Source organism: Octopus sinensis, linkage group LG2 (genome assembly GCF_006345805.1).
Source record: "Octopus sinensis linkage group LG2, ASM634580v1, whole genome shotgun sequence".
Classification (NCBI taxonomy): Eukaryota; Metazoa; Mollusca; class Cephalopoda; order Octopoda; family Octopodidae; genus Octopus; species Octopus sinensis.
Genome location: NC_042998.1, coordinates 143,149,730 through 143,270,393, shown reverse-complemented (window position 1 = coordinate 143,270,393; position 120,664 = coordinate 143,149,730). Strand labels below are relative to the sequence as shown.

At 36.4% G+C, this 120,664-nt stretch overlaps 1 protein-coding gene and 1 long non-coding RNA gene across 2 annotated transcripts in view; one reads left to right on the top strand and one right to left on the bottom strand.

The window, feature by feature from the left end:
• The window catches only part of LOC118762332, a 14,490-nt gene extending 9,345 nt beyond the window's left edge, over window positions 1-5,145 (bottom strand). The window contains exon 1 of the long non-coding RNA XR_004998080.1: window positions 5,135-5,145. This is a non-coding gene — a long non-coding RNA (uncharacterized LOC118762332). The remainder of the gene's footprint in view (window positions 1-5,134) is intronic.
• Window positions 5,146-41,130: 35,985 nt separating this feature from the next.
• On the top strand, window positions 41,131-112,175 carry LOC115229491 (MAU2 chromatid cohesion factor homolog). Its single transcript, XM_029799831.2, has 19 exons — window positions 41,131-41,570; window positions 41,715-41,732; window positions 85,825-85,890; window positions 88,070-88,165; window positions 89,755-89,877; window positions 90,679-90,834; window positions 92,596-92,671; window positions 94,518-94,591; window positions 95,955-96,045; window positions 97,182-97,285; window positions 98,987-99,064; window positions 99,829-99,894; window positions 101,194-101,327; window positions 102,168-102,212; window positions 103,413-103,490; window positions 105,767-105,878; window positions 107,415-107,505; window positions 108,843-108,970; window positions 111,442-112,175. The coding sequence occupies exons 1-19, from the start codon at window positions 41,340-41,342 to the stop codon at window positions 111,499-111,501; spliced, it is 1,827 nt and encodes a 608-aa protein (XP_029655691.1). The 5' UTR covers window positions 41,131-41,339; the 3' UTR covers window positions 111,502-112,175.
• The last annotated feature ends 8,489 nt before the right edge of the window (window positions 112,176-120,664 follow it).

Sequence of the window (120,664 nt, the reverse complement as noted above, 5' to 3'; positions counted from 1 at the left end):
CTCTCGTTGCCTAAGACGAATTGAAGTGGACTCCGGTGACTTTTCCCAAATTTCCCACCCCACCCCCTCGTAAAACACTTTCCCCCTAAAGGTTTGTATATTCGGAATCTACATGATAGAATACATATTCGTAGAAATTTTCATTAGAAAATATACATTTTTCTTAAAGTTATGATCATCCAAAGTCGGGGTGAGGAGTGGCGCAGAAATCTGTAGTTATGCCTCCACACACACACACACACACATACACACACACACACACAAACACATACGCACACGCACACACATATATATATGATAGGTGCAGGAGTGGCTGTGTGGTAAGTAGCTTGCTTACCAACCACATAGTTCCGGGTTCAGTCCAACTGCGCGGAACCTTGGACAAGTGTCTTCTACTATAGCTTCAGACCGACCAAAGCCTTGTGAGTAGATTTGGTAGACGGACAACTGAAGAACCCGTCATATATATTATATATATATATTATATATATATTATATTATATAATATTATATATATATATATATATATATATATATATGTGTGTGTATTTTTATGTTTGTGTGACTGTGTTTGTCCCGCCACCATCGCTTGACAACCTGGGGTCGACTTGCTCGACTAAAGGCGGTGCTCCAGTCAAATGACCCGAACAAATAAAAGAATAAAAGAATATATATAGCAAGAGAGAGAGAGAGAGAGAGAAAGGAAGGGAGAAACAAATACTGAAAATATTCAGATGAACATTCATCTATAAGCATATAAATATTTGTATATTTACAGAACAAATTTGCATGGAACACAAAAAAATGTAGAAAAGTAAGGGGCGAGGGCATAGAATTTCAGGTTCGACAGCTGTTTCTGGTGCGCGGAATTATGTAATAATTGTAATATTGATAAATGGAGTGTGCAAAAAGGCGAGGATATACCTCAAGTGTGTATGCATATAAGCCGTCTTCAGAGTGGAGAGATTAGCATCTAGATTGATATATCCGTAACTTTTTGCACACTCCATCTGGCATACTGATATAGGTGAACAAGAGTTACCTCCCTTAGCTTAAAGTTTTTACTTAGGAATCTAGTGGTTCTTTTATCGTTTTCAGTCACCAGACTGCAACTGCGCCTTGAAGTATTTTAATCGAACAAATCGATATCAGTTCTTTCTTTTTAATGCCTAGTACATTTTTTGTTTCTTTTACCAGTTCCAAAAATGTTTATAAATTCTTATGACCTCAGTAATGTATGTATGTATGTATGTATGTATGTATGTATGTATGTATGTATGTATGTATGTATGTATATACATACATGCATTCACATATATAAGCGTATGTATATATATATATATATATACACATATACACACATATAAGCATATATACGTACATATATATGCAAGTATACACAAGCAAATGCATACATCTTATATGTATAATAAAACGGAAGATTGTGTGTGTGTGTGTGTGTGTGTGTGTGTATGTGTGTGTGCCTTTTTCTTGATCCCCTTAAAATCAATATATTTTATACAATTTCGTTCATGCTGGGAACAAACATCATTTATGTTCCAGAGATGGTCATAGACTCTTCAAATTTTCCACATAATGAGTAATGCCGCCGCAGGGGACGAAGACACCTTATAGGTAAATAACAAATACCAACGATCATTGCTTTAAGGGACATTACTCTTGATGATGTGGTTATGCTACTTTCACTTCGTCTTCAACTACAGTTTTTACAATGCCCCTCACTACAAACTGCTGATATTTGCATATTAGCACTTCCTTGATGTAGCCATGCAATTTAAATAAACATTCATTTATTTTTTAAATATCTTCAGAAATTAATTCATATTATATATAGTCTCTGCTTTTACTCATACAAAGTTGTAACAGTTATACAGTTTTACAATACCCATTCATTGCAGACTGCCGATATTTGCACGTTAGAACAGGGCTGTTCTTGCACCTACAAATGCAGCTGTCACCACTCTTAACTATAACTTACTCAGTAAGCTACCTTCTCAAGAACGTTGTTACAGATCAGTAGACACCGTTACCGACCTCGATCAAGTTACATACTTTCCAATAGAATTTCTCAGGATTACCTCCACAGGACTCCCTCCTCATGAACTTCACTTGCCCAGTCATTCTCTTATGCAATTTAAACGCACCCACACTATGTGGTAAAACAAATGATGGACCCCGTCATTGAAGCCCAAATTATCACGGGACGGCAAAAATGATACCGTTTTTATTACGAAAATTCCGCTAATCCCAACAGACTGTCCCTACCGTATCCAGAGAATTCAGTTCCCTCAAACTCAGCCTCGCCATGACAATTAACAAAGCAGAAGGTCAGTCGCTGAAAGTTGTCGGATTGGACCTTCGAACGTCATGCTTTTCACATGGACAGTTCTATGTCGGTTGTTCCAGGGTTGACCATCCAGAAAACTTATTCATCTATGCTCCTGAAGGAAAAACCAAAAATGTCATCTACAAAACAACCCCACAGTACTTACTCCTCTACTGCAATCTTCACATCTACGTCAAACTGTAGCCGTTAGCAATCAGATTTCTTACAAGAACATTGATATTTTGCTTCATTTCCATGATTGCTGTGTACATTACCTTCAATGAACCTTCTTACTTCACGCATGCTGTTCACTCGTAAGCGTGCTCTGACATTTGTTTTTGTACATGCCATTATTGTTTGTGTGTTTGTTATAAATGTTTACTTTTGTTTATCAATGAAAAAGTTTCAATTCGGGGTGTCAGACATTACGAGTAAAATAACTGCATGTTACAAAATACTTCAGGTAAGATATAGGGTCCCTAATGCCTACTAAATTGCGATCTCATTTCATGGACTTTCATTTATTACTAACTGCCAAATTTGTGTTGAAAAAACTTTATCATTACGCTTTTTTTTAATACCATATAATAAACTGCTAACGAAATCGGTAATTATAAATTTTACGTTTATCAACTTGAAGCGACTTCTAACTGCAGGCTAATTAAACTTAAACCGTCCAAAGGAGTGCGCCTTTATAATAAATTACACTGTCCAAAGGACGGGTGCGTTTGCTAGTATATATATGAAAACCTCTATAGTAGACCGACCAAATTTTCCTATTTCTCTGTTGGTTGAAGCAATGAGGAACAACCTTAATTAAAGGTGTCTACATCACATGACCAATACTAGAGAAAGAAACAGTCAGTTAGTTTATGTACACATTGAAACTAGTAGCTCTAGAGCACTGGAGCTACTAATTTGCATACTCAATATCAACGGCCTGTCAGCGAAGAACTCTGGTTCACAAAGTGTCAAAGTATGGTGTAGTAGTGTCCCAAATATAAGTAACATGAGGACGAGGTAAAAAAAATTAAAAATCCTGAGTTTACGCCCAGGAATAGGGGACACGGAGACTTAGAAGGAAAAGTTTTTTTATGTTTCGAGAATACGCTCTTCTTCCCAAAGAATTAACAAGGTGAGAAAAAAAATATGAAGAAAAGACCACCAGTGGGTCTATCGAACGATCACATCATAGCGAGCTGAGAGAATCATTTACACGTCTGACAAAATGCATAGTGACATTTCTTCCTGCTTCTTGCGTTGTTAGTTCAAATCCTGCCGAGATCAGCTGCATAATTCATTCTTTCGAGATGCATAAAATAAGTACTGAGGTCGATGTAATTGACTAGCCCTCTCCCACAAAATTTCAGGACTTGTGGCAATGGCAGAAAGAAAATACATGTATAAGAGTTTAATCTGAAGGTAGGGACATATATATCCATGGTCTTGGCAGCAACCCCGAGCGCTTTCTGATCGCCGTGGTTAACGCTAATGCTTTTATTGAACAGTTTACTAACAATTTACTTATATGCCATTCATTCATTTCACTTCTAATGTCATTTCTAGGACATTCATTCATTTATGAAGTATTGGCTTACTTTGACTAGACACCAAGGATCGATCTGCTCCGCGTGTTTGTGTATTTGTTGGAGTAAATGTAATTGATGCTTTCCCTGAAAGCTTTAGCGACGAAAATAAATAGAAAATGTTACACTGTCAACAGCAGCCATCTTGGGAAATAAACAGAAAAGTGACTGTTTTGAGAATTGTATCGTAGTGTCATGAATGTCATGAAAGTGACACAAACACGTGTGTGTGTGTGTTTATACATACATACATACATACATACATACATACATACATATGTGTGTGTGTATGTGCGTGTGGTGGCACAATGGCCCAGTGTTTAGGGCAGCGGACTTGCGATCGTAGAATCGCGGTTTCGATTCCCAGACCGGGCATTATGAGTGTTTATTGAGCGAAAACACCTAAAGCTCCACGAGGCTCAAGCAATGAGTGGTGGTGAACATAGTCAGTAGTGGTGTCCCACAAGGTGCTGTGTTGGGCCCACTCCTCTTCATTATCTACATCCATGACACAGTAGACGTCATCAAACATTTTACACTGAAAATCTTTGCAGATGATTCCAACCTCCAGAAAGCCATAAACAGTATGGAATACCGATCTGTTTGCTGTTGTCTAATGGACGGAAAAATACAATATGCTTTTAAATGTAGATAAATTTAATTTGATCCACTTTAGAAAAGAGGATACTCTGAAACTATCATACGCTCTTCCCTCGGGTGACTCCCTAGTGTCATCCAACAACACCAGAGACTTTGGAACAATCGTTGATGACAATTTAAGCTGGAGTTCCCACGTAAACAGCAAGGTTAACTTGGCCCGCAAGATGTGCTTCTGGATTCTGAGAACTTTCCGGTCTAGATGCTCACACCATCATCCTTCTCTACTCTACTTTTGCCCGACCCCACCTTGAATACTGTTGCCCGCTGTGGTCTCCTCATACGAATCGACTCATTATGGAAGTGGAATCACTCCAGAGGTCAATAACAAGAGAGTTAGACGACATGTCAGGCATTGACTATTGGGGTCCACTAAAAATACTCAGTCTCTACTCTCTCCAACGCCGCCGGGAGCGCTACATCATTTGTGTGATGTGGAAAATATTCCATCAATATTTCACAAATGATGCTGGCATCAATTTTAAAATCCATCCAAGACTTGGACCCCGTACTATCCACCCACTACAAAAATCGAACTCAGGACACATAACGTTACGTCACAACTACTTTACCTCAACTGGTCTAGCTTTCTTTAATACCATACCAAAATATGTCAAAACGGAAACGGATCCCATAAAACACAGAAGTTCACCGGACAAATTTCTTCAAAAAATCCCGGACCAGCCTCCTACACCCGGACATGTCTCCAACAATAATAACTCTTTGCTAGAGTGGGCCATGGTGCCCTATATATGACTGAAAGACTTCACCAGGTAGTGCTATCAAGTTAGACATAGCCTGGGCCTATACTGGCCGAAATCTATCAAAGTTATCAAAGCTATCATATTGTCAGAAGAGTGTGTATGCACTCATACATACACACTCTTGCACATATATGTACATGTATGTATGTATATATATATATATATATATATATATATATATTATATATATACCAGTGGCGACTCCGGCACTCGGGCTGTTCGGGCTTAGCTCGAGTATCAATTTAGTAAAGTGAACGTGTATTTGCAAGTTGATTTCATTTCTAACAACACTGACTTCAAGTGTGTAATTTCAGTCAATAACACGAGCTCCTTTTATTGAGCTTGGTCGCAGTTCATTTCGTTCAGTGTTTGGCGGTGTCTTAGAAGTGCCCTGTGTCAAAAAATATCATTCGTAGCAGACGTTCTCTCGACATCGTTCACACGCACCTCAGAAGTTACGGCCCAAGTTGTTATCTATAATCGTAAAAATTAAAAGTAATTCAAATTCAGTGTTTTCTTGAAACAATAACTTTCTATAGAGATTAGTATTTAAATTCCGATCTATGAAAAGTTTCCGTTCTACAATATTCTTAAAGGAACGAAATATTATCCAGCAACTCGGGCTAATACGAACGAGCCTAGTGGGTGTATAAAAACTAACTGGCATCTCTTGTCAAGAGCACAGGCAACAGTCAGATCGCTGATGTTTGTTGTGCACTCCACTGTTATTTGATTGCTGTTATTCTGTGTGTCTGTGTGCAAAGATCAGTTGTGTTTTGCAAGGTTGGTTTATTTTAACCCTTAACTTAGAAATGAAGAAAGACATAGTGCAAGATATAAAAAATAAGCCATTTGGGGCTAGAAATAAAGCGGAAAGCGTGAAATTCTTCGAGTAGACGTGTCTTATGCGAAATCTGTCATAGCCCGAGTGACGCTGATAACCTTGAGTCGCCTCTGGTATAACTATATGTGCGTGTATGTGTGTGGTGTATGCATATTTGTGTTTGTTTTTACCTCTCCCAACCACCACCACCACCACATTAGTTTCCTTATGTCCTCGTAACTCAGAGACCGATAGTAGAAGTAGCAAACTTTAAAAAAAACAAAGCACTGAAATCGATTTGTTCGATTTGTTCAAAGCGGTATCCCAGTATGGCCGTAGTCCAGTGACTGAAAGCAAGCAAAAGATAAAGATATTTACTCACACACACACACACACACACACAAACACACACATTACACACACACATACATACATGCATACATGCATGCATACATACATACACACATACATACTTACATTCATACATATGTATTTATAAACATATATGAATATACATACACACACACAGACACAAACGCATAACGCATGACATACTTGTGCACAAGTCAGTGCATGTGCATTTTGTATATGACCGTATACACACACACATACATACATACATACATACATACATACATACATACATACATACATACATACATACATACATACATACGTGTGTTTGTGTGTCAACATAGTCGTAAGTATCCTGTTACAATAACAGATCGAATTTTGAAGTTAAAACTGATCACAGTACGTAATCGATACTTACCAAACAGTTCGTTGGTGACCATGGCAACGTCATGATACGCTATGCTAAGCTAAGCTAAACCGAGACATCAAAAGATTATTCGTCTTCAAGATCGAATTCATACATAAAATAACAATGGAAACGCGTCCTCCCTTCCCCCACCTCGCTGTGTCTGAGATTTCGCAGACCATGGCTACTTGTTCGCATATGAGATCAATAGAACAGATCTTTACTGGCTACCTCTGCAGTGTAACCCACTGAAATGTGTTATGGCGATGTTGCTTTTTTTCTGTTTTTTTTTTCTTGACAGAGGTGAACTAATCAAGTGGAGACGTATGGCCTAGTGGTTAGGATGTTGCACTTACGATCTGAAGATCGTGGATTCAATTCTCGACCGGGTGCTATGTTGTGTTCTTGAACAAAAAAATAAAACCCCTCAGAGGGTAACTCTACGACTGACTAGCATCCCGTTGTGGAGGTGGGGGGCATGTTGTGATATTGGTTACTTATCCACTATAGAAACTGGGCGACCAACCCTATGAGTCCTATGACACGAGATAATAATGCTAAAGAGATGATGATAATGAAGTATTCTACCTAGTGATCTGTAGCGAATTTACACTTGGAGAGGCCTTAATTTAGAAGTTTAGTTCAGCGAGAATCCAAACATTAACGTGGCTATTATTTTCCAATACATTTTGGCAGATTCGAACGTGAATGTGTGATGGCTGTCGTTTTCCGTCATCGGAGACAACTTTAGACAATGTGGCTCAAAACACGCGTGAATTCACCGGTGTAGCAGTGCAGGATTATTACATGACCCATATGTAACCGTGGTGGCTGTCAAGTATCGACATACAAGTTACCGAATCACCTTCTCCGTTGCGTTTGTTGTTGGGTGTAGTACATTGGAACGGTGTACCTCAGTTGCTATTTCTAAGGTACTTAAGATATCACTATATGGTACTATAGAAGTAGATGCTTGTGGACGCGGCATAATGAAATAGTTCTGCTAATAAAGTTAAGGGATTACACCTGTTCATTTTATGTTCGTTTTATGAAATCGTGGGATGTCACTATCGTCACTTTCAATAATTTTACTTCCATTTTTAAAAAAACCCTACAAATTGCATATTAACCACAATAGGTACTGACCATACTAACAACTAAAATAAATGTCTAGCATTATGGCACTGGCGTAAAATATAGAATATTATAAATTATATATATTATATATCTATATATATATATATCTTATATACATATGTATGTGCTCTCTGTGCATGCGTGCGCGCGCGTGTGAGTATGTATATCATAAACATATATGCGTATGTATATATGTATGCATGTATGTATACATGCGTGCATACAAATGCTGCAATAAGATGAGGGTTGGAACGAATAACTACACCGCATAGTGACTGCGGTTTTTGTTCGAGATAAAGAAGAAGAAAAAAAACTCACGTGGACGCACTGTGTTTAAAAACATAACATACATCAGTAGGAGATTAAAAATCGTCCCGGGCAGCAGCGAGAACGGAAGATGCATTACGGTCTTTTGGGGCCTTTTCAGTTACTTGTACTGGCTGGTAGCCATATGCCTTGACGAGGTTTGTCGCTTCCGATATGTAGTAACTATAAATAATGCATTTACTGGTTGTATTGCGAAAAGCCACCGGGAACGTTTCCCTTCTCTACAGCTTGTTTTTAAATACTGCCCATCCATTAGAAATTTTATTCCAGACGAAACCGTAGTAACTTGTCGTTCAGCAATGTATTTACATTAAGTATGATGCACAGATAGCTATTTAAAAAAAATTAATACTGCTTCAGTTGCATACACCGGATTATTTTTATTCTGAGTAGACATGAATGACAGATATTTTAGAGGAATCGAACTGAGAAATTTGATGTTTAAAACCTTTGACGTTTAAAACCTTTGTTAGAGGGCTTTCGTATCGTTTATGAAAGGAAATCGAAACTATGTTTGCAGTCTCGGCTTGCTAGTAAGTCTATGACTCGTTTCTTACAAACCTGATATCGATTTTTTTTGTTGTAGGGAAGTTGTTGTTATTTTATTTTGCCTTTAGAATATGGAACCTTTTGCAAGGAGGCGGTTTGGGAAGAAGAAAACCAAAATGCCTTCTTTCCGTGACATTTTGCCGTTTGTTTTGTGTCTCCGAACGATCCTGAAGGTGGAATATTTATTATTCAAAGTTCAACAGACTATCGACCGTAAATTAAACTGTTATCCCTCACGTGATAGCTCAAGAATACAGAGCGTTTTTTTTTTCCTTAACTTTCAATGTAAACCAGTACAAGTATGGCTGCGTTCAACCTGCTCCACTTCTATTCCCTTAGTTAGGGAATAAGGCATAAGACCTAGCAAATTTGATGTGTGAGGCGGGAGTTAATCATACCACCGACTTCAGTGCTTGGCTGGTACTTTATTTTATTCCTTTTTATCAACTTCTAAAAGGGTGATAGGCAAAGCTGACTCTATTGGGATTTCGATTCAGAACATAAAGAACTGGAACAAATACTTTTCGAGATAAAATAAAGTACCAGTGAGATACTGGGGTCAATGTAATCGGTTAACTACTCCCTTACATCTGATGGCCTTGTTCCAAATTAGAAAGAATTATTATTAATCCTCAATGACGAGGATCCTTGTGACCAATAAAATAAATTTTTATTATCATTTGACGAGCTGGCAGAATCGCTAGCACGCTGGACGAAATGCTTAGCAATATTTCGCCCGTTGCTCCGTTCTGAGTTAAAATTCCGCCGAGGTCGACTTTGCCGTTCATCTTTTCAGGGTCGATAAATTAAGTACCAGTGAAACACTGGGGTCGATATGATCGACAAGTCCCCCTCCCCACAAATTTTAGGCCTTGTGCCTGTTGTAGAAAGGAATTTTATCATTATTACTATTATTGTTATTATTTTGGTTTGACACAGGTTCGGTCTTATTCCTAGTGCGATTTATGCGGGTGGCGGATTACTACCTGTTACCTCCTGTAACCTTAGGTATCCACAAGTTTTCAGCTGTCTTTCAAGTGCTTAGAACCCTTCTGATAGTCCTCGCTGTCCCTAAGAGACAAACTTTCTGTAGGAGTTCTACTGGCATTATATTTCTATCTCTTTCAGCTATTTGTCTATGTCTTTGTTTACTGTTCCCAACGCACTGATTATTATAGGCACGACCTTTGCTGTTCGCATATTCCAAATTTTTCTTATTTCAAATTTTAAGGGATTGTATTTTTTGTTTTTGTTTGTTTTTGCTGGTTTATTTATTTATTTATTTATCACCACCTCCACCACCACCACCACCACCACCACCACCACCACCATCATCATCATCATTATCATTGTTATTATTATTATTATTATTATTATTATTATTATTATTATATGTTTGACTTTTGCTTTATATTTGTACAAGTTGGCTCCAAGTCTCACCCAGAGACCTCAGGAGACAACAGGTTGGAAGTTCACGTTGTTGTTATGCCTAGTGTGCCATATATTTGGTTGTTTTTTGTGTTGTACTGGTGGATGTCTAAAAAAAATGTTTGTTTTAAACCTTGAGATTACATAGAAAGTATTTTGCGTAGGATATGAGCAGTTCCCATGAGCACTATCTTTTGAATTTCTGCCATTTTTGGGTTTCCTGGTATCTGAGTTAAGTAGCAATCAGCCTCTTTTTCTATCATTCCCAGGGCACCTATGACAACAGGTATTGTTTTAGTCTTCAGGTTCCACATTTTGCTGATTTCTATTTCAAGATCTTTATATTTGCTCAGTTTTTGGTAGGTCTTGACAGATACGTTTATATCGATTGGAACAGTCATATCAATGAGGAGGCATGTTCTTTGTCTGAAGTCTTTCAATATGATGTCTGGCCTATTTGCATCTATCTTTCTGTCAGTTTGAATGGAGAAGTTCCAGAGGAGTGAAATGTGGTCATTTTCAAGCACTGGAGGTGGTTTGTTTTCCCACCAGTTTTTTTCATGGGGCAAATCCAGGTTTTTGCAGATTACCCAGTGAATATATTGTGCAGCTCTATCATGCCTGTTGAGATACTCTGTAGGCGCTAGAAGACTGCACTTGGAGACCACATGATCAATGGTTTCATTTTGTTGCTGGCATACACGACACGTTGGACTGCTGCTGATCTTTAATATGTTGGCCTGGTAGTTTCTTGTTGGTAGGCATTGATCTTGAGCTGCTATGATAAACCCCTCTATTTCAGATTTTAAGCCAGAGGCCATTAGCCATTGATGGGTCAGGGCTTTGTCAACATCTGCATTATTCGCTCTCTTTGGGTATTTGCCATAGAGAGGTTTTTCTTGCCATTTATCATTGAGAATATCTAAGGCCGCAGATTTAGCACGGGTTTTCATGCGCTTAGCTTTTTCTGTGCCTGTTTCCTGTATGTCTATCTCTAATTCCGAAATTTGTTGTATTTATTATTATTATTATTATTATTATTATTATTATTATTATTATTATTATTATTATTGTTAATATTATTATTACTATTGAAGGCGATTAGCTGGCGATGAAAATTGTCAGCTCACCGAGCAAAATGCTTAGCAGTTTTTCGTCCGGCTCTGTACATTCTGAGTTCTAATTCCGCTGAGGTTGATCTTGCCTTTCATCCTTTCGGGCTCCATTAAATAAGCACCAGCTGAGCGCTCCTGATGATGTAGTCGACTGGTCCCTCCCCTCAAAAATTTATATTTTCTTTTTTTCTTTCTTTTTTAACTTTTGTCCCGACTTATGTATATATATCATGCAAAATGGGACAAGAACGCAAAACATCCAAATAGACGATACAAAGAAAACAAGGACGGGTCATTCGGAGTTTTCTTTCTTCAGTCGAGTTCCTGATTATCTTTGCAATTTCGGCTGGTTATACTCGATGCTTCAATCTGGCCAGCCCCAAGGAAAAACTAAGCTAAGATTCCTTAGAAGAAAGCAGCGAATGTATACGACAACAAGAGCTGAAAAAAATGGAGAATGTTACACAAATACAAATAACAGGACATTACAACAGGCGTTTTTCGACTAAGGACGAATTAAGTTAAGCTGGCATGTGTGGAAGTAAAGCTTTACGGCAGGGGTACAAGATTTCACAGGCACAGGGAGGAATATAGATGTTGCACGGACAGTGGCCGAACCAAGAAAGAAAAGTTAGGCTTGGCCGAACACCGGTCACGTCGGGAGAAAAGAGAGAGAGAGAGAGAGGTAGAGGCAGAAGGACAAAAGAAATAAGGAGGGGCGAGAAAAAATGACAGGGACACAGTGAAGTGAAAAGAGGAGGGAAAGTGGGCATGAAGAGAAGGCAATGAAATGTGAGAGAGGGGGAACGAAAGAACGAAGTGTAGAATGAACGAAGTAAGCGTGAAAGGGCTGATAGAAAGAAATGCATAAATGGGTACAGGACGTTACCAACAGTAAACAACATGAAGTACGAAAATAAATGACTTCAATAAGCAAACTAAGAGAGAAACAAATGGGAAACAGGACAAGTAACACAATGAACGACCCTTCAGCAGTTGTCGGCTGTCTATCTACTCCTCATTTCGAGCATTGAATGACAATATGAGTCTTCAAAGTCAGTTGCTCCCATAAATAACAATACAAAATTTTAGATTTATCGAAGGTCAAAGTTGGGAACAAAAACAGGACAGTGGAGACATACAATGAATCCAAACGAAAACAAACACGGAGGATCGTTATACCAGAACGAGAAGAAAATATTGAACGCTGGAGAAATATTTTCTTTGAAAAGAGAAAAGATAGAAGAGAGAGATTACGTCCAGTCCTAAGGACAGTCCTGAAGGAAAAGAAAGATGATCACGTGATATGTAATGGTTAGATCCAAGGATCCAGGTGTATGAAGTTAGTAAGCTTCGAGCAGTCCGTAGAAAGTATAAAAAACAACTTTCAGCAATCATAGTGGTTTATTGATGTAGAAGGTTGTAAAGTTTTCCCATATCGAAGTTCGATAAGCCGAAAGAAGTTATTCTATAGTACACGGTTAGTAACTGGGGTTGCTGTATATGCGAATACAAATTCAAATTTAGGGAATGGAACAGGTAAAATTCAGGCTACATATGTTTCCTAGCTACCAGAACCTCGAAAGTAGTAATTACTCAACGGAGGGGTGGGGTATTCCACTAGCTACTAATCAGGCTGAAGATACCTTAGTTAAATGAAAGTTACATTGTCGTCAAGGGATCTCAAGTTAACTCGCAGAAGATTTGATCGAAAATGAGTGGAAAGCACAGAGTGAGAGAACAAATGAAGAAAAGCATATGTGTGAAGAAATAATATATAGGAATGGGCGAATATCTCAAGTTGTTAAGAAAAAGAAAAAGAATAAAAAAGGAGAGGTGGAAGAGTAGGGGAAAAATATATACATACATATACATATATATGCGCGCTGCTGCCTTAATTTTTTCGTTCGTTCATCCACACCATCACCATAACCACCACCAACACCACCATATCCACCACCACCACCACCACCACTACCACTATCATCTTTGTAACATCTAATTTTTTTCCCACCGATATTTCTCCATGAAATTCAATTAATATTTGTTTCTCACAAACTAATAGATTCATTAAGCATGAATTCTCCAGTGAAATCTCTTGCTTGCTCATCATTTTAAAAATTTCCTTCAATTCACAAACCCTGAGTGAAAGGGAATTCATGTAAAAGAATGGTTAAGAGCAATATTAAAAGTATTCCACAGGAAAGTGATAATTCTTATTTATGAGGATCTGTTTTGAAAATTGTAAGGGAATATTAATGAAATTGAAAAGAAAGACTTATGTATAGCTTGAATTTGAATAGAACTGTTATGTAATGCAAATGAATTCATGGACATATATGTATGAAATCGTCTATCGTATATTTAATGTATATTTTACCTATCAGAGTCTCAAGCCTGTAAACAGCCGCTTGTTTTGTTGCAGATGTAATAGATGCTTCTTGTATCTTTTGTTGCTGTGTGGTCGGGCTGGACCATATATAGAAAGACACCTTAGATTTAAAGACACTACACAATGGAGAATAAGTTCAAAAGAAATAGATGTTAATGGAGCCTCACTGAAACAGACATAAAATGAAAGGTGATATTAATTTATAAGGGTCTGTTTTGAAAATGAAAGAAAATTTTAATAAAACTGAAAATGAAATTATTTCGAATGGAATTAACTGAAAAAGAAATAGCTAATCGAAATATCAAAAGAATTTAGACATGCATGAGACATTAGAACAATATATTTAGAAATACTGATGAATAGAGAAATGGGATTCATTGATAATAGATATAGAGATAGAGGTAGAGAAGAAGAAAGAAGACGGTGTGTTTGAAGAATAACCATATTTGCTATTTCGGAGTAAAAACGACATTAGTCCGTTTTTGTACAAGCTATGTAAAAAGAGAAGGAAGTTCAGATAGACAATAGGTCTAATGTGTGTGTGTGTGTGTGTGTGTGTTGTGTGTGTGTGTGTGTGTGTGTGTGTGTGTGCGCGTGCATATATATATATATATGTATGTATATGTGTATATATGTATATATATATGTATGTAATATATATATATATATATATAATATATATATATTATATATATATATATATATATATATATGTGTGTGTGTAATAAATGAAAAATTGTATGGTAGATAAACAAACGACATAACGTATACTGAATGTACAACTGGACGGGAGACAAACACAGGAGGTCCCTAATTCTTCTTCAGTTATCAACCAATTGGTAATACTCAGTTAATGATAAGACTGAGGGCTTCCCATATTGGCGGTGACTGCAATTTTTTTTTTGGGGGGTGGAATTCAGGACCGAGAGCAAACAAATCAAAGCAAAAAAAAAGAAAAAAACACAGAATATGATTCAGGATGGTGGACAAGGACGAACAGACGAGCAAAATACGGCCTTAGAGCCAAGACAAGAATAGTGGGTGACGTTTAGAGGATATCCTTAAGGACAGAACGGAGAGACAGAATTTGCGACTGGTCAGTTACGAGATCAGCGTGAGAAAGGGAGAAAGCTGGCCGCGGGTCACGTGACAGTAACAGGCAGAGGAGAAAGAAAGCAAGAGAGAGGGTGAGAGAGCGACAGAGAGAGAAAAGGGGAAGAGATGAAGGGAGAAAAAAGAGAAATCAGAAAGGCTAGGAACACAAGAGAGAGAGAGAGAGAGAGAGAGGAGAGAGAGGAGAGAGAGAGGAGAGAGAGGAGAGAGAGAGAGGAGAGAGAGAGAGAGAGAGAGAGAGAGAGAAGGGGAAAGTAGAAAGGCTCGAATAGAAGTGAGAGGGCGAGAGAAAGAAAAGGGAAAAGAATGAAGGCAAGAGAGGTACTCAGTATCATAGCAGTGATTAATAATATATACTGTTTTGGTCGGGATTAGTAATATATTCTATTTTGGTCGAGTGAGTTATAAATGTGTATGTGTGTAATTCAAATTTTCAGAAAACAAAAGACGAAGACAGGTGAGGGAATAACAAGCAGGTGTATTAGTTTGACGCCCGGGAAGAAAGGAAACGTCTTTGACGTTTCGAGCCTACGCTCTTCGACAGGAAGGGTTGAGAGAAAAAAAATGGAGAGAGAACGCAAAAAAAAAAAAAACAACAGAGAAAGTAAAAGTGTGTTGTGATTAACGGTTCAACACTATATATATATATACACACATACACCTCGCACCTTGCCAGGTGTATGTGTGTGAAGATCCGTCCTTCACATTAGAAGTATTAAGGCCACTCCTCATAGTGAAAAGGATTGGCCTGCAAGACTCCTGTACCGGTACCACATTAAAGGCAGCTAGTACACACTGTAAAGTGGTTGGTGTTAGGAATGGCAGCCAGCTTTAGAAACCAAGCCAAATCAGACTGGAACCAGGTGCAGCTCTCCAGCTTCAACGAACTGGTCAAACCGCCCAACCCATGCCAGCAGGGAAAACGTCCAATAACACAGTACTTGTACCACATCCTCGCGTTGTTGTTTATTCTTGCATATTTTTAACATTCACTAGCAGAGATACCCGGCGTTGCCCGGTTACATTCAATAGAAGAATTAGACTTTTCTGTTATATATATATATATATGGATACACACACACACACACACACACACACAAATATATGTATATCAATATAAATACATGAAAGTACATGAAGTTTGTTAAAAAAAGGGGATCATGTATATACCTCCTGGTTGTTGAGATTATAACACCTCGTTGTAAACAATGTTCCTTGTTTTCCCTTGTGGAGCATATACAAAAAGGTTTCTTTTGGTTCCTACTCTTGAGCAGCCAACATACAGTTGCCTATGCGAGAAGCAGGGCTCTTCAAAGAGAAGACCAGCTACAGAGAGGGTTTGACCCTGAGATTTGTTAATGGACATGGCAAAGCTGACACGAAGGAGGAATTTCAGTCTTCTGAATGTAAATGGAATTTCTGCTCCTGATGGAGTAAGAGGAAATCTTGAATAAAGACATCATCACCTTTTCCACATCCAGAAAGAATGATCGCCTCGATAACGTGTAATATCATTTTCTTTATCACCAGTCGTGTTCCATTGCAAAGTCTTGGTGGTTCCAGATTGCGGAGTAGCATTACAGGAGTTCCAACTTTAAGTGGTAATATGTGTGGAGGTAGTCGAGGAGGCTACAGTGAATTGAGAAATTCAGGAGGATAGTTCACAACTTCATTTATATCTGGAATTGTATCAACAGACTTGAAAGTGTGTATAGTGCCGGGAAGAGAATGCATTAGCTGTTGATTAATTTTGTTAACAGCGACGTTTTTTGGAGCTAATATTGCTCTTTCACACAGCCAATTGTGATTTTGGTAGTTTTGTGTGAAGTTGGGAAAGACTTTGTTTTTGAGGTCATCTACAGAATTAACAACAGAGGAAAATGACCACACTTCCATTTGTCCTGCAGCATCGAGAGGCATCTTGCCTTCACCAAGTGTCAAAATGTCCTGTGCAAACTTTGTGGACATTTTGTCGCCGTGTAGCTGAGCTCTCATGTTAGTGGTGTAACTAAAGATTGTAACATGGTGCCACAGGGTAGAAGACTTTAGGCATGCTTGAACTTCATCAGCTCTAGTGCCTTTCGGAATGACAGGAAGAGTTTGCCTGAAATCACCTGACAACAGAAGCGTTACTCCTCCCATTGGAGCCTGACAGTCTCGGATGTCTTTCAGGGCTCTATCTAATGCTTCCAAAGCTCCCTTGTGAGCCATTGTGCACTCATCCCAGACAATTACATAATACATTTTAAGTACTTGTCCCTGATCTGAGCTTTTGTTGATGTTGCATGAAGGCATTTCGGATGCTGCTAAATTGAGAGGGAGTTTAAAAGTTGAGTGTGCTGTCCTGCCACTGGGTAACAAAGTAGCTGCAATGCCAGAGGAGGCTACAGCTACTGCAATGTCCTGATGCTACCTAACTTCTGCAAGGAGAAGCTTTGTAATAAATGTTTTTCCTGTACCCCCTGGAGCATCGAGGAAGAAGATTCGTCCCTCGCGTTGGCGTACACTGTTAAGAATAGTTCTGTAGGCCTGCAGCTGGTCCGGAAGTAATTTAGGCTCATTTTCAACAATGTACTTTGAAAGCGCTTGAGTGTCGTAGGTTGTTTCACGAATGACAGCAGTGGGAAGGCTATTTGACCCTGACCTGAATGCTTGTGGCAGGCCATACGTCGACAATTCATTTCCACCCAGTTTAGCAATTCTGTCTTCAATGTCAATGAGTGTTTTGTTATAGATTTCATTGCTGATACCCTCCATGTCAGGATAGAGCAGTTGAGCTTGGCGCTGAAGGGGACAATGTTTTTGAGATTCCGGTTCGAATGTAAGGCAGGTTTGAAAGTGTTCCCAACTGTTATTAGTTGTAGTGGTAGAGTGTTTATGCCGAATATGTACGTATGCATGTATATATATGTATGTATGCCTGTATATATGTACAAAATCCACTGAGAAGGCTTTTGTTGGTCTGAAGCTACAGCAGAAGACACATGCCAAGTCACCACACAGTGGGACTGAACACAGGACCATGTGTTTGGAACGTAGTTTGTTACCACACAGCCACACCTGCTCCTATGTATGTGTGTGTGTGTGTGCGTATGTGTAGATATATTATGCATGTATATATGTGTATATATATGTGTACATATTACATGTACATCTATATATATACATCTACACATAAAATACAAAATACAAAGTTATATTTTGATATCGCTAGTGATAACAATACTCAAAATATATAACAGACTGGAATTGTAGGCCCGTCTCTTGCAATTTCGATCAATTGGATCTTGTCCTCCCTCTTGTATAGAAGTGTACGGCTGCAGCGAAATTCATTTTTGGACTTTCTTCTATCGAAGGCATTTTAACAAAAATGCTTCCGTAAAGACGGTGAAAATATTGTCAATTTCCCCAAACAGGGACACAATTCAATTTTTAAACAATAACCAAAGCCCCTTCTCCGAAAGAGGGAGGGTTACGGTTTGCAATTATTTAACAAATGCAACACAACAACGTTTCCCTGACGAGGAACCAACAAACGTGATTACAATAGTCAAACAGTAATAATAATAAGAACAAACATTTTAAATTTATCCCCATTTATGTGAAACCACTTATTCAAGTTCAAGTCATTGATGCAATTTTATACGAATTGCTAATACACACACACACACACACACACACACACACACACATAATAAGGGTGAAAAATTGAATATTAATTTGATTAATATGAATTGAAAACCAGTGGTGTAGCATATAAGACCATAGCGGATCTTCCTCTAGCAAAAAGGATGACCAGTATTAATGGCTCATCCCTGTTATATAATACTTTCACTTTAATAGTTTCACACTTGCAAAGAGAAAGTAGGAGAAAGTGTGGTGGTAATAGCAGGAGTAAACCACTTGAAATGAGAGAGGCAAATCGTAAAATATTGAGTTTTCTCGAATTTTTGCCTAATTGGGGGTCAAATTGAAAAACCTTTATATGCCATGACCCAATGGAATCTACTTGGAAAAATCATAGGTAAATTCCAATTGAAGAAATTCTATAGTGTAGAATTGTATTAAAAAGGAACATGGAAACAGGCAGAGAAACTCTGCCTTTTATCATAAGAGATATATTTTTATATTTTTATATCTTTATATTCTGATTGTATTAATATATGTTTTAGATATCTCTGTCATATTAAATCCCTATATGTATACACCAATCGTAGTCTGCCTGAGTTGAGCCTCTTCCCTGTGTCTCTTGTACTTGTCTATCGTCTCGGGTTCGACTCGAGTACTTCCATGCTTTCTATGCTTTTCTAAAGAAAATTTATAATTATATATATATATATATATTATATATATTTTTTTCTTTTTTTTTCTTTTACTTGTTTCAGTCATTTGACTGCGGCCATGCTGGAGCACCGCCTTTAATCGAGCAACTCGACCTCGGGACTTATTCTTTTGTAAGCCCAGTACTTATTCTATCGGTCTCTTTTGCCGAACCGCTAAGTAACGGGAACATAAACACACCAGCATCGGTTGTCAAGCAATGCTAGGGGGACAAACACAGACACACAAACACACACACACGCATATATATATATATATATATACATATATACGACGGGCTTCTTCCAGTTTCCGTCACAAGGCTTTGGTCAGCCCGAGGCTATAGTGGAAGACACTTGCCCAAGGTGCCACGCAGTGGGACTGAACCCGGAACCATGCGGTTGGTAAACAAGCTACTTACCACACAGCCACTCCTGCGCCTTTATATATATATATTATATATATATATATATATTATATATATTTTTTTTTTTTTTTTTTTTTTTTCTTTTACTTGTTTCAGTCATTTGACTGCGGCCATGCTGGAGCACCGCCTTTAATCGAGCAACTCGACCTCGGGACTTATTCTTTTGTAAGCCCAGTACTTATTCTATCGGTCTCTTTTGCCGAACCGCTAAGTAACGGGAACATAAACACACCAGCATCGGTTGTCAAGCAATGCTAGGGGGACAAACACAGACACACAAACACACACACACGCATATATATATATATATATATAATATATATATATATACATATATACGACGGGCTTCTTCCAGTTTCCGTCACAAGGCTTTGGTCAGCCCGAGGCTATAGTGGAAGACACTTGCCCAAGGTGCCACGCAGTGGGACTGAACCCGGAACCATGCGGTTGGTAAACAAGCTACTTACCACACAGCCACTCCTGCGCCTTTATATATATATATATAATATATATATATATATATGCAATGAAGAATGGAGAAGTGTACATTTTCGTTTTTTTATTACAGTATTAGTCTCATTAAATTTATTTTAGATTCCAATCCGACACGTGTTTCTGCTGCATAACTGTATTAATGTTCACCGCCGGAAGTTCTTGTTGACAAACAACAGCAGTAATTTTATTCGGCTGAATACACGTCATTGATTGGTTGAAATTACCGAAATAGGACAACTTTAACGTGAAATAACTTCGTAAATATAAGTTTTTCTCAAAAATGCTAAGAGTAAAAGATGTTTTATATGACACATTCTACCAGTGTCCGAAGTTTGAAAGTGTTTAGTTACAAAAATTTTTTTTTTTAATCTGTAGGTCAAAAGGTAAAGATCCAACATATCTTATTACTACGCATCAATTAACCCAATTTACTTAATAAGTGTTAATATTCGCAATGAGAAATTCAAGCTTATCTAAAGAAGTAGATGCTTTATTAGCTGTTAGAAAATGCACAGTTAAATTTGAAAGAAAATACTGGGTAAAGAAATATAAATTTGATCAGCTGGACATTACCATGAACTCCAGCGATTCCAATCAGATAACGGATTTAGTGGGAATTTATATTTTAAAATGTATTAATTGAGAATTTCCGGAAATGGTGGGTGGGTGGGGCTGGATTATATAGGGACGACGCTTTCTTTACTTTATATAAATTTATATTTTTTCTTAACTCGGCATGGGTTCTTTACCTTACATCGAAATATATTTTTGAACCCAATCTTTTTTCGATTCTAAGAATGGATGTATTAACGTATGTACTTCTACTATCGATCATTCTTAACTTTTTTACCTGCTGAACTCATATACAGGTCTATCAACGGACTTATAAGACTTCATTAACTTCTTCAATCCTGTAATTCTTTAATCATGGAATTACATAAAATTAGTTACCTCTCATTCTAACTGATAACTACTAATATCCTTAATTGAGAATCTGTCTTTCTGCACCGCTTTAACTCGATCTCTCTAATGATGAGATACTTTGATGACGTGAATTCGTTACGCATTAACATGATCCATTCGCTCAGGTATTCCAGAAACCCCTGTAAGGGACTCTGCTTTTTTCCTTTATATTTTATTTGTACTTTATCTTGAAGTAAATATCCTCGAATAACTCCAAATGTTTTGCTTGTCCGTCTTCCATTTTGGGTCTATGTATATATCTAGTAACGTAAATATAGAAAGATCCAGAAAAAAAAGATCTTTAAATTCTTCAAAGGTTTGTCAATTTCCTTTGAAAAAAAAAAAAGACATAATGAGGTGAATTTTCTAGATGTTAATTTCAATTTGGGTACAGGAGCACACCAACCGTGTCACAAACTCAACGATAATCTTAAATACGTAAGTAAAAATTCAAATCACCCAAAAAATAATACTGGTTCTATCGTTAAAAATATTTCTCTTCATATATCTAGACTATCTGCTAACGAAGAAAATTTCAAGAATAATGGAAAGTATTATAATAATGCCCTGGCTGAAACTGGAAATAAAGATAAAATATTCTATATCTCTAAAAATGAAATCAAAGAACATCTATAAATTAAATAGGTATTGGTAATACAAATTGTGAAAGTAAAACAAGGACCAAGGACAAGGATAATGAAGTTTCTAGTCACTATGCCAAAAATCACAATAAGAACAGTCACATAATGGATAACGATATACTTTTAAGTAAACCCCATGATAAACGTAACAATAGATCTTTTAAGAAGACAGTAGAATAGACATAAAAATGAGGTTGTTAACAAAAACAATAACCACTTCCCTAAAAGAAAAGCTAGATCTAGGCATATATTATGGTATAATGCAATCTTCGAAACACAGATACCCACAAACATACCTGCAAAATCTTTCGCTGCATTAGATAGGCACTTTCCACCAGAAGAAATGTTCTATATTTTTACCTCTACTTATAGGTTATCAAATCACGTAAAATGAATTAGCCCTGAAAAGTACACATTCAAAGCATATCAGTACTTTCAAAATAAGGATTTTCTATAGGATATCATGTAGATAGAAATGCATATAAGTTAACCGAGCCAAATAATCATAGATTTACTCAAGTTAGACTTTTAACAATCTCACAATAAACCACATTCCTCTTTATTTTTTAAATTAACCCTTTCGATTCCTCTTTATATATTTATCTTATATAGTACCATTCTATCTTCATAATGAGTGGTCAGTGAGGTGAATGCATACTGACCTCATTAAGGTTTTTTTTTTCTACTGTTAAGTATATGAAATAATATATTCCCTTAAACTCTAAAGAGGTCACTCTAAGTTTAAATGATACCAGAACTATGTCATATCGCATTTCAAAGCAATCTCTACTGTCACGTACCGTAATATTTTACGATCCCTCATTCGGAATATACTTTCAGAAGGACTATCTAAGACTGGAATCTTCAGTTCGCTTCACCTACTCGCATGGGGAAAACCTTGAACAAAATTGCATAGGAATGTCTTCGCTTTATGAATACGTATCGCAATTAAACGAACTAAATGCACATAAATACTACATCAAAGGACATTAGGACACTTATGCAGCAGAAACACGTGTCGGGTTGGAATCTAAAATAAATTTAACGAGAATAATACTGTAATAACAAAAATTCTTCTTTTATGATGTCTTGATTTCTGTATGGTACATGAAGTCCATTCAAGCAAACTCAGGATTTACCTATTGAGTGAAGTACAGTGCAATTGTTTATCAAATACAGTTTTGTATGTTCCTTATTCGATATCGTTAGCCAGATCTGAATTATATCAGTGATAATAAAGTACCTTATTTCAAGTCCTCGCCTAAATTCTAAATCCCTATTCTTTTACGTTATATATATATATATATATATATATATATATATATATATATATATATATAATATATATATATATATATATATATAAAACATTATTGGTGAATTGAAGAAATGGAGCTGAACGCAGATTGAACAGAAATCGTTTTATTTCATTCTACACGTGTTTCGAAAGGCACAAATTACCAAAATCCGATTGAATAATGGGACCATATTGTGTCTTTCTCTTCAGGAAGAAAATAGGAAATCCGTTGGAAAAACAAAAACAGAACAGAGGCGGAGCAAAAACAAATCGAACTATGCTCCTAAGAGCCCATGGCGAAACTGTTTATCAGTGTATGTTGAGAACTGGTGGCTGAAGAATTTAACGGGTCAGGCATCGGTCAATCATGTGGGTGAGGGTGTGTGGGTGTTCTTTGTGACCGAGAATAAAGTTCTGACTATTTAAGGAATATTGGATGTTTTATAAGGGGCGAGAAAAAATATACTTAGAGACGTGTGTGTGTGTATACTGTTCTATATATGTGTGTGTTGGCGTAGGGGTAGAAAACATTTTTTGTGTACGTGTGTGCGTTTGATCGTTCGGCTGTCAGTGGCTACTGCCGCGAGAACCGTTGGGTGGCAGAAAAAAAAATATATATATTATGTTTTATGTGTGTGTGTGTTCATCTAAGCCTGCCTTGTCAAGGAAACCCCCCGCTGTGAAAAAACCCAAGCCCCGTTTGTCTTACAGGAGTAATTCCCCTTGCAGTGGTTAATCGTAGATATCTTAAAGGCTATTTCAGAATTTGTTACCAAGGGCTATGGGTGCCGGTATTATTTATAAACGCTATTTAAAAGCCAGATAAGTGTAACGCCGCCAATGGGGGCATCGAAAAGCCGACTGTAAAAGCCCGTTTACCATCCGGCCTCTGGCAAACAAAATATGGAAGAGTTCGGAGACACAAAGGTTGCACTGCCTTCTGTCCCTATCAAATGGGAGGGCCACCGACAAAATTGACCATTCCAGCCTGTAGCTTAAGTTCGTATCCTTCTGTCGCCATATTAGCTTACTGAGTCCCGTGGTCTGGCGCTTGTTCATGTCCCGAAAAGTTGCGTAATGGTTGGAGACACGCAAAGACAATCTTGAGGATGAGGCCCCTACATAAGTGAAGACATCTGAGTCCGTGTAAACCTTGCATTGGTAGACGGCGTTTTTGATCTTGGAGTTCGCCGACGTGAATCTTATTCTGCTAGGATTAGTTTCTGAAATTAGAACTGCGTTCCTGTCACTATATTCGTTCCGAGACCGGCAGCCGCTTACTACTCTATTTTCCACTACATCACTATTAACTATAGGAATAACCCCTGATTCTCCACTATCTATCAGAGTGCTGTCATTGCTACTGCCCGTGGTGCTGCTATTGCGGGAAATGATGCTGGGGATGCTATTGGGGCTCTCTACCCTACTCCCATTGTTACCGTCAACCACAACACCCCTATTTATAACTATACCCCTAGTGGGTACTCCCTGGCTGGAGCTGAGATTATGTGTCACTGTACTGGCTCTCATATCATTATTACTACTATAATTATTCCTACTGAGCATTAAACCGGGAGCGGAAGAGGCTGTGCCTCCGGAAAAAGGTGATAGGGTCTTAGTAAGTAGCCTATTATTATGGGAGGCGATTATCTGGGCGAGGTTTTTAGTGTTGGAGAAAGCTATCCTAACTTTATGCGAGTTAACCGTGGAGTAATATTTGGAATTTCTGGGGAAGTTATTGGCGATGGCTTGTCTAAACATGAGGGGGAGGTTAGTTCTAATCTGCTTACCAAAGGGGATTACAAACCATATATGCTTATTCCTATCAGTGTGATGGGTCGGGACGCCAGCTCTCGCGTTCGGGTGGGTGATTCTCGGATGAATAACGGGTCTTGGGTTAGTGTAAGACCTCCCGGACCGATAATTATCCTTGTTCGCTAAATTAAATGCGGGAGCGACTACCCCGGCATCCGCCGCGCTCCCGTCCTTACTTAAAATGTTATGTTATTATATACAGCCCTATCCTGATGACCGAATGATGGCATCGGAAGGGCCGGATCAATATAAATTACCTTCTGCCTATAACCGGCCTTGGATAGTGCGGCGTTATAAAATTCCGCTTTCTGCATAAAAATATCGGCACTGGCGGACAAGCCAGACAATCTTAGAGAGATGTTTTTAACCAAATTGTCTGTTACGGTTTTGGCATGATTTGAGAAGACACTGACATACTTCAAATTAGTGGAAGGCTTATGGTAAGGGCAGTATGAGTCGCTATTAAGGTTAAGTGTAACGTCTAGGAAATTAGCCTTGGTGAGTTCATTATCAAAAACTATACTCATGCCCATTCTATTAAAAAACCTAGCTAACCTGCTCTTAGTTTTCTGCACTATTCTGTTCGTGGTGTTTTGCAGGTAAAACAGACAATCGTCACGATACAGGCCGCCCGCGATCTCCGGGAATTGGTCGGACAATTCGTAGAGAATATATATTCCGACCAAATCGGCTATCTGCGCACTATCCGAACTACCCATAGGCACATCAAATTCATTGGGAGTATCTTTACGGATCCACAACTTATTATCAAACTTAATAAACGATTTTTTCTCGCCCCTTATAAAACATCCAATATTCCTTAAATAGTCAGAACTTTATTCTCGGTCACAAAGAACACCCACACACCCTCACCCACATGATTGACCGATGCCTGACCCGTTAAATTCTTCAGCCACCGGTTCTCAACATACACTGATAAACAGTTTCGCCATGGGCTCTTAGGAGCATAGTTCGATTTGTTTTTGCTCCGCCTCTGTTCTGTTTTTGTTTTTCCAACGGATTTCCTATTTTCTTCCTGAAGAGAAAGACACAATATGGTCCCATTATTCAATCGGATTTTGGTAATTTGTGCCTTTCGAAACACGTGTAGAATGAAATAAAACGATTTCTGTTCAATCTGCGTTCAGCTCCATTTCTTCAATTCACCAATAATGTTTTAATTTCAATTATCCGCACCAACGCACGGTTGCAACACCATATGGTTGTACCTCCAACCGTGCTGTTTACTGCTGTGATTTTTGCTACTAAGGTATCGGTTAAACTTTTGATTAATCTACTACAAGATTACTCATCTTTCTATTTCACATAATATATATATATATATATATATATATAATATATATATATGTATGTATGTATGTATGTATGTATGTATGTATATATAAGTTCAGCAAACAATTTAGATTCATTCTTATAACTAAGGAAATTTTCTTACAACAGTCAGTTGTGAACAAAGTTTTGGTCAGGTTGGTATCCTAACTACACTACCTCATGTTCCTGAGATTCATATCTACATCTTTATCTGTATATTTACCTTCCCTAAGATGTTATTAATTGATCTGAGAACTTTATATTATTGGAAAACCTATATAAAATTAGCTGAAGATTACTCGGCATATTAAATCTGCTGTAATATTTACTGCTTTTAATAAAATGTTGTAGTATGAAACAATTTTACTAAATTACCGGATTCATTCTTGTTGCTTATTTTTGATTTTATATATATATATATTATATATATATATATACATATATATAAGAGGGATGACCATTAAGTGGCCATCCATTATGCTAGAAGTCGATCCCTACGATCTTACCACTAAGAAAGGAATGTTCTCAAGAAAATTTAGCAAACGTCAGGACGTAAGCGAGCAAGACAAATGAAAAGATACAAAATATACAGATTATTCACAAACAAGTTTCGTTGTTACCACTTACATAGATGTCTGCAACTCTACTTTTGCAAGGTCTTTCCTGTTGCTGTCACATATTGTGAAATTTTAAAATTATGTCAAAATTTTCAAATTTGATATATTGAAATAATTATTTATTTGTTCCTGAAAAATTGCAGAAAAATGTTACTGAGGTTTAAAGTTTAATAAATTTTACCTAATCAGAAAACAGTATTTAGAAGTTGGTATTTTTTGCATGATAGCTGTCTATCACAAAATGAAAGCAAAATCATTACGAGAAGGAATTTTTATTAAACAAACGAAAGCAAAGCATTATGACGACCAAAGTTGTAAGAACTTCTGGAGTTTTAATAAGTTTTAATGAATAAACTCATAAGAAACGGTCGAACAGACATGTAAATAATTTAAAAAGGTAAAAAAAAAAAATCCTCTACGAAGTTTTTTTGCTATAAATTGCACAAATCTGTCCTGATCAAGAGGCCTATCTGTCGGGGAAAGCATGGTCTGACATGGAATAAACAAAAAATTATGTAAGACATTCTATTGTAAGATTTGCCCGGGCAACGACGGGCTATTCAGCTAGTATATACATACACATACATACATGTATGTGGCTTTGTGCTTTTGTGTCCCATCACCGTCTAACAACCGGTATTGGTGCGTTCACGTCCCCGTAATCTAGCAGTTCAGTAAAAGAGGCCGATTGAACAAGTACCAGGTTTTTAAAAAAAATACTGGTGACGAGTCGTTCGACTAAAATTGTTCAGCATGGTACACACATACATATTTACATACATACATACATACATACATACATACATACATACATACATACATACATACATACATACATACATACATACGTACATATATACATATATATATAATATATATAATACACGCACGCACACACACGCACACACTTTTATTTATTTTATTCTTTTATTTGTTTCAGTTATTATATGTATGTGTGTGGTGTGTGTGTGTGTCGCCATGATAGATCGCTAGCCACTACGCACATTTTTTCTCTCTTTGTTTCTTTCTGTATTCCTTTCTGTTGAAGAGCGTAGGCTCGAAACGTTAAAAACTTTTTCAATTCCCGAGCGTTATACTAATACATCTGTTTGTTTTCTGCACCACCTGTCTTCGTCTTCTGTTTGTTTTTGTGAATTCTTCCTATATATATATATATATATATATATATATATATATATATATATATATATATATATATAATATATATATATATATATATATATATATATATATATATATTATATATATATATATATATATATATAGGCACCAGTGTGGCTGTGTGAAAAGAAGTTTGCTTTCCAACCACATAGTTCCAGGTTCAGTCCTACTGCGTGACACCTGGGAAAGTGTCTTCTATATCCTCGGGCCGACCAAAACCTTGTGAGTGAATTTGGTAGACGGAATCTGAAAGAAGCCCGTCGTTTATATATATGTATATATTTGTGTGTCTGCATCTGTGTTTATCCTCCCACTATCGCTTGACAACCGATGTTGGTATGTTTAGGTCCCCGTATACTAGCAGTTCGATAAAAGAGACCGATAGAATAAGTACCAAGCCTACAAAGAATAATTTCGGGGGTCGATTTCTTCGACTAAATAGGTGGTGCTCCAGCATGTACACAGTAAAAAATGACTGAAACAAGTAAAAGAATAATGGAATAAAATAATACATATATGCCAATCTTTTGGTAAAAGTCTATGACGTCATGAATGAGTGTGTGACATGGTATTTTATCTGTTCGACGGAGCTGAACAGTCAAACATAGCCGCATTCATCCACAACTGACGTCATATACAAATACCGAAGCATTGCCATATATAAATGTATATACCTATATGTATATATTTACATATATCTATCTATTTATCCATCCATCTATCTATCTATCTATCTATCTATCTATCTATCTATCTATCTATCTATCTATCTATCTATCTATCTATATATCTATCTATCTATCTATCTATCTATCTATCTATCTATCTATCTATCTATCTATCTATCTATCTATCTATCTATCTATCTATCTATTTCTCTGTGTCTCTGTGTCTGTCTCTTTCTCCTCCCTCTCTGTATAAAACAAAATCAACGAGGCCCATAAAACGTACATATCAACGATGAAACCTCTAAATAATCGTTCGACTTGTTAGAAAGAACAGCCAAATCTTTGTAAGAAAAAGAAACAAAACAAAAACACGAACCAAAAAACCAGAACGACACATTAAATAATCTCGATAACCTCCACCCTTTCTATAAAAGAAAAAAAAATTAAGACGGAGTAACATCTAGAATTCTACTCGATCAGTAGTGTCCTGTGGCTAAACAACAACAACCAACGACAACAACAACAAGGCGTAAACAACGCCATATACTTCAGTATACCCAGAATGCTTTGCAAAAGTTGTTTGACGTCACAGCACGAAGGTTGTGTCAGATTACGATCGGCAGTTTCCTCCGAATACTTCCTTGTTTGTTTTTCTTTATTTATCTATTACCTCCACCACCACCACCACCACCACCACCACCACACCACCACCACCACCATCACCACCACAATCACCATCAAAACCTCTACCACAAACACAAACGTTAAGAATAAAACAAAAATAACAAAACCTCCCATCATCACCACCACTACGCCAGCAGTTGCACTGTTATGAACAACCACAGCAACCGACGCCACCACCCCCACCTCTACTACTACTACTACTACTACTACTACCCCCCCCCCCCCTTCATCGTCGTTATTGTCACCGTCATCATGATCATGTCATCGCCATCCGCTTTACCTTTGTTGTTGTTCTTCCTTCGTTCTTTCTTTCTCCTGCTTCTTCCTACATTTATCTACCATTTTTACACGCGCACGCACACACACACACACACACACACACACACACACACACATTTGTTTTGACTTCACCTCACCTGTCAGTTTTATTATTCAGATGTGTTATAGATTACCCTCATCATCATCGTCATCTTATCGTCCGCTACTCTAATTTAATTTTCTCTCTTATATTCGTATATATACATTTTGTCTTGCTTGCTATATTTGAATTTTAAATTTAGCTTTTTAGCCTTTTAAAAAAATAATGTTTGAAAAGTAACAAAAGTAATATGAAATAATTGTTGAACAAAAATTAAATTTAATAATATACAATCTCAGTAATGATAGCGAACTTTTAAATTTGCGAATTCTAGTGTTTCTGCATACATGCATATGTTTGTGTGTGTATATGTGTATATATATATGTGTGTGTAGATGGAGTGGGTGTGTATACATGTTTGCGTTCATGTGTACGTATTTGTATATATATATATATGTGTGTGTGTGTGTGAGAAAGGAAAGAGAGAGGTTTTTGAAAAAAACTATTTTTCAACGTCCCATACCTCATTGAAAAGGGAAAAGGGTAGGCTTCCCTCATTTTTGGAAATATTCTTTAGTTTTATACAACAAAATTAAGATATTGACAAAATTTTTGCCCCAATAAATTTCCATCCTCCCAGCATATTCTTGCCTATCCACTTCCGTACCTCTTTTCCCTTTCCCATTAAGTATAGAACTTTATGGGACTTCGAGGGATAGCTATTCCCAACACTCTATCCATAAATAGTTCCGAATTGGGAACCCCGTGTCTCATGGCAAAAGGACAGGATAGCTTTTCCTTAAATTTGATCTCTTTAAATATAAATTTGCCTTTCCGTGCTTCTTAAAACGGATATTACAATTCCATCGCTCGTTTTTATATTGGGTTGTTAAATAAATCTGTTCGTTTTTTCCCCCTGTTTATTTTTATTCATACCCATCGAGTAAGTGCACAAGACGGCGGTATCATGAGAGCATCCCATCTGCTGGGCCAGTTTCCTTGTGGATTGGCACGGGTTTTCATTGTACTGAACAGGTCAGCTGGAACGCAAAGTCTGTGAGATCGAATTTCCCCTCCTTGAAGAGGGAAAACCATTTCTGTGCAGTTCTCTCAGTAATACCACACTCTCCGCACACAACACAAATGTCTCGAACAACTTTGGCAGCTTTGGAACAGTTATTGAAAACGAAGAGATGCAGGTGTCGAAAATGCTCGTTATTTTATGCTTGTCTCGCTCTTGTCTCATCGTCATATGCCTGAACAGGGGTAAAATTTTATTCAAATTTCAAAAACGATAAACAAAGGTTGTACAAGAAAAATAGAGACACAAATAATACGATCAAAATGTTTTCCGTGTAAACTAACAGTGGAAAGAAACGAACAAATTAAGCTGTCAACCCGTTATATGAAATGAAATTAAATGAAAACGTCCTGTACCGATAAAATCGAGTTGGAGAGATACTAAAAAGGTTTTGTATTCATTTAGAAGGCCTGTCAGCCTGACTGAATCTTTCTCTCTCATGTCACAGTATCAACTTAAAATTCAAGAGTAGAAAGATGACTGCTATGAATGAGTTAATAGGGAATCGAACTTGCTATGTTGGGAGAATTACTACAAATTCTGCGCCGCTTGTATCAGTTCCAATATCACTTCCATGCGGTAATTAACGGGTAATTTTGGAAGTATACTTTTTGCCGCCATGAATAATACCAGGAAATATGTCATACATAAAATAGTTATGATTTAACTTTTATCACATTTTTTGGTGCTTATACAAAATAATGAAATCTTTTATCGTTTACTTGTTTCAGTCATTTGACTGTGACCATGCTGGGGCGCCGCCTTGAATTTTAGTCGAATTAATCGACCCTAGTCTTTTTAAGCCTGGTACTTATTCTATCAGTTTCTATTCCCGAATCGCTAAGTTACAGGGACGTAAATACACCAATACCGGTTGCTAAGTGGTGGTGGTGGGATAAACACAGACACGAAAACGCGCGCGCGCGTACACACACACATATACAACAGGCTTCTTTCAGTTTCCGTTTACCAAATCCACTCACAAGGCTTTGGTCGATCCGAGGCTATAGTAGAAGACACTTGCTCAAGGTGCCATGCACCTTCCCAGCCGCGTTGTTGAGAAGCAAACGTTTTACCACACAGCCACGCCTGCGCCTTGGATACCGATTTTCAAAAGAAAAGTATTTATTACCTTGAAATAAATTTCTCATTCATAAAACTCCTCCCATGATTACTCTGTCATTTACTCCTGTCTTATACTCTGTCCCTATGATTCTCTCTCACAGCGCGAGTGTGTAGCGTTCTTTTACTCATTGCCTGACGCCAAGCACTCATCTTGCATCTCTTACAACAACAGTCTGTGCATCTCTCCTTTACTCTCTCTCTCTTTCCTCTCTCTTTATACAGTTTAAAACAGTGGTTCTCAACTGGGGTCTATATAAGATTTTTGGAGTCCACACAAGCAAAATAATAAGTTGGGAATCCACAGTAATATATTAAGGATCCATGAAAAAAATTTGCTTTTGATGTATTTATTGGAAGAAACAGTTAAAATTCTTTCTCAAACATTTTACATAGTTCAACTTAACAGAAGTTAATGTGCTAATAACAAAATAGGAATTTTGAAAGAAGTGCCTATAAACTAGTTTATAAGCATCAGATAGTGAAAGGGGTCCACCAGAATTTTAAAAAAAGTTATCAAAGGGGTCAAAAATAATAGGGGTAAAAAAATGGTTGAAAACCACTGGTTTGAAGCATGACTGGAAAAAGTGAGCAACCAACATATAAACTAACATTTGTCAGCTATTATTAAATAGCTATGTTAAGCAACAGGCATAAGGCCAGCAATTTAGTCAATTCTATCGACCCAGGACTTGGCTGGTACTTTATTTTATTGACACCAAAAAGATGAAAAGTAAAGTTGATCTCGGCGCGAATTGAACTCAAAACGTAAAGTGCCGGAACAAACGGCGTAAGATACAGAAATGTAAAATTTGTCACATAGGTACAAGACGTGAGAAACAGTACTTGATATATATATATTGTGTGTGTGTGTGTGTCTATCTATCTATCTATCTATCTCTCTCTATATATAAATGATTAAATATTCAAATGAATATACATATAGATATTATTATTATGATTTTAATGCGCAGACACGTACTCAGGTTGCATCACCTGTAGCAATTTCTAGAAGGTGAACGTGTGTGGGCTACGTTTGTGAGACACGCCTTTCAGCAGCTCGTCTCCTTGGCGGAGCTACAGTCCTGGGTAAAGGATAGGTTGAGACTGAGCGCCTGGCACTTAAAATGTCGTCAGGCGCTCACTGCCCTCTACAAGTCGGGCAGTAGGATCGGTGGATGTTCCACTTTAGATATTTACAGAAGATTAGTTGCAGGAAAGTGCGACGACGTCCTCGGGGAGACCCTAGGCGTCGACGAAGACGAACTGGCAAGTCTATTCCGGAGGACTTCCCGGTCGGAGACTGTTACGGATAATTTCCAGATGTCTTTGGCCTGGCAGTGCTACTGGGGGCCGCTACTGGTTTGAGATAAACTCTACAGGCACGGATGTGCTGTCAGACGGTCTTGTCGGAGGTGCTTGCAGAGCGACGAAACCGTTCTGCATGTACTCGTTCAGTGTCCGGGCACTGCTGACTTGTGGAGCTATGTCGAACAGCTGCTGTCGCGTGGAGGACAGATCCGTCTATCGTCCGAGTCCATAATGATGATTGCTCCGCCGCCCTCCTTTAATCGGACTGGCAAGGCAGTCTTCCTTTGTCTGGTGGCTGTGGCGAAAGAGATTATCAGGTGGACAAGGCTGAACGGAATGAAGACAGAAACTTACCTCTTTGGCAAAGCCCTCATCGACTTTTTCAAGTTCCACTTGAAAAGGAAAATGCGGGTGGAGAGGGAGGTGCTGTTCTCGAGTGAATTTATGAAAAGGTGGGCGAAAGTTGCGAAAATAGCAAGAGTGGATGGCACCACTCTCAGTGTAGAGCTGTGAGTCAGAAGAAAGGGATTTGGAGAGGGCACTCGTCCTTGGTATTCAGGGTAATCTTGGACGGTGGGGTTCCTTGATTATCGCTTGAGGTCCTCCTGAATCAAGGGGATCCCATCATTATCACATTTTTGCCCTCTTTTTTCTCGTGTCATTTACTCTGTATACTTCCCATCTTCTAATGTATACCGTGTATACTTTTTATTTTATCATTCCTTTATATGTAAACCCACACACTTTATGTCTGTCTTTGTATTGACCCCCTCACCTTCACCCTGGTGGCAAATAAAGCAAATCATCATCATCATCACCAGTCTTCTTCTTCTTCTTCTTCTTCTTCTTCTTCTTCTTCTTCTTCTTCTTCTTCTTCTTCTTCTTCTTCTTCTTCTTATTATTATTATTATTATTATTATTTTTATTATTATTATTATTATTATTATTATTATTATTATTATTATTTTTATTATTTGCAGTAAATCTAAATTTGTTGGTCCGTTGAATATTTTCAGTGAGATTGGTGGACAAATTGAGGATTTTGACTCTCCTTTCTAGCAAGCTGGTGCTTCATGTATAATACAGTTGGATAGATAGACAAATATAACAAAATAATTTGATAAAAAATGTGAATTTTTAATTATTTTCTGAGATTTTACAAAAACAACAAAAATATTCTATTATAATTCTATTATAATTATGTGTGTGTGTGTGGGGTATGTATGTAGGTAGGTATGTATGAGTGTATATGTAATTGTATGATCCAGGGATCTAGCCGTAGGACGTTAGTAAGCATCGAGCAGTCCGTGGTAGGTAAAAACACTTTCAGAAACAATAATAGTTTACTGGCGTAGATTTTTTCCACATCAAAATTCGATAAGCTGAAAAATGCTTTTTTTTCTTTGGTAGAGTAACTAGGGTTTGCTAGTGATGTACCCCTCGTTGAATAATTATTACTTCCAAGGTTCTGCTAGCTAGGAAACATATGTAGCCCGGATTTTACCGGCTCCATTCCCTCAATTTTGATATATATATATATATATATATATATATATATATATACACACGTGTGTATGCATATGTATGTATGTGTGTGTGTATGTATATATGTATGTATGTATGTATGTATGTATGTATGTATGTATGTATGTATGTATATGAATGTGCTACTGGTAACATGTAACCCATTACAACCTGTTGCATGGTCGGGTCGTTGGCGACTAAACCGGCAACCCCACCAAGCTTACTTGGTGAGGAGGGTGTTTATTGGTCACTCTGCGGGATGAAAAACGAAATCCGTCAAAGGGCGGAGGAACTCTTGAAAGTCAACGGCCATCCAATAAATGTCTTAAGGCTGTATCATGCGCGGGGACATAGAAATAATCGGACTGAATACCCGATCGCGCGATTAAACCATTGGGAGTGAAGGACTCCTAGCCTTTGTTAAGGCATCCTTCTAGGAGATGGTAACTCAGGTTACTGGGATAACTCCGACATAAAACCTGCGGCTCAGTGATTACCCATGATGTTGACTTGTTCTTCTTTTCGGATTATGGCTGCTGTTGCTTAGTGAGTGGGATTGACTCAGTGCACAGCCTTTCCTCACTTTAAAAAAAAATCTTCTTGCACAGGCATTGCACGATAACAACTTTGATTAAGCTTCGTGCAATGGCCATACTCGATAACGAGGGGCAGCCACCATATGAATGTGGAAAAACGAGTAAAACACAAGAACCAAGAAAGAAGAAGAATATTGTTTAGGGGCCGGATGGGAAGGCGGTTCTATGGAGAGGAGTTAGGAAGAGAAGAAGGGGCACAGGTAGATACGTATATTTGTATATATTTGTGTGTGTGTATGTAACTTCACTCTTTTACTCAGCTTATATGATCCTTTCCTTCGAATCAACCTGTTGTAAAAAAGATGGAAAACGTTCGTCATTTATTCTAGCAATGTGGTTTTACTAGGGCAGCTGGACCCTGCGAAGGCGAATAGATGCTGGGCGACATCGAGCAATTGAGGATTTCAGTAACAATCTCTGAAACTCTGTTCTGCCAACGAATGTGCAAGATTTTACATTGGTAGTTCCGGCGAATCTACCTAAATTTTGTAGTATCCCTACTGTAAACAGTTCGCGTCTCATTGGCACGTAACAAAGTTGGTAGAACAATGGCTTCGTGGACCTTCAACATGCTTTAGAGTTTTAGACCCTTTCTATCTCAGACTCCATTAGGAAGTGTACCGAACTTGATGCTAGCGTTAGCGATTTTGCTGTTGACTCCATCGTAATGTGAGCAATTTTATACGTAAATGGTATAAGACTTATTTATGTAACATCTCTATGTATGTAAGAATATTCGGCTCGCATCATTACTTATCATTATCAATACAGAAATAGAATCAACTGTCAGTCAACTGAAAGGCTTATCTATTGGGGGCACAGAAATAGTTCCTTAGGAGCATGTAGATCAGATTCTGATCAAACAATATATAGACGACCAATATCCTTTCTCAGGTGAAATAAATACGTGGACATAAATTTGGGAGGTTTATGATATCCCTGGACATAAAAGGAGCCTTTGACAGAGCCCGACACAATAGTCTGAAACCAAAGTGGATAGGTGGAAAACTGCTACGTTATTTTAAGGTGCCAAAGCTATCTTCATAAGGGGAAGCCTAAAATATCATTCTTTCAAGTTAATACTTTTATGTCATCCATTAAAGCATCAACCATAAGGGTTAGTACTTTGTATGCTTCTATTCTTTTTCATAGATGATTTTGTGAACGTCTGCCAAGATGAGGTTTGTATTTATGAGAATAAGCAAATGACTCCACGTTGCTTACGCTAGAAAAATCAACAGGTAAAAGTGGCCTTACGTAAGGGAAGAGCAAGTATGTCTTCGGATTATTTTTTATGACAGTAAAAATTTGATAGCTTAAATAATATTGTTTCAATTGAGTATACCGAGTTTTCCTACAGCCCGGCAAGCTTCCTCAATACCAGTGAATGTTTTTTGTTCATTGTTTCTTAAATATATCGAAGCACGAATATTTCGCTTAGGCATTGTGAGACTAATAACCTGGCATAGAACTCAATACACGTATGCCTTTGAATGAAGCGTTAACCGAGTACAGAGAGGTACCGTAAATCCTCGAGTATAATCCGCATTTTTTCCCCAAAATTTAAAAGTCAAAATCCCTAGTGCGTACTATATACAAGGTTAAAAATGAAAAAATATTTTCTAAGCAATGTCCGAGTCTCTATTTGCTGTCCGGCAATGTTTATTCAGATGCATTTTGTGATGTCCGGCGCGAAAATACCTTAAGTTAAGCCTGAAAGTAATGAAGTCATAAAAGAATCATCCATAACTTGCAGTAAGCAACATTTATTAAATGTTATTACTGTTATTTCTTTATTTTTTTGCTAACAAAATGCATAAAAAAGCTACACGTTTGCATTATGTTACATATACAATGATGATAAAGGACGTTACCGTATACATTTTTACAAACCAAGACCTCCTTGACTCAAGTCAGAGAAGAGGTGCGTATTATACACAAGGTTTAAGTTTTCCAGAGGTACAGCCCCCTAAAAATCTCCTGCGTATTATACTCAAGGGCGGACTATACTCGAGGATTTATGGTAATAAGAATAAAGATGATAAATTAATAAACGATTATCTTATGAACTTCATTAGCTTCCAGCTCTTTCCACTCTAAGATGTGGCGTACTCATGTGCAGTTTATTTGTTTTCCCAAATAAATTGCACTTCATATTTGAAGCTGTGATGAAACAGTAATGTGTGAATCTGACACTCAGTTATAAGTCCACCACATCTTATAGCGGAAACAGCCGTAAGCTAATGAAGTTGATAAGATAATCGTTTATCCGTTTGACATCTCTTTTTCTTATATATATATATATATATATATATATATATATATATACCGGAGTAAACACATAAATGTGAAACAAGTTGGAAAAAAGAGTACTCAAATACCAGTGGTAGAGTAATATGCTTTATTTAAAGCAGCAAAAAATTCAACAAAATCTGTTACTCTGAGTTTCTCGTTGCCGTTCATCAGACAGTTTTTGCTACGAGAAACGAGAAACTCAGAGTAACAGATTTTGTTGAATTTTCTGCTGCTTTAAATAAAGTATATATATATATATATATATATATATATATATATATATATATATATATATATATATATATATATATATATATATATATATATGTATGTATGTATGTATGTATGTATATATAATCTGTTACTTGTTTCAGTCATTAGACAGTGGCCATGCTGGGGCACCGCTTGGATTTTTGCCGAATGAATCGACTCCAGTACTTCGTTTTTAAACCTGGTACTTATTCTATCGCTCCTTTTTCCGAACCGCTATTTTACGGGGACGCAACCACACCAAAACTGGTCACCAGACGGTAGCGGGGAACACACACACACACACACACACGCACACACACAGAGGCGCAGGAGTGGTTGTGTGGTAAGTACCTTGCTTACCAACCACATGGTTCCGGTTTCAGTCCCACTGCGTGGCACCTTGGGCAAGTATCTTCTACTATAGCCTCAGGCTGACCAAAGCCTTGTGAGTGGATTTGGTAGAAGGAAACTGAAAGAAACCCGTAGTATATATATATATATAATATATATGCTTGTGTGCCTGTTCCTCCAATGACTCTTGACAACCGATGCTGGTGTGTTTACATCCCCGTAACTTAGCGGTTCGGTATAAGAGACCGATAGAATAAGTACTAGGCTTACAAAGAATAAGTCATGGGGGTCGATTTGCTCGACTAAAGACGGTGCTCCAGCATGGCCGCAGTCAAATGACAAACAAATAAAAAATATATATGACGGGCTTATTTCAGTTTCCGCCTATCAAATCCACTCCAAAGATTGAACCCAGAACCATGTGGTTGGGAAGCAAGCTTCTTACCACATTGTATTTTTAATGCAAGAAATCTATGAAGTGATTTTATCTCAGACAATTCCACAATGTGTATACATTTAGTATGATAGTCAGATGGCGACTTTTGCTTATATAGTTTTTAACGTGATAAAAAAAAAAGCCTCGGCGGATGAAGGTAACATATGAATCAACAAAGTACAAAGCAAACGGTTTCACCAAAGAGAAGACGTACATAAACCCTTGAATTGTAAGTTTTCTATGAAACAGGAGCTTGAAAGTTGTTACGAGAGAGAGAGGAGAGCAAGCTATTATAGGAAAAATAAATCTCCACTGTCTGTAAAACTGAACTGCAGAGAGACTTGGAGTGCGATGTAAAATCGGGAACAAACTGGATACGGAAGGAAGAGTCACCGTCTACAAAGCGCAAGTCCGAAGCATCATGGAAGTATGTTTGTTTCTAACGGATGACTGCTTCGCATAACATACTCAACTCAACTGTATCGAAAAGACAACCTTCAGGATAGTCGTAATTGTTGCTTTCATCAACTTACATTATATAATAAAAAAAAGTAGACAAGATGTATTCCAGCTTCAGTTCATCGGAACTCCAGAGCTATATAGTACCACTACAATATAAAAGAAGTCGTTATAGGAGTGCAAACATCTTCACACCTGTACACTTTCTCTCAATACCTGATGCCAAGTGTCACACACCGGCCAGGAGTTTCCTACCCTCGGCTATTAATTCATGGAACAGATATCTGCAAGCTACAGTCGGAATCATTTTAACTGACGGAATACAGTTTTAAATACCGAAGGCACAAACACCTCCTGTCACCTCCACCCTCTCTCTATAATGCCGTGAACTAGCGATTGGTCTGTTGGACTCCTCTTTCAGCTTAAATGTCCAATGAGGCTATTTGTTCACGAATACATATAACAACAACATCTATCTATCTATCTAAACATGTAACGCTCCCGCACACACGCAGACATATATATGTAAACATACTTATACATGTGTGTGCGTATGTATATGTATGTATATGTGCATGCTTGTATGTATGTAAATATATATATATATATATTTATATGTATATGCGTATGTATATATAAACACATATATATTACATAGGCAAGTATACATATACTACAAACAGACAGGAATGTGAATGAATTAGTGATTTAATTTTAAATCATTAAAAATCAGATAGTGAATTTTAAAAATCTATTTTATTATTTTTTTTTATACCGAAAATACTATCAGACGGAGCAAATTTGCAATAAGGTATTTTTGTGATTTCAGAAATACTCTGGTCTTCAGTCTTCGATCTGCATTAAATTTCGTATTTCCACCACCCAAACAATCCACCCACACCTCACATATACATTCTTGGCCCTTGCTTATCAATATGTGTGTGCCTAATGCATCGAATTCCAACTTGCACACGTGCATTCCCAGCCATCTGTTCAAGTTATAAACACAGGCATTATTATTAAGCTGTTAAGAGTAAATAGATACAGAGAAGAGACATGCGTGCACATATATGTACACATATAGAAGTTATTAAAATTTCTGTTGCGGGTGTATGTTTGTTTATAAATTATGCTAGCAACAAAACATCAAACATCCCTTGACTTGTTCAGTAATATTTATAATTATATATACATATATGCATACGCACACCCACCCATATATATGCACACACATACGCACACACGCATATATATATATATATATATATATATATATATATATATATATAAAATACAGTGTACATTTAAACATATAGAATTACCCTTTGATATTATTAATTATATATATATATATATATATATATATATATATATATATATATATATATATATATATACTAATACACACATATATAACAATAAATTCCCATATGGGTCTTTTTTATTTTTGCTTTACTTTTAGTCCACACCTCTTCTCCAAAGAAAAAAAAAGTGTTTTTCTATTCTACAAGCATGAAACCTGACATTTTTAATTAGAGGAAAGGGAAATGAGAAGTTATAAAAGTTAACATGCGTTTGGCATAAAAGCAGTAAATGAAAAGAAATGGCTCTTGGCGAAATCGAAACCAGAGCGAGAGCATTCAACTTGTGTGTGAAGGTTCTTTATACAGACACAATAATGACACGCGTAATTCACTATATATACAGATATACTTATGTGTATACGCACACAGAAACTATATACATACATATATATATCACACGCATATATACATACGTATACATGTATATATATATATATATATATATATATATACACACACATACACACGCATACATACATACATACATACACCAACTTATCAACACATCGTCCAGTGAAATCCATATAACGCAGCTTGACCTAGATTGGAGCAACTTGGCTCTGACCTGTCGAGTGCAGAGGAATGAAAGTTTTCATAAAATAATTAAATCAGTAATATTTAATAAATGGAAATTAAATTAATATTTTATTATTTAGAAAATCTTTCCGAGATAAAATTAATATTTGGAGCGTAAAATAAAAAAAGATCAGCTCAGCACCACTATTCCGCATTCAAAATTTAAGCTAGCAAAATGGCGTCGGCCGCTGATGCCGAACCTTGGTATGTTTCCCTTTTAGGTTTGGCAGAAACATTCCGGACGTCGAACCCTCCTAATATTCGGTTATGTATTCATTGTCTACAATCTATTTTCAATTTCAAACCACCTCCTCGGATTGAGTCAAGGACACATCTACAACTGGGTAACATATTACTGGCCCATACAAAAAACATAGATCTCGCTCAGACGCATTTGGAAAAGGCGGTATGTTTAATTCTTTTTTACTATTGCTACTCACTCTTTTTCGCTAGTCGTTATTGTTTTCGAAATATGCGTTTATGTTGTTTTTATTAATTTATTTATATCTGAGAGCCTATGTTTATTTTCCACCCTTGTTTTATTTTGCAGTGGACTCTATCGTGTAGCGTATCCTTTATACACTTGTAACAGTCTGTTATTGAAACGATACAAATCATTCATACATATATACTTACACACTCATACATAATTATATATATATTTACATATGTGTATGTGCATATCCGGCTTTCATAACTCGTATACTTTGCTATTTGTTTTTATACATTAATAATAGTTCACTTTCATATACACACGTGTATTTATAACACACACATGTATATAGTTTTTCAGCTATACTTATGTTAAACATGTTTGTTGTGTTATGTATGTAGGAATATGCTACAGATATAGACATTATATATATAATATATATATATGTATATATACACATACACACACATACTACACCTTATTGAAATGATTCCACAAGATAAAGCAAGCTAAATTGTTTGTAGTAAGACTATATATTTATACAACTGATAGACTAGTGTTAGTCCTATATCTAGTTATTTGTTTGTGAGAGACCGACCAAAGTGTTTTATCGCCGCCAATCATTCACTTTGCATAGAGGATCTTTTTCACTTTGTTGATTTTACTTTACTCCATTGTAGTTAGTGAGTTGTAAATATTATCGATTTTGCGTGGCTTTTTTTTTTCTTTCCCATTCCCTCTTATCAATTGATTAACGATTGAGTTCAGCAGAGCTTCCCCCTGTGTACGTGACATTGTGTTATTTTACATTTCGGACAAGGTGGGATTAAACAACAACAATAATAATACATATGGACCTTGATATTGAATCGATAATTTCACTAGGAAGGTGCTGTGATTCAGATGTTTTCTTTATATAGGTGTATATACTCGTTTATATATATAAAGCCTAATTGTGTTTATCTGCATTACCCTGTCTCTCGCTATATATAAATATATATTACGGGTTAATGTTTCCCATGGCTATACAATTATATAAAGGCTTTATCCTGTGGGGTATACAGCTTTTAATAATAATAATACTCTATCTCTTTGCTGTAGTATATAAATTTATTGATATATATTTTTGTTATCCCGTAGCAATATTAATACTTTATCTCGTGGGCATATGCTTTTATTCTTTAACCTGCAGCATCACACATCTATTAATACTTTATTCTGTGTGTATATATATATATATATATATATATATATAAATGCTATTTATGTTTTTTCTCTCTATTAGGGCAAAGAATGCCGTTTATTATCTTTCATCTCATTCGAGTATAAAGATACTATTTACTAAGCTTTAATCTCGTGGCCTGTACAACATATTCTGTTAAGGCGTTGTTGCAAAAGGGTATTCTATACTACACTATTACACCTATATTTCTAGTTTTATTTGGGTAGTAAAACACTGGTATTATGAAGCACACGGTCCCACGGAAATCGACATAACGCTCAGCACTCTCTCCACCTTATAATCCTCCCCCTCTTTCTCTCTCACTACTAACAGTTTGTGTCGTACATTAGGACATTTGTTGGCTCTATATATATAAATATATATATATGTGTGTGTGTGTGTGTGTAATATATATATATATATATTATATATATATATATAATATAGTGTGTGTCTATTGCGCCAACAAATGTCCTATATATATATATATATATATATACGCACGCGCGCACGTACAAACATGTTTTACTTATGTTGCTAATGATTTTTAGAAAGACAGGAATAAACATCATCACGCATTTCACCTCCCACCCTTTTTTAAAACCTCGCGCTTTGTTCATTACTGAAGAAATATCAGTGTTTACACTTGAAGACAGGTGGACGGGGTTCGCTTGTGAAAGCTTTCTCGCACTGCCGTCTTCCTAATAATAAAAGAGAAAAAACGGTTATGAAAGGAGGAAAAAAGTCTTTACTACATAGAACAAAGCTTTGATATTCTCAAGAAGTGGGGGGAAATTAAATTGTGCGAAAATCATGCATTTCCCGAACGTTAGTGACGTGTGTGAGAACGATTTCTCCAATTGGAAATCGAAACTGGTGTCGTGCGCTTGAGTTTCTAACCACAGAGCCCGTCATAACAACAGCAGCAGCAGCAGCCGCCGCCAGCCGCTGCGGCGACATCAACAATAGCAATAATATAATAAAAAACTTTTTTTTCTTTTTTTGTGAAACTCATACTTTTCAAATGAGCTTTTGTCTCTCTTGAAGAGCTTACCTATTATTATATGATTGAAATTTTTATTCAAGCTAGCAGAATAGTTAGCGCGTCGGATAAAATGCTTAGCGGCATTTTGTCCGTCTTTACGTTTGGGTCCGAATTCCGCCGGCGAAGGTAAAGAATACGCACACCCGGTGCTTAGGATTTTGGGTTAGGGTTACACCGGGTGGTGTGCATATTCTTTACCCCGTCATTCCGCCGAGGTCAACTTTACCTTCCATCCTTTCGGAGCCGATAAAATAAAGAACCAATCGAGTACTAGGGTCGATGTGATCGACTTGTCCCTCCCTTCAAAAACCATTGTCCTTGTACCAGAATTTGAAATCATCATTATTATTACTATTATTATTGAGGCGACAAGCCGGCAGAGAGTCGTTAGCGCGCCGGGCAAAATGCTTAGCGGTATTCTGTCCGTCTTTACGCTCTGAGTTCAAATGCTGCGGTGGCCGACTTTGACTTTCATCCTCTCGGGATCGTTAAAATAAGTACCAGTTGAGCACCGGGGTCAATGTAATCGACTTACCACTTCCTCCGAAATTGCTGGCTTTGTGCCAAGCCAAAAAAAAAAAAAAAGGATTATTATTAAGATTGCGAGCTGGCAGAATTGTTAGCGCGTCCGATTAAATGCTTAGTGGCATTCCTTCCGGCTGTTTATGTTTTGAGTTCAAAACTTGCCTTTCATCTTTTCGGGGTCGATTTTTACAGTACTAGTCAAGTACTGAGGTCGATGTAATCGACTTACCCACCTCCCTAAAATTGTTGGCCTTGTGCCTGTTTTAGAAAGACATTTTAGCATTTTCATCATCAATGTTATGGTTTGCTGTAAATACCGCGGCAGTGGTGGGGGGAGTTGCTGTTTTTTCTCGTCCATCCACCCAACTATCTTTCTTATTGTATTCTTGCGATCTCCGTCTGGACAAGCAGAAAGTTTTTTTTATATATTATATTAGCCAATCGCTCCCCCCTTCACATTGTTTAGTTACGTCGCCTGACTTTTTCACTCATTTTCCTCTTCCCTCTCTCTCTTTCTTCCATCCTCCCCCTCTTTATCTTTCAATTATACTTTCTTTATAATCTCTTACTCTCGCAAAACATACCTTTCATTCTCTACACGCATTGTGTGTGTTATATATAATATATATATATATATATATACATACAAACACCGTTTTAGCGTCCACTTTTCCATGCTTACATGGATCGGACATATATAACACATTCTTGTATACATATACAGCTTAGCCAAGGGCAAAACTAAGAGCAGACTCAGTTTTCATATAGATATAGATATATTTATTGTATCTAACGTATTGAGCTCTATATGAGATATTTTTTGCACTAAGTAAAAAAAAAATATAATTTTTGTTTTTACAACTCTTCTGTTACTTTGTGTGTGTTACAGACAAACAATTTCTCGGGAACTGTAGTACGTGTTGTCTCTATAGCTAGCTATATACATATTTCTCTCTACGGCTCCGCTCGTTCAATTACTTATATCTATAGACTGCCCCCTCTCTCTTATATCTGTCCACGTTTAATTTATCTCAAATGTATTTTTTCACGTTTCCATATATATATATATCCATATCCTCACCCTCCCTTTTTGACTCCCCCTCTCTCTATTTCTATTCTTTCTTGTTTTATCATACTCCTCCCACTTCCATTAGTTTCGTTCACCCTTTCCCTATTCCCCTCAACATAACATGTCTTGTTTCCACCCTCCCCTTCACCTCGTCTCGTTACATTCTACTTCCTTTCTGTGTTTAGAATTCCGTGTCTCTGGAGTTTTGAGTTCTAATTTCACTGGCCCAAAGTCGTCTTAAGTTCCCGAAGGAGTCGAACTCGCGACCCAGTTTCGATTTCCAGTTGAAACCAGCTTTTTTTTCACATTGATTAAAATCTTCAAGGTGTATGGATAAGGAAATGCATGAATGTCACTGCGCGATCTCATTTTTCATTATATCACCGATGTCTTGTGTGTGTTTTTTTTATATCAATCTACGATGTTTGGTTTGTATTGGCTTTGATTGTTGCTTAACCCTTGGTCAGTTCTGATCGAACAGACCTTTGATCTAAGGCATTTTAATGGTTACCGTCTCATTTTCCCGTCCTTCCATTTTGAAAGACGTTAGACTTGGTTTCATATAGATGATGCTACTCTTTCCAGCAGGTTGAACGACTAAATAGAGCTTCCTTTATTTGCTTGTTAGTGGTTGTTGTTGTTGAACTCCAGATCGGTCTTGATTGAGCAGGCCTATATTCAAAGTATTCCAGTTATGACCATCTCGTCTTTTTTTTTTATGACATAGTTTACTCTGGACTACATTAATGTGCTCTTTCCCACATATTTTAAAGAATATTTCGTGTGTGTAGTTTGAGGAATATTTGACTATTATAGCTAACATGTCGAGTGGCTGGTTGGTTGGACAGCAGAGAACCAGATTTCAATAGATTTATTTATGCTATACAGCTTTGCATCACGTTTCTGAGTTCAAATCTAGTTGGAATTGGACCATGTCAACCGATTCTCCCCAAATCGATAACACACTTATAAGTAATATGTTATGGGTAGAATCAATATATTTATATATATCCGCTGTGTTAGAGAATATATATATATATATATATATATATATATATATATATATTATATATAAATGGATAATAGTAGAAGTGAAGGTAGCTGGTAACAGCTGTAATGGTGTTAAAATGGTTAGCGGTTGTTTTATATATATATATATACATATATATATAGGTAGGTCATAGTAACGGCGGTATGAGGAAGACAGACATGATGGGGGTGGGTGTCTGTGGTACAGTATAGGACTGACGATGATCATACGGGACGGTGATCGTTTTAGATGTCAGTAGTGGTTGGTGCTGCTTGTTGTTGGAGTCGTTTGCGGTGTTGGCACTTGTTCTCTTTTAAACACTCGCGCTGTTGATGGAAATGTTTGTCATAAATGGTGACTGTAATTCTTTTAATTGTTGTAACGGTAATAGCAGTAATAATGGTGGTGGTTGAGTTGTGCTATCAGAAACGGTATTAGCCGTTAACGTTGTTGGAAATGGTGTCGTTCGCTGGTAGCTTTATTCCATATTCTGAATAGCTATTGTAATTGTAGTAGTAGTGGTAATGACTCATGCATGTTATTTTTTTGTGTGTGTTATTTAATCAATTTTCCTTGTATTGTTCACTTGTTTTCTTCCCCCTTTCTTGCATTAGCTGTGCTGTACACAAAATAAAAGTAGCTTTGTTGGGGTCTTTTTATATTAGAATATTTCATATGTAGTCTCACATGGTATCTTCAGCATGAAATATAGGTCGCTTATGCCAAATGATACGTTGTTTACACAAACCCACCTATGAGAGAGAGAGATATATAGTGCCCTTCATCTCCCTCTCGCACTCCTGCATAATGTAAGGCTTTTCATACCTTTCCGTAGCTAATGTAAATACATTATTTTTAGGATTTTCGAATAATTGTTTAATCATGTAATATCGTGTTGTTAATCTACGGCACTTGTATACATGCATATACATACATATATATATATATATATATATATATATATATATATATAGTATAGTATACAGGCACCTGAATCTCTCTATGTATTTATTAATACGTGTGTGTGTATACCGAAGGGAGAAATCCTTATTGAAAGTTAACATTGCAATTATTTGTAAATAGAATCTCATAGAGTAGAATAAACTCTTAGTAAGATGAGATTAAGGGTGTGCTTTTGTTTCCCAGTTGTGACCTATTTTTAATACACTATTAATGGTCCTTTCGAAAGGTATAGGCATAGAACAAGCTTACCTTGCTCTCCCCTCCCCAAAGATTCTTGAAGTTATTTCATTTACATAACTAATGCCTTCAGAGAAAGCATTATGTATGTATATGAGTTACAGGACATTTTTCCTAAGATCAACCAACCATAGTACATGTAGCCTTGATTATCACTGGTTCGTCGTCACTGATCTGGGATAACATGGTATGTTCAGTTGTGAACCATGTCACGCTTATCGCAGATTGATCTTTGATAACATGGTTTGGCGATCAGTTAAAAGTTCTTGTACCAGAAAAATGTGCCCCAGCAACCACCCGCAATGCTCAGCTATCGACATTGTACTGACTTTGCTTGCATTTACATGACCATGCTGTAAAGCTGCATAATTTTTTATATGGATTTCTGTACACGTGCTCATCAACATTGGACCAGTCAATAGAAAGAAATATGAAGATGTCTGATCCTAACAAATGATGCAGATGTGTGTATTCTCTACAAGAATCAGTAGAGATGAAAAAGAAAATATGTGACAGTGGGAGATTTGCTATTGTGGGCTGCAAGTTTGGTGTCATTAAATCTACCATTTAATTTATTTACAAAGTGTGTGATGATGATTCGTTTATCACTTTTTTTTTAACCAAAAATAGATGTATGTATGACTGGAAAATAGCTAATAGGGAAAATATGTGGTTTATTGTGTTAGTGTTTATGTATTTCTCTTGCTTGTATTTCCTGAAACCTGTTCTAATTGTTAACAAGATAAATATCAGTATGTTTGTCAGAATAACTGATATCTTGTTTAAGAGAATTGTCTTCCGAGATTTTGGGTGAATTTACTAATGCCACCATAGCCACTGATTCAGGTAATTAGATGCGTGTCTTTAATAGACTTTTTTAGTCTAGTCTTTTGTTAAGAAATATATTATTTGATGGGTTATAATAGTGGATTACTGATAACTGGAGAACATTGCTGAACATATCAAGAAAACAAATAGTATTGTAACTCCATCTCATCTTAAAGATGATACAAAACTAGAACCCTTATGGTTGCTACAAATTCCAAGTCCTCGCCATCACTGCAGGCCTTTCCTTTTTTTTTTAATGTGTGTAGCTTTGTTACAATAAGAAATCTGTTCTGGCCCCTTCTCTCTCATCATAACCCTCATATCATTGCATAAAACTGCCTTCCTCTCTTCTGTAACCCAACTCAGTTATGGGGGATCCTAGGTTTGTAGATTGCATAACAACCTCTCTAGTGCTGGTGTCATGAATAATAGCACCCAGCACATGCTGTAAAGCATTTGGCATTAGGAAGGGATCCAGTAGTAGATGATGGGGCATGATACGGAAGTAGATATTGGAGCAAGATGTAGTTTTCTGATGCATTGGATCCATTCAAACTATCCAACCCATCCCAGCATGGAAAATGGACATTATATGATGATGATAGCACGTAAAAAGCACCCACTACACTCACGGAGTGGTTGGCGTTAGGAAGGGCATCCAGCTGTAGAAACATTGCCAGATAAGACTGGAGCCTGGTGCAGCCTTCTGGCTTCCCAGATCCCCGGTTGAACCGTCCAACCCATGCTAGCATGGAGAACGGACGTTAAACGATTTAAATATGATACTAATGAAATATTCAACAGTTGACTCTATTAATTTTTGATTGATTGCATTTACTTCTTTTATTCAATGTGGCTGGATGAAAGCTTGTTCAGTGTTTCTTTAACTTTTAATGCTTTCCAAGTACCAAAAAATGTTTGACTTTCCTGTGTACCATGAAACTTTTAAAGATATAAATCTTAATAATATTCTCAATCACCTAGGGTTAAATTAATTTAATTGTTTTAATGTTTTGATTTATATATGAGAGAAAGGGACTTTATATATATATATATATATATATATATATATATATATAATCATCATTTAGCATTTGTTTTCCATACTAGCATGGGTTAGACGGTTTGACTGAAACTGGTAAGCTGGAGGTGTGCCCCAGGTTCCAATCTGATTTGGCATGGTTTCTATGGCTGGATGCCTTTCCTAATGCCAACCGCTCCAAGAGTGTAATGAGTGCTATTTATGGTGCCACCGGCGCAGGTGCTGATTATGTAGCACCAGCATCGGCCACGACTATGATTTCACTTGGCTTGATGGGTCTACTCAAGCACAGCATATCGCCAAAGGTCTTGGTCACTTATCATTGCACACACACACATATATATACGCACTCACACATACACTTACATGACTGGTTTCTTTTAGTTTCCATCTACCAAATCCACTCACAAGACTTCGTTCAGCCTGGAGCTATTGTAGTTTACACACTTGCACAGGATTCCATGCAATAGAACTGAAGCTGAAACCATATAGTTGAGAAGCAAGTTTCCTAACCACACTACCATACCCACATCAACAGCTGTTTATAAAATTTTACAAAATACCTAAAATTATACACAACAGCATCCAGCTTAATTACCATTGTTTTATATGACTGTTCAATCACAACTGAGCAATAGCTAAACAACAACTACAGCAATAACATTGTAACTTCTAATGTTAATGTGTTGGGTCTGATAAAAGTATGTCTTATTGTGACTATCCTAGTGAGGATTTTGAGTGACTCAAATTTGCAGGTTACAGATTGTATTTTGCAGGTGGTTTTGACTGCATAATTTATCTTACATCATGTTTAACAGTGTTAATTGTCTGTCAGCTCACCCAAGGCTATTCCTGCTCTACAGGTGCACTCATTAATTTCATTGCCTTCTCTACTAAATCTGCCTGCAGTCCCTTTGTAAAACAAAATCCCATTCCTCAGTATTTTCCATTGTATGTAGCTTTAAATAAACATTAACCCCACAAGTTCTCTTTCTATGTCTTTTTATACTTCAACTAAGAATCCACATTTTAGAATTATTACTTTACTTTTAAGTGTAAAGTTTTTGTGACTAGCATTACAAATGCTAGTATTTTAATGTTGGTGTTTTTCTATCATCATCATCTTCATTTAGTGTCTGCTTTCCATGTTGGCATAGGTTAGACAGTTTGTCTGAAATTGGTAAACTTTAGGGCTACACCAGGTTCCAATCTGATTTGGCATGGTTCCTATGGCTGGATGCCCTTCCTAATGCCAACCACTCCAAGAGTAATGGGTGTTCTTTTACATGCCACTAGTCATCATATTAATATACATGGGGTTTATTAAGGCAGATTGTCTATGACCAGGTACTCTCCATTGCCAAAGCCTTGCTTGTTTTCAAGCAAGTTAATATTTCCACATGACCAGACATGTTTTTACAGAATATTATTAATGAAAGACACTGTCTGTATGACAGGGACACTTATTTAGAACTATCATGTGATGATGAGACAAGGAGACACAAATGTAGACATTCACACACTCACACATATGAACATGATGGGCTTCTTGGTTTCTCTCTACAAAATTTGTTCTCAAGGTTTTAGTCAACCCTGGCTTTAGAAGAAACTTAACCACATGGTTAGGAAGCAGACTTCTTAATCATGTAGTCTTAGGAGACATGCAATCCTGCATCCATTTGATACATTGCTAAACTGAATTTTTATTCTAATCTTGTTAGATTCTTTTGAAAACCCTTTTATAAACAGTTCTGTATATTTCAGCTTTGTCATTTGCTCTTGTAACTATTTACCATCTTCATTTTAGATGTTTTTCTATGCTGATATGGGTAGTACATCTCATTTGTTTTGTTCCTTTGTCATTTGAGAGACACAGCAACAGAGAAAGTTACCAACCTTTGATGTTGTAGTACATACATTGTTTTTGCATGTCATGTACAATGAATATCATTCCTATCACCAGCTACTTTATGGTGTTGATTGAGTGCATTTTAGTGTGCTACAGCAATGGACTCTGCTCCCCAGAATTAGCTGGTCTTGTGTCACCTTCATAAAAGTCCTCCCACCTCTTACATCTTTCTTCCTCCTTGTCATCTATTTTCTATTCAGTCCCTTCAGGCACTATACTTATCACTATACCCAACCCTGCCTTCCCTGAAGTTCCTTTTCTGACCTAAAAGTAGGTCATGACTAAAGGACCCCCATTATCCTGTATAGGTTTTGTTCAGAGATAGTGCCATCTTAGATAAGGTTTCCTGTAGCTTGTGGAGTTTGCCATACCTTTTTTTCCATACCTTTTTTTAATGGAATTTTTATACTAGTTTTTTTCTGGACTCCTCATTCACTTAATTTATTTTTATTCAATTAAGAGGATTCTACTGAAAGTATGTTAAGAGTAGTTTTTCCTCTAAAAAGTTCTACTTGACGTAATCTCCATAAGAGATGCATTTGCAACATTGTTGATTCAAACTCAAATCTTCAAAAAAATTTAGATGCAACCTGTTGTACCTACTTCTTCACAATCATTTTCACTCATCTTTGTCATCAGATCATGGTCCATGAAGACTATTCTTCATTGTACTGAACAGATGGAAGTTGGAGGGTACCAGATCTGGGCTGTACAGTGGAGTGGATAGGAGACTACTAATTAGTTGCTTGGTTTGTTGCCTAACGTGTAGTTTCTCATTGTCATAGTGAATGCGGATTGTTTTCAGATTCTTGGGTCTCTTCCTCTTAATGACTTTGTGAGTGTCTGAATGTGCTACTCACTGCTCAGAATACAATCACATTACATACAATTAAGGAAAAGGATCCCCTTGTCATCTCTACAAACAGTCACCATGACTTTTGCACCAGTTGCTGTCTCCCAAACTTCTTACACCATGGAAATGAGGTGTGACACTATTTCATAGGCCAGCCTTTATTTCCAGGCCTTAAAGATACACCTACATTTCATTCCTTGTCACCAAATTGGAAAAAAAAAATGCATGTCTTCATTTACTTCAAATGCTTACAGCAGATCAGAACAGAATTCCCCCTTCCTCTCCTGAGGTACCTAATTTGCATACACTTTCTGATATCCAAAGTCTTCCATCATCTTATATAATGCATTTTGACTTGCTTGACTGTGTGAATTATTTTGTCTCCTTACTAGTGATTCCTGTTAGTGGTTGCAGTTGATGGTCTCTCACTGTATGGTTTGTCTTCAATGTCAGTTTCTACTTCAAACTTCCTCATCCAGCTGTGCAGACTGCTTTTGTCAATGGTGTCATTTCTGTAAACAACTTATAGCTGTCTGGATGTTAGCCTGCACTCTTCTTTCATCAAGAACAGAATGATGGCATGTTGTTTCTGCTTGAAATCCATTGTCTGCAATGAAAAACAAGAAGAGTTACTCTTCCTCTATCTGCAATTAGAATGAACTTTATCAATTAATGATAAAGTTATGCCCACTTTTGCATTACTTTTAGAACAGCCCCATTATTAATATTTACATGACAGATAATCAACTTTCATCTCATTTTTATTTCTTATTTCATTTTGTTGATTGAGATTTTGACTAAAATCTAATAGTATACCTCAACCTATTTACTATGTATGGCATATCATCATTGTTTAACATCTGTTTTCCATGGTGGCATGATTTGGATTGTTTGGAAACCAATGAATCAGGGGACTGTACCAAGCTCCAGTGTCTACTTTGGTATGGTTTCTGCAGCTGAATGTCTTTTCCTAATGTCACTCATTCTACAGAGTGTACTGGGGTGCTTTCTTTGTGGTGTTGGCACTTGTAAGATACCAAGTAATTTGCAAGAGCTCTCAACTGAGTAGTAGTATTGAGGGAGGTTAACATATGGTAGAGGAACAGGTGTTTTGTTGTAGATGCATAGCTATCCTGACTGGAAAAAGATGGTGTTGAGGTGTCAGGGTGTAGTTCAAGTTATGAAATTCGTAAGGTGCTTCTGAGAGCCAGTGCTTTAGCTTTTATTATTCTGGGGCTTAAACAGATGAGAAATAAACCTCCTTGGATGAGAAACCATAACATTACCAGATGAAAAGTATTGATTACTATCAACTAAATGAACTGTGGAGAATTAAATGTACTTACTCACAAGACACAAAAACATTACCAGTAGATTAAAACTTGTTTATCAGCTAGTAGTTCACTACTACAACCACCTGGAGAGTTCACTTTTACACTTTGGATTTTTTCCCCTTATTCAAAACATTTATCTTCTCTGCTGGCATGGTGGTTTGACAGGATCCAGTGTATCTGAGGACTGCAATGTACTCCAATGTCTGTGTAGCTGGATGCTCTTTCTGTGGCTAATCCTTAACTGTTTTTCAAGTAAGGGGGTGTGTCTCTTATTTCCCACATCATTGAAGGCAGGATCCACACAACTGCTCATCACAAGTAACTTTTATAGAGTACAAATGTAAACACACACACACACACGTGTGTATGTGTATATACATATTATGTTGCAGGAAAGAGTAGCAAGATGGATTCTTCAACCTGAGCCAAGCAACAGGAGACCTAAGGATAGGCTAAAAATGAGATTGTTGGATAATATCCATAGTCTCAGTTGGTCATGCTTGGGATCAAGCCAGAAAGTCTAATGATGGTTGTTTCTGATAGGTCCCTAAGGAGGAGGTGCTTGAGGACTCTGTTCCATGATCTTACCAAGAATAGTGGGCAGAGATGATGAATGGATAGCAATATCTATCTGTCTATCCATCCATCCATGCACACACAATGGGTTTCTTTTAGTTTCTCTATACCAAATTCACTCAAGATTTTGGTTGGCCCAGGGCTATAGCAGCTGAATGTTTGCCCTAGATGCCATTCAGTAGGACTGAACCTGAATTCATGTAGTTGAGAAGCATATTTCTTAACCACCCAGCTATTTCTGTACCTTTATTGTTAGATATTGCTAAATAATAATAACTTGACATATAACAAGTTCAAGAGAACTTTGAAATTCAGAAGTGGTTCTATGAATACACTATAATATTAATGCAGTTGAAGAACATAATCTGCTGCAAGAACTATGCCAAATAAAATACTTAGCCTACACATGTCTCACTTATAGGAAAGAAATAAGTGTTGAACCAGCAATGAAGATATGTTGGTGTCATTTCTTTTTTCTTTCTGTAAAATATATTCAAATTGTTTAACATTTGTTTTTTCCATGCTAGCGTAGTTTGGACAGGAATTGATTTTGAGAATGGATTTTACGACTGGATGCTCTTCCTGTCACAAACCTTTGTCTGTTTTTCAGGTACAGGATTTTTATATACTAGAGGTCTTTGAAAGTGCAGAGTTACAGGTGTTACAATGTCAACAAGAGCACCACATTGCTCAAACGGTGATTTAGCAAAATATCAACATTCATGCATATTTGCACGTTCATATGTGTGCAAGTGCATACACACACACACACACACATATCTCATCATCCTCATCATTTAACATCCACTTTCCATTCTTGCTGGCATGGGTTGGCTGGTTTGACAGGATCTGGCAGACTCAAGGCTGTTGAGCTCCATTGTCAGCTTTGACATCCTCTTACTCAGTGCTTTCAAAAACCTGTGAATTAAAAGAATTTCCTTACTTGAAGAATCAGTTAGGGTTGGCAGCAGGAAGGGCATCCAACTATAAATACATTGCCATCTAACCTATGCTAGCATGGGTTATGGGTTAGATGGTGATGTATATGAAGTACCATAGAAACACACATGAAAAATATATGAACCATAACACTATTCTTTTAGCTTTGTAATAAGGTAGACAGTTTGTTTAAGATTCCCTTTATGGCTAAGCTGAAGTTTGTAGTGATAAGAATTTTTTTCTCTGGTAAAATACTTAAAAAAATATTTCTTAATTATCTTTTACTTGTTTCAGTCATTCAACTGCAGCCATACTGGGGCACTGCCATGAAAATTTTTGTTGAATGAATTGGCCACAAATTTTTTTTTAAGCATGGTACTTATTCAGTCTCTTGCCAAACCACTAAGTTACGGGGATGCAGACACACCAACATTGGTTGTCAAGTGGTTGTGAGGGACTAACACTGACTCAGACACACACACACATGATGGGCTTCTTTCAGTTTCTGTCTACCAAATCCACTCATAGCTTTGGTCAGTCCGAAACTATAGTAGAAGGTTCTGCGCTGTGGGACTGAACCTAGAATCATGTGCATGGGAAGTAAACTTAACACATTGGTATGCCTGCACCTATATTAAAATCTTAGAATTTCAGTTTAACACTTCTTTTGTTGAGGATTGCAACACACTGTCTGCTATTGTAATGTTCTCACTATTTGGAAGATTTATACTGAGTTGATTGACAATTTGTAGAAAGAATGCATTCAATATCGATACTTTATTAATCCCCAAGTGATGAAAAAAAGACTTGATCCAGGCAGAATTTGAACATAGAACTATATCTGTCATAAAACTTGATATCAAACCATTTAACTATTTAGTGCAACATATTTTTTCATTTAACTGTCTTGATATCAACCTGCCTGACCCCCCCCCCCACCAGCCTTGGATCTCTCATATAAACTTAACATTTTAAAATGATCTAAATTAGAATCTTCTATCAAAATCTCATACTTATGTTCCAATCACCAACAGAATACTGACAAAATTATTTTACCAAATTCTTCATTATTTTCAAAATTAATTGAAACAAACACAGAAATATGGTAACAAAAGGGTTAAGCTTGCAAAATAATTTTATTTTTGTTTTTGAAGACCATTTTCAGTATGAAAAGAGTATTATTATTGGTACTCCTAATAATTTTGGAGTGGCAACAGTCAGTCTTTGGCAGCATGAGTACTATCATTATCTCTTACTTGTTTCAGTCAGTAGACTGTGGCCATGCTGGAAGCACCGCCTTGAAGAATTTTTTAGTTGAATGAATTGATCTCAGTACTTATTTTTTTGTTTTGAAGCCTGGTACTTATTCTGCCGGTTCTTTTGCTGAATTGCTAAGTTACAGAGACGTAAACACGCTAACACTGGTTGTCAGGTGGTGATGGGAGAACAACACAAAGACACACACACACACACATATATACAGTAGAATGTTGCAGTACGAGTACACCATTGTACAGATAACTTGCTGTATGTGTTGAGGCTCGTGTGAATTTTTGTCTTGAAGTACGAGTGGAAATCCGCAGTACAAACAAGTTTCATACAAGTGACTGCTAGTTGGTGCTAAGCTCATACGCTCTCCCAACAAGCGAAGTCTCCGCTCAGTTAACATGTTTATCTCGTTGTAGTATCCCTGTTGTTTTTTTCCCAGTGTTTTTGTTTAGTTTTGTGCATTTTTTGCTATCATTTTATAATGATTAGTTGTATTAGCCATGGGTCCTAAGAAGGTTAGTGCAAAGGACCGTGCTGAGAAGAAGTAAAAGCTGATTACGATAGAATTGAAGAAGGAAATCATTGATAAACATGAGAGAGGAGTGTGTGTTGTGAACGATGCATGTCGACAATCTGCACCATCCTGAAGAAGGACAAAATCGAGGCTGTTACAATAACAGAGGGTGTCTCCAGGCTCTCTAAGCAATGCACACATGTCCACAAAAGGATGGAAAAATTGCTTCTGTGGATCAACGAGAAGCAACTTGCAGGGGATATGGTTATGGAGACTATCATCTGCGAGGAAGCACAAGTACTGTATGGGGATCTCCTGAAGCAGAACCCTCAAGATCTTCCTCATCCTTGTCAACGCTTCTCCTCACCCTCCTAACCTTGAAGATGAAATTTTAAATTCATAAAAGTTCTGTACCTTTCACCCAACACCAACCCTATCTTGCAGCCCATGCATGGACCAACAGGTGATTTCTAATTTTAAGAAATTGTACACCAAACACCTGTTTCATTGGTGCTTTGAAGTCACTGAAAATACAAATCTAACTTGTTGTTAGTTTTGGAAGGAGCACTACAACATTGTAAACTGCCTGAAAATCATCAATATAGCCTGGTAGGGTGTAATAAGGAGAATGCTGAATTCTGCATGGAGGAAACTGTGGCCTGACTGCATATCCCAAAGAGACTTCAAAGGATTTGCGTCTCAGACACCTGTATTTGAGAAGATAATGGGATAACTTGTGCTATGAGGTATCACTCTGTCTCTCTCTCTATATATATATATTTATATATATATATAAAAAACAGTCTTTCAGTTTCTGTCTACCTCTACCAAATCCACTCAAAATTTTGGTTGGCCCAAGGCTATAGTAGAAGACTTTTGTCCAAGGTGCCACTCAGTGGGACTGAACCTGTACCATGTGGTTGAGAAGCAAGCTTTTCACCATACAGCCACATCTAACTAAGGGATAAAATTATTGTAAATTGTTCTGCTCTTAACTATCCTTTATACTACTCAGAGAATAATAATAAATGTTACATATGATTGGTTGCTTAGAAACTGTTATTTTGGCCTGGAAATCTCTTTATTTTTCAGGCACTTATGTATGTCTATTTTTAGGGGCTCATTGTCTAAATCTGTTTAATCCTTAGGCTAATGACAAAATTAACTTACTGTTTGAATATGTTCATGACTAAGAATACAAGTATCCAGATAAACAATGATTTTTAACTAAAACTATGCATCATTTATATTTTTGACCATTGTTTTTTGTTATTATTTATGAAATGGAAGTGTGGTAAGAAGCTTGCTTTGCAACCAAGTAGTTTTAGGTTCTGTTCCATGGCATGGCACCTTGAGCAAATGTCTTGATATAGCACCAGGCTGACTGATGCCCTGTGAGTGAACTTGGTAGATGTATGGAAACTTGTTGTGTGTGTGTGTATATACACACACACATGTATATGTGTGTCTGTCTCCCACCACTGTTTGATTGATATTCAGTGTTGGTTATTTTATGTCAGTTTGGCAAAAAAAAAAAATAAAAAAAGGTCTATAGAATAAATATCAGACTAGAAAATAAATACTGCTGTCAAGATGGTGCTCCAGCCTGGCCACACTCCAATGACTAAAACATGCAAAAGATAAAAGATAAATAGGAATCCTAAAATTACCTAAAAATTAGATTAAATCTATGTAAAAATAAAATACATGTGACTGTATGACTATTTTTAAGTAATTGTATGAACTGTCTTACAGGCCATCCCTACAATTCTGAGGGAAGAAAGCTTAACAAACATGGTTGACCTTTTTCAATGTTGTCAGAGGTATTGTAGAAACAGTAATTTCACCAACTCTACTGTACCTGGGCTGTTTCCAGAAGCAAGTGCTTAACCTTATGTACATTTACTGCCTTTCCACTCATGGATACACTACAAGTCAATGCATTTGCAGTATCCATGGAAGTCACAGGAAATGCTAGGTATTGTTTAGGTATAACTGTATATATCTGACTTGAGGTCTTTCCTTCTGTTTTTTTTTACAAGGAGTTATTCCCTTAGGCTCTTTTAAATGCCAGTGGATTATCCCATGGGTTAATTTACTGATTTGTATGGAGTTACTTTCTCATAGATGAATAGTTAAGGAGCTGAAGGGCTCCATTTGCTCTGGGCCTGTTAGGGTGTCTGTGAATGACCTTCCAGAGGCAATTCTGCAGCATGCTAATTGACCTATAGCTAGGACCCTGATAGGTACAACTATTCTGGATCAGATCTGGGAACAATAGTGACTAAGAAGCAGTTCCACACTCCTCAAAACTTTGAAACTTCCAAACGTAAGCAAGTATTAATTGTAATAACATGATAATGTGTTTTTCATTAGTCCTCAGGGACCTATGATCAAAAGCATTCTCACTATGAACATTTCATCTGTTTGGGGGTGTGTAGGACTTTTTCAGATTACTTGAAAGAGATTTGGCTGGTATTTCTAGCAGACTGGACAACTACGTGGGGTCTACATTGTTGACTTGAAGTAATTGAGTTGTATAGTTTGGTAACTATTATGATTTATAGCAATTGGTCCCTCCCACACATAGGTACAAGACTCTAAATTGGGAAGGGGTCAAATCTTTTATTATCAAGCCAAAAATTTGATATTTTATTGACCCTGGAAGGATGAAAAGCAAAGTTGACTTTAGGGAAATTTAAGCCCTGAACATATAAAGGTCTAACTAAATACCGCAAGGCATTTTGCATGTATTTTAATGACTTTGCCAAGTAATTATGTCTAACATAGGCACAAGGCCATAGATTTTATGGGAGAGTTACAGTAGATTATATTGATCCCAATATATGCCTGGTACTTTATTTTATTGGCTTTGGAAAGATGAAATGCAAAGTTGACCATGGTGGGATTTGAACTCAGAATGTAAAGGTTCTATAACTAAATAGCACAATGCATTTTATTTGATACTAGAATTTAAACTGGCCATATCTGGCTAAAATATTCTTTGTTTAATGCTCTAACTGGCCAAATCCAGTCTCTTATACCTACCCTACAATGTCATACTAAAAGCAAACAATCACATCATTGAAATCTTAAGGCTACAAGATAATGCATGATTAATTCAAAAGAATGTAAATAAACAAACAGTACATTTGACAACAATCTGAATGCTAAAGGGTTAATGATTTGTCAATCAAAATAAGGCAGATACAGTTTTTAACAATTTAAAGCATGATGGCATGTATTTTTTTTTTTTGCTAGCAACTCACTGTTATCTTGCAGTGTGGAAGTCATGTTGACATACATGAAAAAAAAAAATCTGCCCAGGGTCACAGAGGGGAGTGGCTGATACTTATTTTGTTTTGTTTCATTTTAAAACCTTCAAAGAAATACTGAAACAAAAGACTATATTTAGCTGTAATTGGGTCAAATAATCTGGATTTATTGCTAAAAACAGAAAAGATAACATTCATGCTCTATTGTGTACTCAGCCATTGTGATTTTGATGGATGGTAAGGCAGTTACAGGACATGTTGCCACAGACAATCTGAAGCAATACAACGTTCCCTGGAAAAACAGAGCATCAGAACACAGAACCTGGTGTCAGTCCTGCTTCTCAGTTCAAAGATTAGAGTAAAGTTGACTCCAACATCAGGACCAATTTTGTGTGCAATCATGAAGGCACACAGGCAAAACACTGCTCCTCTAAATGGAAACCTTCCCTGTCATTGTGGTTTTGTGGCATGAAGTAAAGCAGGCCTGCCACCCACTTAATAAAACACATAGTAAATAATCCACAAGCACTAAAACAAACTGAATCCTTAACTCGTTTCATTTGCCAAAAGGTTTACAAGGCATCAGCAGGTGTCAAGAGACACCTTTGTGTCCATAGAACATGATTAATGCTTCATTTTACTGAACCCTCACTTGTCGTTCATGAAAAGAAAATCTGTCATCATGTGTTTGTGTGTGTGTGTGTGAGAACACAGAACTTGATGAGCTAAAAGTAGTATTTAGATGTTCTTGAACCATCTTTGAAATGTTGTGATGCTCTGTTTAATTTACTAGTGATCTAATTATGAATAACTTTTAATGATGCAATGTTGCGTGAATCAAAGTAATGTTATAAACTACAGCAATTTAACTGAAATTAGTCATATATAGGTGTATACATATACTATTCATCAGGTGTTTCATCAGTTTTTGATTACTAAATCCACTCAGAAAGTTTCAATGGAAGACACTTGCTCAAAGTGTCACACAGTGGGACTGAACCTGTAACCATGTGGTTTCTTAACCATATAGCCACCCCTGTACTTTGAGCCAAGTCCAAAATTTGGTTCTGAGTTTGACCATTTTCTTTGCTTACATTACTAATGTCATTGGAAAATGTATGAAGACTAGATGTTCCAATTAGATTGTTTTTTTTAATTGAAAGTTGTAAGCATGGTTGTGTGATTAAAAAGTTTGCTTCCCAATTTCATGGTTTCAGGTTCAGTCCCACTGCATAACGTCATAGACAAGTGTCTTGTGGGTGGATTTAATTGACAGAAACTGAAAGAAGCCTGTTTTTTGTTCAGCAATTTCATCATGTTGAACTGTTAATCCCTACACATTTTTTGTTCTCTCTCTGCTTTTTTCCTCAATCTTTTCTGTTGAAGAGCGTAGGCTCAAAACATCAAAGACTTTTCCATTTTTCATAAGTGTTAAACTAATAAACCTGCTTGTTGTTCCTTCACCCATCTTTGGCTTTTGTTTTCTGTAAATTTGAACTATATATATATATATATATATATACACCAACCCCATACATACGCACGTCCAGACCAATCCTACGCACTAATACTCTCTCATACACACACACACCCTTATACATACTAATACATACACCAACCCTATACATACACACGTCCAGAGCCCTCCTACACATTATTAGCTGGTCCTTCAACCCTATTATCAACCCTATTATCTCCCCTTATTTCGCTCTCGCGTCTCATGTTTGATCTTTGACCTCTGGCCGAAATCAGATCGCCATGTTGATTCGTTAGCTACTGCACGCATTTTTTTTCTCTCCTTCTTTCTGTGTTTTTTTTCTCTCTGTGTATCTTTCTGTTGAAGAGCGTAGGCTCGAAACGTTAAAGACTTGTTTTATTTATATTTCCTGAGCGCCATACTAATACAATTGTTCGTTTGTTTTCCACCTGCCTTCGTCTTTTGTCTATTTTCATAAAGCTTCCCGTTATATATATGTGAAAATCAAATCAAAACAAATCAAAATAGATGAACATCAATGGAATATGTATCTTTGTGGTACCAGTGCCGGTGGCACACAAGAGAACCATCCGAACGTGGCCGTAGCCAGTTCCGCATCGACCGGCCTCCGTGCTGTGGGCACGTAACAAACACCATCCGATCATGGCCGTTCGCCAGCCTCATCTGGCACCTGTGTCGGTGGCACATAAAAACACCTTCCGAAGACCCGGCAAGACTAGTCAGTCCACCTGTGCATACCTTCCTTCTTGTGACACTTGTGAAGACCGGTTGAGGCAAGTGAAAATCAAATCAAATCAAAATAGACAAAATAGATGAACATCAATGGAATTTGTATCTTGTGGTACCAGTGCCTGTGGCACACAAGAAATCCATCAGATAGATAGTATCAGTCAGTGCGGTGGGCACATGACAAACACCATCCGATCGTGGCCGTTCGCCAGCCTCATCTAGCACCTGTGTCGGTGGCACATAAAAACACCATCCGAAGACCCGGCAAGACTAGTCAGGCCATAACCCATGGCCCCTACCTGGGACGTAGTCAGTCCACCTGTGCATACCTTCCTTCTTGTGACACTTGTAAAGACCTGTTGAGGCAAGTGAAAATCAAATCAAAACAAATCAAAATAGATGAACATCAATGGAATTTGTATCTTTGTGGTACCAGTGCCGGTGGCACGTGGCACATAAGAAAACCATCCGAACGTGGCCGTAGCCAGTACCGCATCGACTGGCCTCCGTGCTGTGGGCACGTAACAAGCACCATCCGATCGTGGCCGTTTGCCAGCCTCATCTGGCACCTGTGTCGGTGGCACATAAAAACACCATCTGAGCGTGGCCGTCTGCCAGCCTCCTCTGGCACCTGTGTCGGTGGCACATAAAAACACCATCCGAGCGTGGCCGTCTGCCAGCCTTGTCTGGCACCTGTGTCGGTGGCACATAAAAAACACCATCCGAGCGTGGCCGTCTGCCAGCCTCGTCTGGCACCTGTGTCGGTGGCACATAAAATCACCCACTACACTCTCGGAGTGGTTGGCGTTAGGAAGGGCATCCAGCTGTAGAAACACTGCCAGATCTGACTGGACTGGTGCAGCTTTCGGGCTCCCCAGACCCCAGTTGAACCGTCCAACCCATGCTAGCATGGAAAGCGGACGTTAAATGATGATGATGATGATGATATACACATACACACACACACTAGCTGAATTACCCTGTAATACCTGGAGAAGTAGAGATTATTTCCAGTTCCCATTTTAGTTCCTCTCCCTAATCCTATGTCATCATCATCATCATCATCATCGTTTAACGTCCGCTTTCCATGCTAGCATGGGTTAGACGGTTCAACTGGGGTCTGGGGAGCCCGAAGGCTGCTCCAGGCCAGTCAGATCTGGCAGTGTTTCTACAGCTGGATGCCCTTCCTAACGCCAACCACTCCGAGAGTGTAGTGGGTTATTTTATGTGCCACCGACACAGGTGCCAGACGAGGCTGGCGAACAGCCACGCTCGGATGGTGTTTTTATGTGCCACCGACACAGGTGCCAGACGAGGCTGGCAGACGGCCACGCTCGGATGGTGTTTTTATGTGCCACCGACACAGGTGCCAGACGAGGCTGGCAGACGGCCACGCTCGGACGGTGTTTGTTACGTGCCCACAGCACGGAGGCCAGTCGATGCGGTACTGGCTACGGTCCCGTTCGGATGGTTTTCTTATGTGCCACCGGCACTGGTACCACAAGGATACAAATTCCATTGATGTTCATCTATTTTGATTTGGTTTGACTTGATTCGATTTATGTCAATATGTAAATTTTAGAATCAGTTAGGTGTTGCGTCTTCAGCTTCTCTTGTGCATCGGTGTGACTCTCTATCTGCATTAAGGTGAGCTTCTGTCTCTCTTGCTGTTTCTGCTTGCCTTACTCTTTCATGGGCTGCTTTATCTGCAGTTAGGCAAGCTTCTCTCTCTGTTGCTGTCTCCTGATGAAATAAAAAAAATAAATAATTTTACTTGTAAGTAATCACTTAAACATATAAGTTTAAAAATTTGTTCATTTTGGTCATGCTTATGTGGGTAATTTGGGATAATTTGAAACAAAACTTGTAGGCTATACAATAGGATAATAAAAACCAAGATTACTGAAATTCTTTACTGCTTAAACATTTGTTCATTTCAGTCATACTTATGTGGGTAATATTGGATGGGAAACTTGGGAGTTGTAGGACATGGGATGGTTGATTTGAAGTGGATGATATGGGATGGTTGACATGGAGTGGATGACTTGGGGCAGGTGATATGGGATGTACCTTTTACAGAAAACTTCTTGTAAGAAAATCCACATATTGTAGCTGGCATTGTAGCGTGCTGTAGCTTACCATAGTATGGCTATATCTCGTGTTGCTTGATAAAAATGATTAAGATGTTATGGTGATTTGGATTCAATTCATCAAATAATCTCATGGTGAGCCAACTTCCAGGTCATTGGTCATTACATTGTTCCATGTTCTATCCATGAATCTTGCAGCTGACCGTGTCCTTAATGTGACATACAGGTGCTGCATGCAGAATTGTTTTCCGTTGGAAACTTGAGTTGTTCTCACAAAGGTCACACGCTTTTTTATATGCTTGAGCCTTACAGAAGTCTTACTTAATTCATATCAGTTGATGTGTTATTGATTTGTAAACATGTGCTGCAGCCCCCATCTATGGGGCCCATTATAAATTTTTATTGAAATCCAACTAGCCTTATAATTCAACTGGGTGTTAGTTTAACATGTATGCAAAGTTTCTAGAAGAATGGTTCATTGGTGTAGGCAGCAAGATAGTATCAGACAGACAGAAATTGCCATTTATATATATATATATATATATATATATATATATATATATGCCTGTATGTATGTGGCTTATTTTCTTAGCATGAAAGTTGCAAACACGTGTCATTGTCATTACAAGTGGTGAGCATCATTTTCAATGAAATCTTGTCTGGCCATAAGAAAATGTTATCTTGCTTGGATACTGGTGAGGGTGAAGGACAAGAAGAGCATTTGGTTGTAGAAAATCTTCTTCGATGAATTCTGTCCTGCACATAGCAGTATAGAAAAGTGGACATTAAAATGATGTTGATGAAAGCCTTGTACATGCATAGGAAATTATAAAGAACATTTAGGGGCAATAGAGCAAAATTGAAAGAAAAAATATAAAATGTTCAAAAATAGCAAATATTGAAATTTATGAGAAAATTGTTAGGAATGACTAAATAAATAAACTTGATTACCCTGTACATAAAACTATGATAATAAGCTGCTATCAGTGTCACATCAGCTTTTTTTTTAGTTCATCCATTTGGACATTTTGGCAAAAATACCTAACAGGTACTTGTTATCACTTATTTGAGTTTGTATGAATGAATCTACTTGAAGAGAGAGATCATCACATAATCTGTAAGCACAAAGTGGTATCAGATAGTTTTGAGTGGTGAGTAAATTGGTTCCATTAATGACTTAGACTTACTTAACTTTGTCATATACCCTAAGACTAATAAGGCCAGTTTCCCTGGTTTATAAGTGATCTGAGACTACAACACTCCGGAATGAGATGTCAGTCTGTCACAGGATTAACTTTCCAGCTATTGCTGGAATTCATTTAGACTAGAGTAGCATGAAATGAAGTGTTTTGTTAAAAAACACTATGCACTGCTTAGTCTGGGAAGGGAAACCACAATCTTATGATTGCAAGTGCAACACCTTAACCATTAGGCCACATGCCTTCACTCAAACTGTATTATATTAAATTGACATATATTTGAGTGGAGCTAACCAAGACTACTCAACTATATTATTAATCATCATACAGCTTTTGCTTGGCTATGTTGGCCAATATCCCAAATATGTTGGCCTTTTTTTACCAGATGGTCTCTCTTTTTTTTTTTTTTGACAGGCCACTTGTGTTGATGTTGGCATGGAATGAAGTAAATTTAATTCTTCCCTCTACTCTACTTGCCAACTGTTGTCTATAAATGTTTCTCTCCATTATGATTTCTAATCGTATTTTTTTTTTTATGTTTTGCTTTTGTCAAAAGAAAAAAACAAATATAAGACCACTCCACTGGCACTATTGCAGCTTTTCAAAAGGCTAGTGTTTTTATTCTAATTTAGTATTTTATCTTGAAACTGGTTCGACCATGCACTTGTCTTCTGCATATAATTTCTGTATTGAAGAGTACTGGGTCCTGAATGTGTTGTGGAAAGTAGAACTGTTTGAATTAGTTAGATGCTTTACAATTCATTGCCCCACTTTGTTTATCATCTCCCAGCATTGCCATAATGGATACTAGTAATATACTGGGCTTGAATTTGTTAATTCTGTATTTGATGATGTCCTGCTGTAAAAGACCCACTCCAGTAATTCTTACAAATGTATGAAACACACAGAAATGCAATCTTCTGACTGTCTGTGTGTGCAGTAACTTCTGAATATGTGCTCACTCTGGCTGTAGTGACCTGTCCAAGCCATGCCAGCATGGGTACTGAACATAATTATGTATGAAATAACAAATTCATTAAAGTTGTTGTAAGATAAAAAAATCATCATCATTTAATGCTTAGTTCCATGCTGACATGAGTTGGATGGTTTGATACGATCGGATGGGCCCAAGGACTGCATCGTGCTCAGTCTCTGCTTTGGCTTTGTTTTGACAGTTGGAGGCTGTTATTAACCTGTCATGGGCCGGCGGGGTTGGAATTACACAAAAGGCCATTGGGGTCCTCGAGGGACCCCCTTTTATTTTTGTGCATTTCTGTACTATCCATAAAGTAATATTTGTTTAATCTTGTATATGTGTGAGTGCATGATACAGAACAAATTTGGCACCTTATAGGTATATATTTGTAATTATTAGAATTTAATGGAGGGGAATTAAAATATAATCTATTGACTGAAAAAACCTTTATTGAAAGAAATCAACATCTTTTATAGGTTTATGAGCTATACATATAGCACTAAATATAAAATAAAACAAAAATTATTTAGTATATCGATTCATACCAGTACAAATACAAAGAAAATTGACTTATAGTTAATCAGAATATCTGAAAGAAAAAATTATTTCACAGAAGGCCAATGGTGTCCAATGACCATATTTTTATGCCATAACATCCATATGGCTGGAAATTTTTAACTTAAAAATTTTATGTGCATACATATAAAATCATTTAAATAAAAAATGTAAAAATTGCATAACTTTAAAATATTTGCTGGGGCCTCAAGGAATCCCACCTGCCCATGAAGGGTTAACACCAATCATTTTACAGTGTATACTTGGTTCTTTTTTCAGGCCACCAACGTTAGTGAAGTCATCATGCAGTTTACTAGACCATGAAACTCTGAGGTGGTGGCTTTATGCTAGGAAATGAAGGGTTAAAGTATGAGAGACAAAAGGCCAGAGCCGTACAGGTTTCCTATTGCAAAGAAGCTATAAGACTGCTCAATTTCTAGAAGATTGGGTAGGAGTGATTGGGTGGAATTGGAAAGGGATCTAATCTACTGGCCTCCTCCCCCAAAATTTCGGGCCTTGTGCCTAGAGTAGAAAAGAAAAGATTGAGAAATGAATGGTTGAAAGGAGGAGAGGTGGGCAATGACTGTAAACTTTGGGTAGGGTTGAGGGTGGATATGGTGAATAATATTGTTGACATGTCCAACAGGAAAAATACTGGGTTTATTTGGAACTCTTCGTTGATTAAGTTATAAAACTTGTCATATTTAACCTGCGACAGTTGATATGTCTTTGCTTCTATTTACTTCATCTTCCACCCTTTCCTTTCTTCAAAAACAGGGTTGCTTTGCAATCATGTGGTCTTGGGTTCAGTCCCATTGCATGTCACTTTGGGCCTGCGATGAATTTGGTAGACAGAAACTGAGAAAGCTCATTTTGTGCACATGTGTGTGTGTTTGTCCATTCCCCACCACTTGCTTGACAACTGGTGTTGGTTTGCTTACATCTCCATAACTTAGCAGTTCACTAAAAAAGATCGATAGAATAAGTATCAGACTTAAAAATGATAAGTACTGGGGTTGATTTTGTCAACTAAACTTTTCAAGGCAGTGCTTCAGCATGGCTGCAGTTCAATGTTGAAGCAAGTAAAAGACAAGAGATTTTATATACCCAGGGTGGGTTGTTTTCTTTTGTTTACATTATATCTTAAGAATATTGTGAATGATTCTTAGTTGGACTAACTTTATTTAGTGTATGAATTTGTCTAAGAGGATTAGGGTTAATACTTTAGCCAAATGTTTTTGTATTTTATAAATGCAGGTGTGGCTGTGTTAACATGCTCGCTTCTCAAACCATTTGGTCTAGAGTCCAGTCCCAGTGTATGACACTTTGGGCAACTGACTTCTACTATAGCCCTGGGCCAGCCAAAGCCTTGTGACAGAAGCTGAAAGAAGTCAGTATGTATGTGTGTGTCTACTCTTGTCTTGATGTGGTGTGGTTTTAAATGAGTATGCAACTGATGTTTATTTCTAGTCTTCTACAGAAAAAAAACAAAAAAACTCATCTGGCCATAAGGAAATATTATCTTGCTTGGAAACAGATAAGGGTTGGCAACAGGAAAGGTAACTGGCTGTATAAAATCTACCTCAACAAATTCTGTCTGATCTGTGCAAGTATGGAAAAAGTATGGATGTTAAACCATCATGATGATGATCAATTTTGATCCCTACAGTCACGTGTAGTAAAACTTTGTTTTGAGTCCTGTCTACTTTGCAAAATAAGGTGATCAACACAGATTGGATAACTGCAACTAAGACTTGGAATAATAGACTTGACTCTGTTGATACTAAATCACCTGTGAACAACCTGGTTGCGTAATACAAACTTTTTTAAAGTGATGTAAATTTACACCTCCCATCAAACTTTCATGTTAATTTATTTGCCAAACACCAGCTTATTTGAAACAAAACCTTATGCTTTAGCAGAAATATGTTAATAAAAGGTTTAAGGTGATCTAAATTAAAACATTCTATAAAATTTTATATTAATTTTTGTTCCAAACAGTAGCTTAGTAATGACTAAGTTATTTTACTTAATTCTTCATAAATTTCAAAATTAATAGTAACAAAAGTAATGTATTTCAGCAGACATGGTAACAGAATGGTTAGACATGTATTGATTCATTGATAGAATATTGGTCTAAGACTCTAATTGATATCCTGGGTTAGAGTTCAGTTTTCATTTCAGTTTTTACTTTTGATTACATTCATTATCCATCTTGCCCTTGAAAGAAGCCTGTTATCTCTGTCTCATATATGTGTATGTGGGTCATCGCTACAGGTTTTCTATTGAAATTATAGCCAGCACTGATTTTGTTACAATGTTTCTTTCATATCCAAGTGCTGACAAAATCAGTGCTGGCTATAATTTCTATAGAAAATCTGTAGAGATGACCTTAACACATAGTTTAAATGCATTGCTAACACAGTAGTACACATTATTGCCTTATAAAAGCGTTTAATATACTTTATAGCATATTATGGTTGGATAATGAAATACCCTGTGCCTACAAGTCATTAATGTGTGTGTGTTTGTATTGTCTTGGTTTTACATGGTTGTTGTAAACAAATCTCACTGTCATGCAAGTGGTGTCCATTTCTAATCTTCTGTGATAAAAATTATCTTGTCATGGGAAAATATTGCCTTGCTTGGAATGAGGTGTAGGTTAGTGACATGGCATGCAGCCATATAAAAGTTTGCCGTAACAAACTGTGTCTAGACCCATGTGAATATGGAAAAATGGATGGTAATAACTGGGATAAGAGATTTTAAAAATAAGTAAAAAACAATGTGCTATGAGATAAAAAAATGTAATACCTATAATTTTGAACTGAGAATAAACTCCATTAGTTTTCATAAATTCTAGACCTATTCTTTTGTTGGTTTGTGTCATTGGAGTGAGGTCCTACTGGGGCACCACCTTCAAAAGCTTTTAGTTGATTAGTACTTACTTCACTCTAGTGCTTAATTTGTCAACCTTTATTTGTCTGACTGCTCAGTTAGACAAATAAAGGTGACTTTGAGGTGGTTCAACACATTGAAATTAGGTAATTATTCAGTATGTTAGCTTAATCTGACATCTTGGGAAAGTCATTACTTAGATTGATCTGTATGGTGTTAGAACTACATCCTACCACCAATAGACACACTTGCCCAATCCCAGGCAAAATGAAAATCATCATTGCGACTTCACAGCAAAGTCCATACCCAGGCTAAAATTACATTCATGCATCCATTGCAAATAGATGCAGCTTCTTAGTGTTTTTTTTTCCTTTCTTTAAGACCTGTCCTTCAAACACTTATACATCGAAACTGATGGGAGTGACCATCATATGTTAATCTGAGCCACATGACATGCAACTACAGGTAAAAGTGAGTTTAAATTCACTGCAGGTATTTTATTGTAATTTATGTGCAAAGCACTTTATTCTACATTGTCATAGTTTGCATGTCCATCAGAAACAAGTACCAAATCATCTGGGAATATTAATTGCAGAGTGTTTTGGCATTGCTGATTCAATACTGACTTAAATGACATGAGACAGTTTAATGTTTCTCTGTTGCTCTCTCTCTGTCCCTCTCTGTTTATCTGTATGTATATATTTCTGCATGTGCATACGTACGTGTGTATTTGCTTCCAGTGCCAAAAAGTACTGTTGTTAAAGCAGGCCGAATGTCCAGTCAACTGTGCTAAATTGTCAGTATCCAAGCAGCTGCACCCAATCATCTCATCTCATAAGCTTGATGCCTTATCCAAGAGGAGATGAATTTAATATTTAAACTAGAGGTAAGCAGTAGCATCAATATTTCAGATGAAAGGATTAAACATTGATAAAAATCCACATCCATGCTGTTAATATGACAGTATTAACTGTTATACATTCACTTGTTCCATGGAAATAGAGCCACTCCAAAATCTTAATCTGGCTGTATACAACTCCTTAAACCTCAGTTGTTCCATTGCATCTTTTCCTTTTACTTCCAGTGTCTCATCTCCTAGACTTGGCAATTTACACTATGCTCAATCTTTCCTTGTTTTCTAGAATTTTGAACTTGTTGGAACTCCATATCATTTTTGTTTTTCCCTCAAAGTGGCTGATCATCATAGGTTAACCATATTTAACTTCAAGTTGTCTTCCGTCGTCATCTGATAGCTGTTTTAGATCAATATTTTCCTAACTCTCTGTCTCTAATATATATATATAGTAAAATGCATTCAAGCTGGTGCCACGTAAAATGCACTTGTGTCAGTAAAATGCACTTGTCAACACCTGCACTTGTGCTGGTGCTATGTAAAATGTACTTGTGTCAGTAAAATGCACTTGTCAGCACCTGCACTTGTGCTGGTGCTATGTAAAATGCACTTGTGTCAGTAAAATGCACTTGTCAGCACCTGCACTTGTGCTGGTGCTATGTAAAATGTACTTGTGTCAGTAAAATGCACTTGTCAGCACCTGCACTTGTGCTGGTGCTATGTAAAATGTACTTGTGTCAGTAAAATGCACTTGTCAACACCTGCACTTGTGCTGGTGCTATGTAAAATGTACTTGTGTCAGTAAAATGCACTTGTCAGCACCTGCACTTGTGCTGGTGCTATGTAAAATGTACTTGTACCAGTGTCACATAAAATGAACTTGTACTGGTGCCACTCAAAATGCACTTGTGTTGGTGACGTATAAAATGAACTTGTGCTAGTGCCATGTAAATGCACCTGTGCCAGTGACATGTACAAAGCACCAAGCACACTCCGTAAAGTGGTTTGCATTAGGATGGATATCCAACCATAGAAGCCATGCTAAAACAGACAATTAGAGCCTGGTCAGGGGATTTTGTTTTTCTAAGTAGGAGGAAAGAAAGTGGAGGAAGATACTCTTTGAAGCCTTTGATAAAGCAGAATAATTTGGGGTTTTGTGAGTTCTCCTGGATTTTCCCTGCTACTGGGTAAGTTATTGATAATGTAGTTATATTTGTGTTAACCCTCCCCACCACCTTTCAGCATTTTGGGCCTTCTTGGCCAATAAAAGAAGTCATAATAATAATTATTAAGGTTGTGAGTTGGCAGAATCATTTGTGTGTTGTTGGACAGCAGTTTTGAGGAGAGAGACCAGGTCAGTTGCTTCAACTCTGGTACTTACTTTATTTTATTGACTCTGAAAGGATAAAAATCAAAGTTCGCCATGGCAGCATTTGAACTCAGAATGTAAAGATAATACTCTCTCGGTGTTTGTAAGGACTAACTCTTGTAGTGGTGCATATAGTGGTTGTCAGGTATTTTCTGAATATTACCTCAAAAATTGTTCTTAGATACTATTTTAATTTAAGTTACTGTTTTCAACTGTTTCCAGTGGGTGATCACTAATACACTTTATCTCTTTTCTGATTTCTTGAATAAAATCTCATTTTGGCATCACTTTAACCCTTCTGAAACCAACCATATCTGTGACTAATGTCCCTAGTTCTTTGATACTAATTCCCTGTTTTAAAACAATCTAAGCCAAAACTTGCCATCAAAATTTACGCTTATGTGTTCCAACGACCAGCGAAGTTGTTTTAAATTCTTCATTATTATCAGAATTAATTGAAACAATGACAGTGTATTTCAACAAAAATATGATAACAAAAGGGTTAATGCTGCCCTCTTTCAACAAAGACATAATCATGGCTGAGATAAATGTTGGTAGATTTCTCTAGACTTGCTTTACATGAAAGAGGGAGTAAAAGAGATACAGAGGTTAACATAAGAGGTGCAGGATGAGTGTCATAACTTTCTGTAAAGTACAAATTTTTTAATGAAATTTTGCAGAAATAGGTGTTTTATTAAGTATACTGGATTATGTTGATAAAATTAAGAAAAATAACAGCATACTTTTATTGCAAATATACAAAATATACTTCCAAAGTTACCTGTCATTTGATGGGCAACACTTTTGTTATGCTAATAATACTGGAAGGTTAAGGTAAACTTGTAACAAATCCATAACCCAGTTTTAATTCATCCTTAGGGTCATCCTTTAATGTCCGTCTTCCATGCTAGCATGGGTGGTAATTCTTTATTGTAATTGTTTCTTCACCTTCTTTATATTGCTAATATCCTCCTTAAGAAAAGCATGAATGTCTCTTTATTTCCCTCTCCTCATTAAATCTACAAGCTTGTTTTTACAGCCTCCTTGATATTGGCATCGTTCTCCTCCTCCTCACCATATCCAACTATATCTTTTATCTTGTTTCAGTCATTTGACCGCAGCTGTACTGAGGCATGGCCTTGAAGGGTTTTAATTGAACAAATTGACCCTAGGACTAATTTTTTTTTTAAAGCCTAGTACTTATTCTATCAGTCCCTTTTGCCAAACCGTTAAGTTAGGGGGACCTAAATACAGCAAAACTGGTTGTCAAGTGGTGGTGGGAAACAAACACAGGCACACACACACACACACACAATGATAGGCTTCTTTCAGCTTCTATCTACCAAATCCATTCAAGGCTTCGGTTGGCCTGAGACTATTGTAGAAGACACCTGCTCAAGGTGCAATGCAGTGGGACTAAACCTGGAACCATGTGGTTGGTAAGCAAGTTTCTTACCACATAGCCATGCCTGTGCTCATTATATATTTATTACTGTGTTTGAAGTTCTCAGTTTCCTATTTTTTGTATGTATTCAGTGATTGTTATTATTCTTAGTGCTACAAAGTGTAATTCAACAGAAATATGGTAACAAAGGAGTTAATCTTTAGTTATTCCATCAGGTTAAATGTGTGTGTGTCAGTTACAGATGGGGCTATAAAAGGCAACTTAGAAATATTTCATTATCTACCTATAATTTAAAATTTAATAATATTTAATGAAAAGGTCTTTCTTGTACGCATTCTTTGACCTCTTCTTGTTTGACTGTTATGTTGAATTATGTATTTTTTTTTCCTTTGAAGAAGCAAGAACTATAGCCAAACTTTGTTATAGAAATTTTAAAGTTGTCACTCAACACTGAAGATATAAAATTAACCCTCTTTAATACCTCTCCCCCTCTATAATTACACTATAATTTTCATTTTCCACTTATGTAGTGTTATGACAAATATATACTGGAATGTTAGGCTATTATTTTTCAGTTTTCTGAAAATTGTCTTCCAAAAGGAAGAAAAAAAATTTAATAGTCAAGCATTATATCAAGGTCTCTAATTATTGGGCATTTTAGTTTAGTAGCGTGAGAGTTACGATGGTATAACCATGTAACTTTTCATGAAATCATCATCATTTAATGTCCTCCTCCTGTGCTGGCATGGGTTGGATGGTTTAATGGGAGCTGGCCAGGCAGAAGCCTGCACCATATTTCTGTGTCTGTTTTGGCATGTTTTTGTTTTTATGGCTGGATGCCTTTCCTAACACCAACCACATAGAGTGGACTTAGTGCTATTTATGTGGCATCAGCACAAGTGAGGTTAGTTTTGGCATGGTTTTTGCAGCTGGATGCCCTTCCAAATGCCGACCACTTTACAGTGTGGACTGGAGGTTTTTTAAATGGGCATCTGCACTGGCAGTTAAGATTTTTTGTTTTACACTTCTTGAGGTCTGGAGGAAGGGGTGGTGTCCTTGGATTTTGCAGGTCCACCAGAACAAGTGAGATTGATATCATTCTTTTCTTGACCCTTTGTAAGTCGACACCGGCAGGGAAAGATATGAGTAAAAAGGGAATTCCAGAGGGATGATGCTATGGAAAGGACAGACTGGGCATACTGATTAGTGCAAGGCCTGAGGAGGGGGAGGGGTTGGCTACAACAAGTGTGATTGGATGAGGATGAGTAGGGGACAGTAGTGTCTGATCAGTTGTGGCATGAAGCCAGCCAGCAGTAAAAAAGGTGGAGAGAGGAGACACCATGCCTGTAAAGGCTGGAACCTGTCTATTAGTGAGTCTATACCAGTTAGTCAGGAGGCCCTTTTTCTGGATGTAATCTAGGATATCTGTATGCATAGAAAAGACTTTCAATTTCAGAACCCAGTTATAACTTATGAATATGAATACCACATTTGAAAATGAAAAATGCTTGTTACTTGTGGCTTTAAAAACCATTGTAGGTCTCAAGGTCATTGAAAAAAAAAAAACAGGCTTGGAACCAATTATTGGCTGGTGACAGGAAGGGCATCATGCTGTAGAAATAATAGAAATAAGATGTCAGCAATGGTCCTAATTGTCTAATAAGTCAGCAGCCACCACACACACGCACATGCACAATTGGGTATAAACGTTTCCTAGTTGAGGAGGAGAGTAATTGTTTGTATGTTTATGTTTGTACCTCCTTGACATTGCATGATGGTTGTAAATGAATGTAATTTATCATTAGTATTCTGTGAAAGCATGTCAAGACATAGGGAACTATAAAACAGGCTTGGAACCAAGTATTGGCTGGTGATAGGAAGGGCATCACACTGTGGAAAATCTGCTTTGGAAAACTGTCTGAGCCATGCAAGAGGTGGACATTAAATGATGATGATTCATATGATAGATGACGGTTGTATATCGTTGTGATCTGAAATGAAGTAAGGACTTAAGCTTTGGGTTCTGCTCAAATAGAATTATGTCAAAAACGATTTAGCTCTGTTATTTCCTGATTGTTGGGTGAAGTTGGGGCTAAGGGGATTAAGTGCCTCTTTTTAAACTGAGATGACCAACAAACAGCTTCATTATCTTAACTAATCATTGAGTGATAATTGTCAATTGAACTGTAGTATTGACTCACAAACTTCAACTGGTTTACATGGCTGATAAGAAGAATGGGACATTTATAGTGATCAACTATTGCTGTTGCTTGGAATATTTGCCTAACTTGCTGAATGCTACAAAAAACTGGGTCCACAATAAGGCAGTTAGTTGGTGATCTGTATGGCTATTCTCCACCCTAATTAATCCCTTTTTTATACCAACCTACCTGAAACTGCCCCTGGCACTATGATACAAACTTTTTGTTTAAACCCTTCAGCATTTAATCTGGCCATATCCGACCTGAATGTTATACTTGTTTTATGTTAAAACTAATCAGATCCAACCTCTTACACCGTCCATACAATGCCATTCTAAGAATATACATGCACACCATTGAAATCTTGAAGCTACAAGACAATGTGTGATTAATTCAAAACCATGTGAATCAATAAACAATTTATAAAAAAATCTGAATACTGAAGGGTTAAAATGATCTTAACTAAACCTTTCCATTGAAATGAAATATGTTAATTTATGTCTCAAACACTATCTTAATAGTGACAAAGTTAATTTACTAATTTCTTCATTATTTTCCAAATTATTTGACACAATGGCACAGTGTAATTCAACAGAAATATGGTGACAAAAGGATTAATCTTCAGTTATTCCATTCAAATCCCATCCAAACTGGATGTTTTCCCCCTCTGTGCCAGTTCATCATTGTTTTATGATCACTTTAGCATCTACTTTTCCATGCTTGCATGGATTGGACAGAATTTGTTGAAGCAGATTTTCTGTGGCTGGATGCTCTTCCTGTCACTAACCCTCATCTGTTTCCAAGCAATTTTCTCCATGGCAAGACATGACTCCACAGAAGTTTGGAAATGAAAAACATTGCTTGTATGGCAATGATGCTTGTTTACAGCTGTTATGTGATGTCAAGACATGGAGACATCAACACACACATGCACACGTGTGTGACAAACTTCTTTCACTTTCTGTCCATTAAATCCACTCACAATGCTTTGGTTGGCTTGGAGGCTATAGTTGAAGACATTTTTCCAAGGTGCCACATAGTGGAACTGAACCCGAAAGAATGTGATTGGGAAGCAAACGTCTTTAGCAATTCACACTTGCACCAAGTGGCTTAGAAATTGTACTACCAACTTTTTGTATTGGGGTGTTTTGTAAGTTTTTCACTTGTGAATCTGTTACTGGTCCCTAAATTCTTATCTTGAGAATATATTAGAATGTATTTATTGTTGATAGATTGTCATCTTAACTCTTTAGCCTTCAGATTACTCTGTCAAATGTTATACTTATCTATTTAAATTTGTTTTGCATTAATCATGCATTATCTCATAGATTTGAGATTACAATGATGCATATTTTTAGAATGACTTTGTAGTTTAGGTGTGAGTGGCTAGATCGGGCTAGTTTGAGCATAAAACAGATAAAGAGATAGAATATTTGGACTGGATATGGCTGCTTTAAATGCTAAATGTATGTTGATGTGTTGTAAAACAAAGTTGATACTAATATCTCAAGGATTCTTTTAGTCAGAGACATTGTACCTAGAATGTTCATCCTTCATGCTACACCTGCCTCTTTTTTTATTGTCCTCTATTTAATATTAACTATGTACTTCAGTGACCTGTGAAAATATTGGTATATGGACATGACTAAAAATCATCATCATCACCATTTAATAGATAGTAAATACTGGTTGAATCTAACAAGTAGGAGGACCTACTTCATGCTCTACAGTCTGTTTTGGCATAGTTTCTACAGCTCCATCTGTGACAGGTGGCAGAAGAGAAAGAGAGCTGAATGTGTATTAGATTGGTACTCCTTCCCAGCTGAGTAGATTGAAGCAATGTGAAATGAAGGGCCTTGTTTGAGTATACTATACTTTGAAACCAGGACCTTAAAATCACAAGCCCATCACTCTAACCATTAGGCTACATGACTTGCGATTGTAATTATTCAAATTATTAACCTCATTTTTAGAGATAAAAATTAAAAAATATATTTTACATAAATGCTTGGGTTAAGAAATTTGCATTGTAACCATGTAGTTTTGCGTTCAGTTCTACTTGTGTAGCATCTTGTCAACTAAGCTCCAGACTGACCAATATCTTGAGTGAATTTGGTTGTTGGAAACTATGGAAACCTGCTATATATATATATACACATACATACACACATACAGTGTGTGTGTTTGTTTTTTGTCCCTCACCATTACTTGACAAACAGTGTTGGTTTGTTTATGATCTCACAACATAACTTAGTGGTTTTGTAAAAAAGACCATTAGAGTAAATGCTTGACTTAAAAATAAGTACTATGGTCAATTTGTTTGACTAAAAGCTTTGACAGTTTCCCAGTATGGTCACAGCCTAATGACTGCAACAAGTGAAAGATTAAAGATTTCTTAATTTGATCTCTCTCATCAGGTGTCTTTGTTGACATATGCATAGTCAAATGGTTTACATTTGCAGTTTGCACCCTGTTAATTGACAAATACAAATTATCCACAAAGGAAAATATCTTTTAAATGTAATGTAATACCATTTGAAATAGTGTTTAGATCGAAAAAAAAATCTTTTTTATGTTTTACAATTTAATTTACCACATGAGGTAACAAATACATTTGAATTTACTTTATTCCTTTCTCTTCCTCCTCCTCCTCATATTTTCTTTTTTTCTTTCACATATCCCTTCTCTTTTTCTCACTCCATATTTCACACACATTTAAACACTTTATTTTATATAATATATAATCCTTATTGTTCTGCCATTTGTTTTCCTCTTAAAAACCCACCAAATCCACTGAAACAACTCAGCAGATGTTTCTATGAAACAGTCATTGTTGTAGGGTAGAGAGAGCTTAGTTTCTGCTGCTAGTTTATCCTTCTAGACAAGGGATAGTTTTAAGTCAAACAGTAGCAATTAAAATGTTTACAGAAAAAGTTACCTTTGCCTCCTCATTTATAGTTGAAATTATTACCTTTCTATTCCTACCCCTTCTTCCATGAATAAGCAGTCTGGCTATCTGCAAGTAATATCTTATGAGTTTATGTAGCTACCAGCTAGCTATTACTGCAGGTGTAGTTATAGTCTTACCTTGATTTAGAAAACCCTGGAATATATGATTGTTTGTGAAATCCCAGACTTATTTTGTCATTGTTGTGTCTGATTGTTCTTTGAAATCATTTGTAATCAAGACTTACATGATTCTTGTTATGCTACTTTTGAAAGAAAAAAGGACCTGAATTTTTAATAAACATTATGCTTTATTAGGCACAGGTACAGGCTGTACAGTTGAATACTGTATTTGATGGCCTAAACAACACATGTGCATATTAGATGTACTCCAGTTTCGGTGTATATTCAGGAACAAAACTTTTTAGAGCATTAAAGCCTTGTATTATAGACCCAACTTCACATGGAACCCAGGGTAATATTTTTGAGACTTTTTAAAAAAATAAAAAGTTCCTTATATGCCATCAAATACAGTAGTTTTGAGTTCAACCCCATTGCATTGCACTTTGAGCAAGTGTCTTCTACAGTAGTCCTGGCCAACCAAAGCCTTGTGAATAGACATGGTTGTCAGAAACTGAAAGAAGCCTGTCATTTGTGTGTGTGTGTTGTACTGACATCATGTGATGGTTGTAAATGAGTGTCACTGTCATACGAGCAATATCATTCATTTCCAGTAGTACATCTCTAGTCATGGGGGAATATTACTTCACTTGGAAACAAGAAATCTTCATCACTAGATTCTATCTGACCCATGCAAGCATGGAGAAAAGTGGATGTTAAATGATGATGATGGTTATTACAAATGTTACAACAGACGTCTTAAAATGATTTATTTGAATCTTAGAATATAAATAAAATAAAATTTCTTCCCATCCTAATAATATTTCATATATCCATCTGTGTCTTGGTAGTGATTCTCTATTATAAAACACAGACATAAAGATTTAAGTTTACTGGGGAGATATAAATGATTATTTTCTTAACCCCAGTATTTGACTGGTATTTTCTTTTATTGACTCCAGAAGGATGACATGTGTTTGACCTAGTGGGAAGTAAACTTGAGAACATAAGGGTCATAACTAAGTACAGCAATGAATTTTAACTGATGCTTTTACATACCTTCCCAGAAACCCATTATAATTTTTCTAGTCTGTAGTATTTTGTTTACTTAAAATAGTTAGAACCACTTTTAAAGAGTACTAGAAATTACAATACTTAAGTTAGTGAATTAGACTCATCATTATCACCAGAATCACAACTGCCACCACCATCATATTCATCATCAATTTAATGTTTACTTTTCTAAAATTGCATGTATGAGATAGAACTTGTAGAGGCAGATTTTTCTTTGGCTGGATGTTTTTCTATGAACTGACCTTCACCTGTCTCCAAGCAAGGCAGTATTTCTCCTTACCCTTCAAACAATGAACAGCTCAGTGGCTGAGCATGTGTTTGCAGACGGTTGTAATAATAATAGCACTGTTTATATGAACAGTAATTTTATTTTTAATCAGTGCACAGGTGTGGCTATGTGGTAAGAAGCTTACTTCCCAATCCTGTGGTTCTGGGTTCAGTCTCACTGTGTGGCAGCTTGGGCAAGTGTCTTTTACTATACACTTGAGTCAACCAAAGCCTTGTGAGTGGATTTGGTAGACAGAAACTGAAAGAAGCTTGTCATATGTGTGTCTGTGTTTGTCAACTGGTGTTGGTGTGTTTACATTCCCGTAAGTTAGCAGTTTGGCGAAAGAGATCAATAGAATAAGTACCAGGCATAAAAAAAAGTACTGGGATTGATTTATTTGGTAAAAAAAAATTTTCAAGGTGGTACTCCAGCATGGTCACAGTCTCATGACTGAAACAAGTAAGAGATAAAAATGTGAAGAAAAGAAAGACACAAACACATACGCATGCACACATTCATATGTACACTCACACATGCATGACAGGTTCCTTACAGTTTCCACCTCCAAGTTCACCCTGCAAGGTATTGGTCAGTTGAAGACAACTACACAACCATGCCTATTCTATTCTTTTTTCTTCTTTTTACTTGTTTCAGCCATTTGACTAGAGCATTGCCTTGAAGGATCTTAGTTGAGCAAATTGACCCCAGGACTATTTTTTAAAACCTGGTACTTATTCTATCAGTCTCTTTTGCCAAACTGCTACAGGGGTGTAAACACACTAACAACAGTTGTCATCAAGCAGTGATGGATGGGGTGGGGGGCAAACAGACGTATATGCATGTGTGTGTGAGTATGTATGTGTATATTTATACACACACACACACACACAACAAGCTGCTTTTAGTTTCTGTCTGCCAAATCCACACAAGGCTGAGGTTGGCCCAAGGCTATAGTAGAAGACACTTGCCTAAGGTGCCATGTAGTGGGACTGAATCTGGAACCATATGGTTGGGAAGCAACCTTCTTACCACACAACCATGCCTGCACCTAATATTTTTATTCAGAAGTGGCTGTATTTATAATCTTGTCTTGGCTTCATTTATCTTCAGGTCTAAATGTGATTACTTCTTTAAGCAGTATTGCCTATATTGTTAAATATATGGTAGCCCTATATTGGTAAAGTTGTCTAGTCATGTGAGGGTGTTCTGTTCCCCAGATCCTCACATTATGTGTGTTCAGTTTCCCTGAAACATGAAAGGTTGCCTCATCACTTAAAACACTCTCAGGTGAGGAATGTTGCATCCTCAGAAATTCGTTCCAACATGTTAACTGCAAACTCTTTTCGTCTTGGTTTATCATTTGGTTTGAGTGCATGTATGAATTGCACTTGGTAAACATACAATTTCAAGTTACTGTGTAAGACTTTGTACACTGTTGAACACGGAATCTGTAATTGTCTGGCAACAGTATGTATGGACTTTATAGATGTTTTCCTCAGATAATTTTGGTCGTCCACTCTTCCCTTTATCCAACACTGTTCTTGTTTCCATAAATTTCTTGTGCCATGCATGACTTGATGGATACTTAATCCTGTAGTTTTACTAGGTGTGGATGTCTGATTTTGTTTCAACAAACCATCATACACATTCTGTCTTTTCTTGAAGAGTAGCCATTTTTTAAAGGTTTCATTTAACAGAACCTTTTCCATCAACAGGGTACCTGAAAAACACAAATGCTATGTGGTTAAAAAGTTTGATAACTGCTAAGTACATAGAACAAATCTGTTAAACGTATCCCATCAATTGCCTTTGTAATAAATTTTTGAAATTGTAAAGAGACTTTATGGATATATATATATATCAAAATAAATAGTGTTTGTGTCATTGTCTCCTGCACATTTCTTGACAACCGATGTTGGTTTGTTTACATCCCTGTAACTTAGCAGTTAAGCAAAAGTACTTGATAGAATAAATATCACACTAAGTACTGGGACCATTTTGCCTTGTTTGACTAAATCTTTCATGGCTGTTCTCCAGCATGGCCACACTCTCAATGGACTGAAAGATATTTTCTGTTGAAATACATTACCTTTGATTTGATTAATTTTGAAAATAATGAAGAATTTAGTAAAATAATGCTGTCATTATTAAGTTGGTGTTTGGAATCTAAATTAGCAAGAAATTTTGATGGAAGATTTTTATTTAGAGCATTTTAAAACCTGAGGTTTGTATCATAGTACCTGATGCAGTTTCAAGTGGGTTGGTATCAAAAGAGTTAACTTGGACACCCTGTTCTCAGGTGCCTTGCTGTAGAGGTACATAGCTACCCTAGCAAGAAAGAGAGAAATGATGGTGGAGATAACGTATCAGGGTGAACCCTCAGGTAGTTGTATAATTAGATACCTATGGGCATAGTACAGAGAGAGAGTGAGAGAGAGATTATATGAAAACTATATTTATTTATATGTATTTGTAATTTTAATCTTTATTTTTGTAACAAAAGGTACATGTTAACTAGATTTTATAATTATATTTCAAATGTAGTGGTGAGGAGAGAGACATTGCAAATTGTTTAGGGAGTTTTCAGTCATCTGAGTCCACATTTAGGTTTATAATTCCCAGTTGGAAACGTTCATGTGTGTTGATTATACCTTTTGAGAAAAGCATTTTGCACATTGTTTTACATTGAATATTCTGCAACTTTCTACTTGATGCTAAAATTCAAGTAAATAATCTCATCAAGGGGAGATTATTCTCATTGGTCTCTTGAACTCACTAAATAGTACTAAATAGTAGCAGTTATTTTCTATTTTGTTTTCCCATAATAGTGGTGATTTAAAGATAATATACCTCTAGTCTGGGTTTAGATGTTTTTGTGCATTTTATTATTTTTTGACTGTGTACTTGGGTTCACCTAGCATACATAGATTCCCTATGATGACTAAATTTTATTGTGATACTAGTGTACAAGAAATATTCCTCTCTCATTTCAGAGTTACAAAAATATCACAATTATATCTAACGTACAGCTGTTACATATCATTGGCATTCATAGAGGTCTAACTTTTTAGTAATTTTACACAATATCTGGATGTTATTTTAGTTATTTATCCATAGGTTAAGGTGGATCTTTATGTTTATAGATTTGAACAGGTACCCCTCACCCAGCCCCACCCCAATCGCCCCCTACCCTCTCTTTTAGAATGTGAGTTATCATGTAGCTCTTTTACAGTGAGAAATCTGTTCTGCACTGGTCCATTCATAAATCTGTTCTGCGTTAGTCCCTTCATAATCTGTTCTGCACTGGTCCCTTTCTTCATCTCCTAACATAAAGCTGCTTCACTTGGGGTTCATAGTCTTGCAAACTGCATGCAACCTTATCAGTGCAGATAGCATGGAAAAAGCATCCAGTACACATTGTAAAGTGTTTGGTATTAGAAAGGGCACTCAGCTGTAGAAACCATTCCAAAGTAGACAATGGAGCACAATACAATCCTTGGATGTCGGATCCTGTCAAATCATCCATCCCATACCAGCATAGATTATGGATGTTAATGATGATGATAATGTGATTATTGCCCTTATATAAGAGTATAATATATCGTATTTTAGCAAGGTATTATTTAGTAATCCAACACCACAAATACTCAACCACTTCACACCTTTTTGTACAAAATTAAAAAATATTTTTCTTAAGTTTGCTAAGATACAAAAAACATTTTCACATGCTCTGATTTGCAGAAATATTACATAATCACCTGCTGTCAAAAGGAACGAATTACCAAACCACTTAGTCATTAAACTTAGTCTAGTTTCTCTTGATAATCTTTTCTAGTTTCTCTTGATAATCTTTTCATAAATCTGTTATCTCAGTTGAGCTATTTTAATCATTCTATTCTATAAGTTATTCAGTATTCTATACATTTACAGGACTACAGTATCTAGTCACCAAGACCTGTCTTCTCAATGCTGTTGTTTTCTTAAAAATGAAGAAAAAATGCTTTTAACCTCTTTTTCCCTTCACTCATCTTAAACAATATGGGTACCATGGGTGGCTTTTGTTATTTTAAATATTTGGCTGTGTGGTTAAGAAGTCTGCTTCTTGATTTCATGGTTTCATGTTCAGTCTCACTGCATGGTACTTTGGACAAGTGTTTTCTTCGATAGCTCTGGGCTGACCAAAGCCTTGTTAGTGGATTTGGCTGACAGAAACTGAAAGATGCTTGGGTGTGTGTGTGTGTGTGTGTGTGTTAGTTTGTTTGTGTCTTCCCACACTTGATTATTGGTGTTGGTTTGTTTATGTCCCCATAACTTTGCAGCTTAGTAAAGGAGACCATTACAATAAGTACCAGACTTGAGAAATAACTATTGGTGTTAATTTGTTCAACTAAACCCTTCAAAGCATTGCCCCAGCATGGCTGCAGTCCAATGACTAAAACAAGTGAAAGATAAATGGTCAATGTTTACTTTTATATCAAGTTATAAGAGCAATTGCAATTTAGCATTAAACTAAAGGATTAGTGAATACTTCTTTTAGAGTACATATTTATTATACATTTACAAGAATAGTGGTGATAGTATTTTCAGCCTGCTAGCTTTCCTTGGACTGTTACTATCACACACACACACACACACACACACACACACAGACATATATTTTTATACACACTCATTCACACGTATATATGTTTATACATACACATATATGTATGTATGTCCTGGGTATGACTTTAAACAGCATCTGGTTGTGGGGCCCTCTGTTTCAGGAGTTCCAGGGTTTTGAGGATTGTGAAACCGCGTCTTAGCCACTATTGTTTCCAGGTCTATTCTGTCCTAGTGTGGTAACACCTTCAGGGTCCCAGCTGTGGGTTAACTAACACGAGAGTGACAGGATGTAGAAATAGTTGGGTTGGTGTTCGAGGGCACATTAAACTCACTTGCAGTGAAGGGTCCTTGATCTTTGCTAAGGTATCCATCTAGGAGTTGACTAACTCATATATAAAACCTGCTGCTCTACTGAGCTGGATATCTTGCTCTTTGCTTGTCTCTGGGCTTCTTGGTATTGCTAGTGAGAGTCATTTTGGTATCGTGCAAGCTGCACTCAACTTAAAACCATTGCTTGTGCACAGCTGACGCTTACCTGTCAGCAATGGTCATGCTCATCTAACATCTATCATGTATGTATACACATATAAGCAAATATTTTTGTTAAACTAATTTTATACATTATAGTGATGAAGTTTAGTGTTGACAATTTTCTTTATGTCTAGCTTGAGTATTTACTCTTGACTCATGCGTACACTTACATCACATACTCTCAATCATGTAATGAGTACTCTCTTTACTTAGGCATTGCTTCATATAATATATATCAATGTTTTATACTTGTCAATATATTGTCCTTAACGTTACAAAGATGGCTGCTGCAGATGATGTACGGTTTGAAGCAGCTAGTGTTTTGGCACAGATTTATGAAAAGCAGGTAGGTGCTTTTTGTTTTTATATCTTTTTAAAATTTCTTTTTCAGTCCTCAGTTCTGACAACATTCCCTCCATCTTTCTTGTAATTTCTTTTTCACTTGAATTTCCATTCTAAATATTTCTGTTAGATGTGTACATTTGAAGATAAATTGTTAAAGTTGGGTTTACTGTTAAATGGCAACTGTTTCATTATAGCTTGGTAGACTTAAGAAAATCAGGGCACACTGCAGTTGTTGTAATTGTTTGATCTCATAAGTTAATGGTTTGTAATGCAAGAGATTAAATAATAAATTATATTGAAATTATGAATGTGTGCTGCATTGTAAAAGTTATCAAAGATCTCTGTATAGTCATTTACATTTTATGAATGATATCCAAAATTTCTTGTCTTGCAAGTTACTTGGTAACTCTGCTGGTGCCCTGTAAAAAGCATCCAGTCCACACTATGAAGTGGTTGACATTTGGAAGGGTATCCAATTGTAAAAATTATGCCAAAACAGACCCAGTAACCTGGTGTAGTCTTCTGGCCAGCTCCTGTCAAACCATCCAGCCCATGCCAGCATGGAAGGAGGAGGTTAAATGATGATGATGATGAACCAGTTGTCTGTTGGCTTAGAAGCCCTGGAAAGGCTAGAGGCACTAATCTTCCTCCTCTGGAGACTAATTCATAATTGTGAAACCCAGAAACCTTTTGGTTGTACAGGTGCCACTGAAAAGTCTCTGTTTTATATATCATATGTTTAAAGTTAGTTAGTTTGACAGAACTATACTTACAAGAGGAACTGAACTAAACACTCATCAGGTTTACAGTGCTACCATTTCTTACAGCAAGGACTTGGTCATTTTATTGAGTTTACTTCTGTCCGTTACTCACTTCAAAACCACCACTTCGTACCTTGGGAACTGTTAGTGGACCTTATTCTTTTTGCAAGTATTCAGGCCAGATGTTTGGTCTGAAGATACACAGACTCCCTCCCAACAATCTTGAAGGCTCTGTAAAGGCTCATCGACATTGCCTTCCATTCTGATTCAGGCTTAGGTCTGTCATGAAACTTAAAGCTCATAAGGTCAGAGCTTAACCCAGTTTCCCTGGTGTATAAATGACTAAGATTTCAACACTTCCCCCTGAATAGGACACTGGTCAATTGCAGGGTTAACTTCTCAGCTGTTGCTGGAACTCCTTTACAGCTGTGTGAACTGGAGCAATGTAAAATGAAATGTTTTGCTCAAGAACACAATGCACTACTTGCTCTGAGAATCAAAACCATAATCTTGTGATTGTGAGTGCAACATCCTGACCATAAGACCATGCATTTTCATTTGATTACTAAAAGTTAAAAAAAAAAAAGTTTAGATTTTGTTTGGTTGATGTTGAACACATTTCTCTGTGCCTTTGATGTGTAGAAATCCTGCTTGGGTCTTGTGACTCTGAATTGGATTTTGATAAAACAGAGTAACATCTATCAATTTGTTATTGGTGCTGACCTTCCTTCATACTGGTTGTTGAGCCATTAACTGGTGGGGCTGTGTCCTGATCAAATTAGGTAGGAGTCATGGAGGGCTGGACCTAGTTTCTTAACATAGTTAGATCTTACCTATGTGGGTTAGTGGTGATAAGGAACTAAACTAGTTGAATGTTGGGTCTGAGGATTTGTGCCCCATGTCATGTTTGTAAGTTTACTAATGATGTTGTGAGCACTCACTTCTGCCTTTGTTTTTAAAACTACATTTTAAGGTCCCGTTTTTAACCAGGTTGAGTGGACTATTTGTGATTTGAAGTGTGTGAGTGGATAAATCTCCCATATTTTACACGGCCATTGGTGTGTTATGAGTGAAGTTTATCAGGTGGTAATGGTACCTTCATGTAGCAACTGTTTTACAGTTTTTTTTCCAGGTGCACACCATGCATTTGTTGAAACATTTGTCAACCTATAAAATGTGAGAAGTTTGTTTTGTTGCACTCTGTATCTAAATGATTGAAAATTATAAGCGGCAGATGAATAGACTAAATTGAAAATTTTGTTAAAGCGACTCAGCGAGGAACTTTGGTCATGAAAAATCCTTTTGAGGAAATATTTGAGTTTACCTTATTCTTCAAACTATGTTAGATATATGAAATCTTTTTTTTTCTTTTGCGATCCATAATCTTGTCTTACTTGAGTTTTTATTGAACGTTTATAGGAGCAAGTAGACCGTGCTAAACCTATTTTGAAAAAGGCAATTGAGGTGTCACAGCAAGCTCCCTATTGGCATTGTCGACTACTTTTCCATCTTGCAGTAAGTATTGCTTCTTATGTTGGATAGATTTGTATTGAATAATGCCTTCTGAATGAATTTGATAGATGGAAACTGTGTGTGTGTATGTGTGTGTCTCTGTCCATGTGCATGTAGGTGCATTGATGATGTTTACACTCCTTGTTGACACTGTTATTGGTTTTTCTTTGCTTTTGAAGACCTGTGAAATAAAAAATTCCCTTTAAAAAACAAACAAACAAACGAACAGGTGAGAATTGGTAATAAAAAGGGCATCTGACTAAAATCCTGCCTCAAAATCAATTTCTGTCCAAGCCATGTTATGGAAAAACAAACAATGTAACAAATGAACTCAGATACAGCAGCTAACCAAAGGTTATTATTGCTTCAGGTGATCGTGACCTTTGGCACTTTGCCAATAAAGGACCAGAAGAAATGCTAAGCATTTTGTTTGATGTGCTAACATTCTGTCAGTTTACTATCTTAACAATAATCCTTTCTACTATGAGCACAAAGGCTGAAATATGTGGGTAAGGGTTGTAGTTGATTGCATCAACCCCAGTGCTTGACTGGTACTTAATTTAGCAACCCTGAAAGGATAAAAAGCAAAGTTGATCTCTGCAGAATTTGGATTTAGAATGTAAAGATGAACGAAATGCTAAGCATTTTGGCCAGCATGCTAACGATTCTGCCAGCTCATCACCTTAAATGTTAGCTCACTTATAATAATAATAGATTACTGACATAGGCACAAGGCGACACATTATAAGGGGCAGTTTAGTCATTAAATCAATCCCAGTACTTATTTGGTGCTTATTGTATCAATGATGAAAAATATGGTGAAAGTACAAGGCTTGTTCTGAATACTCTAAATCTCTGCCTTTTCTTCAGTTCCACTATTCTATTAATGAGGATAAAATTCCCAGGAGTAGAAACAATAATATAATTGCGGCATTAATATTAGTTTCTGCCATAGATAATGAGACCAGAAATTTTGGGGAAATAGAAATGTACATTGTAATGTTTGTGCCTTTGTCAAGGACATAAGTAGTGGAAATAAAATGAAGTGGTTCCAACTGGAATTTATTTGTTGATTTGATTGAACAGGAAGTTTATAGCACACTAAGTTGTCTATTATTTACATGCCAACTAAAAAGAAAGGTTTTTATATATATATATATATATAGCAGAAGTAATAGAGTGACTCAAGGACCAAGAGTTTTGTGCATTGGCACTTATCAAGGCTGAAAGTTTTGTGTGTTGGCACTTATCAAACTAGTTTGATAAGTGCCAATGTCCGAAACTCTCGTCCCTTGAATATCAATGAAGATATTAATTTACTCATATTTTGAATTCTATTTATTCTGTTTGCATCACTGCACCTGTGTGTATACATACAAGGGATCCATATAGTGATCTCTCATATTTTTTATATGTATACTTTTAGTTAAATTAGTAATTAAAGCCTCTGCCTATAAATTGATAAATCTGAACATCTCTGCAACTAGATCTCAGTTAAATTGACCATTTTATTTGGAATAATTTTGTTTATTGCATTGTTTTAAATAGAATTTGTTTTTATTTTTATTTTATTTTTTTTTCCCTTTGATCAGCAAATCCATGCCTCTGAACGAGACTATGTGTCTGCATGCCAGTTATTGGGTGTTGGTTCCGATTTTGCTTTGTCAGCCAAGTCTGATTACCTACGCCTATTGTTTCTACTCAGTAAAGGAATGGTAAGTTCCATCTCATTGCAAAGTTAATGCTTCTTACTCCACCTGTAGTTTATTTTTTTTTTGCTCTCCTCTGAATATTTTTAGTCCCAGATTGTTGCAATGTGGTTTATTTGTAGGCCTTCCATTAACAAATCTTTTACTCATCTTTGGAAATGTCCAGTGGGTAATGCATAAAGGATTTGGAGGAGCACTAGCCTTTATACATGTATTACACAGGGCCACCAGTATATGGGATATGCTCTGCTGTTACATGAATCAGTCTCCTTGCCTAAGAGTTAAAGCTTAAACTGTACTTAATCTTTTCGCGTTCAGATTTTTTTGCCAAATGTATTGCTTATTTATTCACATTGCTTTGAATTAATCTTGCATTATTTTGTAGCTTCAAGGTGTTTGTATATTTTTAGAATGACATTGTAGGGTAGGTATGAGAGGTTGGTTCTGGTCAGTTTTAACAAAAAAACAGATTTGGGCTGGGTATGGCCAGATTAAATACTAAAGGGTTAAGGGATAAGTTCAAGAGAGCAGGAGACTAACAGTAAACTTTAACTGAACAAGCATAAGGTAAACAGAAAAATCACTTTTGTATCGTTCCCAAGAAAAATCATAAATCTTAATACTTGGGCATGGATGTTCATGATCTTTGATGCCCTTATGCATAGCATATATAGAGAGGGGATAACAGATATGATTTAATGTTGAATTTCAAGTTGGATTAATGTTAGTGTTAGTTTTTAAATTTTATTTTGTCTGTCTTTATTAATTATTTGTGCCTGTTTGATTTTCTTGTTTCTTTATTTCTAGTTACTATTAGTTGATAAAAAGATGCCTGAGGTGAAGGAGGTTCTTTCAATGGCCGGTGCTTTAATTGAACGTTATCAAGGATCACCAACTCAAAAAGAATCTCTTAATGTATTTTTCTTAGTTCTTCAAGTTTGTCACTATTTAATGGCTGGGCAGGTGTGTATATAATATATTGTTTTTTCCTTTTTACTTTTTGACCTTTGTCATTCAAACTTTTAATTTTCATCATTCAACTTTTAAATCTAAATGTGTCAAGCTAAGTGAAATTGTAGCTGTGACCATTGCTGGTGACATGCGCAAGGCACCTGTGCCAGTGACATGCGAAGGGCACCTGTGCTGGTGACACAATAAAGATAGCCAGTACACTCTGTGGAATGGTTGGCATTAGGAAGGGTAACCAGCTGTAGAAACCAAACCAAAACAGATGGAGCCTGGTGCAGCTCTCTGGTTTACCAGCCCCAGTCAAACCATCTTACCTATGCCAGTATGGAAAACAAATGCTAAATGATGATGATGATGTGTCATTTCCTTTGTTATTGATATATTTCATTCTTCTAAGTAAGATATTTATTGGAATTGTCTGTTGGTTGTGATATATTCTTTACTTGTCAAGGCACAGGTGTGAGCATAGATGTAGGTGGTAGCCATTGGCACAGAGGTAGCTGTGTGGTTAAGAAGTTCACTTTGCAACCATATGGTTTTATTAGTCTAAACCCTTCAGGGTGGTGCCCCAGAATGGTTGCAGTCCAATGATTGGAACACAAAGATAAAAGTCTTAGAATTATTTTACTACTAAAGTGTTTAACTATTATATGATGAGTAACTTTGAAGTATATTTTTGCTACAGTGAGTAATAGCAGTAAATATGACATACATGGGAGACCCCCTTTGGTCATGAATGACCATGGGATTGCACCTAGAAAGTTACCCTCCGAGGTACAAGTCCGGGCAAGGCTGTTTATGGAAGGCCAGCAGTCGCCAATGCATACCAGCCTCCTCTCTCCACACCACTGATGTTATCCAAGGGAAAGGCAAAGGCCGATACAGCTTGGCACCAGTGATGTCACAACTCATTTCCACAGCTGAGTTAACTGGAGCAACGTGAAATAAAGTGTCTTGCTCAAGAACACAACACGCAGCCTGGTCCAGGAATTGAACTCACTACCTCATGATTGTAAGCTCAACGCTCTAACCACTGAGCCATGTGCCTTCACATGACATACATATAATAATTATAATTCATCTTTTATTGTGTTACTTGATGCTTATACAAAATGAGGAAATGAATACTAATTTTCTAAATCAAATTATGTATCACTAAAATAAATTTAAATAAACCAAATTTCTCATTTGCATAACTCCTCCCATAATTACTATGATTTATTCCCTCTCCTCCTCCTGCATCAAGTCTAGTTTATGCACTTGCCCATTTCTCTCACTCCCTCTCTATATGATGTAAAATGTGACTGGAAAAATAAATCAACCAACTTTTATATTGAATTATATTATATGCAGATACTTTTCCAAAAACAAAAATGTATATCAGCAGAATGGAGCATAATCTAATGTTTGTTTTAATTAAATTTTTAATTCTCTTGGCTCTTTTGATATCAACTCACCTGAGAATGAATGCCTCTGGCTCTATGATACAAACTTCCTGTTTTAAAGTGATCTAAATTAAAAGCTTTCCATCAAAATTACATGTTAATTTGTACTCTAAATACCAGTCTAATAACGACTGAGTTATTTCACTAAATTTTTCATTATTTTCAAATGAAGGAAGTGTACTTCAGTAGAAATACAATGATGAAAGGGTTAATATCTCCTGTTAATTATTAATTAATTCTTATTTCAGTATCAGAAATCAGTTAATTTAATGCCAAATCAGTTATTTGTTTGTTTTTTGTTGTCTTTCAGGTAAAAAGTGTAAAACCATGTTTAAAACAGTTACAACAGAGTATACAAACAGTTACCCAGTTACATTCAGATGATGGTAAGCTGAAAAAAAAAATTTTTTTTATTTAAAATTGAAAGATAATTAATAAAACTAAAGACATTAAACTAGTTAGACATGACTCTATATTTAAAATCCAGTGTTCTTTTATTATCATAAGATACCATTGATGAGTCTAATCCATTGATCATATGTCATTTTCATCCTTGTTTAATGTCTACTTTTCCATGCATACCATCGGAAAAGTCAGCAAATTGGGTCAATGGGTTCCTCACAAACTTTCCGAGTCTAATCATGTGCATCGAGTGAATGTGTACTCTTTTTTCAACTGAATAGTGATTGGTGAAGAGAAATGGGTTCTCTAAAAATGTCAAGCGCCAATGACAGTGGTTAGGGAAAGGAGAAACAGTGGCACCCCTGGCTAAAGAAAGTCTTCATCCATGTAAGTTGTTATCTGTTTGGTAGGATATGAAAAATTTAGTCCAATTTGAACATTTAAACCCAAACCAAATGATTACAAAGGAGATCTACTTCTAGCAGCTTGAGTGGCTCAAGTTGGCGCGAGAAGAAAAACAGCTATCGTTGGTTTCAAAACAAAAGATGTTCTTCCATCAGGATAATGCTTGGCTACATATAGCAAGAATAACATTCCAAAGGCTGGAGCAGTTCGAATGGGAAACGATACCCTACCTGGATATTGCCCCATCTGATTATCATTTATTCTGCAATCCTCAAAATCATTTGGACAGAAAAAATATGAATTCTGTAGACAAGGTCAGAACAGCACTAGAAGAGTATTTTTTGTCATGGACAAGTGGACTTTTGAAGAGAGGCCTTGCAAGTAAGTCTACCAGATAGGTGGAAGAGTATTGTAGAAAATGAGGGAGAGTATGTTTTAGATTAAAAAAGAACTTTATCTTAATTTTGAAAAATAAAATATTAGGATGACCCAATATATATATAAGCAGATACCATGTTTGCTCTCAGTTAGGTTCCATTCTCCTTATTATTAATGTTATATATATGTATATATATATATAATTAACTGACAGTTTGTCAGTTACTACATAATTCTAAAGAAGCTTCAGCATGATACAGAATGTGACAGGGCTGGCCCTTTGAAATACAAATACTAATCATTTTTGCCAGCTGAGTGGACTGAAGCAACATGAAATGAAGTGTCTTGCTGAAGGACCCAATGCATTGCCAAGAATTAAACTCACGACCTCATGTTTGTGAGCTGAGTATCCTAACCTCTAAGCCTATATATATACACACACAAAACAGAAAAATGAAGTTCTTTGGTATTATTTTATCTCTATTACACATGTACCAAAAAATTTCCATTTTCTTGTTTTGTTATTCAGCAACTCTGCAAATAATATTTCCATAATTCTCAATTTTAATGTGTTTTGATCTACATACAACACTGACTATGAATGGATGCATATTGATTATGATAATGGAATAAGCAGATGTGCTTCAAGAGGAAACAGGTGGGAGTTATCCGAAACACTTATTTATATTTACACATACACATGATGGGCTTCTTGTAGTTTTTGACTACCAGATCCACTCACAAAGCTTTGGTCAGTCAGTCAGTCTGGGGTTATAGAAGACCCCAATAGGGGGTGCTATAAAATCACTTTGATGTTTTAACATTTTTGTCCTCTAGCAAGAATTTTTCTTGGTGGCAGATTGCACTGAAACTACCCTTTTCTCAGGTCAATGTGTTGTAAATATATTTAAATTGACTGCAAAGTTTGTCTATTAAAAACAGAAAAAGAAAATTCAATATCAGACAAGAATTTCTCTCTTTTGTTTCATATGTATATAGAACTGTGTTGCAAGTTTTATTGATGATGCATTTCCTGATTTTTTTCAGAACCACTTTCTAGCAACCAGATAGACCAGTTCCAATGGTTACCCAAAGAACATATGTGTGTCTTAGTTTATCTTGTGAGTATGACTGAGAATTTTATTTAATACCCATATACTGACTTGAACTCAAATCATTTAGATTTTTTTTTATTCTGAAATGATATTTAGATATTGGTTATTGATTAAAGTTGTATTAATCATTGATTACATTGGTCTAAAGTTTCATTAAAAATTCATTATATCATCTAAATCAATCAATTTCAGGTATTGATCATTCATTATCGGTTCAATATTTGTTTAGCATTGTGTATGAAATATTGACTATATTTCTTGACTATAACAAACAATGATTTTATTGAGTACAAAAGCACCATTGACACCACCAACATCATCATCATCATCATCATCATCATCATAATTGTCATCTTCATCATGATCATTTTACATCTTTTCATGATGGCATGTGTTGGAAATGTTTTCATGGCTTGAGTCAGTTCTTGTTTGGAGGTTACTGCTCTCCAAGTGGGTGGGTGGTATCATATTTTACTTTATGTTCCATTTTGAATGCTGCTACACAGCATCCTTTGCTAGGGCATCAGCTTGATAATATACCCACAAAGAAAGTTCATGCCTTCTCTACCTCCTTGAAACAACACTTGTTTTTTAAAATTGCTGTCAAGTGATTCATAGAGTTAGGTTGAATATACATTTGACACGCATTGGATCTTCCCAGAGGAAATATGTCTGGCAGTGGTTTCATTATATGTTAGTCAGCTGGCCTATCAACAATGTGGATGTATATATTCATAGGTCTATGTGGTATACTGCATAACTTGTAATAAATGTAACAGATCTTACATTGGTAGCAACTTCTACAGACTGCACATCTACCATTAAAGATTATCATTATCATCATTTTAATGTCTATTTTACCATGCTTGCATGGGTTGGATGAAGTTTGTTGAAGCAGATATTCTACACCCAGATGCCCTTCCTGTCACCAATCCTCACCTGTTTCCAGGCAAGATTGTATTTCCTCATGGCTAGTCACGTTTCACATTGGAAGGTTGGAAACAAAGGGTATCAGTTGTATGATGGTGACAAATGTTTACAACTATTATGCAGTGTCAAAATAAGGAGACATACACACATTCATTTAGGTCGCCTAACAGTGAAATGAAACACCTTGCCTAAAGACACTGCTCCCCAGTTCAGGAATTGAACCCATGACATGATGATGATCATGAGACCAAAACCCTAACCCCCTTCACATATATATGACTGTCTTAAGCCCTATTACTTTAATTCAAAATACTTGACATTAACTAATATATCATCATCCTCATTTAACATCTGCTTTCCATGCTGGCATGATCAAACAATAGGTAAATCAACACTGTATGTATCTAACATCACTGTTGCTACCCTCTTCCTTCTACAGGTTACAGTGATGCATTCCATGCAGGCGGGCTACATGGACAAAGCACAAAAATATACTGACAAAGCTCTCATGCAGATTGAAAAATTAAAAAGTAATTATGTTTTCATTATTTTGCATTTTATATTTTTGTATGCGCAAGAATGACTGTAGATATTTGCGATTTTGATGTGGGGGAGTGTGGGGAAAGAAAAATTATTTTCTTGCTAATGTTTACAAAAGTTTTGATTGCTGTGAATCAATCTTTTATCTTTTACTTATTTCTGTCATGTGACTGCCACCTTGAGTTTTACTTGAATAAATCGACCCCAGGACTTTCGTTTTTTGAGCCTGGTACTTATTCTACCAGTCTCATTTTGCTGAACTGCTAAGTTTTGAGGATGTAAATACACCAACACCAGTTATCAAGCTATGGTCACACACATACACACACATGATGGGTTACTTTCTGTCTACCAAATCCACTCACAAGGCTTTGGTAAGCACAGTGGTATAGTAGAAGACACTTGCCTAAGGTGCTGAGCAGTGGGACTGAACCTGGAACCATGTGGTTGGGAAGCAAGCTTCCTACCACAGCCAGGCCAGTGCCTATGTTGATAATTTTTTTTTGTTAATTGGATACATTTATATATTAGCAACATATTTTGACAAGAAAAGAAATAAAAAAAAAGAATAAAAGATGAAGTTATCGAGACTCTGCTCTCTGAACTATCTCATCAAGGAGACAAAAAAAGAGAAAAAATGGAGTGGTGGGGCAAGCAACAGAAGATGGGCGGGGTGGATAACTTGGTTGTACACCTCAGACCAACTGACTTGTTCAGCCACACCTCGCAGACATAATTCTGCCTGAAAAAAAAAAAAAAATTAGTAGAGGAAGAGTTTCGTCCCTTCGCTACCTGAAGTTCAGTTTTGCATTTTTCACTGGGCACAACTCTTTAATCACATTTCAATCCATACAGCCCCCTGTTACTGTTCAGTCACCATTTCTTCTTTCAACTACTAAATTCTCAGACCTCATTTAAAATATTAACTGCATTAAAGCTGGAGTCAATTCACCCTGCACAACCTTTATGCACTGTAAAAGCTACATGGAAGAAATACTTATTTTGAGCTGTTCCCTCTGTTAGGCTCTAATCCTTCTGATGTTTTTTAATGTACCTAAGATTCTGAATGCAACATATTTTCCGGCCTATTTATATTTTAAAAGCCTTCTTTTTTTTGCCTCTTCAGTGCTGGACGCCCATCCACTCTTATCATCATTCCAACTGATGCTGCTTGAACACATCGTCATGTGTCGTCTAATAATGGGCAGTAAGTCTGCTGCCATCCAAGAAGTAAGTCAACCAATTTTTCAAGATTGCTTTCTCTTTTTCTATATTCATCGGTATCCTTTGGTGTTTCATTTACAGTGATATAGGACAGTTCACGATAATGTTTAGGTCAATAAAAAGGAGATTAGTAATATGGAACAGTTAATGCCAATAATACTGTTAGAAAAAGAGCTTTGTTCTTATATATGTCAACCATATGGGTTTAGATTGTCATGTAATGACACTTGCTTCTGATAGGACTCTTTGGAGGAAGAACCCAGGACTCAAATCCCCATGAGCTTCCAAGGAATAGTGGGTGGTGAAAATGAATGGACATTTGTCAAATTCTAGCATGGGTTGTGTAATTCTGTAGTTTCAGAGAGAGAGAGTGAGAGTCATGCTACCACAGAACACCAACATTAAACAAATAAACTACACACACACGGAAAAAATATGGATTATATAACAAAATCAGATGGTAGATTTATCAGGTGGATTTGTTGTCTTAGAATAGGCTGAGAAATGAATTTCACATGTGGATGACTCTAAAATTTTGTTTGTTGACAAGATTTCTTTTGAGATTCTCTTAGAATCTTGTTAATTAATATTGATTAAAAAAAAAATCTGGTGCCTTTTAAACCATATCTCATGTTGACTGTTGGATCCTTCAAGTACAACAAAGGACTTATAAAAAATCCTGTTGCCAAGAACAGAAGTTGCTGCATCACCTTGTTGTAGATATTTTGGGTTATTGACTGAAAGAGGAATTAGATCAGTGTTATTTTATAGTTGATATAATGGCAAAATTTCAGAGCACTATGAAGACATTTCTATGATTCTGTCATCCAAACCTTAAATCTCTGTAAATTAGTGTACTTATATAATAATTTGTAATTTAATGACTGTGTTCTATAGTGGTATAGGATGAACCATTTCATAGGTTCTGATGGGTCCAAGGGCCACATTGTGTGGCGCCATGTAAAAGCACCCAGTGCACTCTAGTGATTGGGCATGAGGAAGGGCATCTAGCTGTAGAAGCCATGCCAAATCATACTGGACTCTGGTGCAGCCCCCCCCCACCCACTCTGGCTACACTGTCCAACCCATGCCAGCATGGACAACGGATGTTAATTGATGAGGATGATGTAGGTTTTGACATGGTTTCTACAGCTGGTTGACCTTCCTAACACCAACCACTTTACTGTGTGTACTGGGTGCTTTTTCGTGCCACCAGCACTTGACTAGGTCACCCTGCAGCTTTCAAAACTATGAATCCTGATCCTGAAGGAACAGATTTATACTAGGAGATGAGGGATTAAAGTGTGAAAGAAGGAGCCAGAGTAGGGTGGGTTTCTTACTGTAGAGGAACTACATGACTACATACAGTTTAGAAAAGAGGATAGGAGTGATTGTGGACCCTTGAGCTATGAAGTGAGTTAAAACAGAAGAATCAGGAGTGTGGGTGGGTAGAGGTTGTGGGGGTGTGTATGGGATTATGAGAGATGGGATATGGATGAGGAGGTGAATTTAATGAAGGAAGAACAAATGTGAGAGTTGGATCTAGTAAATGATGGATAAGGGTTAGCAGGAGTGATTAATGTTGCATGAGTGTGTTTGTGTGTGTGAAAAGCACCATAATAATGACTGTATTATATTTTAAAAATTAATGTAATGACTATATAATAATAATAATAATATTTATTTACATTTTCTGTCTCCTTTCAGATCTTCCAGGCTTGTAATGTCTGCCAACAACAACCCAGGTTATTTTCAACTCATGGAGCTCAAATACACACACTATTAGTGAGTGACCTGTCTTTAGTTTCTTTGTATTTCTTCGTTGTTTGTTTTAACTCATATACACACATATCTTATGTATATATATATATTTGAATCTGTGTGAATGTTTTACATTCTGTGCTGAGCTGAGCTGCAGATGGTATTATTGGTTGACATTTCCTCATCAACAAATTACCCAGTAGCTTTGTGGTCTTGAAGATGAGTTGATTGGAAACTCCCTTATTTGAAAAACAGATAAAGATTAGCAACGGGAAGGGCATCCAGCTGCAGAACAATCCTTTGGTTATATGTATTCATCTAATACAGGGGTTCTCAACCAGAGTCTATAGGGCACTTGAGGGTCCTTATAAGATTTTGTTGTTAAAATTTATCTGCAATAAATTGGTTATACTTTTACAATACACAAAATATTTTATTTTTTTAATACAGTTCCTGATAATATTTAATTATAAAAAATATAATAGGATATTTTTAAACATTGCATGACCAGGAGGGTCTATCTTAGTAAAATAGAGATCAAAGGGGTCTGTAGGCAAAAAATGATTGAGAACCACTGATCTAACCCATGACAACATGGAAAAATAGATGTAAAACAAACAAACTAATGTCACAACTTCATATTTTTTTCCTGTTTAAGGTTGAAGCTTCATGTATAAGACATACTTATTGTACATAAAGGTAACATTCATTGAAACACATGCATACACACGACATAAAAGCTTTTCATGTACTTTTATTATTATTTTCTGTCTCTTCCCTCCTTCTAGGGCCTTTATGCTATGTCTATGAACTGTATGGAGGCAGCAGAGTCACAGTTTAATACAGCTTTTAAAGTAAGTTTTCTGCTGCAAATTCAACCTTCATTTATGTTAGGCAAAAATTCTGTAGATGTTAAACATATTACATTTTTTATTTGTTTTTTTTTGGGGGGGGGGGCTAATTCACTGATTTTATATTCTCTAGAAGTTCTCTTTCATTGAAGTGATATTCAGTTTTAAGAATCAAAGTAAAATAATGCTCCACTGTATAAATCTAAGAATAAGGGAGTTGCTATGCAGTTGACTAACCTGCTAGAAATAATAGCTAAATTTCTCTTAACTCAAATTCTAACATCTTGATATGGAATGCTTGGACACCTCAGCTAAAGTAGTCCTCTATATTTTATTAAAAGATGGTTGAAATGTCATCAATTGATCAGACATCTGCTTGGTTTAAACAGCTACAACTGTTGTTGCTGGACCAGTGTTGAGACAAAATTAAAATGAAATGTACCAAGTATCTCTTATTGGTAGAACTATCTGCTTTAAATCTTCATTTGGAAGAAATCTGATCTGTTGAATGTGTTAACTAGAGTATGGTACAAGAGCCATTTCCTCTCTTCGATGTTGTTTCCTCATCACAGAACTGTAAGGTAGGCAAATCACACAAGTTGCCTCTGTGGAACAAAAGGTAAAATTGATCTTCGATAAAATTCATAGAAAATAAGCTTTTTAAGATTTGCTTAAATGATCAAAACAGAAATATTTATTCATCTGCCACATTAAATGCAGGCATTGATTTTGTAACAATTGGTGAACTTTACATATAAATTCGTTTCAAATTTTGGCACCAGGCCAGCAATTTCAGAGGAAGTTGAAAGTGGATTACATTAACCCCAGTGCCCAACTGTTACTTATTTTATTGACCCCAAAAGGACGTAAAACAAAGTCAACCTTGGTAGTATTTGATCTCAGACTGATGAAATGCTGCTAAGCATTTTACCTGGATGCTAGTGATTCTACCAGCTTGCCACCTTAACTTTAAATATATATATATATATTGATTTCACTTGACTAACCACAGTCCGGTTTGTTGTTGAACCTTGATCATTTCTGATCTAGCAGACTTATTAAATATGTTTCAGACCTAAATCATCATCATTAGTACATATGTCAGACTACATTATCCACAATGTGGGCAAAATAGATTTTAGCTTCTACTTCTAGCAGGTGTCAAGCAATCACATAATCCCTCCTTTACTGTCTTTTGTAAATAGATGAGAGGCATCATTAGTTGAGTGTGTGAGCTGACCCAAATATTTTTGTTTAACTTTTCATTTTCATCATTTTTTTCTTTTATCCTTTTACTTGCAGCTTTCTACCGATGTAGATTTAAGAACATTTGTAAAACTGAACCTTGCTATTGTATATTTACGAACAAATAGACAAACAGATTTAATAAGTCTTCTGGAAACAGTAGTTTCACCCCAGAAGGTTTCTCCTTCCACGTAAGTTATATTTTTCAACTGTTCTTTATTTCCATAAGCATAAATTTTAGTTAATGAGTTTTTATCTCATAAAGCTAATACACATTTAAATACAAAGTAATCATAAAATTGTTGTTTTCAACACCTGACTTTAATTATTACGAATTATATAGCCCAACACTAACCCTTACATTCAGTTCTTCCATCCCAGAATGTCAGCTGTCTGGAGCACTCTCCCTGCTCATGTCTTTTGTGCAGGTTTTGAATTACAAAGGTTCAAGAGGAGTATTAAACCTTTTGTTATCACATTTCTGTTGAAATACAATGCCTTTGCTTCAAATGATTTTGAAAATAATAAAGAATTTAGTAAAATAAATTTGTCATTATTAAGCTGGTATCTGGAACATTAACATGAAATTTGGATGGAAGGTTTTTTATTTAGATCACCTTAAAACAGGAAGCTTATATCTTAGAAGCAGGCCAGTTTTGGGTGAGTTGGTATCAAAAGGGTTAGCATGGAATTTAAATGAAGGACAGTTGTAATGTTGATTGTTTAAGCAGATGGCAATCAGGTGCATAACAGTGACCAAACACATTTGTTCTTGTGAATCACTGCTTTGATGGTGTTTATCTTGCTTGAATATGTATTGTTTTCAACACAAGCCTATAGAAAAATTTTATCTTGACAATTACGCAGCATCAGGCCTTCTAATGGTGTATATACATATACTGTGATATATATATATATACATGGCAAGTTTAATTTAATGCTATGATCATTTCCTCCTCCCCTTCTCTTCATAACCACCTCCCTCCTTTGTTTTATATAGCTGTCATTGTTTCTTAATGTGTTGTTTCTAGAGATAGAAGGTTGTCAACAGACAGTGAAGTAATGAGCCGAATCGGGTATGTATAATAACCATTTTATTGGAATAAAAATTATATTAAAAGTTGTAATGACAGAATATTGTTTTAAGATCTTTAATGCAGATGAAGTTAGGTACAATATATAAAGGGATGTCAATAAATGAAGACAAAGAAAAGCTATTGTATTACCTTGCATAAGTTGTTCAATAATGTTCCTATTACATATTGGGAGTGATTTCCCTTATCAAATGTAAGAGAGAAAATAATCCAAAAGTTCAGAGAAAAAGTCTATTATCAGCATGCCATTCTGGTGTGTTTACAAGGCTTCAAGCAAATTTCAGTTATCTGAAGGATTTTGTAGTTTCTAGTTCAGCATGGATGTAAACTGAGTTAACTTGTATATATGGAATCAAAAAGGGAAAGACTTAAAAATACAAAATAAACTGTAAATAAAAGTAATTTTCCTAGAAGTAACTATAAACCTTTTGGAAACAGTTATTGACAATACAGTTCTATATTTAAGAGATGAGGAATTATGGACATTATTCACAATTGGCAGATATTTGTCCTCATCTTGTTTGTTGTTAACCCAGGTTCGAAATTTCCCCAGGCCACCTGATGAAGGCTGGAGAGTATATCAGCCAAAACGTTGTGTTAACAACAAACAAGATGAGGACAAATATCCATCAATTGTAAATAATATAAATGAAGTTATTGACATGTCTATTTCGTATTGTTTTCAGAAAAAAAAATTATTGTTGTGGTTTTAAAAATTTGTTTTATATTCTATCTAACCCTTTAGCATTCACATTATTCTATCAAAAGTAATGCTTCATGCATAATTTTGTAGCTCTAAGATTTTGATGAGATAACTGTTAATTTTTAGAATGACATTGTAGAGTTGGTGTAAGAGGCCAGAGTTGGCCAGTTTGAGCATAAAACAGGTGAAATATTTTGGGAAAAAAAAATTTTAGATTTGCTTAATACGCTCATGTACAAAAATGGATTTAAAATATTAATTAAAAACATTGCTGGATGACTGTAAAATTCACATTGGTAAGAAACGCACATATAAGAAAGTGAATGAATAGAATTTAAGTGCTTCAGTAATGCAATCCAATGCCCCCCAAAGAAGCCTGCGGTGTGTCTTGAAATTAACTTTTCTCAAGATTAATTTTTGCTTTATTGTTTCTTTCATCTATTTGTTCTTGATAAAATTTTCCTTTATTTTATTTTCAGCTCGCACAGTTTACGGGCTTCTGCATTTTATGTTCGTGGATTGCAGGCATTCTTTCAGGCAGGCTATAATGAAGCCAAGTGAGTAATGCTGTTTAAAATGAAACTTGGGGTTTTAGCCTTTAGGATTCAGATAACTCTGTCATATGCAATGCTTATTTATTGGCATTTTTAATAAATCATGCATTATTTTGAAGCTTTGAGTTTTTGACAGTGTGATTGTTTAGTTTTAGAATGACTTTGTAAGGGTAGTGTGAGAGGCCAAATCTGGCTGGTTTGAACATAAAACAATATTTGGGCTGAATATGGCTGGTTTAAATGCTAAAAAGGTTTTAAAAACAGAGTTAGAATTTTAAAGGGGAAAAAGCACGAAAAATGATTTCTTCCCAAGTTAATTGGCTGTGTTAATTAATTTTCTGCTGTATCAAAGCTAGAAAAAGAGGAAGAGTGGTAATGAATGTCTCTTCTGTTTTTCTACAGACATTACTTTCTATATCCATTGTAGACATTAAAATGGCGATGATGGCAGTGATTATGATTGTTTTTTTTAGATAAGTTGAAGATAAGGTTAAGAAACTAGCTTTGCAATCACATGGTTTCTGGTCAGTCTCAGAGAATTTGGTAGAAGTGAGTGTGTGAGAGAGAGAGAGGCATTAGCATCATTATTTAGCATCTGTTTTACATGTTGACATGGATTAGATGGTTTGGCTGGAGCTGGAAAGCTGCATTTTGTTTTGGCTTGGTTTTTACAGCTGGATGCCCTTCTTAATGCCAACCACTCTACAGAGTGCACTGGGTGCCTTTTACATGTTACTGGCATGGGTGCCCTTTATGTGTCACCGGTGCTGGTCATGATCACGATTTCACTTAGCTTGATGTGTCTTCCTAAGCACAGCAAATTGCAAGAAGTCTTGGTCTCTTTGTGAGATTCAACAAGTGAAGATCATATTTCACCAACTCATCTCACATATTCCTCATAACTTTATATTAGAGATCATTAAGGTCAATGGATTAAGTAGAATGAGTGACAAACAAAATAAGTTGCTTCATTTAGTTTCATACCTTCATGTTATAAGTTGCCAATTCACTTTACATGCTTCATTAATTCTTTTCAATGTATGACTGTGAGACCTTATTTTTATATAGGATTTGTGGTTATATAAGCAATTAACAGTAATGAGGTTTTGTGTTTATAAAAGCGATTAATACTGATGGAGTGTTTTGCTTATATATAAGCAATCAATATTGATGTTTAATCTATGTAGAAATACATATGTGGTATGTTGAATTGAGTTTGTAACTGTGATCAAGAGAAGTTCACACAATTCCCTATGTACTCAAACTATTGTTTTAAAACTATCTTCCTTTTAGTTGAATTTTGCTTTAAAATCAAAGATAAAATAGAATGGTTATAAAATTTAGGGTACTGGATTACTTATTGAATAGTCAGGAAGTAATATTTTATTAGCCTTTGTAGCGTACTGCTCAGCAAGGTACATAACTCTTGTTCCACGCTAATTGATAAAAAAAAATACCCCCAAATCTGTCTTGCATCTTCACAGTTAAATTTTTAATAGTAGGAAACATCTTCAACTGTAAAAACAATTATTCCAACAGTGAAAAAAAAAATCTGCTTATGCAGGTATTGGAAAATGGATGTAAAATAGTATATAAAAAAAAAAGATAGTTGAATGTTCATATTTTCTAAACATGAAGTGTGCTGTGGTGATGTGAAAATATTGTAGCTGATCATCATCAGATAATTTAGAACTTGACATTAATCTGTTCTTTTAACAATTTTCTTTCATTTATTTCATTTGGAGAAAGGCATGAATGTCATATAATTGTTTTCTCTTCCCTATAAATTTTAATATTTATGACTTTCTCATCTCATATTCTTCATGCACTTGTGGTCCCTCTATCACAGCTATTATGAGGGAGATAAATCATTTTGTCATAATTCAATGCAGGTCTAGAAAATTGAAATTGAAGAAATTTAAAGAAAAAGTTGCATAGAACTCACATTTGTTTTTGATTATACTTCATACATTGTTCATAAAAATCATTGATTATCATGAAGCATTATTTCATTCTTTTTTGAAGTGATCATCTGCATGACATAACCTCTGACTTATTAAACATTTTATGAAGTGAGACATTTCATCAAAGATGGAAAACTTCTGGAAGTTCCAGAAAACTTCTGGAACTTCTAGAATATGCTTTTCTTTTCCCCACTTAGAATGGTAGTAGTTAAGTGGAAAAAAAAGATGAAAGTAGATGGATATTGTTGTAGTTATTCACTTCTTGTATTTGGTTTTGTTAATCCACATTTCTTTATCTTTGTATTTTTTCTTCAGACGCTACCTACGCGAGACGCTGAAAATGGCCAATGCTGAAGACTTAAATCGTTTAACATCATGTTCACTGGTTTTATTAGGGCATATATTTTTATCATTAGGAAATAGCAGGGTAAATATAATTTGGCATCATTATTTTTCGTTATTTTTGTTTTTTTGCTATTTTTGAAAATTTGTTCCACATTTTCTGGTTAAGGTTTTTTGACATATTATTTTTATTTCACAATTGGTGTACATTAGTGTCAGGGATTACAAGTAACTGACAGATCAATCATTGGTTCACTGTATTTATGTTGGTGGCAGTGACAAGGGATTGTAATATAGTGATAATATACTAGTGTCACTCAGTTGCTGATACCTACCACTAGTATTTTTAAAAACCAAAAACAGTATGAACATGTGGTTCCCCTAATGGGCACAGTTATTACAAGGGAGATAATTATTTTGTCATTATATAAAACGGGATTAGAAACTTGAATTTGAAATTATGGAAATTTCAGGAAAAAGTTACTAAGAATTCACTTTTTAAATTTTTTTACTTAATATGAATTTCTTGAAATTCTTATAAAAACAACAGGATGAGTCAGCAAGGCTGCTCAGCCTGCTAGAAATAGTTACTAAAGTTTCTTATTGTCTTAATGAAGGACATGGATAACATAGTCTGAGATGTGGAAAGTCATGTCTCGAGTCTCTTTCAATATGATGCAGCTGGATCAGAGTTGATCTAGGTTCAACAGCAACAAATAAAGCTGTGACTTATCGAATGAAGTTGAAATGTTTGAAGTTTATAAACTGTTACTAAATCAGTGCCAGTGTTTTATGTGGCAGTGAAACAAATATTTCTTATGTTTCTAATATTTAAACAAATCTTAAGATGTTAATTTTGTATAAATTTTATTAAGGTCCAACTTTGCCTTTCATTCTACCCAAAATCAATAAAATAAGTATGAGCCAGTCAACAATACCCACCCCTGTTTTTACTCATATAAGAAATCTTGGCTTATAATGTCTGCTTTCTGTCTCTTCTTTTAACCTTTTCTGCTGAGTTTAAGGCAGCGAGCTGGCAGAATTGGTACCCTGCTAGGCAAAATGCCTTGTGACATTTTGTCTGTCTTTACATTCTGAGTTCAAATGCCACTGGGGTTGACTTTGCCGTTCATCCTTTCGGGATTGATAAAATAAATCACTGGGGTTGATGTAATTGATTGTTCCCTTTCACCAATTATGGCTATAATATGAAAGATTATTATTATTATTGTTTTGATTCAAATTCAGGTAGAAAGCCAGTAATTTTAATGGGGATAGGGAAATTTGTTACATTGACCCTGAAAAGATGAAAGACAAAGCTTGGTGGTGTTGGAACTCAAAACAGAGCTGGAAGAAATGCTGCTAGGCATTTTGTCTGATGTACTAACAACTCTATCAATTTGTCTTTATTATTATTATTATTGTTGTTAGAAGTATCATTAGCATGTCAGAGAGAAGTTTTAGTGGTATTTCTTCCAAATCTTTATGTTCTTAGTTCAAAATTTCATCCCAGACAAATCCACACAGTAAAGCTCTACTTCAGTTATTCATTTTTTCTATATATTTCTCTAGGAATAGTTCATTCTCTGCTATCATCTGCCATGTTTATTTTCTATTGCAGGAAGCCATGAACATGGTAACTCCAGCCATGCAGTTGGCTGGTAAAATCCCGGATGTACATGTTCAGCTCTGGGCCTCTTCATTACTCAAAGGTAATTTTGCATGCTTTAATTAAGTTAGTATTACTTAATGAGGGAAGTTACTCTTTCCAGTTTTCTTTACCTTCTCCCTATTGTTTTTTTTTGTTTTGCTTTACTTATATTTTTCTGTGGTGACCAAACATCTTTATGCTCTGACATCTTGTTCGCCATATCTCTATCTTCTTTCCAGTGTGGTAGCCATGTATCTCTTCTAAAGCAAGACTCCTCTAGTTGTTCCTTTTTCATACCTTTCAACACCTCCCATAAAGCCACCTCCCCTTGTAGGCTTTTCCTTTGTCTTGCAAGTTACTTGATGACTTTAACTCATACTGATCACACAGGAAAAATCACCCAATACACTCTGTAAAGTGGTTGGCATTAGGAAAGACATCCAGCTGTAGAAACCATGCTATACCAGACACTGGAGGCCAATGCAGTCATCTGGCTCATTGGATCCTGACAAAACATTTAACCCATGCATTGAATGGTGATGATAATATATTTTGGATCATTGCTACAACATTCATTCATTTATCTATTTAATGTCTATTTTCCCATTCTAGTATAGACTTTCATTATTTTAACCCTTTTGATAGCAACCCACTCAGGACCACCCTTGGTTCAATGATACAAACTTCCTGTCTAAAAGATACCTAGATTAAAGCCTTTTTTCCTAACACCAGCTAAATAACAGCAAAGTTGTTTTACTAATTTCATTGAAACATTGACGGTGTATTTCAACAGAAATATGGTAAAAATAGTGTTAATATCTCTTTTTCCACTTTGGCATGAGTTGTACAAGTTTGAAATAAAATCTCTCTAAATATTGTGATTTTAAGCAGAACAATGATATGATGATTACTTTTAAAACTTGTCAGAACAATTCACAACTATGAACCACTGTCTTGTAGATATGAAATGTGTTATGTTTCAGCATTCTGGCTCTGGTCCTGTCATCACTGTTACATGATACTGCCATAAAAACCAGGATTTTAAACATTTGGTCACAATTTTAAAGCTAGAGAAGAGTTTATTGAGGAAAATATGGCTGCAATATTGAGAGACCATTTGATTTGCTGTAATATTATTGTTGTTGGGTTACTCTTGTCAACCTTGATTGAGCACAGCTATGATAGACATAAAGATACTTGATCAAACAGTTGTGCTCCACTGATCCATATCTTGTATACAAGTTGCATCTACCTAGCTGAAAAATCCCATATTAATCATATGGATGTTGTGTGACAGTCTAGACATAGTTGTGGTAGTGTTGATAATGATTGTGTTGCTATTTCTAATTACTGTTGATGTGCTTAATTTCATAACTGTTTTTTTCTTCTGTATTATAGACCTATATCGTTTGTGTGGGGACCAGGTAAAAGAGGCCGAAGGTTACAGGATGCACACCAGCTTTTCTCAAGATCTCCTTAAAGATCATTTTCAGTCATCACAGTTATCTGAACATGGCTTAATACAAGTAAGTATGAATAAAAGCACTCATGCTCATAAGTGCTTAAACATAACTATGGCTTAGGCACTTCACCACACATCTTTTTTTTCATATTATTAGTTTCTGTGACCCTTCAAGCCTGATTGAGAATAATGTTTATTTTCAGCATCTAGTGTTGGGTACATGGAGTGTGGCCAATTGAGATTAATGAAAGGGGAGCTGTAGGATTAATGGGATGTAATTTTCTGGTTCAGAGGAGCAGATATTGTTTTGTCAGGGTTAGAAGAGGCAGAGATAATAAAAGAAAATATTTTTGAATCATAGCACCGCCCTTGCTAAATCAGTTTTTGGATATGATGGATGTTTGTGTGAGTGTGGAGTAGCATAACTGTATCAAATATGTGGTTAATAACTCCAGTGCAGTATATCTGTGGAGTTGTAGTAATGTTCCAGATATATGAGTTGTAGTGTGTGTGTGTGTGTACAGCCTTATCTTAGCATCATGTAATGATTGTAAATGTGTATCATTGTGTTACAAAGCAATGTTTGTTTCTAGTTTTCTGTGAAAAATGCTTGGAAACAGATGATGGTTGGCAACAGAAAGGGCATCTGGAAATAGAGAATCTATCTCCAGAAATCCTGTCTAACCCATGCAGGCATGAAAAAGTGGATGCTAAATGATGCTGTTAATAATATTCTAATGCTGTATGTATGTGTGTGTGCGTGTGTCTGTGGTAGCAATTCCGCCTTGGATATGTGAATAGTATTCCAATGTTCTCAGAGTAGTAGTAGCATCACTACTCACTCAGCTGTTGTAATTATGAGAATATAACTATACATATTTGATGTGCAATGTCAGTGTAAATGTGTGACAGTGCTAGTGTACTGAGGGAAATGTTGGGGATAAGATGAATTAAATGCCGTGTGCAAGAGAGAAGGCTGCACTTGTTTGGTCATGTGATGCATATGTATGTAGACACTTGTATACAGAAGTGCTGATCACTTAAAATGGATGGAACTTGTGGAGGAGTGAGACTCAGGAAGACTTGAATATTAAATGATGATGATGATGATCATAAGTCAATGATCTGTATTTTTACCTTGTATTTTGTTCATTTTGTGCTTAGGACCAATGTCTTACCTTCTTATATCTCACATTGTTTTGGCTTTTCAAAACTAAATTTAAAAAGTCATTTACCTATATTATAGGCACAAGTGTGGTTGTGTGGTAAGAAGTTTGCTTGCCAACCACATGGTCCCAGGTTCAGTCCCACTGCATGATAGCTTAGGCAAATGGATTTACTATAGCCTCGGGTTGACTATAGCCTTGTGAGTGGATTTGGTAGGCAAAACTCTGTGTGTGTGTACACACACACACACATACATATATAGGTGTAGCTGTGTGGTAAGAAGCTTGCTAACCAACCACATCGTTCCAGGTTCAGTCCCACTGTGGTACCTTGGGCAAGTGTCTTCTACTAAAACCTTGGACCAGCCGAAGCCTTGTGAGTGGATTTGGTAGGCTGAAACTGAAAGAAGCCCATTGTGTATGTGTCTGTGTTTGTTCCCCCACCATTGCTTGACAATCTATGTTGGTGTGTTTATGTCCTCGTAACTTAGTGTTTTCCACCAAAGTGACCAATAGAATAAGTACTAGGTTTGCAAAGAATAAGTCCTGGGGTTAATTTGTTCAACTAAAGGCAGTGCTCCAGCATGGCCACAGTCAAATGACTAAAACAAGTGAAAAAAGAATATATATATATATATATATATATATATATATAATCAGGAGTGGCTGTGTGGTAAGTAGCTTGCTTCCCAACCACATGGTTCCAGGTTCATTCCTACTGCATGGCACCTTGGACAAGTGCCTTCTACTTTAGCCTCGGCCGACGAAAGCCTTGTGAGTGGATTTGGTAGATAGAAACTGAAAGAAGCCTGTCGTATATATATATATATATATGTATGTGTTTGTGTGTCTGTGCTTGTCCCCCCAACATCGCTTGACAGCCGATGGTGGTGTGTTTGCGTGCCCCGTAACTTAACAGTTCAGCAAAAGAGACTGATAGAAATAAGTACTGGGCTTACAAAGAATAAGTCCTGGGGTCGATTTGCTCAACTGAAGGCGGTACTCGAACATGGCTGCAGTCAAATGACTGAAACAAGTAAGAGTATATATGTGAAGTGTTTGTGTTTGTCCCCCACCATTGCTTGACAACTGATTGGAGTGTGTTTATGTCCCTGTAACTTAGCATTTTGGTAAAAGACACCGATAGAATAAATGCTAGTAACCAGTACTTTAAAAAAAAATGTACTGGTCTTGATTTCTTTGACTACAAAAAAAAAAAACCAGAAGCAAAAAGAGGCAGTGCTGCAGCATGACCAGTCTCAAGATTGAAACAAGTAAAATATGTCAATGTTTCATGTAAACTAATATTATTTCTTCGATGTTTGTGTTTTATTTATATTGATTTTCTTTTTTTCTTCTTTGTTTTCAGTGGACCGATGGTCCGTGTCCTTTCCACCTGTCATCAGAGGTGTCCAGTAGCATTTTGTGAGAAGATGCAGGTGAACCTTCCCTCCCATCTGTTGTTTTAACCAACTGGCTGTGCAGCTGATCAAATGAATACCTAACTGACCTGCATTGCTGCATGTTATGATGCAGTGGTGTGCAGGTTTAAAAAAGAAATAATAGGGGTGATGGAGATATTTAATGGTCCTGGAGTGAAAACAGAGAAGAGACAAAGAAAAGCAGAAAAGAAGAGGGTGGGGAGGGAGGGGGTGACTACAAAATAAGTAAAAGTTTCTACTTTATCTCTCTCTTCTATCTTCCTTCCTTCCTCCTACTTCCTGCCTCCTTTTCCTGCTCTCTGCCTGTCTTCTCTCCTGTGTACACCACCACCACCACCATCATATCATCATCTTCATCATCATCATCTGTTACACTCCATTACTATTACCAACATTTGTTTTACATATGCATGTACTTATGTATGTGAATATGTTACATTTTTTTTTCACTACATGGTTTTGGGCTTGGTTCCACTGCACGGCACCTTGGGCAAGTGTTTTTGTATTATATCCCCAGGCAGATCAAAGCCTTACAGATGGATTTGATAGACAGAGGCTGAAGGAAGCCCTATATGTATGCGTATGCATGTGTGTGTGCATGTGCACATGTATATAATGTGTGTGTATGTGTTATATATGTATGTATATATGTGCGTATATATCATCATCATCATCATATGTGTATATATATCTATATTTGTGTATATATATATCTGTGTGTATATGTATATATATGTGTATATATAATTTTGTGTTTGTGTTTGTCCCTTCACCATCGTTTGACATGTTGGTGTGTTTATGTCCCTGTAACTTAGCAGTTTGGCAAAAGTGACCAATAGAATAAGTACTAGACTTACAAAGAGTAAGTCTTTGGGTCAGTTTGTTCAACTAAAGGCAGTTCTCCAGCATGACCACAGTCAAATGACTGAAACAAGTAAAAGAATATACATGTATATTTATGTATGTATGTATGTATGTATGTATGTATGTATGTGTATGTATGTATATGTATATATATATATATATATATAGTGCACGTACTTATGCTGTATGTTGCTTCTGAAAATCATGAGCTACAATTACTGTTGATTATCATTTCTCCTGTCAATAAATCTTCCACTGGATTTGTTCCTTTGAAGACCTGTCAAATTAGAGATTCCTAATTTTGAAAAGCAAATAAAGGTTCGGAACAGGATGGGCATCTTGACTGTAAAACAGTGCCCCAGTTGCATATTCCTCTAACCCATGTTAGCATGGAAAAATGGATGTAAAAACGAAACGATGTCTGTGCATGTGTGTATATATATATAAAGCATCTTTTTAAAACTCTGTCTCTCGTACTCCCTTCCCTCATCATATCTATTAGTTTCTACCATTGTTGTGTGTTTGCATGATTTGTTTATACATTTACTGTCAACAGAGTACACTCTCTGTGTTTGGACACACATTTGTGTTTTAGTTTGCAACATACTTCATGAGTAGGCAGTCTGCATCCAGCTGGTAGTGCTGTTACTCTTTATATTCAGTACAGCTGCAGTTGCAGCAGAAGTTGATTGCCATGCACACTGGTGCATGCCATCATTAAGTTCTATAGTAGAACAGTGCAGTGCTGTGAGAATGAGATAAGATTGTGTTCTATATAGAGGGGGAGAAAAGGAGGGAAAATGAGTAGAGGTGGAGCAAGTGTGAATGAGAGGTTAGAAGGTTATTATCGTTAAAGTGCGATACTGTGATATAGCCAAAAAAAAATATAATAATAATAGCTGTAATTAATTTAAATAAATAATGATGAACAAACAATATTTTAGTAAGCACACAATATACACTTACATTCGCTCTCTCTTTCATTTTCTCAACCCCGTCTGCTTTGAGATACAAGCAAAAGCAATTGAAAAGGCACAGAACAATTTGAGATGTTAGAGTAGGGCTGAGCTGTAGTGGAGGTTGATGATTGAACAGTATGATTCAGTGTTTTACTACTGCTTCCCTTCTCAGTATTTGTTGTTTAATGTTTATCTATTTGGCAATTTAACTAAAGAGAATTGCTGAAGGAAGGTTTTAATTTAGATCACTGTAATCCTTTTGCTACTGTATCTCTTTTGAAATACACTGCTTTCGTTGTAATTAATTTTGAAAATGCTAAAGAATTTAGTAAAATAGCATTGTCATTATTAAGCTGGTATTTGAATATAATTATTTTAAATAACGTTTTTAATAAATATAGAAATAAAACTAACATGGAATTTTGGTGGAAGGTTTTAATTTAAATAATTTTATAACTTGGAGTTTGTATCATAGAACCAGTGGATGATCTGAGGCAGGTTTATATCAGAATAATTATAGTTAAGGTGTATACTTAAGGTCTTTTGACTTGCTAGAATATGTCCACAATACAAAGCCAGATTTGTTTGCTCCCTGGCTACAGAGTGTAACATGACCCATCTGCAATCTGTCTGTCTGAAACACCTCATACTATTCTGTTTTAAACCTTAATGACAAATAATGGTTCTTTTCTTGTGTTTATAAAAGTCTATTTTCATACGGTCTCTCTCTCACTCTCAGTTTCTCATACTCCTTTTCTCTCACTTATTGTCAATAATAACTTTTTATGGTAACTTTTCAATAACATCATGCACATACAAATTCTCTTTCTGTCTCTTACACACACACACATTTCCCCTCTCTCTCCCTTTTTTTCTCTTCTTAACCATTTTACTTAATTTATTTTCTGATGGCTGTGTTTGATTTTTATTTCTTAGCTTCACTTATTGCTGCATTGATTGATTTTTAGTGACCTAAAAGTAGGAAGGACAACACCTTTTATATATTCTGTTGCCGAGTGTCTGAGACTAATGGAAAGGAGAAAGAAACTTCATCTTGGACATCTGCTGCAAATCTTTTCAGCCAGGTGGACTTCACTAAGGACACCCAACGGCCAAGTGATGGTGTTAAGTCATTAAATTGAATTAAGAAATTATATGTGTGGGTTGTTACTGTTGAAGTTGATGTCTTCAGTTCTGTTGGTGTCAGCTGTGCCCTTAGTAATTAGGGTCAGTCGCCTTCACTGGGCAGTTTAACTTAATTTTTAATTCTTTTTCTGCAACCCCATTCCTCCCTGGTTTGTTTGTTTTGTTGGATTTCTGTGCAGTTGGTAGATGCCTTGTAATGTTTATTTTCTCTGAGAAATCTGTTACCATTTCTGGTGGAATGGAAAAATGTCCACTATTGTCTGATGATGATGGTATTGGTATCTGGAATCCTTTTGTTTATGTCATTTCTGCCAATCAATGCTTCTGCAGTGTTCTGCTTTGTTTGAGAGGCAAGGTTGTTTGGCATAAATTAACCCTTTAGCATTCAGATTACTGTCTTATTTATTCATATTATTTTGAATTAATCATGCAATATCTTGTAGCTTTGAGATTTCAATGATGTGTTTGTTTATTTTTAGAATGACATTGTAGGGCAGGTGTGAGGGTTAGGGTTTTCCCACTTTGAACATAAAACAGGTAGAATATTTGAGCCAGCTATGGCCAGAGGCTTTGTTGTTGTCCAGTCAGACAGGACTGTTAACATCTCTCATCACTTGCAATGAATATCTTCATGTTTTGGCATTTAAAGCAAACAGCTTGTTTGTATCCTTGGTTTTTTTTTTGGAAAAACTTGGAAAGAATCAACAGATATTACTGCTAGGAACATGAAACAAGTGACCCAGTCTTGGAAAACATCTTTCATCTTCATTATTTGAAAACATACCAGTATTGTATCTGAGCCCTACTTTAAGGACATAGACACAGCAAGTTGTCCAGTAATTAATAAAAAAACTGTCTTTCTGACATAGTGGTCAACTGTGTGTGTGTGTGTGTGTGTGTGTACATACACACATGCTAGCCTGTTTCTAACCATAGAGCGGAGCCAAGCCAAGCATGAAATGTCCAGTTCCATATGTCCATTAGATGGTACTGGTGCATCCACTTGGCTATGATGTTCTTGTATCAGATGAATTATTCATTGTTTTATGGTTATATTTGGTACCCTTAATTGGTAATCGTTTTGTGTGGGGTATTTTTTATAGCATTGGTATGGTTTTGTTATCAATGTTTATTATTATTAAGATCGCAAGCTGGCAAAATCATTAGCATGGTGAACAGAATGCTTAGCACCATTTTTTTCCCCTTCTCTTAATGTTCAGAGGTCATCTTTACTTTTCATCCTTATATGGTTGATAAATTAAGTACCAGTCAAGTACTGGGGGGGGGGTCAATGTAATTAACTTCCTCCTCCCCTGGAAATTGCTGGCCTTGTGCTTATTGTAGTATTATTTATGAAGATAGGAGGATAATGCTGTGCATTCTTTCTTGCAAAAAAACAAAACAAAACAAAAAAAAGATATTTAGAAGAAAGAATGGGTGAGTGTGTATCTATGTCAAATAAATGGTAAGTGAACTTATCTGTGATAACTGTTAACACTAAAGTGTCTCTCTCTCCTTTCTCCTCTCACTTGCTTACACAAGTGCCATAACTCCCTCTCTCCCTCCACTTAACCAGACTTTTTTGGGGGTCTTTTCTGTTGCAGTCACAGTTTTTGAAATTTTCATATTTGGTATATTGATGTGATTTTTCATGTTGAGTCTCATTTTCATATTCACTTGTTCCAGACAACTTCTAGAAAGGTTTAAAACCAGATTTGGAAGCTGGCATTTTCTGTGTGGTAGCTGTCTATCACAAAATGAAAGCAAAACATTACAACAAAAGTTGTAAGAAGTTTTGAGGTTTTAATAGTCACATGAAACAGCTAAACAAATATGTAGATAATTTTAAAATGAAAAAAATTCTCCATGAAATTTTTTTGTGAAATATCTCAAAACAAATTACTTTAGGGTTGGGATTTAGTGTTAGGATTAGAGTTGTGGTCTAGGTTTAAAATTAAAGGCTTAAGGTTAGGGTGTAGGATTATTAGTTAATTTTAAATCTAATGAAGAACTTAGTAAAAAGAAAATGTCATTATTAAGCTGTTGTTTGTAATGTAAATTAAGTGTTCATGGAAGATCTTAATGTAGATTACTTTAACCCTTTTGTTACCATATTTCTGTTGAAATACATTGCTTTTGTGTTAATTAATTTGGAAAATTGTGAAGAATTTAATAAAAAGAAAACTGTCTTTATTAATCCATTATTAGAATCATAAATCAACATGAAATTTTGATGGAAGATTTTTTTTGTTTAGAATATTTCAAAAACAAGAGATTTGTGTTACGAATCAGGGGCAGCCTCAGGTGGGTTGGTATCAAATGGGCTAAAGTTAAAAGAAAAACTTAACCTCTATCCCTGCAACCCCCCCTTACCCCTGTTTGTTTACTCTCCTCTCCCTCTTTTAGATTTTATTTTCATTGTTCCTCTTACATACATGTATGCCTGTGTGTATATTTCAACTGTGCTCTCATTCCATGTGTGCATGTCCACTCTGTTCATGTGGTAGCCCAAGAAGAAAGTATGCATGTTTGAGGTTAACTATATGTAATTATTATTTACTATTTGGGGAGTGGTGAGGTTTGAGAACGTATGGAATGTGAGAGAGTCAAGTTAGAGACTGAACTTTTGTTTTTCTCTTTACATAGTGCAGTTGTGTACGTATGTATGTCTGTGTGTGTGTTTGGATGTTCTAATTAATATTACTCCACACACATATACAACTTCTACCACATATTTACAGATCTTTGCATTGTTTGCTTATTGTTTTTTGTTTTTGTCTCTTGTATCTGTTGATCCTTAATCATCATCACAGTCCCAAACAAAGGAAAAAAAACACCACAATCACTATATCTCTTTTTTACCTAATTTGATGACATTGCCTTTCCCTTTTTTCTTGCTTATATTTCATTTTTTCTTATTTAAAAAAAAGTCCCCTCCTCTTTCTCTAAATATAGGAAAATATAATTTATATGCAGGAGGTGTACCTCTCTCTTAGTTTCCTTTATTGTAAAAGTATTTTTTCTTCCCTTTTCCATTCTGTTTTCATCATTTTCTCTCTGCTTTCAATTTCTCCCTCTTTTGTACATACTCTCTTTAACCCCCTCCCTTCTTTCTCTTGCACACAATTTCTCTCTAACCAACATTCTCTCCCTTTCACATTGTATGAAGTGTGAAAGGGAGAGAAATCAGTCCTTTTTTCCACCTACCTTTCTTTCTACCTATCTCATCTCTCTCTTTGTCCTTCTCTCTCTCCACTGTATAAGCGGGGACTGCCAGTAACTTCAATAACAAAACAACAAACGAAAGAAAACATAAAATTTTTTTTAAAAATAAAGATAAAACCGTTACTCTGCTGCTGTCCACGACATTCTGTGTCGCAGGTGTCGCCTTTAAAACTGTCGACGATCACCACCACCACTACTACTACCACCACCACTACCACCACCACCATCTGCAACAGCTGTTGTTGCAGCGGTGGAACATTTGTAAATAATCATCACTTTTATGTGCCACAGACCACAAGAAACTCGTTTTTTTAAAAATAGTTAATAAACCAAATTGTCACTGTTACAAATGTGTGTTGATTGTGTTTCTTTCACTGGTTATCTTACTATTGCATCCATGTTACCGGGGGAGGGGAGAGCGTCAGTGAAGTTCCTGTTATATTTGACGTTAGCGATTCCAATGCTTCACTAGTAAAAGGTAAGGAAGAAATGGGACAAAACTTGAACTGTAGATAAAGTTATGAATAATGATGTTTAGATTGTTGCGTAAAAAAAAAAAAAAAACGTTGAAAACTGCTCGAGGGCGTCGAATAGTAATCGTCTGTGAACATGACAGACGTGCTAAGAAGTACATGAAAGCAACTCTTCGAATGGTCTCACTCCATTTTGGATGCTTTGTTTACATTACAAAGATTTAGACAATTAGAATTAAAATAATTCTACGTGGAACTCGAAGTAGATAAAAGTATAAATTATAGTGTGTGAAATATCGGGTTAAAACCCCTTTGAATGGGGAAAAGTCACGGGCTACCCATCTGTCATGTTGACAGATGAACTTGGTGTCCCACGAGTAGCCTTCAGCTTTCTTAAGTCCAAAGTTTTTTTTGTTTTTTTTTTTTTTACTAATCTCAGTATTCTTACATGCTATTATTTATAGCTTTATCTACTTCAAATTTCACCGCAAAAAAAAAAAGAAAAAAACTACCGTTTCTCTTGAAAGTTTTAAATTCTTATGTAATCACCTTACATTTATATCCTAAGGCTTTTTTCTTTATAAACAATATTTGCGCATTATTTAATGCTTTTTCTTCGAGTCAGACGTTAAAAGCAATTTCATATTTAATAGTTTCCATATTTACTTGTACTGTCGCCGAATCAGTTTTATTTTTAAATGAAATCTTTTTATTTTTTATTTTTCTGCAAAACAGAAAATCGTGAAATGTTGAAGTTACTTCCCTTCGTTCCGATGACTTAAGGGTAGACAACCCTTGAAATCTTCATTGCAGTTCTTATTTTGTATGTAACACTCAATTGTTTGTTAGTGTCTCCTTCATTAACTCGACTCGCAATGATGAAAGCTTGATTTCAAGTTAAGTAAACTCAAGATAGGACAGTTTAGGGAAGCATTATAATTATAGAAAGTCTCATTCCAACTTCATGAATATAAATGAAGTTATTGGCCGTCTCCTTTTGGATAGAAGGAAAATGAAGGTAAGTATGGGGCTTTCTGAAAACATGAGAATAAGTTATGATTCAATGACTCGGCACCATTTGTTCACAATATCCTGAAATCTTGTAACGTTAAACAGTCAATTAGTTCGGAAAGATAACATTTTAATAATACTTATCTCGGTTTACTGGTCATTGAAAAAGACCGTCTGCTCTTTAATTTATCGCCAATTAGTTATTATTTACTCTCTGTTGAATGTAGCTTTTATGCTTATAAATAAGATATAAACATTTTATGCCAGCTGAATCTTGGCTTTAGCTCCCAATATAACCCGTCATAACATTTATTTTTTGGACTTTTCAGGAAATTTTTGCGAATTTGTGATCTGCACACAGGAATGATTATGAAAAAAAACAATGGATTTTGTGTGTGTGTATGTGTTATTTAAGGGCGATTTACCTGTCATTTTTAGCTCAACTCCCGTCGGCCTGATACCTTCCTCGTTTCATTGTCACTCTGACATGCACTGATGTTTTTCAATATCTTCCACCCCACCCGATAAACACATTTAATGGAATAAGGATGCATTCAAGGGTTAGATCATAAGCAAGAAATTCGGACAGTCCTGATTAAAAAAAAAAATTCGGGTAAGAGTGGGGCTTTTAGGATTCAGAGCCATTATCCTCTTGTGAATTTCAATGAAACACTGGATGTTTTCAGAAACATGACAAAGATGAAGCTAAAAATATTTTTTAGTGAATTAGTAATGCATACATGGAATGGAAGCACTCCGTCGGTTACGACGACGAGGGTTCCGGTTGATCCGAATCAACGGAACAGCCTGCTCGTGAAATTAACGTGTCAGTGGCTGAGCACTCCACAGACACGTGTACCCTTAACGTAGTTCTCGGGGATATTCAGCGTGACACAGAGAGTGACAAGGCCGGCCCTTTGAAATACAGATACAACAGAAACAGGAAGTAAGAGTGACAGAAAGTTGTGGTGAAAGAGTACAGCAGGGATCACCACCATCCCCTGCCGGAGCCACGTGGAGCTTTAGGTGTTTTCGCTCAATAAACACTCACAACGCCCGGTCTGGGAATCGAAACCGCGATCCTATGACCGTGAGTCCGCTGCCCTAACCACTGGGCCATTGCGCCTCCACGAGTAATGCATACAATAGATAATAAAATGGGAAAAGAATATTTTGTCTATAGTTATCTCCCTTGATAGTTTGCCCTTCTTTTTTTTCACCCCCAGTTTATCCTTGTAGGGTCTTCAAAATAAACTACCAGTCAAATATTGGAGTCTCAATTCCAATTCATACAGGCAAAACGTCTCCGAAATCGATCATCCTCGATAAATGCAGGCGCAGCTGTGTTGTGAAGACGCTCACATGGCGACCACGTAGTCTTGATTTCAGTTTCACCACATGGCACCTTAGTCAAGTGTCTTTTATTATAGCTTTGTGGGTATGTAGGGATGCATGCATGCATATATGTATGT

Bases quoted from the DNA above. Each gene is read 5' to 3' on its own strand.
- LOC115229491 (XM_029799831.2), top strand. From the start codon at position 41,340: ATGGCGTCGGCCGCTGATGCCGAACCTTGGTATGTTTCCCTTTTAGGT. The intron at 88,166-89,754 runs GTAAGTATTGCT...CCCTTTGATCAG, and splicing joins GACTACTTTTCCATCTTGCA to CAAATCCATGCCTCTGAACG. The intron at 89,878-90,678 runs GTAAGTTCCATC...CTTTATTTCTAG, and splicing joins TTCTACTCAGTAAAGGAATG to TTACTATTAGTTGATAAAAA.